We start from the raw sequence: 144179 nt of genomic DNA, 5'->3' as shown, positions 1-144179 counted from the left end.
GACACACGTAGAGGTTGGAAGACAACTTTCAGGAGTTGGCTTTCTCTTTCTACCATGTGGGTCCAGGGAATTGAACTCTGGCTTAGCAGCAATTACCTTCAGAAGCTGAGTCTTGGTTTTTATAAAATACCTCAATAAAATATCTCGAGCCCATTTGCACAAAATTTTCCATTATTTGTAACTAAAAGCACCTGGTCAGAAATAACTGGCAGCTGGGAATGTAGTTAATGGAATGGTTGTCTACTATGCACACATCCTGAGTTCAAGCCCCAGGACAGGAGAGAGAGAGAGAGAGAGAGAGAGAGAGAGAGAGAGAGAGAGAGAGAGGAGAGAGTGCTCATATCTGCCACACAAGGTCACAGTAAGGGCTGAATTGGAATACTTGGAGTGTGACATACAAAATTGTTCCATAAAGTCTCTCTCCCTTACCCATCTCAGCCTTAGGTGCTGTCAGGGTTGGCCAGTGAAGTATAGTCCGGGGGAATATCTGCCCAGAGGAAAATGGATGCTCTTCTTGTCTTCTAGGCTTGCTTCTGCCACAAAGGGAGGCTTGCAACTGAAGCATCTCTTGTCCTTGGACACTGTATGAGTTTTCCTAACAAATGACTGCACCATGGTGTTGGTGAGTTCTTGGTCAATGTGACCCAAGGTAGGATCATCTGGGAAGAGGAACCGCTATTGAGAAAATGCCTCCTTCTGGTTAGTGTAGGTAGGTCTATGGGGGTATTTTCTTGATTAATGATTGATGTGAGAGGGTCCAGCCCATTGGAGGCAGGCGGTCCTGGGTGACATAAGAAATCATGGGGAGCAAGCCAGTAAGCAGCATTCCTCCATGGCCTCTGCTTCAGTTCCTGCCTCTGGGTTCCTTCCCTGGGTTCCTGCCCTCACGTCCCTTCATGATGGAGTGTGAGCTGTGAGCTGAAATAAATCCTTGCCTCCTCAAGTTGCTGTTGATCAGTGTTTTTATCAGCAACAGAAAGCAGACCGGGAGGAGCAGCAATGTGTGCATTAACAATTTGGCCGGGCTCAGACTGAGCTGTTAGGACCGGCTTTCCTGGAGGCCACCGAGGAGCTCTGTCCCTGACTTGACATGGCTGCCTATATTCTCTGCCTTGTGGCCTCTCCGTTTTCAAAGCACACCATTCTAAACCCGGCTTGTCGTCAGCTCTTCTCTAGTTAGTCCTTCTACTAAGGACACTTGTGTTATGATTGTATGTCGCCTACACAGATGAGTTTAGGAATAATCTACCTGTCTGTGATGGTTAATATTGATTGCGAAGCTGGGGTGATGACGCACACTTGTCATCGCAATTCTTGAGAGCAAGAGCAGGAGGGTCAGCAGTTCAAGGCCAGCCGTGGGTACTGAGATGGCTGTTCTTGGTTGTCAACTTGACTATGTCTGGAAGGGACTGCAATAAAGGACTGCAGGGCACACTTGTGATCCGGATCTTGAGGCAGGAAGACAACATGCCTTTCATCTGGATCTTGAGGCGAGATGACATGTGCCCTTAATTCAGATCTTGAGGTAGGAAGACACCTTTAATCTGGACCACACTCTCTGCTGGAAGCCCATATAAGGACAGTGGAAGAAGGAAGGGATGGTGAGTTCTTTGCCTGCTTGCTCTTGGCCTTATCAGCACATCTAATCCTTTCCTGGCATCGGAGCCTACTGCTTCAGGATTCCAGCGTATACAGAAGACCAGCTGAGACACGCAGCCTCATGCAACTGAGCAACTACTGAATCCTTGGACTCCGTTCACAGCTAGCCAGTGTTGGACTGCCGCCTGTAAGTCATTCCAATAAATTCACGTACACACACACACACACACACACACACACACACAGAGAGAGAGAGAGAGAGAGAGAGAGAGAGAGAGAGATTCATTCTATAAGTTCTGTAACTCTAGAGAAACCTGCCTAATACCGTTATATAGTGAGTCTGAGACCAGTCTGGGCTGTGTGAGGCACTGTTCTAACCCCTACTCTTTCTCTCTTCTTCTCTTGACAGGACAGGACCTAGAATCACTTAGTAGACAAAGCTCTAAACATGTCAGTGAGAGAGTTTTTCTAGGCTGGGTAACTGAGGAAGGGAGGCCCCACCCCGAATGTGGGTGGCACAATCTGTGAGTTGGAGTCTTTGACTGAATAAAAAGAAGTAGGCTGAGCAGAAATCTACATTCATCTCTGCTTCCTGGCCGAAGATGCCATGTGACCAGCTGCCTCACACTCCTGCCGATAAAACTTCCCTGCCGTGATGGATTGTACTTCCACCTGTGAGCCAAAATAAATCCTTCCTTCCTTAAGTGGCTTTTGTCACAGCAACAGGATAGTAACTTATACATCATTCAAGATCCTGAACACAGTGATGTCTGCCCAAGTCCCCTTTGTCATTAGAGGTAGCATCCCAGCCTCCAGGGATTAGGACCTGAGTGTCGTTGGGGACATTATAGAGCCTTCCTTCCCCATGACCTCTGCAAGTCATGGGGAAGCTTAGTTGGTTCAAGACATACTCAGGAGCCTATTTTTCTTTGCTCTGGTAATGGCTATGCCACCAGAGATGACAAAATACACTTTTCTTCAAAGTACCCTGAGAGTTGTTTTTGTTGTTAGTGGACTCATTCTGCTAACCTCTGTCATTTGTCAAAAGCAGCAGGCAATAAAAGTCCCGGCCACATTTATCTCTCCTTCACTAGGATGTAGGTTCATGCACAATACTGCTCCTGGCCCTGGAGTAGCCTCTGGTCACACACACAAAGCTGGTGAGGACGTACATTCGTTGGACTTGGCTCTGCTCCATCTACTCCCAGGAAGGAGGAGGGAGTGCTCTTCAAGTCTTCAAAAATCATTTCCCTCCTTGCCAGGTGGGATGGGCAGTCATTTGAGCCTAGGATAGGTATCCAAACTCCAGGAAGGTCTTTCTCACACAGCCTGTGCGGGGCTCCACTGGAGAAGGGCATTATGTCAATAAAAAAAGTAAAATCATGGTGTCCTGCAGGCTGGGGCTTTGTTCAGCCAGGTCCCGTGGAATACAGCCCTGCCTGGGCTACTTCCTTGTGCCAGGGCAGGTCTCCTGGGACTCTGCACAAGCCATACAGCTTTCTCTCTCAGAAGAGTGACAGATGGCTTCAGAGACTCCCCCCCTCTAGGGGACAGAGGAGAAGGAAAAGAAAATTCTGCTTAAACTGTGAAAGTGGAAGGTGGCTCTTGCTGGGATCAGGATTAAATTGAGATGTTCCTCTGGATGTTATTTTTGGGTGACTATGTGAGCTAGCATTAATTTTTAATAGCAAGAAAGATGTGCATGTTCTAACCATCTCTAAATAGAGTTAGGAAGAATAACCCGAGATACTGGAAAGTAGCATTTTTAAATGTATTTTTGATGGATGTGTGTAAGTTTGCAGTGTTCATCTAATATCTTCATATGGGTAGAAGTGAGCAGCACACTCTGGTGATTCACACTAATTAAGTGGGAGCCTTAAGTGAGATGCCTGAATTACTATTTATTTAAAAAGCATGGTTTTTATTATTTTTTAAGAGCTTTGAGTAACAAAGCTAACAAGGTGTTACCTAGGAGACATATTTATGGATTTATTCTTGAGGTAGCAGAAATAGCTCCAATTTAGAATTCTGCTATTGGGAGGGCAAGATCTGCAAATTGAAGGTGTGTTCTTACTGCAGGTGGGGGCATGCTGCAGGGTTTTGATTCACAGAAAACAGATAGCACTAACTTGTTTGGTGTTAATTGTCCTGAGCTTCTGTGTTGGGCATTCAGTTACCCCTTACACACACACACACACACACACACACACACACACGAGAGAGAGAGAGAGAGAGAGAGAGAGAGAGAGAGAGAGAGAGAGAGAGAGCACACTAGCTCACAGGATATACTTCTATACCACAGCAATCATGACATATTGGAGTAAAACACCTCTGCAGCCATCTGGTCAACCCAGGAGAATCTTAAAGGCCAGAGTAGTGAGGTGACTTATGGAGGAGTTCAATGTAGAGTAGAGCAAGGGGAACTGCTGGGGTGTGAATCTCTGGCTCCAAGACAAGTTCTCTTTTCCTGATACCTGATAGCCACTTTGGAGAAGGGGAAAAGAAACAGGTGAGCAAGACTGAAGGGGTAGAGTGAGATTTGGATTTGGAGTGAGACACCATTGGTCCCCAGCTAATGCAGCAGTAACAGCGATTGTCACTTACCCGGTGCTGCTCCATGCTGGTTTTTCTAAGCACTTGACATGGGTTGACTCATCTGGTCTTCAAGATGGTTCCTTGAGGTAGGTACTGTGATTTAGCACCATTACTCCACGTGAGGAGACTGAGGCACGGAGTAAGAGTGACTGTGCCCAAACTCAAATCTACGTGTTTGGACTTCAGAGGCCCTCCCACCCAGCACCACTCTGCCATAGCCATTTTTTCTATGCCAGAGCCTGCTAATAGGTGGTACAAGATATTGGTCCATCAGTCACTGGATGTCCAGGCAAGGTGAAGAATGGCTGAAACCACTTGATTGGTTCAAAAAAATGTGGGGTATTTACCCTGAGGGTATTTGTCATATTGTATTGTCATTTGTTCTAGGTGCCGTGATAAAAGAAAGGCTGGGAATTGAAGTTCTTGATATTGACAGGACCCAGTCTTGATATTGATGAAATCTGTTTCTACACTATTTATACCATCTGGCCAGCTTAAGATGAAATATCTACAAAGCAGTGACTTAGCCTCTCAGATCTACCTCTTTGTCTCATAAACATAGAGAAGGCCAGAGTGCACCCAGATACATGCAAACCCATCATCTACCAGAAAGGTCTCCAAATTTACATCTGAGAGTAAATCCGTGGCTCCATGTGTATACAAAAGATAAGTGTACATCTGAGGGTAAATCCGTGGCTCCATGTGTATACACAAGGTAAGTGTACATCTGAGGGTAAATCCATGGCTCCATGTGTATACACAAGGTAAGTGTACATCTGAGGGTAAGTCAGTGGCTCCATGTGTATACAAAAGACAGGACTTGGCCAGCGAGGTGGCTCAGCAGGAAAAAACACTTGCCACACCAGCCTGATGATCTGAGTCTGACTCCAGGAACCTACTTTGGAAAGACAGAACCAACTCCTGCAAGCTGTCCTCTGACCTCCCCACACAAGCTGCCTACATATACATCACACACACACATACACACACACACACACACACACACACACACACACACACACACACAAATAGTTAAAATAACTAAAAAAAAAGAAAAAAAGACAGCAGCATCTAACCCAATAAGGGCTGGGAGTGGTGGTGCCCATCTGACATCCCAACTGTTCAGGAGGCTGAAGCAGGAGAATCCAGAGATCAAGGCCAACTCAGACAACATAGACAGCACAGTGAGACCCTGTCTGTACAAAACAAAAACAAAAACAAAACAACAACAAACCAAACAAACAAAAATAAAGACGTTCTAAAGAAAGCATCAAGGCTTTGAGTCACAGAACCTGAAATGGAGGGTCAGTTCCTTTTCAAATGGCTCTGCCTGTCATTCAGGGAAGCTGGTTTTGTGCTGAGAAGGCCATGATCTGCTCCTTGAATGAGAACTACCTGTTCTGAGATGTCAGGGTTAAAGGAGTCGGCAATTATGAGCTTACGAGATAATGACATGTGTGTTTAGTGTGATTGGCAAATTATACCATAGAAAAAATTTTTTTAAGATTCAGAGCGAACTATGTTCCCATATAAACTTACTGCCTCAGGAAAACTGTGGTTAAAATTATAAATTACCAGGAAACTTCAAATTTGCCCTAGAGAGCCAAAATAGAAATACAAGAAGCATTGTTGAAATCATCCCAAATTGTAAGCAATGGTTATTCAATTAAAAATAAGTTAGTTACACTTTGTGTTTATATATTTTCCCGTAGCTGGAGGCTCAAAGGGAGTCCTAGTGATCCCAGTCTTCACTCTCATCTCCACAGCGCTCGGAACTGGCCTACTCAGCAGCAAACCACTTTGTCAGTTGTTTGTGAAACAGGGCCTCATCCTGTAGCCCAGGCTAGCCTCAACGGTGAGCCTCTCGCTTCAGAGTCTGAGGGCTGGGAATTTAGTCTGACCTACCATACTCAGTTCATAGCGGCTCATCTTTTCTCTACCAGTCCCTGAAGAGACAGCCTTCTCTCATGTGAACCTCCTTTAGTCTCCCTACGCTTTTATGATCAGGAAGTCCCTTCTAATGTTTACACAGAATCTTCCTCCTCTGGTTTAAATTTATTTATCTACCTGTATCTATCTATTTGGTGTGTACGTGTGTACCCATGCATGATACAAGGGTATGTAGAGGTCAGAGGGCAGCTTTGTGGATCAGATTCCCTCCTTCCCCTTTACCTGGGTGCCAGGGATCTAACACGGGTGTCAGGCTTGCACGACCTGATGAGCCATCTTGCCACGCCCCCTGCTATGGTTGTTTAATCTAGGATCTTTTGCTCTGTCCCAGGGAAATGGCAGGTACAGTTAGCTTCTTTACAGGCACAGAGAGGATAACCAGGTCAAACCCTGACCTCTTCCCTACAGAGACAGGCAATCTTACACCATACATCTGGGGAGGAAGTGGTCTATAGGCCCACACCAGAATGCAGAGTCATCTCTTGTACCAGGCCTTTTTTCTTTTGGACCACCAACCAGCTCCCAAATCATGACATGGAGGCTTATTTTTAGTTATGAATGCTTGGCCTTAGCTTAGGCTTGTTTCTTGCTAGCTCTTATAACTTAACTTGTTTCTCTTCATCTACATTTTGCCTAGGGAATTTTTGCCTTTTCTTTCTGTATATCTTACTTTCCTGCTGCCTCTGTGTCTGGTTGGTGGCTGCCTGGCTTCTGGACCTGGGTGTCTCCCTTGTCCTCTTCTCTCTTCTCTTCTCGAGCCTAGATTTCTCCTCCTATTTATTCTCTCTGCCTGCCAGCCCTGCCTAGCTATTAGCCATTCAGCTCTTTATTAGACCAATCAGGTGCCTTAGGCAGACAAGGTGATACAAATGCAACACGTCTTTCTTTTCATCATTAAACACACATCCTTACATCGTTAAACAAATGCAGCATAACCAAATGTAGCACACTTTTACACAGTTAAAGTAATATTCAGCAGCATAGACAAATGTAGCTTGCTGTGGGATGGTCTGTATGTCAAATGTGTTGCTGATTGGTCAATAAATAAATCACTCATTGGTCAGTGGCCAGGCAGGAAGTATAGGCGGGACTAACAGAGAGGAGAATTGAGAGAACAGGAAGCTGGGTGAGGGAGACACTGCCAGCCGCCATCAGGACAAGGAAGATGTAAAGCACCGGTAAGCCACAAGCCACGTGGCAAGGTATAGATTAATGGAAATGGATTAATTTAAGCTGTAAGAACAGTTAGGCCGGGCGGTGGTGGCGCACGCCTTTAATCCCAGCACTCGGGAGGCAGAGCCAGGCGGATCTCTGTGAGTTCGAGGCCAGCCTGGACTACCAAGTGAGTTCCAGGAAAGGCGCAAAGCTACACAGAGAAACCCTGTCTCGAAAAACCAAAAAAAAAAGAACAGTTAGCAAGAAGCCTGCCATGGCCATACAGTTTGTAAGCAATATAAGTCTCTGTGTTTACTTGGTCGGGTTTGAGCAGCTGTGGGGCTGGCAGGTGAGAGAGATTTATCCTGACTGTGGGCCAGGCAGGAAAACTCTAGCTACAAATGGCGTCCAACGTGGGGCAAGAGTTTCCACCTAAAACCTGAGAAAAAAGATTCTAAAACGGAGCTAAAAACAGTTCCTAGTTGTCTCTTTCAAGTTAGCGGCAGCTGCAGGTTTGAGCTACTGGCAGGTTCCTAGCGTGCGTGCATGCTCGACCTGCAGTATGGTGGGAATGAGGCCTCTGCAAGTGGCGCATTAAGCTGTGTGGTGGATTTAGCCTTTGCTAGTACAAAACAAAACAAAAAAAGAGGTTTCTGGGCTACACGCTGCTTTGATAGAAGCATAGACCCACTATTTCTGAGAGTTGATGGCTCCCAGAGCTGGTGGAAAACGTATCACCGCCATGTTGGGAAGCTGAAGTAGGCGGAGCCAGCAGTGCCAGCGCCGTTTCAGGCTTAGAAGGCTACAGTTCAAAGCAATAGGCTCAAGCTGATATAAAAAAATAAGCCACGTAAAGATGGCTACCACACAGAGAATCTGGATTATGTTCTCTTTGATATTCGTAACTAAAAAAAAAACATTTGATTACAAAAGCTGTTGAGTTATGCCAAAATGTATATTTTAAAGGTACCTTGACTTCAAAATTTGGATGTAAGGATATGTTGCTTTGGAAAGGAGGCTCTGCTTTTGTTTCCACAGAAAGCCAGAGGCTATGGATTTGTTCCAGATTAAGACACATCAGGTTTGACCAGCCAAGACCACCTAAGAGGTCTCTGATGACACCATGGCCCAGATGATCCAACATCTAGAACCGTTTCAAGGCAACTGGCTCAGACAATACACCCTCATGGACTACTCCATAACCCTAAAATATTCTTTGTGTTCCCATAAGATACAGCGCCCCCCTCCAGCAGGAAGTAGTAAGAGAAGCTATGCCCAAATTCCCAAATATACCAAGCTGACTTTGGAGATGTGTAAAGGTTAAAACCTTCCTTTTTAAGAAAAGAAAAGGGGAAGTGCTGTGGGATGGTCTGTATGTCAAATGTGTTGCTGATTGGTCAATAAATAAATCACTGATTGGCCCGTGGCCAGGCAGGAAGTATAGGCGGGACAAGGAGGAGAATAGAGCTGGGAAGTGGAAGGCTGAGTCAGAGAGACACTGCCAGCTGCCATGATGAGAAACAGCATGTGAAGATGCCGGTAAGCCACGAGCCATGTGGCAAGGTATAGATTAATGGAAATGGATTAATTTAAGCTGTAAGAACAGTTAGCAAGAAGCCTGCCACGGCCATACAGTTTGCAACCAATATAAGTCTCTGTGTTTACTTGGTCGGGTTTGAGCAGCTGTGGGGCTGGCAGGTGAGAGAGATTTATCCTGACTGTGGGCCAGGCAGGAAAACTCTAGCTACAGTAACTTGTCTTTACATAGTTAAAGTGATTTCCACAACAATCCCTGGCATGCAGTGTTGTCTCTGCCAATTCTACTAGTTGCCATAATTCACTGTTCCATCTGTAGTCATGGGTTGGCCAGTATCTGGCCTTCGGGAACAGACACCTGACTGTTTCCTTTGTTATCCAGGAAGTGCAGGCCTGCAGGGAGAAGAGATGCCCTTTAGGAAGGTTGAGATAGGCTCACACATTGCAGGCTGACCCGGCACCTTGGGCATCTCAGAGGACCCTCCTTTTCATAAGGATAGCAAGTGTCTCACAGAGTGATGCTAAGATCAAACAAGGCGTAGGGCTGGGGCTGTAGCTCAGTGGTAGAACACTTAAGCCTATCTGGCCTTTGAGCCTCAGCGCGCGCACATGCGCGTGCGTGCGTGTACACACACACACACACACACACACACACAGTTGGGGGTAAGGTCAAGTGGAACAAAATGGCTGACTCTAGCTGGACGAGAAGAGGGATTGAGATCAGGAGATAGCCTCCCCTTGGTGGGCTACTTCCTACGGAGTTAAGGGGTACTATGCTTCCTAACCTTGCCTTCATACGAACGTAACCACGGCTTCAATGCGCATGGCAGAAAAAGATGACTCCCAACAAGCTAAGGCAAGACTTCGAAGCACTAAGTGCAATTTTCCGGAGGCCGGTGTTCCAGGCTAAGCTCCTGAGCTCAACCCCGAAGACAGACCTACACATCAGAACCATCACTCACGCCGAAGTACTGTGCCACCAAGACGAAACTAAGCCATTTATTTCACCTTTGAGAAATCAGGATTAGGAGATAACAGCTAGATTTCCTAAGTGGAACCAGTTTCAACTGGCACGCTAACCAGGTTCCCTCTACCTTAATCCTACAGCTAACCTCAAGTAACCTGCTTGACGGCGCGGCCGTTTCCTGTTGTTCTGCCTGCCTCCTGCCTGCCCTGCCTTACAAGGCAAGTAACTTTGAAACTTGACCAATCTGCTCACTGCTTTCAGCTGCTCCTTCCTCGGCCCTTTTCTCTCTGGAGAGCCAACCTCCTCTGCTCAGCTCCAAGCTCGTTCTGTTTTATGAAAGGAAGTGTTGCTCAATCCTAGACTAAGAAATAAAGCCAGCTATCTTGAAACCGAATTATCGTACTTTGGTCCTTTGGCAGTCCATCCTGCAGGGATTCCCGTGGAGGACAACCAATCAACAGACGTCCATCAACATGGAGATTTCTTTCTTCCTGGCATGGGTAAACCCTTGACGCCAGTTTCTGTAGTAGCAGAGGTACATTAGGGAATTCCCTCTCCAGAGAGCTGGGCCCTGGGGAGAGAAATGGGGAGGGGTGTTGTAGGAGAACAATCCTTCCAACAGCTTCACGTGCTGGGAGCTGGCCAGTGGGGACTTGAGAGTGATAGAACTGGAAACTTGAGTTGCCATTTGTAAACCATCTGCCTTTGGGCGCCTATCACTGCTGCTGCGCCTCGTTTCTCTCCCTGAAAACACAAGGCACAAAGAGATGCCCGTACTCGCAGTTGAATATGAGGATAAAGTAGCAGGCTGTTCATCTTCACAAACCAGGAAGAGAAGGCAGGAGGTGGCCATGGCTGTTACTTTGATCTCTGCCACGTGGCCCTGGACCCAGGGTGCCAGCAGAGAGATGTCAACCTAATTAGTTTGCTGAGGACACCAGTATATCCGGCGTGTCTCAGGGGCTGTGTGTGGATGGTTCCGTTCACGCAGGATGTCACATAATGTTACATCGTTGATTCTGAATCCCTTACTGGGGACTCAATTCTGAGCTGAGACCTGCCTGCCTTATCTCCAACCTTTACATCAACCAGATAGTAGTGCTATTATCCGCATTGTTATTATTTTTTTAAGAGGAAAGGATGCCAGAGGGGCCAAGTAAGTGTCCAAGATTACACAGCACCCACAGGCAGAGCTAAGACTCCAACTGGAGCTGGAAGACCCAGGGACCCAAGTTCTTGGTCTTTGCTCCCACATAAGCTTTTCACATACAGCACCCTGAAATCTTCATCATGAAGTCCTGCTTTAAACGGGAGACAACCAGATCCCCAGCACTTCCAACTCCGTTTACAGAGACAGCTAGCAGACTGGGGTACGCAGGCTTTTCATTGGGAGGGCCTGTAGATCGCAAATGAGAAGTGGCCCTTCTTGTGTGTGATGTTACCCCAAAGTACCAAGTACTCACTGGGTGCATTGGTGGTTGGAACAGAAATCAAACTATTTCTCTCTCTCTCTGGTTTCTCTGTGCAGCCCTGGCTGGCCTGGAACTTACTTTGTAGACCAGGCTGGTCTCAAACTCAGAGATTCACCTGCCTCTGCCTCCCAAGTGCTGGGATTAAAGGTGTGCGCCACTACGCCTGGTTGAGAAGTCCTAATATCTCAGCAACAGTAATCAGTGACTGCCAAAGCCAGTGGCAGCTCAGCTCCATGTCAAAAGGCCTCTGGTCCTTCCTGCCACCGGGCCACTCCCTCCAGTGTCAATACTGTGTGTGCTTGCACACCACAGGGCACCCGGCCAGTGGACTGTTGTGACACAAACCTCTTCAAACTCCAAGAGCTTTTAATCAGCTTGCACAGGAGAAGAGGGTTGAGAAAGACCATAGGAAGGCATGAAAGCTGGGTGAGTGGGATGCAAGGGCCCACTCAGAGAGGATTAACCGCTTCGGCTCATCTCTCCCCGCAAAGAGAAGGTAAGAGGGGAGTGGAGGCAGGCCTGGAAGGGGACAAGAATTTGGAGGCCCAGACATCTATTTTTAAACTCAATCCCGCCTTGATGTGATGTCACACATTCATTGAGCGCTCAGCCATCCAGCAAGTGTGACTTCCTCCGTCCCTGGGAAGCAGAGGGGACAGGGACTGCTGTTTTCCCCTTAAGGCCTCCAGAACCAGAAGGGCACAACGTTATGGGTGTGCAGTTTCACACCCTAGGCGTCTACCATAAGGCCACTGAGGGGCAGACCGGAAGGAAAACATCCCCTGATCTGCGGGGGTTGCCTCCTGCTCCGTGGGAGGGTTGGGAACCAGCCAGGGTGGAGGCCAGAGCCAGGGGAGGGATGGGTGTTACTGTGTGGCAGGTGGGCGGGCGGGAGCCAAGAACAGATGTGGGTGAGGTGGAAGAGGCCTAATGTGGCAAGAGCGGTGTCACGGCTGTCTCTTCAGCAACCCTGAGGTGCAGGTTCTGGGCAAGATGAGTGTCTCTGCACTCTTATTTCAAGGTCAGTACAGATCCAAATTAACAACCCACGCAGGCTCAGGCAAGGCTTTTGTGTTGTTGTTTTGCCTCAGTGTGAAGATTCTTGGTCTTTAAATCATTATTTATGGTTAAAAAAAATTTTTTTTTCTGAAGCTACTCAGTCGAACATGAGATTAAAAATAACGTTCTACCCATGTGATTTCTGACTCCTTTGACCACTCAGCCTAGTAGGATGGATAGTGCTGGTCCCCTTAGCTAGCTGGGAGATGGGGTTGGGTGTGCTGGATGGATTGAAGTGTTATCCCCAGGAAAAGGCAAGGTCAGAGCTACAGCTTGGGTCTTTTGACTCCAAATTCAGGGTTCTGTACCTCCCTGCAGCGGTTAGCCACCCGCCAAGATGGGGCTTTCAGAGGCAAAGCCCTGAGTTCGAGCATCTTCCTTCTTTCCGGTTCACTTTGTAGTCCAGGCTAGCCTCAAATTTGTGATCTTCCTGCCCCAACGCCTCCAGGGCTAAGATTATGGGTGTGCGTCACCACGCCTAGCTCTGACTTCTCTTTAAAAAAAAAAAAGTGTGTGTGATATGTGTGTTTGTGATATGTATGTGTGTATGTAATGTGAATGTGTAATGTGTGTGTGATGTATGTGTGTGATGTGTATGTGTGATGTATGTGTGTGATGTGTGTGTATGTGATGTGTGTGTGTGTGATGCGTATGATGTGTATGTGTGTGATGTGTGTGTAATGTGTGATGTATGTATGTGTGACACGTGTGTGTGTGTGTGTGTGTGTGTGTGTGTGTGTGTGTGTGTGTGTGTGTGATGTGTGTGGGCCCTCTCATGCCATGGCACATATATGGAGGTCTATGAGTAGGTTCTCTCTTCCACCTTCATGGGTGGTCCCAGTTTGTCAGGTCTTTATGGCCTTGGTCAGCTTACTGGCCCCATCCTTTCCTCTTTTAAGTCAAAAATAAAAAATTAAAATAATAAAAATTGAGACAAGGTCTCACTGTGTAGCCTTGGCTGGCCTAGAACTTGATATGTAGACGAGGTTGGCCTTGAACTCAGTGATTTGCCTGTTTCTCCTGTTTCTGCTGGGAATACCACCACACCTAAGCCAAAACTATCACAGTGATCTCTTTCAAAGTCCTACACTTAACCAGGCCTGCCTTTCTCACTGGCACTGGTTTCCTGCCACTCCTCTGCCTCAGACCCTTCGCGAGGGTCTGCTCTTCATCCCAGATGTAGCCTCTGGCACTCTGAAGATCCCAGTTCAACCTGGAAGGACTTGCACATTTAGGGTCCCCCGCTTTCCAGGTTCTGCCCTTGCCCCCTTCACTCTTACTTTGGGGCCCACAGTGTCTTTCTGGAAAAGGCTTGAGGCAGACACAGAGATAGCACAATTCAACCCTGGCATTTTTGTGAGGGAGAGCTTGGCATTAGTTAGAAACCTCCTCATTGCCAGGGGGCCTGCTCATCATCATCTGCTCCCTCTTGCCAATAAAATGACCCATTTAGAACAGCCTTTTCTGATTAACAAGCTTCTTACTAAATGGCTTCAGCTGTCCTTGCTGATTTATAGGACTCAAGGAGTGTTGCTCAGCTGTGGGCCTCCTCATTTGTGCAAGGTTCCCAGTGAATCATTGTTGCCCTGGTGATAGGGTGGCAGGACACAGGCACCCTCCCAGGGGCATCTCCGGAGGGGTTTCTATTTTCTTTTTAAAATTCTAATTGTGGAAATGTTCCCCCCCCCAAAAAACCCCCAAAATTCAAAAATGATATGATAAAACCCTTTATAAACCAGCCGTGGTGGCACACACCTTTAATCCCAGCACTCAGGAGGCAGAGGCAGGCGGATCTCTGTGAGTTCAAGGCCAGTCTGGTCTACAGAGTGAGTTCCAGGACAGCCAGGGCTGCACAGAGAAACCCTGTCTTGAAAAAGCAAACAACAATAACAACTCCTTTATTAACTGTCCCCTGCCAATTGTGTCTGATACACTTGCTGCTGTTTCCCCAACTGACATCCTACTGAGATTACATGGAGCCTTCATTTAACCCATGGATGTTTTACAGTGTGTTCTAAACAATGAAGACTCTCCAGGTTTTAACATAACCACACCGCTATTATTACATCTAAACATAGCAACAATTCCTGAATGTTATCTGATATTTCCACCCAGTGTTCAAAATTTCCTGGTTGACTAATAAGCGCCTTCTTGCATTTAGTTAATTTAAGTCAAAATCCAACACTCACATGGTTCTGTAAACCTTTAATCCCTGTGCTGAGGAGGGGGAGAGCAGGAACATGAGTTTGACAACCACCTGGCTACAAAGTCTTGTCCAAACAACAAAAAAAGAGTCCAGTCTTTTGCCAATTACATTTAATTAATATGATGACTTGTGTGGTTTTCTAAAAAAAAAATAAATAAAACAAGTTTCTCCTTTTTTTTTCCCCCTTGCTTCCAGGGTCATCTTGATGGAGATGTTCCCAAAACATGAGTTTACCGTTTCTTCAGCAATACAGAAATCCCTGAAAGACCTTATCAGCAGAAGACACCTGGATAGGGGAGGGGATTATACCTATGGGCGTTGCCTGTACCTGTTGACCCTAGGGACTCTGTAAGAAGGCTAAATCATCTTCTCCCAATACTGGTTGTAACACTGGGGTCCCAGAGCATGAAGTAGTTACCTCATGTGTTTACCATCAGGTGGTGGGATCTGCCCTCTCCACTCTTTATTTCATAAATGAGGAAATGGGTGGATAGTTGTTACTCCTCATCCTAGTGAGTGGGATTGGGTACCAGCTGTCTGAAGGCCACACCTAGTGCCTAACTTTGGCGGGCTCTTGCCTAGCCATGCAAGTTCTCACTTCCTGCCAGGGGCTTCCTGAAGCCTCCAGATTCCTCTCAGGCGACCCTTCAAGGGAAGGATCAGCAGGAGATGCCTTTAGTCCTGGGGAGAGGTTGTGACTAGGAGGAAGCTGAGGGGAGAGGCCTCCAGGGACCTGGTGATCTTCCGTGGAGCCCCTTTGTCTGTTCTGGCCTTGCTACTATCCAGAAGGAAGGCAGGGAACAGGCCTCCCCTCTCTCCCTTGTTACTAGTCCACACAAACCTTGATTACCACATGCTGTCAAGCCCTCACAAATACCATGTCCACATATCCTCAGCTTCACGGCACACTAGTGAGCACTCCTACAAGCGCGCGCACACACACACACACACACACACACACACACACACACACACACACACCCTTCCCTGTGTTGAATAAACTCAGACTCTAGACTCTACAGCAGCGGTTCTCAACCTTCCTAACGCTGCAACCCTTTAATACAGTTCCTCATGGTGTGGTGACTCCAATCGGAAAATTATTTTCTTTTTTCTTTTTCTTTCTTTTTTTTTTTTTTTTTTTTGGTTTTTCGAGACAGGGTTTCTCTGTGTAGCTTTGCGCCTTTTCCTGGAACTCACTTGGTAGCCCCTGGCTGGCCTCGAACTCACAGAGACCCGCCTGGCTCTGCCTCCCGAGTGCTGGGATTAAAGGCGTGCGCCACCACCGCCTGGCCGAAAAATTATTTTCGTTGCTCCTTCATAACTGTGATTTTGCTGCTGTTGTGAATCATACTGTAAAATCTGTGTTTTGTGATGGTCTTTGGTGAGCCCTGTGAAAGGGTTGAGTCCCCAAAGAAGTAGTGACCCACAGGTTGAGAATAATTGCTGTGGACTCTAAATGTAGGGGAAGGGAGGGAAGAGGAAGGAAGGCTGGTGTTTGTCTTGGTGGCAGGCATTACAGAAGGCTACCTGACTTCAAGTAGAAAGGCTGTCCATCTGTCCATCTGTCCATGTGACCATCCACCCATCCATCCATCCACCCAGACTTGATAGGTTTTCTTTTCTCCTTTTCATATTTTTAAGATTAGGGTCTCACTATGTAGCTCTGGCTGTCCTGGAACTCATTCTGTAGCCCAGGCCGCCCTCCAACTCACAGAGATCCACCTGCCTCTGCCTCCCGAGGGCTGGGATTGAAGTCATGTGCCATTATGCCCAGCTATTGACAGGTTTTCTTAAATCCTGGAAAAGAGAAAAGCTTTGGAGTGCCTGGTGAAGACCTGGGGTGTCTGGCTGGGGCTGCTGCTTTAGTGAGCAAAGCCAGCTTGGGGGGTGCAGCAGGGATAGGCTAGTTAAGTAGCACCAAGTCCAGTTCTCCCTGGAAGAGACTCTCATCTGTGGTCCTTCCCAAGCGACAGAAAACACCAACTGCTTCCAAGCCAATCCAATTTCCTTCCTCCATGGCTGGAAGAGGATTTCCTTGCCCTCCTGCTCCAACTTCCTGCTGGGTCTCAGTCTGGCTAGACCTCTTTACCCTTCCAGCAGAATTCATATCAAAGCCTCCGCCCCCCCAGGGGTCATTAGGAGGCATTTATTTCTTTCTACATATTCTTGGAGGGCAGGAGGGAGGACAACCTAATTCGCAATGCAAATTGCTTGGCTGTAATTTCAACTCTCCCTCCCTTCTCACGGGGAGATTTTTGCAGGTCATTAAAAATATATGATTGCCTCCAAAATAGCCCTGACAGCTGCTCCGCTGTGCTGGGCCAGGTGTTGGTGTTGAAGGCCACTGAACGGTGTAGGGTGGATGTAGGGGGAAAATGGTGCTAAGCCCTCTCTGCCTCATGTGGCGGCATCTGGGCTCCAGATCATGAAGCTGGTGGCCTGGCTCAGGCCAGTCTGGGACTCACCCTCATCTGTCTTCTGACCGTTCTGCCTTCTGTTGGTATGGGATGGAGGGGGAGTGTTTTCATCTCTGAGCCCATGGATGGGGATGAACCAGGGGCTGGACATAAAAGTGGCTGGCACAGAATCGGTGGGTAGCTTGCTGTGTAGACTAGGCATTCCCTACCAGGCTTGCTACCATGGCTCAATAACACAGCATCTTTCTTTATCCACTGCCCTTCTTCAATCTTGGATACTGGAATCCATCTAGACAAGGAAGAACTGCTTAGGTCTTTTGGTCATGGTAAGTACCTCATGTGGTCTTTTCTTTCCCATGCTGCTGCAGGGAAGAAACTCCAGAAATGTCCAGGCCTTTACCCTAAACTTGACTGATTCTGTAGATATCAGTGTACTAGGAAGAGGAGCAGGGCTTCTGTCTTAGTCACTGTTCTATCGCTGTGACAAAACACCATGACCAAGGCAATTTATAAAAGAAAGCGTTTCATTTGGGGGACTCACAGTTCCAGAACGTTAGTCCATGACCATCACGGCAGGAAACACGGCAGCAGCCATCTGGGCATGGTTTGGGAGCTTACATTTGATCCACTAGCATGGGGTGGGGGAGAGAGAGAGAGAGAGAGAGAGAGAGAGAGAGAGAGAGAGAGAGAGAGAGAGAGAGAAAGAGAGAGAGAGAGAATGAGGGGCATGCTCACTGGGAAGAGGAGAAGAGGAGCAGGGCTTCTGTCTTAGTCACTGTTCTATTTCTGTGACTTTTAAAACCTCAAAGACAGCCCCCAGTGACATACCTTTTTTTAGCAAAGCCATACCTCCTAATCCTTCCTAAACAGTTCCACCAACTGGGCACTAAGCATTCAAATATATGAGCCTATAGAGGCTATTCTCGTTCAAACCACCTCAGACCTTATGGATGAGAGCACTGGTCAAAGCCAGTAGCAACAAAGAAGGGATTCTAGAAAGGAAACTGCTCCTTCTTGAGTCTGAGGAATGACATTTGGATTCTCCTGGGAGGATGCTTTAAGCCTAGGTCAGCAAAGTTCCAGGATGCCGCAGCCTGAGCATCAGGGATGCGGGGCTCTGCTTCTATAATGAGCCGGCAACAGTGGCCGAGCACAGATTGCCCTGTGCAACTGGAGGGTGGAAGACATTTTGAAGGGTTAACATTAGCTTTTTATTTTATTTTAATTTTGATTTTTGGTGTAATAAGGTTAAACCCAGACCTTATCCACATTAAAGCAATCCATCTCCCAGGCCTAGTTCAGATTTTAAAGGTGTATCTATGTGTGCTGGCTAGTTTTATGTCAACTTGACACAAGCTAAAGTCACCTGAGAGGAGGGAACCTCAATTCAGAAAATGCTTTCATAAGATGGGGCTGTAGGCAAACCTGTAAGGCATTTTCTCAATTAACGATTAATGATGTCATCCTTGGGCTGGTGGTCCTGGGTTCCATAAAAAAGTAGATTGAGCAAGCCATGATGAGTAAACCAGTAAGCAGCATGCCTCCATGGCCTCTGCATCGGCTCCTGCCTCCAGGCTCCTGCCCTGTTTGCATTCTTGTCCTGACTTCCTTTGATGATGAACAGTGATGGGGACGTGTAAGACAAATCCTTTCTTCCAACTTGCTTTTTGGTCATGGTATTTCAGCACAGCATTAGAAGCTAGGGTATTATATATGGGGGAAAAAAGGTTGGTAGTTCTTAAAAATGTCAAACATGGAACTTTCACGAGTCATTTATATATCTATACCAAGAGTTAGAAACAAGGCCTCATGAAGACTTGTCCATAAATGTCCATAGCAGATTATTTGGTAGCCCCAAATTGAAAAACCGCATGCATGTCCATCAAAGGATGAATGAAGATAGCATTCTCATTCTCATACTTATAGATATTGTTCAGCCACAAAATGAAATGACAAACTAGAAGACAGACAAAATAAAGTTTGAAAGCCTTATATGGCCTGAAAGGCACGTAACAAGGACCACACATTACATAATTCTGTTTAGAAGCAATGTCCAGAATAAGCAAAGCACTCAGAAAGATTAGTGGTTGCAAAGGGTAAAGGAGCTGGGGAGGAAAGAGAGGCTACTGGTAATGGGTAGCCCTTTCTGTGGGGGCAATAAATCCTAAAATGTGTTGCTCTGGTGCGACATATTGTATGTGAACTGTATGAACACATTAAAAACCACTGAACTGGGGGCTGGGCATGTAGCTCAGTTGGTAGAGTGTTTGTCCAGCATGTACAGAGTCCTGGGTTCACAGTCCAGCATCAAATAAACTGGCGAGGGGAGGTGGGGTGTGTATGTAATCCCAGCATATGGAAGTGGAGGTAGGAGCATCTGAAGTTCAAGATAATCTTTGGCTCGATAGCAAGTTTGAAGCCAGCTTGGGCCTCGTGACACTTCTTGCAAAAACAAACGGACCCTAAAAGCCCTGCGAATCGCATACTCTTAATCAGGCACCCTCTATGGCCTATCAGCTTTATCTTAAAACAAACGACAGAACGGAAAGGAAAGAGATGGATAACGCAACAAACCCATGCTGTTTTCTCCCTAACACCTTGCTGAGCCTTGTCACTTTTCCATGCATGGGTCCCAGATCCTGACCACAGAGCCAGGGGCCACTCACTCGCTGGCCTGAGAAGGAAGTGGGTTTGGAGTAGGCAGAGGAGGACAGAATTGGGAAATCTACACCTTCCCTTGACACCCAAGAGATGTGCATTCTGAAAATATAATGATCACATTCACAAAAGGTTTCAACGAGTCTCTGGCTGACAGAGGCAGTCCTCACCTTTGAGGTGGATGTCATGAGCTTGTCAGCTTAAACAAATGATATCTTGTGCAACCAGAGATCAGAAGGGACGGTGAGGCAGGATTCCAATCTTTAGCAAGTGCATTCATCACCAACTCCAGTGTCTCACACACGCATGTGCGCGCGCGCACACACAACCCTACTTGCACTCAGTTTTGTTCGGACAGTTTCCTGAAGAGATCCAGGTGTTCTCCTCCACAGAAGGGGCGTGGAAACTTAGGAACTTGGGAAGAGAGGTCCTGGCTCACCATCTCCCTTAGCTGCTCCTCCAGTCCCTCTTTCTACCCTATACTTCAGACCTTCAACTTTTTGTAGTTCTAGAACCTTCTATACTATTCATGGAAAGAGTTTTCCTGCTTCTCTGTCCCGCGACTGCTTGTTTATCTTCCAGAAGAAACTCTCCTAGCCTCGTCTTTCCCCAGAGACGTTTGTCCTCCGTCACCTTCTCCAAGCTGAGGGATAGCATGTGACTGTCCCTTGGGGAGTGAACAAGCACAGGCCACTTGGACTTTGAGCTCCCAGTGGGGGAACCAGAGTTTCCTTACTGAGATCATGGGAGCACTCAAGTGACCATGGGAAGGAAGGAAGGAAAGAGAAACAGAAGGGAAAGAGCTTTTTAAAAAATGTACTATCTCTCTGTGGTGTGTGTGTGTTGTACGTGTATGTGTGTGTGTATATGTGATGTGTGTGTGTGTGTGCTGTGTGTGTATATGTGTGGAGGGTGCGTGTGTTTGTGTGTGGTGTGTTTGTGTGTGCGGTGTTTGCTTGTGTGTTGTGTGTGAATATGAGTGTATATATATATATGTGTGTGGTGTGTGTGAGAGTGTGTGTGTGTGTGAATGTATATGTGTATAGGGTCTGTGTGTGTGTGTGTATGTGTGTGGAGGGTGTGTGTGTGAGAACGTGAGTCGGGGGTGCAGGGGTTGATGTTGGGTGTTTTCCTGTATTGCCCCCCACATTATTTTTTGAGGCTGGGGTCTCTCTCTGCACCCGAAGCTCATTGATTCTGCTAGCCCGGCTGGACGGTGAGCTCACTGGACCCAGCCCTGCTAGGGTCACAGTGGAGTATTGACAGCCGGGTTTTCATGTTCGGGAGTCAACCCAAGTCTTCCCGCTTGTGCGGTAAGGACTTTCTCACTGAACCATCTCCCCATCCCCCCAGCCCCTTGGGTGCCATTTCTTACTTTTATACAATAACACTGAAAAAGAAATAAGAGGAATGGGTTACATGAGGCATCATTTCTATGCTTCTGTTGTTGTTAGTGTGTAGGTTGCTTGTTACTAAGCCAGACAAGGAAAAGCTCAGGCACATTTTACGTGCTAAATAGATTCAAAGAGATCTGAAGACATTGAAAAATATAGCTGTAGACTAGACATGGTGGTGCCTGCCTATGGTCCTAGTTACTGAGAAGTCTGAGGTCAGCCTAGGCAACACAGCAAGATTCTGATATATTTGCTATGGTAAAATACAATAACAAATCTTTACCATTTTTACCACTTTCAGGTCATTGCTTTTAAATACATTGACAATATATCTATTAATGGCTATCTTGTATAGGCAACATTCATTTCTTTCCTAATAGAAAAGTCATTTTTCTCCACCTAGAATGAGTCCAGTTCTTACTGTTTCTAGAAAATGGGGTTTGATTGATCTACAGTCCGAGTCTAGATCTCTCTTTCCTCAGATGGAAAACACACACTCCAAGCCATTCCCTTCAGAGCAGGAAGGGCTACCACTACCTTTCTCTTTGGTCCAAAACTATCCTGCTCAAGACTGACTGTACCAATGCACAAAGTCTGTGGACTTCAGAGAGTTCATCACATGGGTGCTGGTGATGTGGAGATATGGCAGATGGGACTGGCCCTCTATATTAGTGAGCATTCACTAAACATCTATAATCATTAACCAGTTACCCTGGTGGAGCAAGTCCCGTAGGTGTAGATGAAAACTGTTTGAACAAGAGAGGATAGAAATTGACCTTCTGACTAGGTTACTCTACTCTTTGCAGAACCGGTCAATACGACACAGAAGCAAAACCTCTGCATGGCTTCCCGTTCCATCTCTGTCACAAGGCAGCTGTGTGGCCTTGGCTGCTAGGGCACCTGTTTCCTTGGCAGTTTTATAGCTGGCGTCAATCAGGAGCTCAAATAGGTATCAGATGTGCTACCACTGCTGCTCTCCCATCGTCTCAGCAGACATTGCTAATCAATCCTAGTTCTTTTCCTAAGCCAATCTAGAGCTGTATAATTATAAGTACCAACATTTGAGCTGATGATCTTGTGAGCCTCTACCAGTTGCCATGCCTAGATTATAAGGCTTTTACTATTTCTTCCAGGGCTAACACAACAATTTCAAGTATTGTAGCCATTTATTTGTTTTAGAAACTACTATCAACAGACCTCATAAAACTGTGCTCTTCCATCCCAGGGATCCCAAAGAAGTCCTCTCCTTAAAACACTCCTACAAGACAGGAAAATAAGTATTATATTCCAATACTCCAGCGGGTGAGTCTGCCTGAAACAGAGGGTTTGGCCTGGCTACTCTAAGTGCCAATCAAGACTAACAGCTGTGGCCACTGTTGTGACCACTTCCTGGTTCTTTCCTCAGGAGGAAGAGGCAAGTCTTTATATGTCAAAGGGAATTAATATGGTGTGAATTTGGGATGAAAATTAATAGGATCCCTGCACACTCCCATGAGAATATAAAATGGTGCCATGGCTTGAAAAACAGACTGGCAGCTCCTCCTCAAATGTTAGACATAGGCATTTTTATATGACCAGGGAGTCCATTCTTAGGTATTTTCTACCGAAGAGAAATGAAGGCATACATTCACCAAAACACTTGTACAGTGTTCCTAAGAGTCTTATTCATACTAGCCCTGAAGCAGAAGGAACCTGGAAATTCAACAGCTGATCAACAGATAAAGATTGTAGCCAGGGGTGATGGCATATGCCTGTAATCTTAGCACTGGGAGGTTAAGGCAGGGGGATGGTCAACTCCAGACCAGCGGGCACTACATAGCAGGACCCTGTCTCACAAATCAAATAAAAAGAGGTGCATCCACATGATAGAATAATATTCAGCCCCAGGAAGGGATAAAGTATTGTACCTTCTACAACATGGATCACCCTTGAAAATGCACTAAATGAAGGAATCCAGACGCAAAAGACCACACGTTGTGATAGTTCACAACTATAAAATGTCCAGGCAAATCTGTGAAGACAAAGTAGACTAGTGGTTAGATCGGACTAAAAGGTATAGAAGAGGGGTCGTTGATAAAAATATTCTGAAATATGTGAGGTAAACCAGAACAACTCTCTGTGTGTGTGTGTGTGTGTAGTACTGGAACTGAACCTAGAGCTATGCGTATACTGGATAAGTACTCTACCACCAAGCTAACTACCTCCCAGATGTTATTTTAAAAAGATATTTTCAATCTCGGATTAGTTGAATGCACTGATACTGATCTGCAGACATGGGGACCATTTAAGTATCTGTACATCTAAATATGAATACATAGCCTTTGCATGATTTTAGACTGATGTATTTAAAAAGACTTATACTTATTAATACTGAGATAAAATCACGTAAAACAGCAACATCCAAACTCTTTTCCCAGCAGCTTTAGAGGGCCCTTTCTCTTTTTCTTCTTTTGAGATAGGCTCTGATATGCAGCTGGGCGCAGCTCGGGCTGCTCTGGAACTCACAGTCCTCTGGCCTCAGCCTCCTGAGTGGTAGAATCACCCGCTACTTCTTGTTGGGTCTTAGTCTGTGTTACTGTTCCTTTCTCACTCTAACCCCTTGTTGGAGGACCAGCCATGGAACTGAGCCCAGATCCCAGTAAGCACAGCTCAGTGTCTCTCAGGTAAGGCTGAAGACAATTAATATTCAAGGGGTTCAAGGGAAAGCCCCAAGCTGCTGGGCCCATCAGTGCCAGACCTCCCCCAGTTAGTCTCTGGATCATGTCGTCAGCAGAGGAGGTGACCAGAAACACCTGGAGGATTGCTGTGAGAGACCAAAGGGCGGCTCCACGTTGGCCACAGCTGACTTGATGCTTATGTCTATTAGGAACGAATAGAAACCACCCCTGGTCCCCTTTTGAGAATATTAGAACGCGCTAGAAGAAGCATTCTAGCAGAGCGCCATTGCCTCCTTCTGTTCCTGGGCTTGAAACCTTGCACACAGCAGGCTGTGGGTTGCTGGCGAACCAGCCTTCTGTGTATACACAGAATAAGTGATGGCCCCATAAAACATGGATTTCTTTAATCTACTGAGGGAGCACCACCAACAAGACACCACGAGGGCACAGCTGTGTTTACTCCAGGTCACCCAGTGTTCTTTATAATAAATGCCTTTGCTTTTGCACTTTGGATATGAAGTATGTTCCCCCAGAACCAGACGCTGTTAATGGGCCCGCACGGCTATGAACACACCAGCCGGTCCAAGATTTTATAGCATCCATCACAGGACACCAGGATCCTTATTAAAGAGGAGAACTTTAACAGCATTTCCCAGAGCACCGTAGTTTTTTGGAGTCAGCCCACAGGGAGAAGGCTATGGTAAAAGATATTGCACTGTAGGCAGTTAGTTGGGGTTTGAGGACATGGCTGAAAGAGAAAAGTCATCAAATGGTATTTATTACGTGCTGTCCCGGGTTGACACAGGGCTAGGAGCTATCCAAGGAAAGTTAGAACACTTGACACGTTCCCCCTTAAGAGCTTCTATTTGGAAAGAGAATACTGAGGCATAAGGAAAAATTATGACTCACTTCTCCATGTGCAATATGGAGTAAAAATGTAATTAACTTTGATTTACAGTACGCAGTGCAAGCCCTGATCTTCTCAAACACCTCCCCACCCCCACCCCCGGGCACCAGAAGTTCTCTTTCACTTCAACCCTTGTGTAACATCTTATCAACTCGTCTCGGGCCCCTTTTTCCTATTTAGGAAGTTGAGTTTACCAAATATAATCTTATCTCTCTTTCAGGGCTGCAAATCTTGCCGCGTCCAACTGATGTTTGAAGCTGGCCCATGCGCTTGCTCTGTAGTGAACTGCAGAGTCAACGGGCCGGCTTTGATGTTGAAACCTGCCCCTGCCTCTTCGCTAGCTGGGTGGCCCAGGACAAACTGCTCCACCAGTCGGAGCTTCGTGAGAGCCCTAGTGAACTCATCTGTGAAATGGAACAAGCAGCAGTCATGGAGCAGATGACCGCTGTTATCTTCATATCTAGACAGAAGGCGAGCACAGCATAACATGCCAGGACATATCCTAGAAATATCAGTGGCTTGCAGCAAATGCTTTAGTTCCCATGCATCTCCCCTGCTCACAGCTGACCCATCCATCCCCCTGCAGCTGGGTATAGCAAGTGCTGATAGCTCACAGCTGTGCTACCCCTGAGCGTTGCTCTCAGCCACCAGGACTGGCCTCATCGGAGGTTATGCCCTCCCCAAACTGGCCAAGGAGAGGCAACCCTTTTTCTTGCTTTGGGGCAGCTAGGAGGAAACTATGCCAGCTCCAGCCTCAGATGACACGGCTCTGCGGGCTGAGGTCCCCCTCTGTCAGGTTCAACATTCCTTACCAGACATCTCTTTCCAGTCAGCCTGTGGTCTCAGCCTGCTGGGTCAGAGTCTAGTTTAGAATCCAATTTAAGCTGTTACTTCAAAGTAAAGTGCCGATTTAAGTTTTTCTTGACATTTGATCATTTCTCCAGCAAGTGATAGGCATAAAAACCGTCAGTGAGGGGCTGGAGAGATGGCTCAGTGGTTCAGAGTGGGCACTGCTCTTCTAGAAGATCCAGGTTCAGTTCCCAGCACCCATGTCAAGCAGCTCACAACCACCTGTAACTGCAACTCGAGGTGATCCAATAACCAATTTCTGGCCTTTGGGCCACCTCCACACAGGTGACTTATACTCATTCTGACTCATAAGTAAAAAGAAAATACTTTAACCATGCCTGTGGATATCCTTTTCTGGTTGTTTAGAACCATTACTAATTTCTGTTTGCTGCTATAGCAATTTACCAGAAATTTAATGGATCAAAACAATATATGTATTTACCATATTATCATTCTGAAGTATGAGAGTAGGCCTCACTGAGCTAAAACCGAGGACTCTTCCCTGTGTTCTGAGGGTTGGAGGGGAACCTGTTTCCTTACCGTCTCTGGCATCTAATGTACCCCACATCCCATGACTCTTGGCCACCCTCCTCCATCCTCACAGACGGCAACAGCAGGGCCCATTTTCCCTGATGCCTGCCTCGTCCGCTCCCTGTGAACACTTCAAAGGACAGTGATAACAGGCCCACGTGGGTAGCCTTCGATTCTCCCTCCTTTTGATGTCAGTTGATTCGCAATCATAATTCTGTCTGTAACCTTCTTACAAATGGGTCGGTTTTTATTTTTGTACACGGATGTTTTTGCTTGCACGTATGCATGTGTGAGGGTGTCAGATCCCCTGGAGCTGGAGTTACAGACCGTTGTGAGCTGCCGTGTGGGTGCTGGGAATTGAATCTGGGTCCTCTGGAAGAGCAGCCAGTGCTCTTAACTGCTGAGCCATCTCTCCAGTCCCCTCTGTCTGTAATCTCAACTAATTGCTCCTGGTCAAATAATGTAACATAGCCACAGATGTCTAGGGTGAGGATGTGGGCCTCTTTGGGGTCCATTACCTTTCACACTAAGGGGAATCTAAATATTTAATCAATAAGACACAAAACCAAGTGACAACAGCCAAGGAAACAAAAGTGACAGGAAGTGAAGTAAACGCAAAAAGCAGGAGCATGCTCTGGGTAAAGAATCAAGGAGGCCCTTATAGAGGCCTAAACCCAGTGAAAATGTCAATAGGCTAGGCCAGCCAACACTCGGCCTAAGTCATTGTGTGTTAAGAGCTGAGATTTTGAAATAGTGGTTATGTGTGTCTGACATTAAACTGATGAACATGGGGCTGGAGATGTAGCTCTGTGGGTAGAATGCTCGCCTAGCACGCAGGAAATCCTGGGTTTGATACCTAGAACTTTATGAATCTCAATCACCTGTAGTAGCACACGCTTGAAATCCCAGCACTCAGGAGGTAGAGGCAGCAGGACCAGGAGATCAAGGCCAGTGTTGGCTACAGTTCTAGGCCAGCCTGGGCTACATGAAACCATTGTTTCAAAAATAGATAGATAGATGGATGTCTGGCCCCACTAGAAATACATGGAAGAGCTGACAACTTTTGTAAGAAGTTGTCCAGCATTGTCTGGGCTAGGATGTCACACCAGGACTCTGGCAAGTGAGAGGCATTTTATCAAGCTCAGAGTGGGTGCGTGAAGGAGAGATGGATGAGTTCTTATGAGAAATGCTGCAGCTAACGCTTAATAGTCTTCTCTCAGAGCCCCAAAGAACTTTTATTTCCAGCTTGGGTTCAGCATCGGGGAACAGAGTTAGGACAGTGTATATGATGGGAGGCATCTCTGTTCAGGTGGATCCCTTCCCTCAGGGGAGCTTCTTGCTCATGGTTGTTTCATTAATTGATTAATTTATTTTTGTAGTATTGGGGATTGAACCTAGAGTCTTGCTCATGGCTAGGCCAACATTCTACCACTGAGCTACATCTCTGGCCCTCTCACTCATGTTTATAGTACCGAATAAAAGTTCAAAAGTGCAGGCCAGCCACACTTCCAAAGGACATGGTGACCTCATCAATCCCCTTGCCTCAGCAGAACGGAGTGTCGGAGGCACCGGGGAAGTTCCTCGGGAATCTACGAGGACACCGAAGGTATGTTTTAAATAAACATACCAGACGGCGTGCATCCCACATGAGCCTCCCTTCAAAGCAGTCTCCTCGGAAGACGAATCACTTAGGCCCGAGATGCTGTTAAAAAGCCCCTGGTTGCTCTCCTTCTAGACACTGCAGTGAATTCTTCGGCGTGTCCCGATGAGAGCACACATCTACCCTTTGAAGGTGGATTTGATTTTTAACAGCAGCCAAAATTCATTCAGATCAAAGCCTGGGAACTAAGATGTACAATCAAGTTGAGGAACACCACTTTGGAGTAAAGGATGAAGATGGAAAAATTAGACTAGTTTTTGTAGGTTTGCATATGCTGTGGGTCTAAAGAGTGGGGTCAACGGAGGCTTTGCTAGGACAACTTGGTGGGTTTCGAAGCAATTTCTTTACAAGACAATATACTCGTGCAAGTAACGAGTTTTTAGAATCTATTTCTTTTCAAAAGCTGTTCTCTCAACGGGGCTCTATGTCATAGCGTTTGGAAACGTAAGCTCTGGAGTCAGCCCTGGAATCTGCATCTCCAAGCAAGTCGCCCAGACGGGCTGAGTGTCCCCGTCGCGATGTGAAAAGGAGGATTGTAGCGTCAACCACATCACAGGACAGCTGCCTGTAATACATAAAGTCACCCGTGTAAAGCAGAAGGCCACATGTGTAAAGGACGTGACATGTAGAAAGTGCTCAGTAAGTAGTGGTTACTGTTGTCCCTCCTTGTCATACTGTGTACTCACAAGCACACACACACACACACACACACACACACACACACACACACACACACACCCCTATCCAGAATATTGATTATATTTGTGATCTGTGTCGTAGTCCTAATAACGATTGTTGACTGAATCCCCTCGGTGGGTGGGCTCCTCTCAAGTCTCACTGTAACCCTGTAGAAGAAGGTACTGTTATTGGGCCCATTTATACAGGTGAGGAAGTTTAGGACTAAACCATCCAAAGGCATCCGACCAAGAAGCTATTGAGTCTTCTGTTGGTGTCTTAGTCCTTTCCACACAGTGGCTCTGGATGTCACGTTCGTACTCTTCTGCAGAACGAAGGCTTCCAGTGTAGACAGTGGAGCCCCACAGGCTTCATTTGTCTGTGACTCCTGCTCCTGTCTAATGTGGCCCAGGGAGCTGAAGATGGCGAGCCACATGCAGCACAGAACGGATCCTCGGGCCCAGTTGAAATCAAACGAGATTGAAAGCCTCGAGTAACACATGGAGCACGCCACATGGTTTTGGTCACCTACCACCTCCTCATGAGGCACACACACCGTATGGGTGCTGGGAGATAGCGTTCCAGGCTGTTCTGAAAGCCTTTGGTGATAACCTAAGTATGAAGCACAGTCTCCCTGATAGTGGAGAGTTCTCCTGAAAGCAGGCAAAGTGTTTCTATCAGATTGGGGCTAAATTCCAGCAGGAGTGGAGGAGGTGACAGATAAGACCACTTTATGTTGTTCCTCAGCCTACAAGTTGACACTATGATCATGCACTTTTCCTAACACACGTTCCCGGAGAGTGCCTTGTTATCTGAGGCTGGGGGTTGCCTGCTGACCTCCATGCTAACCTGGGACCTTCTCCACCATAGTGCTTTCCCCATTGCCATGTGGGAAAAGGATTTGTAGTTTGGTGTTTGGCTGGTCTGGAGTCTTCATTCACTCATTTTCTTTTCTATCTGTCCCCAGGGTGACCTAGTGTTCCCAGGGTGACCTAGTTCTGGGCTGCTCTGGAAGTAGCCTTCAGACCTCCTGGGAATGACTCAGCCCTCCGGGATCTATCTATTGAGGACATTGGATTTTGAAGAGATTTATTTACATGGGTACATCAGCGACATGCTTTCATTTGTCCTTTGCTAATGTTGCGATAACACCTGTTGATGGCCACCTCTCTGCCTTCTGCCTGCCTCAGGAAGGGGCAGAGCTTCAGAAATTTCAATGCATCTTAGATGCAAGGTGCATAAGGAATTACATAATCGGGAATTGGCGGTATTCCCTGGTGTCTCCAGGATCGTTCCCCCTGAATTTGTCTCAGTCAACTTCCCACTTCCCATCATGTGAAAATCCAGGTGCTCCCTGGTTGTGTCACCGCCCGTTACATCATTCTCAGGGCCACGTTTTACAGACCCAGAGTTGTGGCTTTGTGAGTACCAGTCTAACGAAGAAATAGTAAACTATAGCTACATATGCAGTTCAAGGCTAGCCCGTGCTACACAAGACCTTTGCTCAAAAGAAAGAAAGAAAGAAAGAAAGAAAGAAAGAAAGAAAGAAAGAAAGAAAGAAAGAAAGAAAGAAAGAAAGAAAGAAAGAAAGCAGGGCTGGGGATGTTGCTTGATTGGTAGAATGCTTGCTTAGCTTGCACAAAGCCCTGGGTTCAATCCCCAGCATGCATCAACGAGTAGTAAATACCAGTTCCAGTTCGAGACCAGCCTGGGATATGTGAGACATTATCTCAAAGAACAAAATGAAAATCAAAGAAATTTTAAAATAGGGGCTGGAGAGATGGCTCAGTGGTTCAGAGCATTTGTTGCTCTTGCAGAGAACCCAGGCTCGATTCCCAGCCCCCACACGATGGCTCACAACCATTCCCTAGCTCAGTTCCAGGAGATCTGATGCCCTCTTCTGACCTTCCTGGGCATGTACACAGTACACGTAGATATACATTCAGGCAAAACACTAATACACATAAAATAAATTATCCAAAAATTTTAAATTCAGGTAAGTCTGAATAATAACTCTGTCTACAGACACTGGTGTTTTTGAGACAGAGTCCACTGCGTAGCACAGGTTGGCTTGAGACTTACTGTCCTCTTTCCTTTGATTCCTGAAGTGCTGGGATGCACTTCCACATTGGATCAGAACTTTTTTTCATTAACTGTTAAAAATGAGATAATCTTTCCTAGCTCACTTCCTCACCAGTACGTGAGACTCTCTAAAGAATGTCTCTAAGGCTCTACCCAACTGCCAATGGGTAGGATTCCTAAGAGTGCCAAATGCATGAGTCTTTTATTGCCCCCAAACCACTAGCCTCTATCCTAACCCAGATTTCTTTCTTTCTTTCTTTCATCAACATAATAAATGCTTGTTGAATGAGTGACTGAATTCACTAATGAATGCCTACTGTGTCCCACCAGGGAACTCCTTTGAGGAGTTGACAATCTGGAAGAGGAGAAGGACACATAAACAGAAGCGCCATTCAGTTTAACTTTCTTCTCATTCACTTTTACTTATTATTATAATTAAAATTGGATTTGCTCAGTGCTAGTCCATCTCGGGCAAGCTGCTGGTTGCTGTAGAAAGAGTCTGCACAGGTACCTTGTAGAGCAGCTCTCACCTACCCAGTAATAAAGCTTAGAAAAAGGCCAGCGGAGACAGGACCCATGTCAGTCGCTTGTGCAGATAAGTCTCCTTAGATGGGACTTTCCCACTCTGGGCTACCTGACTCTAACCGTAACTCAAAGTTCATTTGCTTAACGAGTCAGACCTTCAGGATTACTCTCCCTCAAGCCAGGCATTGTCTGGCAGACTGGACTATAGTTTGGGATTACATAGTACCTTTTGTTAGGAACTTCATTCTGATGTGTTTAATCAGTAAAAGGCTATAATGATGTCTTTTTAGCCACTGCAGTATATTACATATAAAAAACATACTGTACATTATTTATACCGACATGCCCCGCCCCCACCACTGACTATTGTTGAGTATACTTAGGTCAGAATGTTTAAACTGCCCCTTCCCCAGCTCTTCCATTGATCTCCACACACTGACTTTTATGTTATTTTTTTAACATTTTTTTTTAAATTAAATCTTTGGGAATTTCACAGCATGCACTCCAATCCCACTCATTTCCCAGTTCCTCCATATCCACCCTCCACCCTTGTAGCCTCCCTCTGAAAGAAAATAAAAAATAAAAATAAAAATTAGAAAAGTAAAGAAACCAACCAACCAACCAAACAACCAACCACCACCACCACCACCAAAACCAAAAGAACATCTAGTCAACAACCTGCTCACAACCTTCTACGCATGAACCATTCCACTGCTGTGTCTTTCCAGTCTCTCCACCACATATTTGTTAGTGTTGTGTCCGTATGCAGCATGTGTACGTATACATTGTATACACACGTATACATTGTCTTAGTCAGGGTTTCTATTGCTGTGAAGAGACACCACAACCACAGCAACTCTTATAAGGAAAACATTTAATTGGGGTGGCTCGATTATAGTTCAGAGGTTCAGTCCATTATCATCATGGTGGGACATGATTGTGTGCAGGCAGACATGGTGCTGGAGAAGTAGCCGAGAGTTCTACATCTTGCAGCCAACAGGAAGTGGTCTCAGTCACTGGGCGGTATCTTGAGCATGTATGAGTCCTCAAAGCCCACCTCCACAATGACATCTACTCCAACAAGGCCACACCTCCTGAGATTATGGGGGCCAATTACATCCAAACTACCACAGCAGTACACCCTTTTGCCCAAACAGCTTTACTTTAGAATGTTCAATGCAATGAGTCATTAGTCTAGTTCAAGGTCTCTGGCTTCAGCTACACAATCAATACTAGACCTTCATAGGGATGCTTGGATATCCTGCTGTAGCTCTCTGAGTCATGGAGACCCTGCAGCTGTGGTTCCTTGGAACCAAGCCCTTCACACACTCCAGCAACTCATAGATGGGGAAGATGTTGGGGTGGGCCAATTCAGAGCCCACAATCTAGGCCTGGATGGTAGCTGAGCTGGTCAGCCTGCCAGCTCTCCCATGCCCATGCCACCAGCCAGCTTTTCTGCTGGCCAGGCGAGGCACAGGACCAGCTTTCCCGCTTCCCTGTGCCCATGTCTCTCGTGCCAGCCCTCCTGCATCCACATCACCAGGGCCAGCTCTCTCTTGGTGCCCAGGCAAGGGGTGGGGCCAGCTTTCCCAAGTGCAGCAGCTGGCTTCAGGGTACAGTACATCTGGGTACAGTACGTCCAGGGTACATGGACATCTGCATAGCCTTTGGTGGTAACACGGGCCATAGTTATCAACACCAACCCCGCCTGCGGTAGGACCACAGGCCCACACATTACCATGGCTCAGATGGCAGAGCAGGCCTCTCACATCAGGCTGTTCCATGCATGACTTTTAAAAGAAAACAAATTTGTTTCTCTATTGTATCAACCTCTATGTTTTCCTCTTACTGGTGAGAAGAGGTTAAGGCCTGTGCCCAAGCCTCGATTTCCCCAAGGTAAAGCAGGCCACTGAGTGACAGTCAAGGACCCTCTGACAGCTGCATGCCCAGTGTTTACCCTGATTCTATGCCAGTTTTGCCACAAGAGTGCCAGAAGTTGGTAATACTGGGAAAGTTTGGTTTTTTTTGGGGGGGGGGCTGGGTTTAATTTAACTTTTTCAGAGTACATTTCTATCAGATAGTAGTCAGGCCCTATTGTCGGAGATGTCTTAAAGGTATTTCCAAACTTGTTTCTTATTCTTCGCTTGACAAGGGCTGTCACCAGGCCCCATCACTCCTCGGCTAACAGCTACCAATAAACAGAGAATTATTTCCCACCAGCCAACACACTGTTTACTTTCCAGAAAAAATTGCACTTTCCAATCTGACAGCTGATCAAGGGCACCCCGCCGCTGTCAGCAGGGGAAATGTTTAAACACAGAGATGGGAGTTTAAACATTTTCTCATTATCACAGAATAAGGAGAAAAAACACAAATAAATAAATAAGTAAAAAATGGCATCCAGCCTCTCTGGCCCCCTGCCGGGAGCGTAATGAAGCTGTGTCATGTGACCAGAAGGAGTGGGCTTTTATCTCTGGCCTCAGTATCTTACTCAAGTGACACCTGTCACATGACCCAACTTGGGTCTTTTATCTGCCTTCCTCAGGCACCCTTTTGGGGAATTGTCTTTTCCAGAGCCTTGTGGCCCCTAGCAGCCATTGTTGTGGGCACCGCTAGAATCTCTTAGATTCCCCAAATGTGTTTAAACACACTAAATGATAAAACTAAAAGAAAACCCAAAAGAGGTCTGCTGAAGGGAGGGGGAAACCATGGCCGTTCTCATATTTCGTGGGAGTCTGCACGGATTGGAGCCTGTCTGTCGAAAGTAATAGATCTCTGTATTTTCAAACTCAGGTCATCGGTTTTGAATCTGTTTCTTAGAGCAGGAGTTCAGGCAGTGAAAGTCCAGGGTCTGCATCACCACGTCTAGCCAGGCTGCTAGAGTGAACCCAGTCACAGCAGAGCACAGGGTGCTCGCCCTCCCCCCCCCAATCCCACCCCGCACCAGCCTGACTCTGGAGCCTGGGTTTCTTATCGTCTTCCTGCCTTCCTTCCGTGGTCTTTGGCACATTTCCCTCCTCTGTGTTCCTTCCCTTTCTCTTCCCTGGGTCCCCGGAACCACCTGCACCACACTATTAGCGCTCGTGGTTTTTAAAGCACCTACTATGCACCAGGCACCGTTTACAATAACTCCGGGGTGGTAGCTTGCTCACTCACAGGCAGCATCTGAGAGATGCTGTCGTTATTTGCGCTTTCAGGAAGAGGAAATGAGCAGACGTGGTGGCTCACGCCTGTAAGCCCAGGGAAGGTCTAGGCAGGCGTATGACCACAAGCATGAGGCTAGCTAGCCTGTGCTACGCAGTGAGGGCTGTCTCAGAAAACGAACAAACAAACAAACAACAAACAAGAGGAAGTGGAAACAAGAGAGCAAAAAAGCCCTTTGCCCAAGCAGTAAGTGGCAGAGACAGGTCTGAACAAGAGGAACCGGATTCGGATTCTGCATCCAGCTTAGCCTACTGACGTCTTCTTACACTTTCTCTTATTGCATGCATTGGTATTCTGCCTGCAAGTGTGTCTGTGCATCACGCGCATGCCCGGTGCCTTCAGAGCCCAGAAGGGGCTGTCAGATTTCCCTGGGACTAGAGTTATAGACAGTGGTGAGCTGCCATATGACTGCGGGAATCGAACTCCGGACCTCTGGAAGAGCAGCCAGGGCTCTTAACTGCTGAGCCATCTCTCCGGTTCCCATATCAATCTTTGTGTTTGTGTACTTTTTCCTTCGCTCACCTCGTAAGTCACATTTCTTAAGCTTTTCTTGTTTCCTCTATCTTTTTGTTTGAGAGAGGAAAAGAAACAAACAAACAAACCAACCTCCCTATGTAGCCCTGGCTGGCTTAGAACTCTAGATAGACCAGGCTCCATCAGACTCGCAGAGATATGATTGCGTCTGCCTCCTGAGTGCTGGGATTAAAGGTGTGGACCACCACTCCTGGCTCTCTCTAATGCTTCAAACTCTGAATCCTATTTACTTCTTGTACAATCATCTTATGAGCCTGACCATGTACCAGGGACAGTTCTGGGTATTTGATTAGGGGTGAAGTTGAAAACTTAGTAGAGGCCTGGAGCGGTGGCATTGGCACCTATAATCCTAGTGCCTGGTCTCAGCCGAGGCAGGAGGATCATGAGTTTGAGGCCAGTCTGGGCTACAAAGGGAGACCATGTCAAAACAAACAACAACAACAAAACCAGAAAACAGAACAAGACGTGGTAGCAGAGTGCATTCATTGAAGATATTAAGTAGCTGCCAGGAGAAAGAATAGTCTGTCTTTGAAAGTGTGGCCACTAGCAGGTTGTCTGGCTGCCGGTGGTTGGCCTCATACCCATGCACCCATGCACTTGAGGAGAGCGCTGATTGGGCTTCGTGGGTTAAAAAGAGGAAGACATGAAGTTGTGAGGGGGATGTGTTGGGAGGGACCTGGGAGGAGCCGGAAGGGAGACATAGGGAGGGAGTATGTAATTCTGACACACACAGAAGAAATTCTGAAAGAATACCTTTATTTAAGGGCAAAAATATTTTTAAAAAAATCAAGATAAAAAACCAAGGCACTCTTCAAGGTATATTGTCAGTGACTGCCATAAAGGTTCGTGTGGAGTTTGCCTTCTAGAAGGGGAGAGAGGAGCAGGAGTTCTCGCACAAAGTGAATCATAAATTACTGAGCCTGAAGTCAAGTGATGACCTGGGCTAGGAACATGGAGCAGGTTTGGGGGGATTAGTGTGCAGGAGGTTTGCCCGTCACAGAGGTGGCTGCGGGAAGCTTCCCTCAGAAGTGACATCTGCCCAAAGGCTCGACCCAGGCCAGGGAGTTGTCTGAGAGGGTTATTGGGGTAAGGAGCCAGACAAAGCTGGGCTGGGAGAAGCCAGGTTGGTTTACTCCAGCCCCAGATGCTGCCAGCTTCCTTCCGCCTATAAAAGCGCATCATCTCTCATGTGCCAAACAAAATAGGGAACCTCATGGCCCTTGCTCTCTCTGCTGCTACTCCACCTCCTCTGTCCCTTTGGGAGAGAATTTCCGAAAGGGTGTACTTCCGTTTTCTGGCCAACTCTCTTTAACCTGTCATGCTTTTCTGTAAATGGAGGCAGCTCCCTCTAAGTTACCAGGGATCAGTAGCCAACATATCATGGCCTTTCCTACTTCACTCTGGCTTTTCTCTTTTTCTTTTTTTAAAAATACACAACTGGGGCTGGAGAGATGGCTTAGAGGTTAAGAGCCCTGGCTGCTCTTCCAGAGGTCCTGAGTTCAATTCCCAGCCACCACATGGTGGCTCACAACCGTCTGTAATGAGATCTGGTGCCCTCTTCTGGCCTGCAGGCAGAACACTGTATGCATAATAAATAAATAAACCTTTTTAAAAAATACACAATTGGGGAATACATATAAGCACACTCTTTCGAAGTTTTTACATTTTTAACCTTTATTTCATTCCACGTACGTGGGTGTTTTGTCCGTATGATGTCTGTGCACCACGTGTGTACAGTGCCTACGGAGATCAGAGGAGGGTGTCGGATCCCCTGGGACTGGAGCTTCAGACAGTTGTGGGCTGACATTTGGGTGCTGGGAATCGAATCTGTGTCTTCTGAAAGGGCAGCCAGTGCTCTTAGCACACACACAGCCATCCCCCAGTCCCGTTCACTCCGGCTTAACACGGTCACCGCGTGCTTTTCCTGACTTCCATTGCACAGAAGGACTCTAGTTTTTGCCTTTCTTCCCACAATACCTCCTCTCGCTACCAATTTCTGTCAGCTAATGTTTTGACTGTGTTAGTCTATTTTCTGTTGCCATAATAAAACGCCTGGGACTGAGTATGTTATGAAGTAAGAGATTTATTTGCCTCACAGTTATGATGGCTACAGGACTCAAACAACATGGAGGCAGTGTCAGGGGACATCACCCTAGCGGTATTTGTGACAATACATACAGCAGGAAAATGAGAAGGGAATTAAGTGGCAGTGAGCATGGGTGGTGGCCTGCATGGGTGGTGGCTGACTTTGTAACAACTCCTTCCTGAGATAATTAATTTGCTCTGTGAGATCAGCTTTAATCCCTTCTGTGAGGAAACAGTGACCCCAGGCCGAAAGACCATGTGCTAGACCCCACTTTTATTTATTTATTTTTTTTAAAGATGTATTTCATTTATTTGGGGTTGGGAGCATGAGCCACATGAGTGCAGGTGCCGTCAGAGGCCAGAAGAGGGCGCTGCATTCCCCCGGAGCTGGTGTTCCAGGCTGTAGTGAGCCACCCACAGTGGCTGCTGGGAACTGAACTTGAGTCCCCTGGTAGGGCGGCAAGCCCCGCTCTTAACCATTGAGCCCTAGGCCCAGCCTCTTAGATGCCACTTTTTAAAGTTACCGTGACACTGGGGACTAAGTCGAAGCACATGAACCCTTGCGGCACTGGTGGCTTGGTGTTCTCCTTTGCCGATGCTTCTTTCTCCCAGCCTGCCGTGTGTGGGTCTGGTGTGGTTTCTTGTGTGTCTTCTCTCTGGGCATGTTTGGGCTGCCACATTCCGGTGACTTCAAGGACCACCACTATCAGGTGATAACCAGACATGGTGATTCTTTGTTCTTGGAGATTAGGCTGGCAGTTTGATCTGATGGACACGGTACTTCAAACTCAAGACTGGGAAGGAGCTTCTAACTTTCTCTTCCAAACTCACTTGACTCTGAGTGATGCACTAAGCCACCTAGACCCCCAGACTGGAAGCCTTCCAGCTATTCAGCCCTCCCCCATGCACCAACTGGACCCCACAGGCGATTGCTACAGGAGATCTATGCCTTGTCTACCAACAGTAATCCCCTCTTTTCAGTTGAGTCACATGTGATGGAGTTTCACAACCTTTGTCATGATTCTTCAGAATTTGCCCCTCAGGAAAGGCAGGCCCACCTCCGGTCAGAAGGAAACTCTGAACAGTCTGAAACTTCCAATACCCCCTGCATTTCAGGAGAGGTGAGTGGCAATCTGGCCCGTGAGAGGTAAAGAGCAGTACAAGTGAAGCCCGGCATGGTAGCTAATATTTGTAGTCCCAGCATTCAGGAGGCTGAGGCAGGAGGACTGTCATGAGTTCCAGGCTAGCCCAGGCTACAGTGTGAGACCCCTCCCCCTATTTAAAATTTTTAAAATTTAAAATTAAAAAATTTAAATGATATATTTAATGCCATTGGGATCTCTTCCGATGGAAGAGATACCTTCTTGTCCCACTGGGCACAGATGCTCCTGACGTAGCTTGGCAATGCAGTGGACTCTCAGGACAGCGATGGGAACCAGCCTGAGGTCCAAGGTACTAAGGATACAGGGGAGAAGGAAGTGAGTTCCTGTGCTATCGGCCCACTAATTAAATCCCACGTATTGACTTAAAAGTGTTGATTTATTTTATATGTGGGTGGGTAGCGCATGCGTGCTGTGCATGGCATGTGTGTGGAGGTCAGAGGGCAAGCCACAGGAGCTGGTTCTCATAGGAGTCTTAGGGTTGAACTCTGATTGCCAGACTTTCCAGCAAAGGCCTTCAGGCAATGAGCTCCCTTCCCGGCCCCATCCTGGACTTCTATGAGAAATGACACGCTGGTGGGCTAGACGTTGAATTCCGGCTTTCACTTCCTCGGGCAGAAACATCCTCTTCTGTGTGTCTCCTGTGCAGAGCTCTCTTCTCCTCCAACTGCCCGCCTGGCAGATTCTCTCAGGATGAAGTTTATCATCATCTCCTCTGAGCTCTGTCCTCACCGAATCTGACGTGCACTCCATTAACTCTCTATCAGACTGTAGGATGCTCCGGGGAAACATGTATTTTGGAGAGAGAGAGACAGAGAGAGAGACACACACACAGAGACACAGAGACAGAGACAGACAGACAGAGAGACAGACAGAGGGAGAGACACACAGAGAGATTGTTGTACAGGGTCCTTCTTTCATAATCTTCTCTGTATTATTCCAATATTAACATACGTGCTGCCAAAGCAAGTCCCCTTGAGGGGAATGTTAACTACTCTGTGTTTCTAGATCTCAGATGATTGTTGAATGAGTCAATAAGTAGACTTGGATGAATATTTTTACATCTGGTTCGTTTTGGACTCCCACAATACCTTCATGTAATAGCCACTGAAAATACTCACAATATTGATAAGAAACCATTTATTCAACGATGCACACACATCAGGTCTTCTCAGGACACACTGTCCCTCCTAGAGACAGAGAAGAGTTAGAAGTACAAAAATATGAGGCTCGCAGGCTCTGAGGAGATGGACGGAGATAACAATGGCCGGGGTTCGTTTATGAAAGGTGTCAAGAGGATCGAAAAGATGTCAACGTCACCTTCGGGAAACGGCTTCTTGAGCTGTTCGGTTCTAGGGAACCTAATTGCTCGGGAGGATAGGTTTGCTTCTAGAAGGTAAGTGCCATTGCTCTCTCCCAGAGAGCTCACTTTTAAAACGGTGAAAGTTGAAAGACTAACTCTAAGGTGTTGTTAGATGTATGTCCCACAACATTCAGATATGTTAGCAGGTGTCATTATCAACTTTCATAAAAGCCCTAACATGGCCAGCACTGTCCAACAGAATTTCTGACGTGAACGGAACTGCACTTTGTCCCTGAACGGGAGGCATTAGCCACACTTGGCTACCTGCCGGGGGCTGTTGAGAGAGCCAAGGGCTGGTGGTGTAGACTTAATCACTTAAACTGAAGCATAAGGGTGAGGGATACAGCCTTGCAGCGGTAGAGCGCTTGCCTAGCATGCACAAGGCCCTAGAGTCAAACCCAACAACGACACAAAAAGAAACAAAGTGATAGATGGAAGTCTACAGCACTTTCATCGCCAAAGTTGGACGGGGCAGGTCTGTGTTTCATGTGCCCAGTCCTGGTCAGGAAAGTTTCAGTTATACTTAGTAACAACTCCAAGATATTAGTGGCTTAAATAGCATAAAGGTTTGTTTGTTTTATGTGTACGTGGGGGGGAGGGGTATGTGCATGTGGGAGTGTCCTCAGAGGTCAAAGGGGAATCAGATTCCCCTGGAGCTGGGGTTACAAGTGGTTGCAAGACGCCTGATGTGGGTGCTGGAAACTACTAGAAACTGAACGTGGGTCCTCTGCAAGAGCAGTGTGGGTGGGCTTCTACCCTCTGACCCATCTCTCCAGTCCAAGTAGAAATTTTTCCGCCTCTCTCCCACTGTGTGCGTCATTTGGGAACTCTGTCCTATATTTCCTCATCCTTGGCTCATCTTGAGTGCTTCTGGCCCCTGTAACCCCAAACCACAAAACAAAGCAAATCTGGACAGCCCTACACTTCTTAATCCAGGGAATGCTTGGCCCAGAGATGACACTGACCACTCCCTCTCACAAACCATTGGTAGAACAAATCATGTTGTCCTACCCACCCACTAAGGAGGCAGGAAGTCCGTCTGATTACGGATGATCCAGAGACAGAACTCCCAAAGGAACAACAGTAATGGCTAAGTGTTGCTAATCAAATGGAGTACAAATAATTATGGGTTTGTTTGTTTGTTTGTTTGTTTGTTTTTCAAGACAGGGTTTCTCTGTGTAATAGCCCTGGCTGTCCTGGAACTCACTCTGTAGACCAGGCTGGCCTGCAAATAATTATGCTTTTAAAAGCCAAGTGTGTCTCTAGCAAAGGAATCAACAAAAACATGGGAGGAACAATGCACACACAGCAGGAATGCTCATTTTACAAAATCAAGGAATGACGGAAATTTGAATGTTTTAGAGCTATATACATAATTTTTATTAATCTCATTAAAGGAGAGAAAAAACACAATCATAATTAATTTGTCTTCCACTTAGAATTAAAGAGGATAATTTTTGTTTTTGTTTTTCAAAACAAAGTTTCTCTGTATAGCCCTGGCTGTCCTGGAACTTGCTCTGTAGACCAGGATGGCCTTGAACTCAGATGAGCCTGCCTCTTGCCTCTTGAGTGCTGGGATTAAAGGCATTCACAACCACCACCTAACTAAAGAGGGTGATTTTGTTAATTTAATTTAAAAAAATGCTTTCACAGAAAATAAAACAAATTTACCTACTCTTGCAGCAGCAGGTTCTTAGAGAAACCCCAGTGTGGTCTGTCTCTGATGCTCAGAGGCCATGCTCAAGAATCCGAAGGACCAGCTGTTCTCACTTCCAACTAGGAATCTTGGTGATTGCTCTCTGTATCATCCAGGGGGCAGAGGAAGCCACCACTGTGGTGGGAACTCGGTCCGTGTTCATGGGCAGGGGAGCCAGTTCAGGGGACTCAGTCCGTGTTCATGGGCAGGGGAGCCAGTTCAGGGGACTCAGTCCGTGTTCATGGGCAGGGGAGCCAGTTCAGGGGACTCAGTCCGTGTTCATGGGCAGGGGAGCCAGTTCAGGGGACTCAGTCCCTGCTCATGGGCAGGGGAGCCAGTTCAGGGACTCAGTCCGTGTTCATGGGCAGGGGAGCCAGTTCAGGGGACTCAGTCCCTGCTCATGGGCTGGGGAGCCAGCTCAGGGGACTCAGTCCCTGTTCATGGGCAGGTGAGTCTTCCTGACTCTCCCAAAGCAGCAGCAGCCTGTACTGACCTGCAGTGGCCCACAGCTGGCAGCCCCTTTGCTCCGTGACAGCCATCTGCCACTGGAGAGTGTCTCTGGCTCCTGGGTTTTTTCTTACAGCAGCTGTCCCTCCATGGGCCTTGTCCCAGTAGTCCACCTTGGAGCACGCAGCAGAGTTGGGGGTGTGCTGGGGGAAGCAGAGGCTTTGGGGACAGTTTGTGCAGCAAACCCTAGCTACTTCTACCTGCTTCTGAGTGCTCTCTGTAAACTCTACTATGTCTTAGTACTGCTAAGATTATGCAAGATTAGATGGGCAGACTAATAGGTGCACAATACACATCTATTTCATATGATGCTTTTTTTAGAGTGTGGTATGTGATACGTGGAGCTGAGCTTCATGATTCAAATGTGCCCAGATCAGAGACCAAGCTGCTTTTCTTCTTGTGGGGCAACTTCTTGTCTTAGTATTTCATTTCTGTAGCCTGAAGGGATTAGCATTATCTGTTGGGGGCCGACAGATTATATAATTAATTCACCTTGTACTTAAAAGAGTCACTTTCCACTAAGTCATGGCCTTACTTAAGTTGTAGGCATTTTAAGGCCAATGTGTAATAATTTAAATCAGATAAAAACTGATGGAAATAAGTATTGTTTTGACTCGCTGTGATTAGCCAGGTCTGAGTCCTCTGAATCATGAGCCGACGTGAAACATCAGCTGCCTCTTCAACAGTAGAGCAGTCTACAGAACCAGTTGAGATGTGGTTATCGGGAAGATCTCAGACACTGGACACACTTAGACGTGAGGTTTGCACTTGAACTCTGGCATACTGCCTTAGAGAAATCGCTTAACTTTGCCGAGCCTCAGTTTCCATTTATAGGGTGGGATAATAATAGCAGTAGTACTTATTTCAGTGAGTTGTATGAGTAAGTTACGTTTTTTTCTCTGATTTATTCAAGCCATCAATAGAAATCCTTGACCAGAGCAGGACCGAAGTCTGAATCCTTTACCATACCCTTATGGGCATGTTTCTAGGTTGAATAAGACCTGCCATTTGTGAGTACACCCTGCCCACCCCGTCCAGCCCACACCGTTTCATCTAGCAGGTGCAGCGGGCAGACTTTGTCCAACAGCTTGCTAATATACACAAAGGCAGCTTTTCGGGGAGACCATCTGCATTCCTTTTCATCCAAGACACTGGGTGGACAGTTACCATTTCAAAATTCTCTCTTAATTGGTTCCTTCTTCTAGTGGTCTCTGGTTTCTAGGCTACTAGATTTCATGAGACGACTCCTTGATGGAGTAATTTGAGTTTCCCAGGCTTCCTTTAGGAGGCACAAGTGTCAGCCGGGGTGGATTTCCTGCCGAGGGTGCTGTGTGTGCCCGTGTGTCTGATGGTGCCCCAGAGCTTGAGTTACGTCTCTGGAACTCTAGTATCTCCACCATCAATGGGAGCTTCGGTTCCTCATAGCTTCTGCCGCCCCGGCAGACAATTAGGCTTCAGTAGCAGGTGATAGACTGAAACGCAGCTCTAGCCAGGAGCTCAACAGTGAGCTCCTAAAATCTGGGTAATTGAAGTAGTAACGCATCCCGATAGCCAGTGAAGGAAGAACACATCCCTGGGGTCATCACCAATAGCCGCCAGCAAGTCCATTCGTTGACAGCTTTATCCAAGAGACCACCTTCTCTCTAAGCCAGACGGAGCCCCTCCTGTCACAGGAGTCTCTGAGTTGGGAAGAATTGTAAGGACAGGAGGGGCAGGCCTCAGCAAGTCCCCGCTCTGGCTCCAGAACGCTCCCGCTGTCTGTCTCTCAATCTGTCCTATAAAGAAACGGAGCTTTTGGCCCAGGGGGTTGTCCAAACGCTGGACACTCTTCTGAAGCCCTCTCCCCCCCCCCCCCCCCCCCCCCCGCCACCTCTGTTTACGTCCGTTTGTTTAGGCAACAACAATAGCAGCAGTAACCTTCCATGGCATCCTCGTCATGGATTTTATCGTTGCCTTGAACATCACATTTTAAGTATTCCAGGTGACAGGAGAGACAACAAGGATCTCTGGTCCAGAAGGGAACAGGGCACGAAGCGTCATAGTCAGCGGACGCAATGAAACAGCATGGCTGTAGCCCTGAAAGGGAATGAAAAATAAAATGAAAACAAGTAACAGAGTACAGATCGAGGAAAGGAAACTCGCTAAACGCTACTGCAGCTACTGGTGGAACTCCATATTTCAGTTTTTAAAAAGGTGATGATAAAGGACTACGCCATCTTAAAATACTCATTAAAAAAATTTATCTATTGTCATGTGTGTGGGTTGCTATGTGTGCTTTGCCTGAGGGGTAAGTCTGTGCACCTCGTTCATGCAGTGCCCAGCGAGGCCAGAAGAGGGCGCTGCATTCTTTGGGACTGGAGTGATAGGTGGTTGTAGCCACCATCTGGGTGCTGGGTATCAAACCTGACCCTGTGGGAGAGCAGCCAGTGCTCTTAAGCCCCGACCATCTCTCTAGCCACCAAAGGCATCACCGCAGTGTGGTGGCACAAACCTTTCATCCCAGCAATCGAGAGGCAGAGGCAGGTGGATCTCCGCGTGTTCCGGGCCGGACAAGGCTACAAAGTGAGACCTATCAAAAACTATCTTAAATCCACCTCCGACTTCACAAACCCGAGTGGAAACTCACCGCATCCGTGGGCGGAACCACACCAACTTTGAAAGTGACACACGAGACGCACCTGTGACAGTGGATGGTTGGCGTGCCGAACACTTCTTTGCCGTGGGCGTCAGTATCTATTTAAAAGTCCCAAGCCCATATTTTTGTGGCTCTACCCAGGGTCTTAATTTTGAGGAGCTGGTGCCTGTGGCCAAGCCCTAAGACCCCAATTTACATTTCGACTCCCCTGAAAAGTGAATATTTTAGCATAAACTCAATTCAGAGGAGAAGACTTGAGGGGGGGCCCCCAGTGTCCGGGGGATCACGGCCCTTATTCTCTTTAACTCTGGTACTTTCCAGCATTCCAGATGCCATGCCATTTATGAGACAGTTTAATTGCTCTAGCTTTGCCCAGCTGTGGTTCATCCTCAACAGGTTTCATCTCCACGTTAGGACAGAGAGGCCTAGGGATATCAAGAGATTACTCCAGTGGAGGCTAAGTCGGCCTCCTTCCTCCCACTACTGCTGGAACGGAGCGTCACATACCGTATCCACTTGATTTTCCATTGTGACCAGTTTTATGTCTAGAGGTAGCAGCTCTTTGCGGGAGCCCTCTGGAGATCAGAAAGGCACAGGAAGGCAGGGTTCTCTCCCTCCCTTCTGGCTGCTGAGGTAGGACAAAATTGGCGGAAGAGAGACAGCTCAGTGGTTAAGAGCACTGACTGCTCTTGCAGAAGACCCAGGTTCTGTTCCCAGCTCCCACATGCTGGCTCACAACTGCCTGTCACTCCAGTTCCAGGGATTGGATGCCTTTTTCTGGTTTCCTCATGTACCAGGCTTTGCACGTGGTACACACACTTACACAAGACAGAACACTCATAACAAATAAAATTTAAACTTATCTGTCTATCTATCTATCTATCTATCTATCTATCTATCTATCTATCTATCTACCTATTTATTTATTTTTCTGAGACACGGTTTCTCTGTGTAGCCCTGGTTGTCCTGGAACTCACTCTGTAGACCAAGCTGGCCTGGAACTCACAGAGATCCTCCTGCCTCTGCATACTGTGTGCTGGGATTAAAGGCGTGAGCCACCACCACCTGGCTTTTTATTGTTGTTTAAAATTTAAATAATTTTTAAAAAGTAGGATGAGCCTGTAACCATAGTAGAGATAACAGTAACACTAAGGTAGACAAGCATTTGAGGCCCTTCTCATTGGTCTTATCTTTGATGGGCATGTGGGGAGGGGGGGATAAAGTGTTTGTGTAGCACACGCCAGGCCCTGGGTTCAGTCTTCAGTTCGAGAAGGAATGGCATCTTGATAATGGTGCGAGGGACCAACCCTTCACTTCAGGAATTGTAGTTCGAGTTCATCCTGCTCCCAACTAGGTAGTGTGAAATGGCTCAAGGAAAAAAACCTCTGCCCTGGAAACTGCTTTGCATGGGGAACACCATGACTATATTGCTGGTTGTAATTCCAACTGTGCATTATCAAGACGCAAACTTAGGTGTTTCTTCTGGGGAACAGCTGTGATTCTAAACTCCCCTGCTCTCTGAAGACAGATGATTGCGGAAGAGCCCAGAAAGTGGGCGTCCTTGATGTCCAGACACCTTTCAGTCATCACAGTCAGGAACAGAGATCCAACAGACAGTCACAAAGAACTGGAAAACGCCCCGTGAGTGACACTGGGGTGCGCACCCCGGGGATACGCCAGTGGTTTCCACCCAGGAGACATGGCCCATCTGTGGTTGTCAACTGGGTGGCCCAGTCATAGGGTAGTGATTAGGGTCTGGAATCTGGCTGACCCTGCGTGGGGTTTTCACTTTAACTCTGGCTAGACTACTGTCCCTTCCACTCAAGGCAGAGGTTCAGAGTAGGAAGTGCTCCTGAGACGCACAGGGGTGCCTGTACTTGGCGTTGGGGAGTGTCCTGCCAGGCTTCTGTGCATGCTAGCACATGCTAGGGTCTGGCGGACCTGGGAAAATTTCCCATAGTGCCTTTCACTCCTTGAGATTGCCTGACAAGGTGGCAAAGATGGTGAAGCATCTTGACTTAGCCGGAGCGGTGGGTGTCAGCACTGGATATCCCACAGCCCAGGAAACCTCTCAGGCTTTGGGGAAAGTGGGTCTGTGGGTCAACTTGAGCCCCGACGCGTCCTGCCAGCTAACAGAGAGGCCTACCTCGTTAAGGAAAACCATGTCACTGGAGCTCTGTTCCACAGCATGGGTGGAAATCCTCACAAGCTGTGACTCAGGAGCCCACTCCAGCTCCAGGAGTAAAAGAAGTAGCCATGGACATCCTCACCTCTTCCCCAGCTTAGGAAATGGGGTTCTGAAGAGGAGCGGGGGGTCTCGGGACAGAGGTGAACAGTGTTCCCTCCATCTGCAGCGATCACTTGTTGGTTCTGGGACTGTGTACCTGCTAGGATCTGGATGAGCTCACCTTTTCTTCTCACCAACATTTGTTGAACCCGGGTAGGTAGTGACCCGTCCCGCAGGAGGCCGACAGGTCACAGGCTTCTGGCTTTAGCTCCACTCCCGAAACCGCAAACAGAGACTCCTCTGTAGGGAAGAAAAGAGAAAAACATCAACATATGATTTCCTGAGATCTTCTGTAGATGTAACCAACCGTCTTATTAAATAAGAAACACAGAGCTGATTCAGAGAAGAAAGCCAAGAGGTCAGAGCTAAGAGCCTCACCCTTCCTGCTTCAGCGATCCTCTTCAGTCAAGAGAGCTCTCCAAAAGGGACCTACTTCCTGTGTGTATGTCTTTATATAGTCTAGCTGTTCTGCCTTCTCATTGGTTGTAAACCCAAACACGTGACTGCCTCGTCACTGCCTGAATGTACCGCCCTCCAGGTCCTTAAAGGCGTGTGCCACCGACGCCATGCACTTGCTATGGCTCTAATAGCTCTGACCCCCAGGCAACTTTATTTATTAACATACAATTAAAATCACATTTCAGTACAAGTAAAATACCACCACAGGACATCTATTTTGTCCACCTGCTGTAACATCTGTTACCCAAACAAAATAGGCAAACTTCCTAATAACTTATACTGACTCAGGGCTGACTTACTGTTCCAAATCTTTGATAGTTTCCAAGTGTTCCCAAGGCAACTTGGGAATTCAGTTCAGTGCATACCCACCAAATGAACACGGGTGGAATTGGGGAAGGGCCTGGAACCAATGGGGAAGAGTTAGAATGCCAAGCCAAGGAGTCCAGACTGCAGTCCCAGCAAGGGCAGGCAAAGAGCATCACGTGGGGCTAAATATACTGTGGAAGGTTAAAAGACCTGTCAGAAACATTAGTTGCTAGAGCAATGGTTCTCAACCTATGGGTTGAGACCCCTTGGGGGTTGCATATCAGATAATCTGTATGCCAAATATCCTGCATATCAGATATTTATATTGCAATTCATAATAGTAGTGAAATTACAATTAGGAAGTAGCAATATTATGGTTGGGGGCAAGGTCACCACAACATGAGGAACTGTACTAAGGGTCGCAGCATTAGGAAGATTGAGAATCATTGCTTTAAAGAGAGTCTAAATAGACTCTAAGGCATGACTTTGATAAAATAATTAAAAACTATTTTGAAATATCTTTATGTATTACCTTCATTTTTATACATAGACAAATGTTCCTTGGCTTACCATGGGACATGTCTTGGTAAACCATCGTAAGTCCTTGGGTTCAATCCCCAGCACAGAAGAAAGGTAACAGATACCATACATCAAAAACGGATTCTTTATTTTATGTGTACGGGTGTTTCACCTGCATGTACGTTTGTGCACTATGCATCAGTGCCTGTGGAGGCCAGAATGGGACACTGGATCCCCTGGGACTGGAAGTACAGGATATCTGATATACAGGTTAGCTGGTATGCAACCCCAAAGGGGTCACAACCCATAGGCTGAGAACCAATTCTCTGTGTTCTGTGGTATGGGTGCTGGGAACTGAACCTAGGAACTGGTCCTCTGGAAGAACAATTGTTGCCTTTAAGCACCAAGACATCTCTCCAGCTCCATCAGAAATGCATTTTAAAAGGGCTGGGGAGACGGCTTAGCGGGTAAGAGCACTGGCCCTGTTTTCAGAAGTCTTGACTTCAATTCCCAGCACCCACATGGTGGCTTACAGTGGTCTAGAACTGTAGTCCTACAGGGTCTGATGCCCTCTCCTGGTGTGCAGACATACATGCAGACAAAGTACCCACATACATAAACTAATACAAAAATGTATTTAATAAGACCCTCCCTCAAAGCAATAACAACCACAGCAAGCACGGAACACACCTAACCTACGGAATGTGAGAGCTTACCCACACTGTACACTGTAGAGCTGGTTGTTTCCCTGGTGACTGTGGGACTGGGAACACGGAACAATTCTGCCACTACCCAGTGAGGAGAGAGTGCATCACTAGACCCCCCAAAAGATCAAAACTTGAAATAAAGTCATCCTTTGTGCCACGGTTCCAGGACTAGTGTATGTGCCAAAAGATGCTGAACCTCTCGTGTAAAGCAGAACCGTTTGTGCGTGTTACACACACATACGATGTCCTTTCAATTGTCTCAAGATTACCCACCATCACTAATGCAGTACACACTGCATAAACAGTTACACAGCATCTAAAAGATGATGGCAAGAGAAAAATTGGCCCACGTTAAGCCCAGAGACAGTCGCCTGAATATGTGGGGTTGCCTGAATCTGATAGATTCTGCAGTCAGGGAACCCATGGGCATGGAAGGCCCGTTCTAGGGTTCCTACTATGCATATGGCTTTCACCCCATTATAACATTGAAACAACTCTTAAATGAAAACATTGCCCATCAGGGACAGTCTGTATTTGATTGGTCGGTCACCCTGGCCATTTGCAGCTCCACAGATGCCTGTGTTTATTACACACCTGTCTCTGACTGTGCTCAGTAGACTGATGGGCCAAATCCTTCCAAAGTTGATGTTCAGTTAAGGGGCTCATCTGCATGAGAGGAAACAAAACTTCCCAGCAGATTGCTGTGAGTTTAAAAAAAAAAACAAAAAACCATGAACGTGTGCAAGACACCTTTCACAGTTCCTGACACACAGTAGGCACCGAACAGTTGCTGTTGCTGGAGACATGAGCAGAGGCATGAGCAGAGACATGAGCAGAGACATGAACACAGAACTTGCTTACAGTATCCTTCCCACTCAGGCACTGCTTCTCCAAGCTCATGGTCTGCAGGAACCCGGGTTGCTCCAAATAGCTCAATATGTAACAGAGACAGAGCGTCTGTTTGGCACACCAAAGGCACATACTGTCTTAATGATACTGTTTGCTCAGAGCTGTTCACACCCAAAGGGAAGAAAGAAGCTGTGCTGTCGGCCTTGCCTGACTTGACCTGGACTTCTCTGCCTCGGTGCTGTGGGAACTCTGCGCTGCTGACATCTTTGGTTTGGGCTTGGGCTTGGGCTTGGGCAGGAGGATAAGCCTTTGCTGGTCCGAATAAGACATTTTTCCACAGGGATGTATATTACACCCTTTTGTACTTTCCTTTAGTTCACATCACAGCACAAACGGCGAAAATAAACAGTGTCCATACTTTGCAGATGGCTCTGTAAACTCAAATACAAGCCGATTTAGGAGTTTCGTCTCCAGGAGAAACCTCTTCGTACCTTGGAGACAGTGACATGAAAAGCTTGGGTTTCCCTGGAGGCTGCCTTGCCCCTCAAAAGTAGGGATGGGGAATAGAGGTAGGGAGGAGGGAGAGGAGAAGGAAGGAGGAGAGAGGTAGGAGGGGAGAGGAAAGAAGAGAGTGAGGGAGAGAGAAGGAGGGAGAGGGAGAAGGGGAGAGAGACAGGGAGAGAGTAGGAGAGAGAGGGACTGAAAGAGAGAATCTAATCAAAAGGATTCAGTGGGTCGCAGGCTGCCAGGCTCTCCTTCCTAACTCACTGTAAGAGAAAATGAAAAAGCGGAGAAGGAAAAGATAGAAAGGAAGGGGAGAAGAGGGGAGGCAGGAGAGGGGAGGCTCTCCCTCAGTGATCCGCAGCGAGGCAAGTCCTTCCACTGGGTGACTGCTCATTAGCTTAGCGAATCTGACAGCGTAATTATCACAGCCGCTTTGCGCTTAGAATAAATAAATACGCAAGTGGGTGCTTAAAAGTTTTTTTTGAGAAGGAGATTCAGTCATCTAGACCGTCGGTGCGACAAGTTTACTGAAAACTTTTAGATTCTTCCGTATTTAGATCATTTTCGGAGGAGATAATGAGATAGTTGTCGCTCAGTGTAATTGAGTTCCTCAGCTCCCCGGCAGCTAGCTGTCACCCTTTCAAACTCGGCTTTGACTTTCTTCCTCACAAACCGGATCCCAGCGTCTCTGTTTACTCTCCCTGCACTGATAACCTGGGGAAGGCCGGTGCACTGGCGTGCAGAGAGTGACTTAATGGGATTGGGGGGCTGAATAACCTTCGCAGGAAACGAGATAATCAAATCTCCCTTGTCTGTGCCGGCTAAAGGAGACAGGCCGAGTTACAAAGAGCTTGGAAATTAAACCAGCCTTGCAAAATGTCTAGCTCTTTCCCTCATCACGTGGACGTTGGGCTCTTCTTACACATCATCAGTCCGTCCGCTCAAACGGCTTACTGTGTGCGGTTCTTCAGAGAGCACACTTCTGCACAAGGAGGCCGGAATCCTGGCTCGTGTCTCTGGATGGCAGCTTCCTATCTTCAAAGCCCAAAGGTTCACAGCATACCTTAAACTGGAGTTGCCACCTAACAGGGAGTGCACCGATGACTCGGACTCAGGGCACGGTGCACACGCATCTCCCATTAATGCGGATAATCTTTCCTTTGAAAGTTAATTAGTGCCTATTTGTCTTTCCCTCTCCATCTTGCCTCCCGAGACTCTCCTAGAACCACACTTACTGTGTCCAGTGAGCCGAAGGTTTCATGAACATTCAGTTCATTCTGGGATAAAAGAAACTAGTGCTAACCCACTATGCAGATGGAAAAATCAAGGCCTAGGAAGGCCAGTGGTGCATCTGGTTTGGGGGAAAAGAAAAGAAAAAAAGAAAGAAAGAACAAGAAAATATAAGCCTTTAATTCTCAGTTCTGAGCTCAGAACCCATGTACCATTTTGGTCTAACCCATTCTTAAAACAAAAAATATGATATCACCAACATAAAGAAAATCCTGAAAAGGAGGGGAAATGATCTAGAACATTTTAGTTCTCTATATTAGCTTTCAGTTTTGTTCATGTGTGAATACCTTTCCTAAGTAGATTATAATGTGCTGTTCTGTAGTCTTGTTTTTGGTTTTTGAGTTAGTGTCTCACTGTGTATTTTTGGATGGCCTGAAATTTGCTATGTAGGCCAGGCTGGCTTCGAACTCACAGAGAACCACCTGTCTCTGTCTCCCGAGTGCCAGGGTCAAAGGCATTTGCCACCACGCCAGCTGGCTTTTCTCTTTTTCCTCTTCCTCCTTCTCTCCCTTTCTCCCTTCCATTTTGAAAGACAGCACTGCTACGTGACCCAGGTTGCCCCCAAATGCTGCAACTGAGGTCACATACCCTCAGGCTCACCTTTCTGGCTTTATGGATCTTACATCCTGAGAGAAGTACTTCCATCACACTGCACACTCCTGTGAGCAGTTTTAAGTGGTTCACAGCTCTGTGCGACCAGTCAACACATTACTGTTTATCTAATGGTTCTCCAGTGCTCAGTATTTAAATTGTTTAGTTTTACTTTGTAACTTTTTTTTTTTTTAAGTTTTTCGAGACAGGGTTTCTCTGTGAAGCCCTGGCTGTCCTGGAACTCACTCTGTAGACCAGGCTGGCCGCGAACTCAGAGATCCGCCTGCCTCTGCCTCCCAAGTGCCGGGATCAAAGGCATGCGCCACCACCGCCCGGCTTGTTGTTATTTTTTAAGCTGTTCAATTGTTTAGCCAAATAATTTCAGGGATAAAAGTATCTTGATTAAGAGCAGTTTCGTGTAGCTCCTGCTGCACGAGGTTGGTCAAATCTGCTGTTGATGGAAGCCACAGTCACCCGATCTATACTCCAGTGTGTAGGGAATCATCTGATTGTCACACCACTTTCTCTGGGAGTCACTGGGCTAAAGGAAAACAAAAACCCTAACTTGACAGTTGTTTGGTTTTGTCTAACACCCCCCATCCAAAAGCTATCCTCCACGTCATGGTGGGCTGTTTTTGTTTCCTCTGGAGTAAATTGCTATTTTATACCTTTCCCCCATTTTCATCTGATTCTTGTTTTTCTTGCAAAACAGAATGAAACAAAAACAGTAACCCCGGCTGGGAGGTGGTGGCATACACACACCTTTAATCCCAGCACTTGGGAGGCAGAGGCAGGTGGATCTCTGTGAGTTCGAGGCCAGCCTGGTCTATAGAGTGAGTTCTAGGACAGACAGGATTGTTACACAGAGAAACCCTGTCCTGAAAAAAATAACAAAAACAAACAAACAACCAATACCCCCCATTGAGTAAGAAATCTTGAGCCCCAAGGGTGTCTGTGGATGTTATCATAAACAGAAAGACTGAGTAATACAGCAGACACTCGGACCTCACTGCACAGGGAGGGTGGTACTGGAGTGTGACTTTCCACAACATCTGACTTGAGGTATGAAATGTCGGGGGGTCATCCCACCCCCACTTTTCCCCAGGGCACTCTTGAGCAGGAGCAGCAGGAAATATTAGATAGAAAACAGAGGAGAGCCTCGGGAGGGCCTGGATCCTAATCTACTGGGCCCCGACTGTCCCTGCCAAAGGGCTTTTATAGGAATGCCAAGAGGGGGAGCATGAGACCTCCCTGCAACACAGCCGAGTGCAGACCATCCCAGACACCTGGTACTCAGGCCCGTGGTCCAATCATCCTTTTATGCAGACCTGCTGGGTAAAGCCACTAGGAAACCTAGGTGGGCTCCAACAATAAAACATGCAACTTGGGGATGGTGGAACCTTTCCCAGAAAGGCTTTACAGTAACAGAGCAGCAACAAGTGTAGGCACTGGGAATGGACCTTGCCTCGTAGACCGTATTGCTATTATATCCTTGTGAGGTCTGGGTGTGAAATGAATTTGGGGGAGAAGAGTGGGCTGGGAGTCTCCTGTGAAGTCACTCACAGCTGGGAGACTTCACTCTCCGTCCCAATCCCCATTGCCTTTTTGTTTGAGTCAGTATTCCTAGGTAGGCCAGACGAGTCTCACACTTGCAATCCTCCTGCCTCAGCCTCTTGAGTGCCGAGATCACTGGTATGCACCACCATACCCTGGCGGTCCCAATTTTCTAATCTGTACTATGAGAGTAATAATCGCAGCCTGGGTTGAGCGAGATCTACTTGAAGCACCTGGGTGCCGATAAAGGCGACTCTGATTTTCCCCCGGCCTCCATGATAGTTCTCTATGATGAAGGTGCAGGATAAGCAGCCTTGAGGGTCCTCTCCCTGCCTACGGTCTTACTCCTTCCTGAATGACTTGTCTTTACTTAGAGACTCTTTGAGCCTGTGATGGCAGCAAATTTAACCAACTTAAAGGTTTGGTGGGATTGGGAGATTGGGGGATTGATGTACCTTCAAGTCTATGCAACACTGTAAAGCCCATCTCCACCTGTGATGGGAATGTGGTGAGGACAACTTTAAAGGGAGAAAGTGACTAAATGTGTCACACTAGAAACTTCCTTACTTGCTTATTTTTTTTTTAAAATTTTCATTACATTTATTTATTTTGTAGCTGTGTTCCTGAGGGGTGTGTGAGGGTGGGTGTGCTCATACCACAGAACTTGTGTGGAGGTCACAGGACAACTGGAAGGAGTTAGTTTTCTTCTTCTACCACGTGGGTCAGTCTCAGGGATTGACCTTAGGTCGTCAGGCTTGGATGGAAGCACCCGTACCCACCGGACCACCTCATTGGCCCTTAATGGGGTTATTGGTTGATTGTTTTAAAAACACTGCTCAATAAGCAATGTGAAAAGTGGAGAGGGGGCTGGGAGGATGGTCAGTCTAGAGCGGACTGGCTGTGTGAGCATGAGGACTCAAGCTGGATCCCCAGAACCCACATAAAAGTCAGGCATGGTGGTAAAGGCCTGTAATCCCAGTCCTGGGGAGGCGGAGGCAAGGGGATGCTCGAGGTTTGCAGGCCAGCTTTATCTGTGAAGCCCGAGTCCCAGTGAAAGGCCCTGTCTCAAAAAATAAGATGAACAGAGCTATCACGAGGAACAACACACACACACACACACACACACACACACACACACACACACACACGGATAAATAAATAAATGGTAGGGAGAACGGTCTATGTTACACTGTTTTAGGTCCTGCTGTGGTGGCACACACCAGCCTGGCTTACATAGTAAATTTCAGGCCAGCCAAAGCTACAAAGCAAGACTCTATCTCAGGATAAATAAATAAATAAACAAATAAATAAATAAGTAAAATCCTAAAGAAATGGGGGACGGGTGGAGAAGTAAGCCTGACTTAGAACCTCTCTTCCCTCTTCTCCACATCTCCAAACTTTGAAACCTGGCCTCTAACATACTCTAGCTAAACTCTAAGTACACTGGAAAACAGCAAACGGGCTGGAGAAGGGCACAGTGGTGGTGAGAACTTACTGCTCCTCCGGAGGACTCCCTGTAACTCCAGTCCCAGAGGAGCCAATGCCCTCTCCTGGCCTGTGTGGACCCCAGGCACACACACAGATACATACAGACGTGCTGGCAAAACACTCCTACCCATGAAATAAATATTTTTTTTTTAAAAAAAGCAATAAACAGAAGCAGCTTGAAGTCATGCAGAAGCCCACGTGGAGCTTCCTTAGTGAATGCTTAAAATGTTTAAATTGTTGCAAGAATGTATACAATGAAGAGAGGAAAAGCCGTGATGTATCGGCGGCGTCAAGATCCTGCAGTGTTCTCAAAGAAGGCAGCTCCAGAAGGGCGCTGAAGAAGATTGAGGGACACCGCTTAGGAAACTTATAAACTGTGTGTAGTAGACCTGCCTATAATGTGGAGGATCAGAAGTTCAAGGTCATTCTTATATAGTAAATTCAAGGCTAGCCTGGGATACATATGACTGTGCCCCTCCCACCCCAAAAATTATACCACATTTCTGTCCTTTGATTCCCTCGAGGTCCTAGTCACCCAGAGTCATCATCATCATTTTTTAAGGGTGTGTGTGTGTGTGTGTGTGTGTGTGTGTGTGTGTGTATGTGTGTGTGTTTCACACACCCACGTGTACGCAGAAGCCAGTGAGGGATGCTGGGTGTTCTGATCAATTACTCTCCATCTTAGTTTTAAGACAGGGTTCTCTCATTGAACCTGAAGCTTTTGGGTAGGCTGGCCGGCCAGCAATCTCCTGTGACCCACTTGCCTCCTCCACCATGGGGAGGTAACAGTCTATGCTCCACTTCTACATGAGTGCTGGGGATTTTTTATTTTTCATTTTTTTTCTGAGACAGGGTTCCTCTGTGTAGCCTGTCTGTAGACCAGGCTGGCCCTGAACTCACTGAGATCCACCTGCCTCTGCCTCCCGAGTGCTGGGATGAAAGGCGTGCGCCACCACCACCCGGCCTCAGGAAATCTTTGATGAGTGAACTGGACCATAATTTGCCCACTATGTTAGAAACCTGACTCTATGCTGGGTCCAGAGCCTTAGAGACAAACACTGGAAGAATTTCAGAATACAACCATAAGACCCAAAGACTAAAAAAGTGGGAGAAACAAAATTTATATTTGATATGTATGTGGTGGGGGTAGTTAAAGAAAAATTGAACCTAAGGCTCAGGCTCTGTGGTAGAGCACTTGCCTAGCATGTGTGGGTCCTGGGTTCAATCCCCAGTACAGAGAGAGAGAGAGGAGGAAGAGGATGAGGATGAAGGAGCAGGAGCTCCACCTCAGATGGTAAAACACCTGCTGTGCAAGCGTAAGGACCTGAGTTTGAGCCTCAGCACCAATCCCTGTAAAAAAACATGGCGGCGGAGACGAGAGCCTGTAACAGCAGTGCTGGAGAGGACCCAGGTGGATCCCTGGAACTTGACTGCTAAGCAACCTAGCCTAACCCGTGAGTCTCAGATCCCACGGAGAGGACTTGTCTCCATCTCAAAAAGCAAGGTTGCCAGCTCCTGAGGAATGACACCCACGTCAACTTCCACACGGGCGTGCACACACACACACACACACACACACACACACACACACACACACACTCAAAACATAATTATTACAGAAACCTAGACTACAGAAGTGACTTTGAACAGTGATGTCACAGGATCATCAAATGTATAAAGACCGGACCTGAAAAGGAGACTTGGTTTTGTTTTGTTTTGAGAGAAGCAAAATATGGCTCCATTGTTAATGAGGGCAGTAAGAGGGTGTCCAGAGCTCTCCACGAAGAGGTGTGGGAGGGGCGGGAGAGAAGGCAGAGAGAGGTAAGTGCGTCTGGCAATTCCAACCTTGTGCAGCCCATAGTATTTTGCATCTGCCGACGTATTTGTGAAACATGGCAAGCTTTTAAACTTCTGGATTTTTTTTTTTCCTAAGATGCCAAGATCTATTTTAAAGGAGAAAGAGGGATTTAGTCCAGGAAGGAATGGTAGAGACTGACTGAAACCTAGATTAGGGTAGAAAAATGAGAGAGAGAGAGAGAGAGAGAGAGAGAGAGAGAGAGAGAGAGAGAGAGAGAACCTTTGATGTCTTGATGATCAAGAGCCGTGGCTTAAGGGACAGACTCTTAAATCATGTGGCATTTACTGGCCCAGATTAAAAAAAAAAAACACTCTTGTGGATCAGTACGTGTATTCAGAATGGCAAGCTTCCAAAATCAGTCTTAACTTTCTAACGGTAACGTTTGGAAGACTTCCTGTAAGAACGGAGGGGGGCGTTTCTAGAAGGGGCAGCTTAATGGTTTTCTGCTCCCCCACCCCCAAATCCCTAACTGGTGTTCCTTTCCCAGAGCCCAAGTTCATGCCGAGGGCAAAGGGAATTAAGCAAGGAGGCTGGACCTGCAGCTAAGATTAGAGAGTTGCCAAGGGCCTAAAATTAGGCCCTCTCTGTCCCAGCTGACGGCCTGCACTGCTGACTTGGCCATGGGGACCACAAGCGTGGCCGTGTGCTGGTGCCGGAGTGGGGAGAGGTCCTCCCCGGCCATCTGCAAAAGCAGTTAGCTTGCTGATGGGTGTGTTTTGAGAGAGACTACCAATAATTTCTCCTTCAACAAATGTTTCTTCAGGTGTTCAAGAGTCAAGGAGGGAACACGTCAGAGCTTGGCAGACATTCCCACAGGCTCGCCCCTCTCACAGCGATGCTTTCCCGCTTAGCAGAGCTCTCCACCTGGGAACTAATCCTGGAATTCCTGGGTTTGCATGACAAATCACCTTTGATCAGTTTCCTCTGGCTCTAAACTTACTGCCACAACCCAGGGAAAGTGTGATTGGAGACTCGGCTTGATGGAAATCGGCATAGATTGATGGGACCCTTTCTTTGATTTTTGTGGGGGGATTCACAGCAGCCTTCTGTGGGGATTTGGGCTGTCCTCTGGTCTCCATATATTTTCCACTTACAGGTTTCATGCTTAATTGTCTTCTTCAGAGGCCAGACAATGAGAGCTGGCATCTTCCAGATCAAAGGGGAAACAGAATATATTTTAAAGTGACAATTCTGTTATCCTGCGACTAGAATGCAACCAGAATAAACTGATGTAAATATAAGCCCCTAAACGACTCCATGCTGCAATACTTCCAGAGAGCAAAAATCTCTCTAATTACAACAAAGCAATTCTCCTCACACACCACTCAGAAGAACACATCTTATTTTGGCACGGTCCTCATGCCTGCGGCGGTCCACCTCGGCCACGGAGGTTTTTCTGTCCCTGCGGGTTGGGAGCTGGGCTTCTCCACCGGGCGCTCTCTGTCTGCAGAGCTAGCTGGCTGTTAACAATGGCTCTTTGCCAGGGGCGACGAAAAAGCAGGCTGAGGAGGTGCCCTGTCCAGGGAACGCAGCCCTTAGTGGAGGCTGCGCCCTTGGTCAGGGCCACTGTCGTGGAGGTACACAGACAGCTCCGGGGCTTCTTCCCAATCTCCCAATAGCTTTGCTCTTCCCACCGACTCGCCTCACATCCTAATGTCCATCTGTCTGTGTGTATTTCTGCACCTGCCCCACGCACGCGTGCACGCATGCATGCATGCATGCACGCACATACACACACACGCATAGTCGCACCCCTCTTCCCTGTCTCTTGGCGCTGGCCCTTTCATCTTCTCCCTCAGGGATTCGAGATGTCGCTGCAGGAAGTGCTTGTCCGCCGAGGCAGCAGCCAGCAGAGCCCTGTGGCTTTGACAAACCTCATTTAATTGGGAGGAAGCCAGGAGAATTTGAAAGAACTGAAACATCCACGAAACTCCTTTTATCAGGCATAATTTAAACTCTGCATGGAAAAACCCCTATATGTATAAAGAAAAGTCAACTTCCCTCCTGCTGTGGGTTCTCCTCATCTCCCCCCAGCACAGGCAGGCTCCTGCAAGATTCCATCTTTTCATTTTTCTCAAAGTGTCAAAGTAGATTTGGGCTCTGCAGCAGGGTGAACAGAGAAGGAATACAGATTGTTCTCTCTCTCACCCATGCGCGTGCATACACACACACACACACACACACACACACACACACACACACACACACACGTTTAGATAGTGTATGCACCAGAGTCTGTTCATTGATAGCTTTGCTTCAGATTTCTAGAGAGAATCAAAACCCGAGTTCCTAGGGACACACCAGTTTGGATAGTGACTGCTGCTCCTTAATTAAAAAGCCGGCGCCCAGAAAAACCCAGAAGAATCCAGCCAGTACTCAGTGTCCAGAATAATAGACTCTGCTATTAGGAAGCTAACAGGGTAGATTTCTTTAAGGAGAGAGATGGGAGTGAGGGGGTGTGCAGCCGAACGTGCACATGTATGGGATGTGGTAGAGTCGGGCACCCTGAGAGGGAAGGATCGTAGGCACAGATTGGAAAGAGGGGGGCATTACAGGACAGGAAGGGTGGACCCACATGAGGCGTAGGTGCCAGGAAAGGGGTGGGTGCTGTAGGTCTGCTGCGATGTCCTTCATTTAACCTACTAGCCCGACCCCATCTCTTGCCTCCTTGCAAAACCCTCTCCAGATTCACCTCCAGTCTCCTCTGTCTCTCTTGAATTAATCCTTTCTCCAGAGCTTCCTTCAGCCATGCAGCCTCTGAACATCTGCGGCTGATTAGAGCAGATTTTAGCTGTTCCGATATGATTGGTGCTAATATGTGTAGAGGGTGCCCCATTTCCTCTTCATCACCTTCTTCTCCTCCCACTCCAGGAGATCCTCCGGGCCAACGACGCGTCTCTTGTTTTCCTCAACTCTTTATAGCAATTCGTGTGTTCTTGACACTTAATGGCGGCTTAATAAATTCTCATGGCTGCCTCTTCTTACAGGGTTAAGTAAGATATTAACCTCAGATGCGTGATGACTGTTATTTTTAGAGATCTTGAAGTGACTCACTTTAATAATAAAATTCCTCAATGATCCCAAACTAAGAGATGTGTGCTGTTTCACAACTATGTCTGAGACCCAGGGAAGCTGTGTTTACAAAGCCTGGCAATGGGGCCAGGTTGTGCCTATGCCTCTCGGCCATCAGCTCTGCACCCCTGTGCACCCCAGCTCTGTACCCCTGCGCACCCTGTCCCTACTCTCACCCCACTTCTTCCCCAGGCCCCTCTTCCCAGGCTGACCCCAGGCCTTCCTGCTTAGCTTTCTTTGCTTTGGCTTAGAACTTCAAACGACGATTTTCCACTGAAAATTGTGGATATTTTCAAAGAAACCTCACCTAAGGATATTCTCCCCAGCCCGCCCTCAACAGCCCAGGCCTTGACCGCACCACCCACATCCTCCTCCTTAGCCCTTCCTGGTCACATTCTGAGAAACCCAAGGAGAACTCCTGCCACGTGACCCCTCAGCAGATTTCAGATTTGGAGGATGACTTCAGGCGCAGGCGGCTGAGGCTGGTGTCAGGGTAACCCGTGTTTGCAGTGGGTGCCTAGCCTGGGAGGGAGCTCCCCCCCTACCCCCAACCTCCCAGCTTCCTGCCACCGCATCGTGTTACCAATCAAGAAGGGCCCATCTCTCCTTCCTGACATATCCATGTCACCTCTCGTCTTACTCTCTGGAAGGGAGAAGCAGCTTGTTAGAAACTTTGGTTTTGCCTTCTCCTGGCAGACGCTCGTGAAAGCAAACACCTCAGAGGCAACTTTCATCTCCGCCAATTTCTAAGCGTATGCTGGCGGGGGGGGGGGGGGGGGGGGGGGGAAGGTTTGCATCATGACAAGGAGGTCCTTGTCACCTTTCCCCACCCGTGCTTCGGGGTTTTAGAGAACCTTACTCAAAGCTCAGTAGAGACTGGGTCCTCTTGCTTCTTTCTGGAAAGCAAAGTAACCTCTGACTTCATTTCTGGTTGTGATCACACGCGTGTACACACACACACACACACACACACACACACACACATACACACTTACCATCAGGAAGCTGGTACAACTGGGATGGCAGGACACTGAAATAATCATGACCGAGTGCTTCCTGTGCTGAGACGCGGTCCCGAGGGAAGCCTTTGAGCATCTGGGAGGCCAAGTCTTCGGCTTCAGGAACTCTACCCAGCCTGGAAGGAAGAAATAGAGTTTCTGTAGAGGCTGCTATTCTGGAAAAGGGGGGTGGGGTGGGGTGGGCGGGCAGATAAAAAACTGAAGAAGAGGTGACGGAGGCTTAACATGTCCAAACAAGGCCCTTCCCGGGCCACCAAAGCAGATGGCAAGTGGACACAAATCACCCAACACCGAAACTCTTACGTGGCCTGTCACTGGGAGGAAAGGAGACAGTCACCCTTTACCTCCACCCTGTCACTGGGCACTATGTGCACACAAAGGACACAGATTTGTGATTATAGAGACAGAATTATATAATTAAGGCTTCTGTAGCCCCAACCAAGCAGAAAGGTCTAGTTGGCAGGATGTTCCAGGCTCTGGATACCAAAGACAGGAAGCACGGAGTCCTGGGGGGGAGATGGGAGGGGGTGAATCTGGAGAGTGGAGGTTGGGTGTTAATATCCTATTAACAGGGTTCCTGATGCTCAGCCCCAGGGTTATCAGCTAAGTCATGTCCTTGGTTCCTCTCGAGATGGATCTGGGCAGTGGCAATAATTAATCAAGTACCCAGGTTGCAGAAATGACTCATCCTGAAGATGAGCAGCTACATTTACTGAGCAGCTATTACATGTTAACAGATGGCTGGCTCCGGAAGTCACCAGGCAAAACTGACCCCTAGTAGAGTTCAAGCACTCACCAAGCTGTCACACAAATGCACAGGTATGTTTGTGAAGGAAAAGGCTCTCCTCTAGTCTGAAGGTTTGAATTCTTGGCATTAGAAGGTCTGGCCTTGGGGAGATAATTAGGTTATTGGGGAAGAGCCTGTATGATGGGCTCAGGACCTTCATCAAGTGAACTTTGGGGAAGTCTTTTGTTTCTTCTACTGTGTGAGGACGTGTCAGGAAGGCATCGTGTATGAAGCACAGGGCCCTCATCAGACATTAAATCTCCTGGTGCCCTCATCTCAGACTTCCCGGCCTCTGGAATCTTCTTGTTGATTATCAACGATCCAGAGTGTTTTGTCGTACCAGGTTGAATTATCCATCTAAAATACTGTCTATTCTAGCAGCCCTGATCCCTGACCTGGAACAGAAGGAGGATGTGGTCAGGACTGGAGCCTGACATTCTGCATTGAGTGGCATGGCCACAACTGAACCATTCAAACCAAACCCAGAGGGGCTTGCTTAACGTCAGAGCCACCCATCAGCATAAAGCAAGGAGGAGCATGTGTTCCTCTTGGACATGCGCGGTGCAAGGATGCGGGAGGTCCTGTCCTACACTTGTGATGTGTCCAATTTTCTCATGAGATTTGCATAAGAAACTTCCAGGGATCCGATTTCTGCAATATAAAGCTGTTTCTGCAAACAGGTCATTAGTCTCTTAACTCCAGGGTAACTGTTCCATAGACAAGATAAAGATGTTCGGAAATCCCAGGGTAGTGGCCTGCTTACTTGCTGTGGCCTGAAGGAGGACGGGTGGGTGGGTCGATTCTCCATGCTACATGCTCTGTCCAGGCATTGGGACTCCATAAAACAGTAGCTACTGACCCATCACTCAACACAGGTAATGTGGGGTTGTTCTCAGAGGAGTGAAATGACAGGTTTAATTGCTGAGCATACCCTGTATATACATCTACATATACATCTATACATATACATATACATCTATACATATACATATACATATATCATACCTTAGTATAAGAATCTCCTATCCCCCATTGTTGCTACTAACCCTCACAGTAGGGATGAGGCTGCCTACCATAAGTTCATCTGGGTACTGTGCTTTCCGATACAGCCATAGAAAGGGGAAGTGCAGGGCTAGAGCGGCCGCTCTCTAATGCTCTCACTCTAGGATGTGGTAGACACCCACGGCAGGAAACATCCATCAGTGGGAAGGAACAGTTATGAGGAAAGCTGTCCTCGAACTGCCTGCCAGTCTGAAACATGAGTCTATACTCACGAGGCCCACATCAGAGAGACTGCCCTTCACCCCACACCAAGGCCCCGTTCTAGACCCACGCACGATCCCGTTGCACCTCTGAAGGAGTTGTTCAGAAAGGCTGGGCATACCTCAGCTAGTCTAGGTTTACCACACTTGCCATCTGAGTCCGTCGTGACCCTGGGCAGCAGATGAACCCTGGTTCCTCCCCTCCCCTGCTGGCTGACCCTGGTCAGGTGACCAAGTTTCTCTAAGCCTCTGTTCCTTCCTGTTCGACACCAGAATGTCACATTAAGAATGAATGCAATGGGCTGGAGAGATGGCTCAGTGGTTAAGAGCACTGACTGTTCTTTCAGAGGTCCTGAGTTCAATTCCCAGCAACCACAGGGTGGCTCACAACCACCCATAATGAGATCTGGCACCCTCTTCTGGCCTGCAAGGACACATGCAGGCTGAACACTTTATACATAATAAATAAATAAATCTTAAAAAAAAAAAAAGAATGAATGTAACAATATGGAGCCCCCATAAGCACACAGTGGGCACACATCCTATGTAACATTAGTCATCTACAGAGCCACGGATTTTCTCATGTGCTAACACAGGCCAACTGTGGTGATATATTATGTACCCCAGTAAAGCTTACCAGAGGATCAGAGATTAGACATAGAGGTCTGGCAGTGGTGGCACACACCTTTAATCCTATCACTTGGGAGGCAGAGATCTGTCTGGATCTCTGTGAGTTCAAGGCCACACTGGAAACAGGGCCAGGCAGTGGTGGCACACACTTTTATTTTTTTATTTTTTTTTGGTTTTTTCGAGACAGGGTTTCTCTGTGTAGCTTTGCGCCTTTTTCCTGGAACTCACTTGGTAGCCCAGGATGGCCTCGAACTCACAGAGATCCGCCTGGCTCTGCCTCCCGAGTGCTGGGATTAAAGGCGTGCGCCACCACCGCCCGGCGTGGCACACACTTTTAATCCCAGTACTGGGAAGCCTTTAACCCCAGGAAGTGACGGCGGGGCGGAGAAAGGGATATAAGGCATGAGGAAACAGGAACTATGGCAGTTCAACTGAGATCCTTTCAGGTGAGGACTCAGAGGCTCTCAGTCTGAGGAAACAGGATCAGCTGAGGAGTTGGTGAGGTGAGGTTGCCTGTGGCTTGTTCTGTTTCTCTGATCTTTCAACTTTCACCCCAATATCTGGTATCAGGGTTTTTTTTTATTTAAAAAAAAAATCTAAGATTCGAACAACAGCCAATCCTGTCCAATAGAATTTTCCACAGTCATGAAAAGAGTCTATTTTTACTCAGTCCAATATGGTAGGCACTGTCCATATGTGGCTGTTGAGCCCTGGGAATATGGGTGGTGCAAATGAACAACTGAACTTTACAATTAACTTGAAACAGTTTTATTTGACACTACTTCTTGCTCCAGGGACCAAGCAGAGAAAAGAGGAGTCTGAGCAAAGGCCAGAGGCACAGGAATGGGCAGAGGCATTCGGTGATATGTGGTCAGGAGAGTCAGGTGACACAGACAAAGAGAGGGGGGCGAATTGGTGACATCAGGAAGCCAGTGGCAGAATTGTCACAGCCGCAACAGCAGCAGCATCGGGTACTAAGTTGCTTTGTGGTTTGGAGTTTTAATCGGGGAAGGGAGGGAAGCGGAGGAGCCGGAGGAGCAGCATGGAGATTCAAATATCTCAAGGCTAGGGTGAGGGGGCCCAACATGCCCACAAGAGGATGGTTGTGCTTTTTGTTGTTATTGTTTTAGCAAGGTTAAATTGATTTCAGTCTTAACGTTGAAACAACTAAAGACGGCCCTGCTCTGCTTAGAAAATGGAGCTAACCCAGCTCCTACTTAGGTACTCAAAAGCATGTCATTGATATCCTGGGGACTCCAAGGGGTGCTCAAGGTTAGACCGATGTTCCTGCCAGCTTTGACATAGTTTTTGAATGAATATTTTAAAATCATTGATACCAAAATCTAGAAAAAAGAAGTGTGTTGTTATTTGCCAATGCCACTCAATTAAATGTCTTGTAGTAAAGATAACTTGCATACACCTTTAATTCCAGCACTCAGGAGGCAGAGGCAGGTGGATCTCTGAGTTCAAGGCCAGCCTGGTCTACAGAGCGAGTTCCAGGACAGCCAGGGCTACACAGGGAAACAACAACGAAACAACAAACAAAAGAAAATTAAAATAAAATGTCATGATAAAGTGATAAATCTACAGTCTGTTGTGTTTGATTAGCAGTAATTGTGACTAAAGTTTGCACATCCCAAAGGATATAATAAACAACAGTTCCTGGAAACATGCCTCTGAAGTAATGGGGTGTGTGTGGAGTGTTCAAGTCATTCTGTGCTTTGAAAACAAGGACATCTTGGAGGCCTTGTCTCTCTTAATAAGAGATTCCCCTGGCAGTCCGTGACTCTGTGTTTATTCTTTGTACCCCGTTTTTCACTCTAAACTTTTTTTTTTTTAAATATGGAACGCTTCACGAATTCACTCTAAACTTTTAAAAGCGTGCAAATGGTACATACGGAACAATCGAGCCACATTTGGTTAGATTAAACCACTCTGCATATTCAAAGACCAACATTCCAGCGTCCAGTTGGGATCTTGGCTGGGAAAGTCTTCACTGCTCCCCACCTGTGGGAGTGTTTTCCTTTGACATCCGAGCTCCTTCACCCAGCCTCTGATGTCTCCCTCACTGCCCTTTCTGCCTCCTCACTGAAGCAAAAAGAACAGAGCCTCTGCTAATTACTCTCAGATCAAATAATGCTGGTTATTGTAATTGGTCATTGTCCGAAAACACTGAGTTCTTCTTCGCCCAGGAGCCGCCTGGCTCAGCATAGTTAGCTAGCTATTCCCGGAATGTCTCTATTATCTGTTTTACTTTGCAAAAGAAACTAGGGATTTGTTGAAAGCTGGTAATAAAAGTCTGCCCTGGCCTGAGCTGTGACCATGTTGAGAGGGCCTGGGAAAGCATGACCTCCATGAATCAGGTTCCCCCTTCCAATGGCCACTCGATGCTGTTATTTGGTTTCTGTCTGTCAGAGAATAATAAACCCACTAGGTTTTCTTGGAGGCCCAACACTACTGCTCTCAGGGCCTGGGGCATGGCTGAGGGGCACCAAACAATTTTAATGACCAAACTCACTGAAATGGTTCATAAAGAAAAACTAACACCCTCCCAGGGGGTCTGGCTCTCTCAGAGGCATCTTTCTGGGGCTCAGATGGAGGTGCTGGGGGCTGGCGCTCAGTACGCTGAGGTCTAGGGAAGCATCTCTGTTCTCATGTCTAAAGAAAAGAGGACTGGCCAATGTGGCGCTTACCTGCTCCAGACAATCTGCAGGCTTTGAGGCTTAGGCAGCGGGAACCACTCTGGAAAGCACACAGAGAAACATTAAAACCGAGAACAACCCTCCGATGGACTGCCAAAAACCTTATTAAAATTCCAAATGCTCTTCTTGGCTTGGAGTAAAAGAGGATTCTAGAATCAGGGAAGCTAACTACTGACTTTTTTTTTTTTTTTTTTTTTTAAGATTTATTTATTTATTGTGTATACAGTGTTCTGCCTGCATGTATGCCTACAGGCCAGAAGAGGGCACCAGATCTCATTACAGATGGTTGTGAGCCACCATGTGGTTGCTGGGAATTGAACTCAGGACCTCTGGAAGAGCAGTCAGTGCTCTTAACCTCTGAGCCATCTCTCCAGTCCTAACTACTGACTTTTAAGGCCTCCTCTTGGAATGTTTATGATTCACTGAAAGCTACTATTAGGCATGAATTTTGTGTCCTTCAGATTCCCGTGTTGAAGTCCTAATACAGAGTATCATAGGATAGGACCTTATATGGAAAGAGGGTCCATGTGACATTCTCATTAGGGTGAGGCCTAATATAATTATGGTATCCTCATAAAAAGGGAAAATTTGGACAAAGAGATACGTGTTAGGAAAGATAACACCAAGAACTGCGAGAGCAGCTATCTCCAATCCAAGGATCGACACCTGGAGAGACCCTGCCTGGGTCCTTGGAAAGACCCTACCCTGCGGATGCCACCCTTTCAGAACAAGGAACAAGGCGTTTCTGTTATTTGAGCTTCTCAGTTTGTGGTCTTTTGGTACGGCAGCTTTCACAAACCACTGTGGTTAGAACAGTCAGTTGAATTAACAACATATAACATACTGTGTGTAGAGTGTGTGCCAAGAGCTAGAGGATCAAGAAACCAAAAGAAACTCCCTGACCCTCCCAGAGCTTACAGTTCATCTCGGAGAATGAAAGAACACACACACACACACACACGCACGCACGCACGCACGCACGCACGCACGCATGCAGCTGGGCATGACACCTCACAGCTATAATCCCAACACTGGAGAGGCTGAAGCAGGAGGACCGCCATGAGTTTGAGGGCAGCCCGTGCGTGCTACAGAGTGAGACCATGTCTCAAACAAACAAACAAGTAAACAATCTGACAAAACCAAAATCCACTATCACCACTACCACCACCACAACAGAAAACCATGTACCAAGTGATGGGGTGAAGTCTCAAAACTCAAACGTGGGGACGGGGGAGATGGCTCAGCAGTTAAGAGTGACTACCACTCTTTCAAAGGACCCCAGCTGGGCTCCCAGGACTCCCAGCAGGTAGCTTTCAACATCCTGTAACTCTAGCTCAGCGGAGATCTGATGCCTTTGGCCTCTGCAGGCAGCTGTACTCACATGTGCACACCCACACATAGATACACACATACACATAGTTAAAAAATAAAAACAAATGTTAAAAACGAACAATTGTTTTTAAAGTAAGGGGGAGGGATATAATTTTACACACTGCTTGTGATACAATAGAAGCGGATCCTGGCTTAGGTGATTCATCCTCAGGCCGGCTCAGTGGGTGAAATGCTGGACCGTGTAAGCCTGGCAGCCTATGTTCCATCCAAGGACTCATGGCACAGCTGGGTGTGGTGTGCACATCTGTAATCCCAGCAATCCTACAGCAAGATGGAAGGCAGAGCCAGGAGAAATGGCCTAGAAGCTATCATCAGGTCAGCTAGCCTGGGGTACACAAGGCAGCAGAAACAGGGAGCCCCTGGTTCAGCAAGATGGAATGCCAAACCCACTCCCCAAGTTGCCCTCTGACCTTCACACACACACCATGGCACATGTGCAAACACACATACCCACACGTACCAAACATATGAAAATTTTCTAAGAGGGCATCACTGGAGAGATGGCTCAGCAGTTAAGAGTGAATGCTGCTTTTGTAGAAGAGCTGAGACCAGTGTCCAGCACCCATCCTGGGTGGCTCACAAGGGCTGGTAACTCCAGCTCCAAGGGATCCAATGCTCTTTTTGCCTCCTAAGACACCTAAACACATGTGGGATTCACACACACACACACACACATACACACACACACACATACACACACACACATACACACATACACACACACACATACACACATACACACACACACACACACACACACACACACACACACACACACACCCGCATATAAACAAAAATAATAAAAACAAATCTGTAGGGATGGCAGGATGGTGGGTCAGTGGTTAAGCAAGAACTCTTGCCCAGCACCCACATCAGACAGCTCACATGCCTGTGACTCCAGACCTAGTGGGTCCAGTGCCCTCTACAGGCCTCCACAGTCACCTGCACTCATGTGCATATCATTCCCCCCTCCCCAACACACACACATAATTAAAAAAAATAAAATCTTTTTAAAGCTTTAAAAATTCTAAAATGGATAGTAAAAAATAGAATGTTATTTGGAGCGTGCTATATTATTTATATTGGGATACACAAATTTCTTTTTGCTTTTGGTTACGACATTCATGTCAACCCGAACTAAAACCACAATGAAAGGGGAGCTTTTAATTTTAGAAATAATAATTCAATTTGGTTGAGTTAGCACCCAGCTCTCCTAGCACTTGGGAGGCAGAGGCAGGAAGGTCACCCCAAGTTCAAGGGCTAAATAGGGACACTCCCTTTCAACAAACAAATAAGAACTAGTAATTGACTTCTGGGTGTGGGGCACATGTCCATGGTTGCCGCACTTGGCAGGCAGGAGCAAGAAGATGGAGAGTTCTAGACCAGCCCAGACTACTTATGGGGCCCAGACAAATAAGCAAACTAATAAACAGCGATTGAAAGTCTAATGGACGGAAGGGCCACAAGAGAAGCTGGGGATGAAGTCAACTGATACTGCTCTTCAAAGTCCCCCTTCCTGCCCCCCAATTCCTTTGTTCTTTCTTGAGACAAGGAGCTTAGACTGGCCTCAAACTTCTGATCCAGACTAAAGAAAAGCATTTCAACTTTAATTGAAAATGGCATTTCTGGTCTTCCCTTTTCTTGGACCTAAAATATGATTGTTTTGGTTTTTAAAATCCCTTCTTCTAGGTTCTATATAAATGGAATAAACTAAGACTGAGTATCGAGGCTAAGAATTTAGTCATCCTTAGGGTGACAGCCACTTTGATAACCCTGACATGTGCCTGTTGATAGGTACACAGAAAGACCTAGAAGACTTCGTAAGTACCTGGGACTAGAGGGGCTCACTCTTCATGTTTATGTTCTCTCTCTCTCTCTCTCTCTCTCTCTCTCTCTCTCTCTCTCTCTCTCTCTCACACACACACACACACACACACACACACACACACACACATTGGTTTTTCGAGACAGGGTTTCTCTGTGTAGTCTTGGCTGTCCTGAAACTCACTCTGTAGTCCAGGCTGGTCTGGAACTCATAGAGATCTGCCTACCTCTCCCTCCCAAGTGTTGGGATTAAAGGCGTGCAGCACCATGCCTGGCTTTACTTTCTCAAAAAAAAAAAAAAATTAAATAGAAAGCATATACAGTTAGCCTTCCATATCTGAAGACTCCTAGTCACAAATTCCCCATGAATTCAACCAATGATGAATTGAAAGTGTACATAATTTTTAATTGCTGGGCCAGACATAATGACTCAAACATATAATCCTGAGAGAGGAGGCTGATATAATTCAGGGCCAGCCTGGGCTACATAGTGAGACTCTTGTCTCAAACAAACAAACAAACAAAAAAGTAAACTGCTAGGGCAATTGTGATGGACACGTTCACATTTTTTGATCATTAATTACAACAAGTATTCACGCAGCACCGTGTTAGACAATGGACTCATGCTCTGAGGATCCCAAGGGACGACACTATTAGTTTTAATTTCAAGAGTAAGTTCAATTACAAGTGTATTTACAGGGCTGAGTTGTAGAAGTAAAAGGAGTGATTAAAGAAAGCTCCTGAAACTGAGTTCCCAAGGTCAGGTGCAACCAGACGGGCCCACGCAGCTAGCAGGTGTAGCGGCCCTGGTGGGAACTAAGGGGTCACTTACGTATAAGGCTACTCCATTTACTAGCCTGTGCCTACATTCAAAATAACTAGTAGAGACAAGACTATCCGGACTCTCGACTCTTACTTAGTGTTTATTGACAAACTACTTCCTGCTCCCTGCTACCTATTCTCTCCAGCGAAAATAAATAAGAAAAGAAAAAGAAAACGGTTCCTTGCTCAGTCACATCCCAGTTTCCAGCCAACAGAAGAAGAATCCTTGAGACTTCCAGCAAGTTATTTCAACCAGGGTGTCTTAGCGACTTTTCTATTGCTGTGCTGAGCTGCTCTGACCAAGGCAACCTATAGAAGAGTTTATTTGGGGCTTACAGTGTCAGAGGGTCAGGATCCATGGCCGTCATGGTAGGTGGGGAACAGGGCTGCAGGGAGGCAGGCAGGGCGCTGGAGCAGGAGCTGAGAGTGCTCATCTTCAACGGCAGGCAGAAAGAGCTAACTGGGAATGTTATGTTAATGGCGGTGTGGACTTTTGAAGCCTCAACCCCATCCCCAGTCACACACCTCCTCCAACGAGCAACACCTAATCCTTCCCAAACACTTCCACTAACTGGGGACCCAGCATTCAAACACAGGCCGATGGGGGCCATTGTCACCTAAACCACCACCACCACCACCACCACCACCACCACCACCACCACCACCACGGAGTCCTCGGTTACCGTTCCTGCTGTGCGTACGCGTTGTGAGACTTTGTGAGACTATGCTCCTCCGTTCCTCCTCCGTTTCTTCCTTCTCTGGTGACCCTTGCTCCCCCTCCCCCTCCTCTCAGCAGCCTCTGGCTCGTGGTTCTCTTTGGAAACCTGTGACTATTTCCACCCACGGCGACTGTTGCTCAGTCTTAGACATCCACCTTGACTTGTTTTGTGTGCTCAGAGTAAGAAGTGTCGGTTTTTTTTTTTTGTTTTTTGCTTGTGTAGGTGTGGGTGTGTACACACACACACACACACACACATCATGGTGTGTGAGTAGAGATCGGAGAACAACTTTTGGGAGCCACATCTCTCCTTCCGACACCAGTCCAGAGATTGAACTTGGGTTGCCGGTCTTGCATAGCGAGTGGTTTTACCTGCTGAGCCCCAGAGGTTTCTTTCTTATTTTATCTTATGTGTGTGAGCGTTTGACTTGCACATACATACGTGTACCATGTGTGTGCATGCCTGGTGCTCACAGAGGCCAGAAAAGGACATTAGATCCCCTGAAACGGGAGTTACAGACAGTTGTGAGTTGCCGTGTGGACGCTGGGGGCTCTAACCCAGGTCCTCCGGAAGAGCAGTACATGCTCTTAAGCCCTGAGACCTCTCTCCAGCCCCAGGTGTATTTCTTGGCTGTGTGGCTTAGCAACATGAACACAAAATCCCAGCTCAAATCTCTCTGCCACTCAGGTGCTGAGGGACCCGGGGGTGAGGATTGCTCAGTTTGTTCCGGTGGAAGCAACAGAAAGTTTCCAGAATGTTTAATGGGAATCATTTCCTAGTTTCCGGAAAGATTAGATAAGGCCTCTGGCGTGGAATTTGGACTCAAAAAGCTATTTATTGGTTTCATTGCCTCTCTCGTCCTTCTTCCTTTTGCTCTTGAACCCAGTTTTGGGAGAGGGGGCCATGGTCCAGTAAGGTAGGGCAGCCTCACCTGCAGAGCTTTTAAAAAAAAAACGAGGCAGCCTGGCTCCACCCCCTAGAGAGTCTGATTTAACAGGCCTGGGAGGGGCCACACATTGGTTAGTTGTTGTGCAGTTATTATGTCGTTAATAGGCTCCAGATGTTTCTAGCGAGGTTAAGATTGGAGGACCGCTGATCTAACCAGGAAAGCAGGGTCTAGCACTTGCCAGCAACTGGACATGCTTCCCTGAACTTCACTTCCTCATCTGCCACAACTTAAGAGAGGCTGTCGGGAGAATTCCGTTAATCAGTGCATATAAAAAAAAAATTGCAGAACACATCAGACTCCTGCTTAGGAATTTTTTTTTTCAAAACAGCAAAGAGGGAATGTGACAAGGGCAAAAGAGATTCTCTCAGGGACTCCAAAATGGATGCCCTGGACCCCAGGAGGGCGACATTTTGAACTTGAGCTCTCTGATTCTGCATAGACGGCATCCTGACTCCTCCCACATCTATTCTGTAGCTACATCAGCAAAGCAGCCAGGGTCAGTTGGGGAGCCGCTGGGCAGCAAAGCCAAGTCCACTGCCTGTTGGTGACCTACCCTCCCACTTGGATGCAGACACCCACACGCTGGATGACCTTGACTCTCTGCCATTGATTTTTCCCATTAAGTTTCAAGCGATCAATGAGAGAAAGGTCCACAGACAAACAGGCATCTCACACAGCACCATTTCAAGAGGGTCTGTTTCTCTGGCTTCGGTGGCCTCTAAAAATAATGGGTCTAGAGGCAGCATGCTTCCCTTCTCCTTCCAAAGATGATACTAAATCATCAGGACGGCTTTTCCTCCATCTTCTTTCTCAGCCGCTCTCTTAAAGGGAGTGAGCTCTTATTTGAGTTCAGCTGGAACCCAAGGCAGTAAAAGCAAAGCCCGGTTTGCAGAAGTGGGCTGGAAAAGCAGAGTATTTAAATTTCCAGACGAAGTCGAATTTAAATGAGGGTGGAGCAGCTGCTACCCTGATAAAAGGTAGCACAGGCTTTTTTTGTTTGTTTGTTTTTTCATCAATGTTTAATAGAACTCATTTCACAACCGACTCAAGTATGGCAACCTTTAGTCACTAGAGATTTGTTGATGGATCAATTGATAAAACGCCGCCTGACTTTTTTTTTTTTTGAGCCTCAGCTCAGGGTAAAAACCTTTTCTGGTTATTAGAGTCTTGCCACGGTCGCCCTAAGGTTATCTTATAGTGCCGTCTACTGAACTACACCCCTGGAATTTCCTGAACACAATGCATTCTTGAGATATCACGTATTTATATAGTTGATAACGCTGCTAGCCTGATGTTGCTATCTCAAGCAGCAATGTTCAGAGAGCACTGCAGAACTCTGGAGCTCTTTCTTCTCCACCTGTACTGCACCCCCTCCCGGGTACCCCCTCCCCCACATCCTCATGGAGCGGGCATGGAAGCTTGCTTAGTCTTTGACCCCAGGATCTTTATCAGGCTTCAGGGATCTTTGGGAGGGGGCACCTTCGAGGCTCTAAAAGCCAGGGTGAGGCTCCCACTCCAGTTCATATGTCTGGCTTGTCATTCATGTGACCCTGCACCAAAACTTCTTGTGATCGGAGAGCTACCCCACGCTCTGAGGTCTGTTCCTAAGGTGAAGAGGGAGAAGCCAGGCCTGACTCTGGGGCTTAGAGACCCAGGAGGAAATCCAGGTAGTCGGGGCTCTCCCCATGCTTGGGGGCAGAACCCTGGCTGTTCTCTAGCCACTCCCACAAATGACATTTGAATTTGATGAACCTTCAGCATTTATCACGCTTGATGATGCAGTGTTGGACATTTGCCCCTCCCCTGTAGCCTCCCTCCAAATGCTCGGCACTGAGCACATAGCACACCTGGTATTCCCCAGCAAGCTTATGATCATGTGATTTCTGTGGCACTGTTATTAATAACTACCTTAGTCCTCTCTAGCCCCTCTGGTTCTTCCCTCTCAACTTTCAGAGTCCCTTCCCTGTCCTTGGCCGATTGCTTCTTGTCTGGTTAGGGTCAGCCACGGCCTTCTCTTCCTTCTCCACACCGCCCTCCCCAGGCTTCCATTACATCCTTACGCTCATGCCTTCCTAGTCTGTATTTCTGGACTGGGATCTTTTCATAGGCCGTCTTTCAAGTTGGGTTTTAGAAATCTGTTCCTCCCCGCTTTCTTTGCTTCTTCCCCTTCACAATTCAAATCTGATTAGTCACTTCCTGCCTTCCTTCTAAAAGGTTTTTTAGATGCGCCCTCCTCTCCGTACTCCTTGCCACTACTCTAGTGCTGACATCTAATTTGTCTTCTAGGATTTAGAGACAATCGCCTCTGGTTTTACCTACCACGAACTCAATTCTGCATTTTGTCTCCCAAGCAACTGTTTTTATAAGTTAATCCCTGCTATATCACCTTCCTGCTAAAAAAAAACCGTCCTATGCCCTCTGTTTGTTTATAGGTCAATATGCAAATTCTTAGTGATTGACAGGCACCTCCCAGTTGGCCCCATCCACCCTTCAGCCTCCTGTCCTGAAATGGTCCTCCATCGAACCAACATTCTAGATGTCATGTGTAACAGGCTAAGTCCATCTGCTCACGTTTCCCAGCATCTGGATCCTTTTTGTCTGGTACACACGTTCTTGCTCACCTGGGGAAAGTCACCCTCCTGTCACCTTCTCTCTAATTACTGTGGACACTACATTCATATCTCTTTCTTAGGAAGCCAGTCTCAGAGACCTCAAATTAAGGGTACCTTCCCCAGAATTCCTCAAGGTACCCAGCTACCCCTGCTGCTGTACATTTTCCATATTGTATAACTGGTTCTCGTCCCTAGTTCCTGGATGATATTTCTGGAAAGTAAGGATCCATGCCATGGTCCTTTATTTTTCAGACCTAATGCCTACCTTTAATAAGTACTTGCTGGATGAATGAAAAAAGTTGAGGTTTGGGTTAAAACATAGAAATAAATGCACTACCTCTTACTTGCAAAACCCATTTGTGTGTCTAATTTCTGTGTCTTTAGGAGATGGTGTCAGGCCATGAGGGTGGGAAAGGGACCTCTGGTTTGAGTCAGTTCTATGACACTTAGTACTTTTAAGACCCTTCCTAGAATTGGGAAGGAACAAGGCAGGACTTAACGTTGTGTGTATTTTTTTTTAATATTTGACATTTATCTTAATTAATAAATAAAAACTGTAATCTGGGTATGGTGGTACACGCCTGTAATCCTAGCACTTGAGAGGCTGAGGCAGGATTGTGAATTCGAGACCAATCTGGGCTGCAAAGTGAGTAGCAGTCTACCCAGGGCTACAGGGCAAGACCATGTTTTGAAAAACAAAACAAAATATTGTACACACGTACACACACACACATACAAACACACATATGCACATGGTTTTATATTAAAAATATTTTACCTGCTTTCACTTGCAATTTTCCTAACCTTCCTTTAAGATCATCTATCCCACTCCATAAAAACTAATAATTGCTACCAAATAAATAAAAGATGAGAAAACCGAAAATAAATGTGGAAACTAGAAGAAACTATTAATGAAGATCAAAGTGGACTGTGTATCTAAATGAATTTCACTGACTGGTGTGGGGGACGGGTTAATAAAGATGTTAACAGAAACTCCCCAGGAGCTTTCTGCAGCACCCCTGAAGTGATATCATAATGAGTCCAATCGCAGCTCATAGATCCCGTGAATGCCTGTGGCTTCATTAGCGTTAGCAAGGGAGTGCTGCTGGAATCCCAGGGATGGGCCTCCATTCAACAGTACATTCCAGAAGCCAAGCTCAGCTTCAGAAATCAAAGCTGGGTGGAAAGACATCATTATCAGGAAATGGGCCTGGAAGAGTATCATTAGCTGTCCCCTGTGCAGGGTATTGTTTAATTACCAAACAATATTTATGCTTGATAATGAATGCATGTGGAATACTGTCATAAGGACCACCTTGGGGTCCAATGAATCTGGATATTGGGAGTCAACTGCTTCCTGGCTAGGTGACCCTGGGACAGATACCTGCTTCTTAAAGCTACAGCTCTCATTTATAAAGTATGGATGGTAACATTGCTCCTATTTGATAAGGTGGCTGTGGATCAAAGTAAGATGATTCCATTTCACCACTATCTATCGATGCGTATTATGAACCAGTTAAGGGGCATGCATAAAATTCAGCTAGAAGTAGCTGAGCTAGAATTTTCCAGAGTCCTTCCTCTTACAACATATTTGAACAAAATAAGCAGTGAAGAAGCCAGTATGGGTGACTTAGCTGGCTTACACATTCTGTGGTAGGCAGATAACAAGGGTTCTCCTAGGGAAAGGCTCTGTGGGCACAGGATGGGTGGGCATCTGACAGCAATTTAGATGTGGGGAGCGAACAGGTACAGCCTTAATGGGTACTCAGACCCACTTAGGTAGGTGCTTAAAAACTGAACATCAGCTTTCCTGATGTGGGAATCCAGACAACATTTAGACCCACAGAAGCCAACCCAAAAGTCAGACCTGGTGCCACCAGGCATGCCCAACATCCTGAAGGAGGCCAGGGTTTCTACGGTTCTAAATATGAAGAAACAGTGGCAGTGTGTCCTCACACACCTGTCATGATGCCCGAACCACTGAGTAGCTGAAGTTGACCACTGTGACAGAGAGAATGGGGGTGGGGTGGGGGGGACTTGGATCGGGCTTTTCTGAAAACCTAGGCTCTGTGGCAGATGCCGTTCGACAATTTCTCAGCACTGGGCTGCAAAAGGGGGACAGGGACACAGCGTGACAGACAGAAAGAGCAAAGGTTGGATGCTGGTTTCATCCTTTCCAATCAGGGAATTCCTCTCTGTGAGTCTAGGAGAACCTTTCCTCATCTGTAGGATGGTACGTACCACCTCCTCCAACAATGAGCTAGGCGAGCAGTCGTAGAGATTAGCAATGATGTGTAATAGATATATAATGCACGGTATAGGCGTATCATTATATATGCATTTACATGTGTACATTGCCTGGTACACAGGGAGCACGCTCTAAAGGATAGGATAGCTCCCATTGTGTGGATCAGGGAACTGGAAATAATAACACCCTTAAGATCTCCCAGGCAATAAATGGAGGAAGTTGGACTTTCAATGCGGAAGGTAGCCCCTTCCCTCTGAGTTCAGCCACTGACTAACTCACACAGCAAAGAACTCATGGGGCAGAGCTGACACCAGAGCAGAGGCCATGTCAGACTGAGTCCCCAGCAATTTGCTCAGAGTTCTTGGAGTCCAATGCACAATAGCTCTTTATCATCCCACTGGGTGCAAGGGTCATTTCCAGTCCAGTCTGTGTCTCCTGCGTGACTCCCACAGTGGTGTCAAATGCAGCCAAGCTCTTACACCATCTTTATTATATATTATATGTAATAAAATATATGTGTGTTTATAAATAAATTTATAAAAAATATAAATATATGTGTGTGTGTTTGAAATTATAATTACATCATACCCCCTTCCATTTCCTCCCTCCACCCCCTCCCATGCATCCCCCCTTGCTCTCTCTCTCTATACACACACACACACACACACACACACACACACACACACACACACACACAAATACAACCTGCTTAGTCCGTATAACGTCGCCTATGTGTACGATCAGCCCTGAGATCATATACATACAGGGAACATCTTAAACTGGTTTTAAAATCAGAAGGAGAATTCGGAGGTTCCACTCCTTAACTAGATAGAGAGCTGCTGTCAGTAGTCCGCCCCAGCTATTTCTTGCTTCCACCTAGCGGTCAAAAGTTGCAGAAGCAAGCACACTGAAAACCAACAGGGTGTGTAGGCTGGTCTATGTCCTTTGGGCGGCAGGGTACAGACTCGGGCGCCTGGGGGCTTTTTGTGTGTTCTGCTTTCTTGCCTTTTGACTCCCACTAAAGTTCCTCCAGTGAAAAACCGTTTCTTCCTGAACCTGAAAATCAGCCTAATCCCGGATGCTTCCCTGTGGCTGAGCTCATGAGGCAAATCGGGCGTGCTTTTCAGGAGATACTTCTTTAAAAGTCCGAAGGCCTCAGTGGCCGCCCTGCTCCCCTCGCGGTGGGAACAGGCATCAAAGCGACAGGGGTAAAGTGCTTTGCACGCACATCGGGAACTAATTGCCAATTTGGCAAATGCATTGACTAATGTCACGCACTGTTATTTCTAAATCCTCTCCTGTCCTTGACCCCCGGTATCTAGATGTAAACTTGGAACCATTAGTGGAGAAGGATAAAGTCTTCTGGTGCCTCAAATGGAGTTGAGAGGGATTTAAACTCAGCGCTTTTGAGTGTGGTGACATGAACCCAGCAGTACATTAATGCTGGGATTTGAGCTCACCCAGCGTGAGAGCTTTCAGAACCCGTGTTTAAGGAAGCAAACAGAGCCCCGACAGACCTTTTCAGAGGAGCAAAGGAGTTGGACAGAGCAATCAACGGCACATTAAAAACCACAACTGGGCTGCGATCATGTGGGCCGAAGAAAAAGTTCCTCTTTATCACCAGATCTTCGCATCTAATGAGACGGTGCCTGGACAGCCTCCAGAGGAGCAAGCCTCCGTTTACTTTAACAGAGACACGTCTAAATATTTAGTTGAGTCCCTGAAAAGCCCTATGAGATTTTGTAGCAAATAGGTCTCCAAGGTAAGATCTCGTCGTCTGTGGCCATTGGAAAATATAGACAAAGGGGACTTGGGAAAGAAAAATCAGAAAATATTGTGATCAAAAGCACCAATGCTTACATTTCCTTTTCTCTAAGAATGAACTATATTTCAAGTACTCTCCAAGTACTTAGGACCAACACCATGCTGGTTGCTACCTCATCTTAGCCTAGTCTGTTTCCCTTCTTCAACAGGTTTTATTCCTATCTGGATGGAGAAATCCACACTGTGTGGGTGGGCATAGCCTCTGTTTTGTTGGCCCGGATTGAGGTTCTTGAGGTTCGGAGGACTCTGAGTGCACTTTCTTGTGAATGGAAGGAAGAGGTGAAAAGGCTTTGTAAAGACATCTACAGGCGGCGGCTGCTCAAATTCACACTATATTAGCAGATCTCAGCCGAGGTGAACATCTGATTTGCTCTCAGCCTCTGGGATGCCCTGTAGCACAAACACACCACAACCCAGAGAGTCCATCAGTAGGGACTTTAACCTCTTCAGACATTGAGGTAGGAGAACCCCCTTTAGGACTCTATCGTGGCTTCGGGATGCTTTAGGAAGGGTCACCAAAATTCCTTCCCTCCCCCACCGCAGGAGGCCAGCAACCTCAGCCCCCCGTCAGTTTGATTAATGTGTCTTGGCTAATTGTGTGAAAGATAGCAAGTGTGACCACTTTATTGTTCAGCCCAATCACAGGCACCTCAGTTTGCATGTGAAAAGGGGGTGCCTTGCAGGAGGAGGCGGGTGAGTTCTGGCGGCTGAGTCAAAGGCTGAGAGTTTGGGGGGGGCACGGAGCAACACCCACTCCTTTGAGGGGAAGTTACTATGCTCTACTAACCCTGCAAACCATAGTGAAAGACCTTTTTCTCCTTCCCCTTTTCCCCGAGATCTTTTTTCCCATGGTACAAGCAGGCGAGATGCTGGCTACTCTGCAGATGGGGTTCACGTTCCAGGGTTTTTAATATTTCACTTTTATATTTCTGTTAGAGGGTGATCCCGCTGAGAGTCTGGGAATCCAGGCTCGTCAGAACCCCCTCACTGACACTTGGATATACGGCTCTGAAAGCCATCCCAGGAGGAAAGATTAAACAAAAAAAAAGGGGGCCTATTTTTCAAAGCCTACTCCTCAATCTGCCCACATCAAAATAAGACAACTGGCCCTTTGAAGTGGAGAGTTCTCAGCCCAGCTTGCTCAAAGTGGGGAGTGAGGAAGGACAGGAAGGAGGAAGGAAGGAGCAAAGGAGGCAGCCTCGAACATGATACACCCCTCTCACCTTCCAGATTTAATCAGGTACAAGCGGCTACAACCCGCCACAGCCTAAAGCCCCCGCTCCTCAGAACTGGGAGGAAGCTGGTTCTCACTGGAGTCAGCACTGGGTGATTTTTAACACTCCCATCAGAATCAGTATGGGGGTTGGGGATTTAGCTCAGTGGTAGAGCGCTTGCCTAGCAAGCACAAGGCCCTGGGTTCGATCCTCAGCTCCAAAAAAAAAAAAAAAAAAAAGAATCAGAATTCAGACAAGAATCCCAAACAGAATCCAGTAATGGTGGCAGCAAGTGGGTGGAGAGTGGACTGTTTATGCAAGTTCAGAGTTGCCAAGTACCTTTAATTGTGCAGGGTAAAGAGTATATTAGGAATTTAACTCAGCAGTACACGGTTTTCTAAATGGGCAAATGACTGGAATGAATATTTCTAAAAAAAAAAAAAAAAGGCATGTGAACAGCCAAGGAAAACATTCATCAGTAATCCTCAGAGAAATGAGCATCAAAACCAAGAGTTTGCATCCAATGTCAGTTTAGAACAGACGCTATCGACAAGATGAAAAGCAAGCTGGGCATGGTGACATATGCCAGTCGGGAGGCAGAGGCAGAGGGGTCACTGTGAGTATGGGGCCACTGTAGGCTATGGAGGGAATTCCAGATCAGCCAGCTCTATAACAAGACCCTGTCCTCAAAAACTAAAAAAGCAACCCCCATACACAAACAATGATGATGATGGTGATGGTGGTGGTGGTGATGGTGGTGGTGATGATGGTGGTGATGGTGATGGTGGTGGTGGTGGTGATGGTGGAGGTGGTGGTGGTGATGATGATGGTGATGGTGGTGGTGGTGGTGATGGTGATGGTGGTGGTGGTGGTGGTGGTGATGATGATGGTGATGGTGGTGGTGATGGTGGTGGTGGTGGTGGTGGTGGTGGTGGTGGTGGTGGTGGTGGTGATGATGATGGTGATGGTGGTGGTGGTGGTGAGGATGATGATGGTGGTGGTGGTGGTGATGGTGATGGTGGTGGTGGTGGTGGTGGTGGTGGTGGTGGTGGTGGTGATGGTGGTGGTGGTGGTGATGGTGGTGATGGTGGTGGTAGTGGTGATGATGATGGTGGTGGTGGTGGTGGTGAGGTAAAAAGAGAAACTCTCATTCTTCTCACCATCGGTAGGCATGTAAATGAGTACAGCCATTATAGAAAACAGCTCAGACGTTTCTTTAACAGAAAACCTGGAATAAAAACCCCTGTGATCCCGCAATCTCACCACTGGCTGTCTCTCCAAAGGAACTGAAGCCAGTGTTACACTTGATGTTCACTGCAGCACTATTTACACTAGCCAAGGTGTAGACCAAGGTAGGCAGCAACTGAAATAAACACGGTGTTGTACGCACGTAACAGAGTACTATGTGTCCATGAAAAACAACAGGATTCTGTCCTTTCTAGTAACATGGGTGACATTAGAGGACACTATGTTCATTGAGCAAGTTGACAGGAAGACAAATCTCCTATTTTCTCACTTCTATGCAAAAGTTGATTTCATAGGAAGGAGAGAGGAAGGCTGCAGATAACCAGAGCCTAGGAAGCGGGCAGGGCAGGGGAGGGTGGAAAAGGGGTGACTAATAGGAACAGGGGTGCAGTTGGATAGAAGGTGACTCATGATGTTCTGGCACCCACCTCCTCCTGCAGCAGCAGGTCAGGAATGGGGGTAGATGGGCATGCCTCAAGAGACACCTGCTTATTCATAAGACTTGCTCCTGGGACAGGAATCTCGATGATCTCTTTAAAACATGGTCCTTTTTGATTGAGTTATTAATATAGTACTAACCCCATGCCCAAGATACTCTGAACTCTTAAGATTTGCAAAGGCCGAGCTGGAAATTCTGGCTGTGGTTAAGGGTACAACTCCTTTCCCTATGCTCAGCCTGACCCACGACCACAGGCTTCCCAAAGCCATAGAAGCCCCCCCCCCCCCCCCCCCCCCCCCCCCCCCCCCCCCCCCCCCCCGCCATCATAAGCGCTGCAGTACCAGTGAGAACCAGGGAATGAATCCAAACCCACGCTCTGGAGACTCAAGAACCCACCACATCCATCCAGGGACTGCAGTGCCTTGCGCGAGTCTAGCGGATTGCAAGCTCTCTAAACAGTTTTACTTTGAATTAGACCAAGGTAGACAATAACGCAAAAGTGTAAGCCCTGTTGATATTGGGACTAGAGAATTTTCTTTGTAAATAAAATTTCGAATTACTTTGACACGAGGGCGAAATGAACAATGTGATGTATTTCTCTCTGTTTTCTTGGAGCCCAGGTATCTTCTTAGCATGGAATCTGGCAGGGAAGAGTTTGGCCATGTTCCTAGCTTTGATGATCATCTGTCATAGGGGTATCTCACTATTGTCTGGGCCAACCTGAAACCCGAGTATTTGAAGTTTGGGGTGGCTGCCTATGTTCACCACAACAGCTTTGAATGCATATGTCCCTAAAGGCCTCTGATTCTAAACTTCTGCCTGTGTCTATAGCAGAGAGCAGAGGGAGGTATGTCGGCCGTTTTCACCCAGGCAGAGAGAAGTGGGTGGGAAATGAGGAGGACTAGATTCTCCTGGAAACCATGGCAACCAAAGCCAGGCGCTAATGCAGACTGAACCATGATCTCCATAAACGGCCTTTTCTTTCTTATCTCACACCAAAGGGGAAGGCACTATCCTGCACCTCAAGACCAGAGCGTCAAACTCTTGAAAAATAGTTAGAAGTAGTTAAGCAGTTCTAAATGACTCTAAGGCCAATAAGTAAGGAATATGATCGTTTCCCTAAGAGGTTGAAAGGACTTTACAGTTAGTCTTTAGCTCTCCATGGAGTTTCGTTAACTCTGATTAGTTCAAAAGGACTGATGGCTTTGCATAGCTTTTTGAGTAAAAGTAATAGATGCAGATAAAAAGGGAGAAAGCCTCCTTCTCATGTCCTGTCTATTCCCCTTCCTCCTGGTTTTTTGTTTCCCTCTCTCTCTCTTACACACACTTACACACACTCACACACACACACACACACACACACACACACACACACACACACACACACACAGAGTTGGCCTTTTAGACTTAAGTTTCTCATGCGTTAGCTTCCCAAGTGCTGGGATTATGGGCTGATACCGCCACACCACCCTGATTTTTGTTTTCTTCCTTAATCGCTTTGAAGTCTTCCTGCAATTTCTTGCTCGCATGAAACTCTTCCAGGAAAACTTTACACCAAAGTCTATAGTGACAATTTGGGAAATCTGGGGTTTATTAATGGAACAATGTAAGAAAGTCAAGACTGGATCATCTAGCTTGGAATACTTGCATCCAACTCATGTCCTTATCTGTTCCCATGCTCCTCCCCCTTAACCCTGTCGGGGAGAGGTTAGCATCCTCATAGCCTTGGTTTGTGTCTCTGGCTTCCAGGGCATCTGAGGCAGGCCCATCTTCATCCTCTGGCTCATTGGATGCATCCTCACTTCTGTCTCAATGCCCTGAAGTGACTTCTTGGTTAGCTGACCACTTCTCAAAGAATCTCCCGGTGGACAATACTTCCAACGCTTCCTTACCCATCCCCAGCAGCTACTCCGGAAGGACGGTGAGTGACAGGAATGACCAGCTGTCAGGCAGAGAGACAGTTCTCTCGAGGCATCTTACCTGGCTTATCCTAGGTCTAGCATGCCTCTGGCTCCCTCTGTTGCTCTAGCTTTCCTGTTACACAAGGCTCAACCATGGAGCAAATAAACTCAGTGGTAGTCATGGGCTGGCTCCACAGTGAGAACAGTTCCTTGCTCATACAATTCAAAGCATGCTGTTCCTTTGAGCCGTGGTGTACTTGGAAATGGATGTAGACAGCCCTGGTAGCAGTCCTTTCTAGTTATTTTTCACCTTGCTACCTGGGTTTTAGATCACTGGAGAACAGATTTAACCTCAGTCAGTATTTCACTCTCTTTTTAATAAAAGGATTAAGCTGGGCATGGTGGTACAAGCCTGAAATCTCAGCCCATGGGAGGTAGAGGCTACAAACAAGTTCCAAGACAACTAGGGCTCTACAGTGAGGCCCTGTTCTAAACAAATAAATAGACAAAAGAATTCGTTGGAAAATATATAAATCTGCTAGTCTGTCTTTGTTGTGTCTAATGCCAGATGGACACCCTGCGTGGCCACACTCTCCCAGAATTGCCAGTTCTCGGAACGTTTAGACTCTTAGCTCAGTATTACCTGGATTGTAGTTAGGCAGCTTGGAGACTCCAGGCCAGGTATCCTCTGTAGGGACTCCCAGTACCTACACAGAGAAAGAGAAAAGAAGTGAGAAGAAACCAGCTGGACAGAGAAGACACAGACGCAAAGGTCAGAGCAGAGAGGGACAAAGAAGTCAGTGATGTCACATGGAGCCAGCTGATGTCCGGGAGAAAGAATTGTCGGTAGTTCCAATGTTTTTTAGCTTATTATGCACAGCACCCGTACCCCCACAGTCCTGAGAGTGTGTCTCCACTAACTCACTCTGCATGATTCCCAAGTGTTAAGGATATGAAGCAGCTGGAGTGACTGTCCATCAACCCCCATCAACCCCCATCAACCCCCATCACCCCCCCATCACCTCCCATCACTTCCCATCTTGGTCCTATAAGCTGATCGGCAGGAGATGCTGCTGGCCTGGATCATGCCTCAGCATAGGTTTTTCAGCTGTTTCTGGATGTGCTCAAATTAAAAAGGATTCAAATGACTAACCTTTAGGCGGTAGAATATTGGCTAAAAAGGACCCGGCTCCAACCTTGCCTTTTCTACTAAATTCATCTCATTTTTTTGTTTTCTCCATGTCCGGCAGCTAGGACTATAACTTGGTTTTCCACTGGTGGATTATACTGGTAACATCATATGAAAGAGAGCTGGCTTGTGCTTTTAAAAAAATTGTGTGTACATATGTGTGTCAAGACGTGTGTAGGGAAGGTGGAGAGCAGATCTGTGGAGCTGGCTCTCCTTTCCTTGTTATGTGGGTTCTGGGCATCAAATTCAGGTCTCCAGGCTTGTGGAGCAAGTCTTTATCCACTAAACCATCTTGCCTGTCCTGACCTATGCTTTAGGTGGCCAAATTTAAGTTCTTGTTTTTAAAGAAGATGAAGTTTTGACAATGAAGGTCTTCTGGAGTGTGAAGTCAAATGGACTTTGGATGGAGCTGTTACTGCAGCCCTCTGTAGACACCATCTTGCCATTCTTTGAAGATGACCATAAACCCCACAGCCAGCGTGTGTGGGGGTCTGAGGAGCATGGCTTTTGTGTCCTGCTGCTGATGTCAGCAGTTTGCTTTATCACTTCAGCGTACCTCTTCTTTGTAGCATATCTTAATATCATGTTTCTGTGGAACACGGACTATAGACACGGGCCCAGTTTATGACAGGAAGCTAATTGTCTGACTGAATGTAATTAATGAGGAATGCAGGACCTTCAATATATTGGTGGTGACGAGGTCCCTGGTGGAGAGGCATGCGTGTGGGGTCTGTTGGGCTTGCCTTCACACAAAAGACACTAACATGCTATTTTCCCTCACGTAGTACATTCTGAAAAGTCATGCCACCCAGTAAAAGCTTCCAACTTTGATCCCATTCTCTAAACAAACTGAAAAGTGACTGAGAGGATTAGAGGCTTTTCCTATCAACCAACCCAAGCCTGAGGGAACACTGAGGAGCCTGGATTCCATTTTGAAAAAACCAACTAGACTAATTCTTCTTTTGTGGGTGAAGCCCAGAGCAGGGGGAGCTCATTATTCTCCCTCAGCCTACTGTCTTCTGTATTTGTCCAGATGCATGTGGAGACAAGCGGGTGTGACTCATGGGTCCCCATTCATCTTCTGTTGGTTGGCAAAGCACAGTGGGAAGAAAACAAGGTCGATCGGGGAGGAGGAAACGATCCAGGAAATGAATAGCAACCACATCCATATTTGCTGGAAGGTGAAAGTTACCAGACTTCTTGGTTCCTTTGTATTACGTTTAACTGAGGCCAGATGGATACCAAATTTTCTGGAAAGTTTTACGTTGAAAGCTTATTAAAACCGAGATGTTAGAAGTCCGAACAAAAATTCGGTTATTCATTTCATAAAAATTCATTTAGTAAGATACAACTTCAGAAACTTTGTAATCTGATTCCCTAACTTATTTCACAGGAAATGAAAGCAAAAATGATGAATAGGGCTACATAAAATTAAAAAGCTTCTAGAACAAGAAACAACGGAATGAAGAAACAATATACAGAATGGTATAAAACATTTGCAAACTGTATGTTTGGTTAGGGGTTAATAGCCAATATGTACAAGGAACTCAAAGAACGCAACAGCAAGTAAACACATCACCTAATTTAAAAAAAAAAACGCACAAAGAATTCCAATAGACATCTTTCAAAGGAAGACACACAAATGTCCAAAAGGCATGAAGAAAATGTTCAACATCACTAATCATCAGAGAAATGCACGTTAGGACAACAATAACTCTGGCTAGGAGACCATAAACATATCACTGTGTGTCTGTTGGAAAGGCTACTGGGGGGGGGGGAGACCAGTAAGGGCTGAGGACAGGACTCAGCTAGTAGAGTGCACGAGACCCTGGGCTCAATCCCCTACACGGCATAAACCAGGTATGGTGGCACACACCTTAGCCCCAGCACTTGGGAGGATCAGGAGTTCAAGACTGGGCTACGTGACACCTTATCTCAACACCCTGCCCTCCCCCCAACGACCAAAGAAGGTGTTGGTTAGGATGTGGAGAAAAGGCAACCTTTGCTCTTTGTTGGTGAGACTATGGAGTAGTACAGCCATGATGGAAATTGGCAGACACTCCTCGAAAAGCTGCTGGCCGGTCCTCCTGTTGCATATGTATTTGGGGGGGGGGGATTAGCGTGTCAGAGAGATGGCTTATATTTACTGCGGCAGGAGTATGGCACATACACACCATGGGTACCTTAGAAAGTATCTTCATGACCCAAATGGCACGTGTGTAAGGTGGTGCATATGGTAACTGGCTCGGTTTGGCCGTTCTATAATGGCCGGTCATGTATTACAAAACATCATACTGGGACCAAGGAAGGGTTCAGGGGTAGAGAGCTTGCTAGCGTTTGGGAAGCCCTGGGGATCTCTTGACCTGAGTTCGGTCCCTGGGACCAACATCAAGGAAGCCAAGAATGGATTCCCATAAACTTTCCTCTGATCTCAATACGCAGGCTGTGGCACCCACCGACATACACACGGCTGAACACATACACAAACACAGTAAATAAATAAATGCACGAGGCGGTGGTGGCGCACGCCTTTAATCCCAGCACTTGGGAGGCAGAGGCAGGTGGATCTCTGTGAGTTCGAGGCCAGCCTGGTCTCCAAAGCGAGTTCCAGGAAAGGCGCAAAGCTACACAAAGAAACCCTGTCTTGAAAAACAAAAACAAAAAATAAAAATAAATAAATAATAAATAAATAAATAAATAAATGCAATAGTTTAAAAAATGAAACACTTAAACTCAAAGTTATACAGTCCTTTCACATCTGTTCTGTCCTCATACCCTCCAAAGTCTTCCTTCCTGCCCTGAATACATACCAATTACAACCATATTTTGCACAAGGAGCCCAAACTGAGATACAATTATTACCATTTTTTAGCATTTACCATTGATTACATGCCTCTGCTCTAAGGAAAAAAAGAAGAAGAAAACTTCAACTGCTTGAGAGGTAGTGTTGTTATAAAGCAACAAAGTTGGGCCCTGGAGCAGACTCCGTAGGTAAAGGCACCTGCCTGCCACCAAGGTTGATGACCTGAGTTTGGTCCCTGGGAACCCACCTGGTAGAAGGAGAGAACTGATTCCCTCAACTTTGTCCTCTGATCTCCATGTGCATGCTGTGGTAGCGCACCCTCCCCCACCCAAAAACACATGCCACACAACACAACACAACACAACAAAACACAGCAAAACAAAACAAAGCACCAAGTGTAGCAATTTTGTCTCGCTTCCCTCTGAATATGGAACAATAGGAGATCTGCTTGAATTAAATGAATCTGGCCACAACACATCGCTAAACAATGCAGCACTGTCTTCCTGGGACAGGGTCAAAGACATCAGTGAGCAATGCAGCTATGCAGACTCCAGAAATAACTAACTAAAAGGGAAAACACAATGAACAGAGGAGAATGTTATGATTTAAAACTATAGGAACTGGGGCTAGGGAGATGGCTCAGCGGTCAAGAGCACTTGCTGCTCTTCCGGAGGACCTGGGTTCAGTTCCCAGCACCAACACCAGGAAGCTCACAATTACATCTGACTCTAGCTCTGAGGCATCTGACACAGTCTTCTGGCTTCCATGGGCACTCACATGAACACACACACACACACACACACACACACACACACACACACACACACACACATATTAGATCAATCTTTTAAAAAATAATAGGAGTGAGGGGCAGTGGTTGCATATGCCTTTAATCCCAGCAGCGGGGAGGCAGAAGCAGGTGGATATTTGTGAGTCTGAGGCCCAGCCTGGTCTACAGAGCAAGTTCTAGGACAGGCTGGGTGACATAAAGAGAAACTCTGTCTCGAAAAACCAAAATAATAACAATAACGATAATTAATAATGATGATGATGATGATGATGATGATGATGAATTTTGTTTGCAGGAGCCATAACCTCCCAGAGTCAGAGCACAGGGACAGTAAGACTCAGAGAGTTTGGACACACACATGTTCTTTATTATACCCGAAGTTGGAGCTGTGTTCAGAACTCATGAGTTCTGACTCCAGGCCAGTATTATTTTGATATGCTTACTTAATTTAAATTTGTAATAAGTTGTCATAAATGTCAAAGTCTCTGGTTTACTTTAGTATGCTGAGAGGCATGAATATGGTTTTCTGGGCAGAGTATGTTGGGCGGATTCATCATCCACTTGTTTTTGCCACAACACTCGTTTTTTTTTGGTACCTTATGTCCAGACTCAAGCAGAGCATCTTTCATTGACTGCGTTACAGAAATATCTTCACGGGGCAGTGGCAGTCACCAAGGACCAACAACTAGCGAGCCAGGGAAACATCTAGTCCACTCTTTTTCTGATTTCTGAGCACTGTGCTAAACGCAAAGAATTGCAAAGTGATTGTTTTTGAAGTGTGGTTGTTTAAATAGCACCAAACGTTTTTTTAAAACTCAGTTTATATACAGTTCTCCAAACAGTAATAGCACTTATAGATATACTTACATTCTTTTCGAATATGATATTTTTCAAACATTCTAATGGCATGCCTCACTTCAGCATTACAGTTTATATTAGCCATCTTCATATACATCCTTTTACAGTATACTCGGTTTACATTTGTTCACACATGTTTCACTGAGACGTCGTTCATCACTCTACTCTGACTGAAAAACACATTTTTCATATTCCCTTTTTTTCCCTGTCATTTCTTGCTTCTCTTAGTCCCCAAAGAATATTTATATGTGATTAATGACCAATAAATATTAAGTAACTAGGTTAAAAAAAATAAACCTTTAAATGTGTAAAGGGCCATTACAGGGTGAAGACTAGCAATACTAATTATTCTCTCTGGGTTATGGACAAGGAGTGAGGACTGGCGTGGGAGAGCCGACCATAGCAGCTGAGTTACTGAAACATCTCTATAACAGTATATGATAGAAGAAAGCAAATATACATTTACACACACACACACAACACACACACACACACACACACACACACACACACACAGATGGTCTTGCTGGATGAGCTGGTACTTGCTATACAGCCCAGGTTACTTTCAAACTCACAGAAATCCTCCTGCCTTAGCCTTCCAAGTACTGGGATTATAGGAGAACTCAAGAAAGAAATGAAAAAAAAAAATTTCTCCCCCCTCCCGTGTGTGTGTGTGTGTGTGTGTGTGTGTGTGTGTGTGTTGTGTGTGTGTGTGTGTGTGTTGTGTGTGTGTGTGTGTGTGTGTGTGTGTGTGTGTGAGAGAGAGAGAGAGAGAGAGAGAGAGAGAGAGAGAGAGAGAGAGAGAGAGGACAACCCATTGAAGTTAGCTCTCGCTCTCCACCATGTGGGTTCCAGGGATTGAACTCAGGCAATCAGGCTTGGCAGCAGGGACTTTTACCCACAGAACCATCTCTCCAGCTCTACACATATTTACCAAGCACAGTACTGCTTTTGCTATATATTTCATCTTACATAATTCCCATAACAAGGTTATAAAATCTTATGATTAACCAACCTCATTTTATAGATGAGAAAACTAATGTTTAAGAGGTGCAATGTGAACTATCCATATTCATAACTAGTGAGTGGCAAGGAGGCAAGGAAAGCCATGCATTAACTACCCCCATCTCAGATGATGCCACAGGAGCCAATGATATGATCCAAAGTAGCATTTATCTTCCTATGAAAAAGTCTTTCGGCTGGGTGGTGGTGGTGCACACCTTTGATCCCAGCACTTCGGAGGCAGAGGCAGGAGGATTTCTGTGAGTTCAAGGACAGCCTGGACTACAGAGCAAATTTTGGGACAGCCAGGGCTACATAGAGAAACCCTGTCTTGAAAACCCAAAACAAAAAACGAGAGAGAGAGAGAGAGAGAGAGAGAGAGAGAGAGAGAGAGAGAGAGAGAAAGAAAAGAAAAAAGTCTTTTGGCTTGAAAAAGCTTTTTGTTTGTTTGTTGGTGAATGAATGTTTCCTATTTTGTCCCATGTTTCCCATAATATCCTCCAGGTGGCCAAAATCAAGTTTGATATTAGTGATTAATTTACATACAACGTCTTTGTGTCTCACAGTACATTTTTATCTTCATCAGAAGACAAGGAGCTGGATCAAGCATAGCAACTGATAAAAACCCCAGTGTAAAGCACTTTGAGGCACATACAATATGAATGAACCTTGAAAGCATTATGCTAAGTGAAATAAGCCAGGCCCAGAAAGACAAGCGTTACAGGACTCCAGTGATGTAAGGTATTTGTTATTTCACAAATTCATAGAGACAGAGAGTAGATGAGAGGTTCTCAGGGGCTGAGTTGGGCAGGCTCGATGGGACTGTGTTCATGGCTGCAAAGCTTTTGCTTGGGATGGTTCGAAGGTGCTGGAAATAACGGCAGAGGTGCTGGCCCAACATCGCCAATGGGTTGACTGTAGTGAACCATACACTTAACTGCTAAAATGGTAACATTTCCCATCTCATTTTATTTTCATTGTTCCATAGTGCTTATTGGGTGCTATGTGATTTTCTTTTAATTCCATTTATTTATTGTGTGTATTTGGAGTGGCACATGTGTGGAAATCAGAGGACAGTTGTGGGAGTTCTCTCCTTCCACGGTGTGGGTTGGAGGCGGAGCTCAGGTTCTCAGGCTTGGCAACAAATGCCCTTACTCAGGGAGGCGTCTTACAGTCCCATGTGATGTCTATCATCTATGCACTGTGTAATGGTAACATCAGGGTACATTTATCTGTCTTTTCAAAGATTGGTCATTTTGTTGTTGTTGTTTGTCTGCTTTTTTGTTTTTTCAAGACAGGGTTTCTCTATGTAGCCATGGCTGTCCTGGAACTTGCTCTGTAGACCAGGCTAGTCTTGAACTCAGAGATTTGCCTGCCTTTGCCTCCCAAGTGCTGGTATTAAAGGCGTGTGTCACCACTGCTTGGCTAACATTGGTCATTTCTTTGTGATTTAAAAAAAAAATTAATATCCTTTCTTGCTTTTTAAAAATATATACAGAACACCATAGCCGGGCGGTGGTGGCGCACACCTTTAATCCCAGCACTCGGGAGGCAGAGGCAGGCGGATCTCTGTGAGTTCGAGGCCAGCCTGGTCTACAGAGCGAGATCCAGGAAAGGCGGAAAGCTACACAGAGAAACCCTGTCTCGAAAAACCAACCAAACAAACAAACAAAAAAACAACAAACCATGATTACCTACAATCTATTAGGCAAAAGATGGCCAGACACCTAATTTATCAAATCTGTTTGTAACTTGGTACACATTGACCCACCTGGCAAATTTTAGATATACTTTACCAAAATAGGAAAAATCATCAAAAAAAAAAAAAAAGTGAATAGACAGTCTGGTTATATCACTGACTATAAAGCAAAGAAAATCAAAGCATACCTCAGTGCAAATGAAGTCAAGAAAATAATAAGGAAAGAAATGGAAATACGCACACATACATTCATACACATACATACACACATTCATATAGACATGCACACACGCACACATTTATACACACATGCACACACACATATGCACACGCTATACACACCCACGCTCGCACATATATTCATACACATATGGGCACACACCAAGGTCTTCAGCATCTTAGGCATCACGCTCGTGTGCAGGAGCATGACAGATTCTATACTTCCCTTACACTAACATGAGAGGTGTGTTATCTGAGGTTCTAGGAAAATTTGGTGTCCTGCCTCCTGTTGGTGAAGACGCAGGCCAAAGCTCCAGTAGAATTAAAGTGAAGGCTGGCAGGTCAGGGACCGCCAAGTGGGATTGGCAGAAACTGCTGCTGGGGACGGAGAAAATATTACTAACGTAGGAAGCAGGAGACCCAGATGTCTTCAGTGGGGTGGTATGGGACAGCAGGGATTCCTAAACACTTGTCCCAAAGGAACTCGTTCTGCGGCAAACATCATAGCTTCTACAGCCTTAAATACGGCTCAGTGTCTTGAGCAGATGGATTACTTCGTTGTCTCCAAGGCAAATTTGGCTCCGAGTCTGCAACGGAGGTATTTCTTTTTTCTTATAAGGAATTTTTGTCTTACCTCCCAGATCTTCTCCAGCTGTTCCAGGATGTTAGAAACCCCGGGAAACAAAGGTTGACCCTGGAACATTTCAATAAAGATGCAGCCTGCACCCCTAGCAAAGGAAAGGAGAGACTTATAAGGAGGCCATGCATAGAAAACCTAACATCTACAATGTCTCCTTCTGAGAAATACTTGGGAGACTGTTAAATAGGGCCATGTGTTATTAAAAGCCCAGAGCCAGGAAAGCTCCTCAACGAGGACAGTAAAAGCAAAGAGATTTTGTAAAGTGAAGTAAGGCCAGCCAGGAGTAGGCTCCATTATAAACCTTAAGTCACCCAAGCTCAACAGCTCCCCATTCTGTGGGGGTGGGAAAGCCCCGAATCCCTAATTTAAATCATTAAACCTAAGATGCTATCAGCTTAAGATGCTAGTGTATGTGCCATTAAGAGAGAAAAGCACATTGCCTCATAACTACATACAATTACTCTGTCAATTAAAACCTTAAAAATGCTTTTGAAGACTGCAACCCTTTCTCTGCTGTCTGTCTGTCTGTCTGTCTGTCTGTCTGTCTCTCTCTCTCTCTCTCTCTCTCTCACACACACACACACACACACACACACACACACACACACACTCACACTTCACAAATCCTATTATGATGTGATCAAACTTTATTTTCTCCTTACTGGAAGGGTAGTGATAAACTTAATTAAGCGTAGATTACTTTCTAATATATCATACTCGTACATGCAAAAATATGGAACATTAAATGAAATAAATTGGTTTAGGGGTTCCTTAAAACTTCTGCACAGTCAGCATTTGACTCAGACTCGCTGATGTGCTAACCCACGGCCTCATCCTCTATATCGAGAGGCTGGTGAGGCGACAAGTCTTAAAATAAGACATAAAGGAACCAAGAGTCGTGGGTGCTGGCTCCCAAATGGTTCTGCAATTATACTGCCAGCTTACTCTTGACTCCTGCTGGAAGAATGTTGCTAAACACGTCTGATTCACTCTCCCAACCATTTGGCTCCCAGGGGTTTAAAATGAAGCATACCTTCTTGTTTGTGGGTTTTCTTTCACTCACCAACATTCGTTCGTGAGTTTTTATTTTTCCAAGAGTTTTTTTATGTGCACGTGTGAGTACCTGCATGTATGTATGTATACCAAATGTGTGCCTGGTGCCCACGGAGGCAAGAAAGAGCACATCAGATTCCCTGGGATTGGAGCTGCACACGATTGTGAGCTGCCATGTGGGTGCTGGGACTGGAACCCAGGTCCTCTGAAAGAGCACTGTGCACTCTTAAACTCTGAGTCACTTCCCCAGCCCCTCCCTAATTTATTCTGCCATTCTTGTGACATGGAAAAAATTTTAAGTAAAACTTTTTTTTTTTTTTTTTTGGTTTTTCGAGACAGGGTTTCTCTATGTAGCTTTGCGCCTTTCCTGGAACTCATTTGGTAGCCCAGGCTGGCCTCGAACTCACAGAAATTCACCTGCCTCTTGCCTCCCGAGTGCTGGGATTAAAGGCGTGCGCCACCACCACCCGGCCAAGTAAAACATTTTTATTGTAAATGATTACAGTATTAAATATGTATTATAAGTTTCATTTGAATTACAGTCTTAAGTACTATTCATACATAAGTTTTTACTTTCTGTAGACTCTAGACATATTCTGTTTAATTTGCTTTTTGATGATTGTGTTGGGGAAAGCCTATTTCTTGACAATTAAATGTAAAACTCATTCTTATCTGTGTTTTGTCTGAGGCTAGGGGATGTGTTAAGAGAAAGATTGCAATGTAACTCTGTCTGATGTTACATAGACAAAGGCTATTTCTATGGCCTGTTTGTTTGTTTGTTTGTTTTGTTTGGGTTTAATACACTGGATCATTCTTAGGATTTTGTTGTTGTTTTTTTTAATTTTTTTTTTTTTTTTCAAGACAGGATTTCTCTGTGTAGTTTTGGTGCCTGTCCTGGATCTCACTCTGTAAACCAGGCTAGCCTCGAACTCACAGAGAGTCACCTGGCTCTGCCTCCTGAGTGCTGGGATTAAAGGCATGCTCCATCACCACCCAGCCTCATTCTTAGGATTTTGTGGGAAAGTAGATTAGACTGAGCTTGGCAAGCATTTTCTCTCTCCATCCCTCCAGAAACAGGCTATTTTTATTCTGATTAAAAAAAAATCAGAATAATTTTTCTAAATCAGTTTTTGCTGTACAGAGATACTTTAGATGGGATCAAACATTTTGATCAGACAGATGAAGCCTGTGTGTCTGGTAAAGAACACCTTGGAGTGGGTTTTTAGAATTATTGTTATTTTAATGTTTTCCATTAGTTTATGCATAAATATTCATGTTCTTGAGGGGGTGTGGTGACCCATACCTGTAATTCCAGCACTATGGAGGCTGAGACTGGGGAACTGCAAGTTCAAGCCCAGCTAGGGCTATATAACAAGTTCCATGCCAGCCTAGGGTACAGAGTGAGACCCTGTCTCAAATTAAAGAAAGAAAGATTTATTCATTTTTTTTTTTTTTTGTCTTTTGAGAACAGCTACAGAGGCGAATGGACAAAATAGGAGCCTGTGGTTTGGTTAAAACCTTTGCTACAACTGGTCAAGTAGGGGATGGGGCAAGAGAGACACAGTTGGCTAGTGTCACCAAATGGCCTCCACATGCTCACCCTTAACGGGACACCTTTGTCAAACTCCCCTGTAGGACGAATTGCTAAATGGTCTTATTAATAAAAAACCTGGAGCCAAATATTAGGGTTAAAACCGAGTGATCAGAAAAGCAGAAAGAAGCCAGCCACGTTCTTACTGCTTGGAGATCCTCCGCCAAAGAGACCTACTTCCTGTCTACCCACGCCTATATGCCTTGCTGTTCTGCCATCTCATTTCCTCTTTCTGCCCAGCTACATCACTTCCTCTTCCTGCCCAGCTCTGTCACTTCCTGTCTGTCTGTACAGACCTCTAGACCTTTATAGTTAACCAGTGTTGGAATTTAAGGCGTGTGCCACCACACCTGGCTCTGTTCCCAATGTGGGCTTGAACTCACAGAGATTCATATGGATCTCTGCCTCCCAAGTGATAGGATTAAAGGCGTGTGCCACCATTGCCTGACTTCTATGTTTAATATAGTGACTGGCTTTTTTCCTCCGATCCTCAGATAAACTTTATTGGGGGACACAGATAAAATATCACCACACTCCCCCTTGTTCTAAGGCTCAGGAGACATGGAAGAAAAGGAAGCTGGAAGAATGTAAGAGCTGGAGGATGAGGAAGAGTGTTGGACGGTACTGTCTCCTGGACATGAAATAGCGGCTGCACTCATACACTCCAGCAGCTGTGGCTACCTGCGCAGGACCTGCAGGCTGTATGAGAGGATGAGGAGGCGGGAGGGACATGCTGGGTCTTCTGGGGGCAGTGGGAGTTGAAAAAAAAAAACACAAACAAAACCACTCTCGGCCCTTCCCCCAGAATCTACCACCACCACAACAAAATAACCCAATATAGTTATTTCTAAGTGTAAGCCTACAGTTCACCTATTTTTCCCCCCATCCTCCCAAGAAGGCTTTCATTGCCTAAAGCAAGTGTCTCTCTTTCATGGCATTTTCTTCTTACGGTGCTAGGAGCCAAACCTGGGTTTCTGGAATGTTAAGTAAGCACTCTTGCCGATGAACCGCCCCCTTGACCCGAATTGTGTTTTATACTTGTGACTGTGGGAAGCCAAGAAAGAAGCCTTTTTGTTAGACCATTTCAAGGTATCCATTATCTTCTGCACAAGGATGACATGCAAAGTTATATAAAGTATACTTTGGCAAGACCGAGAACATTCGGGTCATCATGTAAGCTCTAGGATATAGCACAAGGTCTTTGTGTTAAAGAGATAAAATGCTAGTGTTTAGTTAAAATTCTCCATTTGCAAATCAAGGTAGCTTGAAACCTTTATCTAACAAATCTAGAGTCTAAGGACACTCATATACATATTATATATAGGATATATACAATTATATATATGTATACAATCCGTATATACACATGTATATGTTTCTATACATGCTTTTTAAACATAAGACAAACAAAATTCTGAATCAATTATGTTTCAGTACCTGGAAGATCCGTTAAGTACCATCAGTACTTGAATCAATATTTAATTATTTTATCTGACGTTTTCTTTAAAACAAAGAGGGCTAGTGCTCAAACACTTGCACAGGTATTGTACTCAATGAGTTTGAGCTACACGTTCTAAAGCTGAAAGGCATTTCTGGGTATAACAGTTGTTCGGAAAACAATCCAGTCCGTTGTCCTGCTATGAAATTGGTTTTTCAGAACCGTGCTAGCTTTTATTTCTTATTCAACTTAAGAACACAGGTCTTAAATGCTGGGCAGTAGCAGCACAGGCCTTTTACCCGAGCACTTGGGAGGCAGAGTCAGGCAGATCTCGGAGTTCGAGGCCAGCCTGGTTTACATAGTGAGTTCCAGGACAGCTAGGGCCACACAGAGAAACTGTCTCAAAAAGTCAGAAAACCAACATAACAAAAACAACAAAAAGCCAACCGACCAACCAAACAAACAAACAAACAAACAAACAAACAAACAAACAAAAATCCAAGAAATCAAACCAAACACCCAGGGTCTGGAAACTCTCAATTGTTCGGCCTACCCCAGACTTTCTCCACATCCAGGTCCAGCTAAGGAGCCGGCTCCCACCTCCTTTCATTCTTTTGGCTCTGTTTTCAGTCACTGTTCTGTAACTCTTCGTACCCCTCTTTTCCTATCCGGTGGGGTTTTCAGTCTATGGAGCTTCTGGGGGCCGGAGTGGGGTGAGAAGAGGCAGCCCCTGGGATGGAGGTGTCTCAGTGGGAGACAAGGAGCCGGTGGCCTGGAACAGCGCATCCTTCCAGAAGGGCGAGTTGGCAGGGGCCAGTTGACGGCTCCCGATGTTGGTCTTTAGTCAAGTTAGAGCAAACAGCTTCAGCGTTTCCTGCATTTTCTGGCTCTCTCCCGAATTTTTTTTTCTCTCTATTCTAAGCATGAACGAATTCTTCCAGAAGAGAGAAAGAGATTCCTCAAATTCCTTAGGCGATCCCCTGGGGGCCAAAACCATCTCGGGAGTTTTTTAGCTTTTCAGAGAGGCAAGGAGCATATAAAAATTCTGCTGGGAGAAATGAATCCGTATTTCATTTTTTTACTGTTGAAGTTAATTTGGAGTGACGCGATATACAGCCATCAAATGACATCTCCTGCTACTCGCCGGGCGCCACGGTCTATAGTTGAAAGTTTTCGGCCAGAAACCTGACAGTGTAGAATAAAGCAGGGTCGGCTTTGGCTTTCCTTAACTGGGGAGCCAGCATCCACCTGAAGTCTACACCAAAGAGAGGACCCTGTGTTTCAAAACCAAGCCATCCTTCAAACTCAGTGTGCTACGCGCTGGAGGGATCGCTCAGTGGTTAGAGCACTGGCTGCTCTTCCAGAGGACCAGAGTTCTATTCCTAAGCAACCACATCGGGCAGCTCATGACCTCTAATAACCCCAGCTCTGGGGGATCCAAGATCCTCTTCTGGCCTCCATGGATATGCACATACGTCACACACAAATAAAAGCAAATCTTAATAAAAAACCTCAGTGTAGTTCACTAGGGCACACCTTGAAAACATTATGCTAAACGAAAAGAAGCCAGACATGGAAGGACAAGTATTGTATGATTCCAGCACCGATTATGTGAAGCACTTGCAACAGGTGAACTCACAGATGTGCAGAAAATGGCCCGGTGGTTCCCAGGGGCTGATGGGAAAGTTAGTGGGAATTTACTGTTTAGTGAGTACCGTTTCAACACGAGGATAATGGAAGGTTCTAGAGATGGACGGAAATGATGATCAAACAGCACAAATGTACTGAATGCCCCTGAATTGTTACTTAAAATGGCTACACACGCTGTTTTATGTTGTGTACATTTAAATATCACTCTGCCCTCCAAAGCAAACAAACAAAAAAATCACCACATAAAGTTTGTAACTTTCTCCTTAAAGTCCCTAATAAGGACCTTTTAAGGTCTGAAAGGGATAAGGAAGAAGACAGGCAGGAGAAAGTATTGGGAGACTAGAGAACACTGGCTAAGAACGTTTGTCCCAATTCACCAGAGCCGGGTGCCTTTGCCCTGGGCCCCCGACTTACAGTGTGGCCGCCAGTGCTCCCAAAGAGCCCTGATTGCTTCCCTTAAGACAAAGCAGTGGCTGCTGTCATCTGCTCCCCACAAAGGACATTCAGTCCAGTGCTGGAGGGCTGCATAGAGTGCCTCGCAGAACAGAACTCCCCTCCGACCCCCACTTTTCCTCCTCTCTGCCCATTCCTTCTCTTATCACCCAGGAAAGGAAACCGTGAGAGGGAGGGGATCTCAGTGTGAACCCCCAGTTCTTAGCAATGACTTGGAAGTGAACAGGCAGAAAACTCAGGGGTGGTGCCTGCCAATCTATTTCTGTTACTCTTTTAGTTTTGCTAGGCAAACAAGTGTGGGGGGAGTAGAAATGATGGAAGTGATTTTAATTTATAATTTTGATTTTTGTTTTGTTTTGCTTTGGTTTTTTTTTGAGACAGGGTTTCTTGTGTAGTTTTGGTGCCTTTCCTGGGTCTTGCTCTGTAGACCAGGCCGGCCTTGAACTCACAGAGATCCGCCTGGCTCTGCCTCCTGAGTGCTGGGATTAAAGGCGTGTGCTACTGCCGCCTGACTTTAATTTATAATTTAATATTTTCTTAAAAGTGGGCATGTTTGCCACAGAGCACATGTGGAGGTCGGAGGACAACTCTGTGGAGTTGGTTAGAATTCCTACCCACTCCCGCAGCTCCATGACCATGTATGAGCTGTCCAGCAGCCTGGCTTAGCCATCCTAGGGCCTTACTGTAAGGATTCTGTGTATGCGCAGCTCGGCGCCTTATTACGTCATCAGCAGGCCACTGCGTCCCAGCCTAAAAGCTGGATGTGCATGCCCATGTGCTCTCTCGGTCTCTGTCTCTCTCTCTCTCTGCGCCTCTCTGCACCCCTCTCTTTCTGTTTCCTCTCCGCCAGGCCTGGCTTCTCCTGTCCTATCCCCTCTTCTCTCTAATACAGCCCATTCTAACTCTGGTAACCATGGCTCGTGATTCCTCCGCCTGTGACTCTTCTGCCCCGGTATCCAGCGCCAGCCACTAGCACCGCCGTATACCCTTTCACTTACGTCCTCCGTAATCACGTAATCCTGCCTGATCACATAATCTGCGAGCAGCGTGATCGCATAATCTATGTGCATTCGTGGTGTAGCTACGTAAGCCCATATGCGCGTGTGTGGAGGGGGGACCTATAAAAAACGGGTTCCACCTATTCCTTCCCTCTCTTCCTGCACGGTCATTCCATAGGCCTGTGCACGTCTTTTCTATTCCCTTCCCTTAATAAACTCTTATAGTGGGTTTTGTTGTGCCTCGTGGCTTCCCTCGCATGGTAAACAGCTTAATAAATAACACTGGGTATCTAACTCGGGTTGTCAGGCTTATGCGGCAAGTTCCTTTACCTGCTGAGCCATCTCACTGGCTGAATAGTATTCTTTATTACTCAGTTTCCCCCAGGATCCAATCTAGGGCCATGGACTGCATGTAGATGAGACGTCTCTTTAATCTGGAATAGTTCTCTCCCTTGTCTTGTCTTCTAAAACTCTGATTCCAGAGCTGGGTATGCAGTGCTGGTAGACTGCTTGCCTAGCATGTGCAAGGCACATGCAGGGTTCAAGTCCTAGGATCACCACTAGGAAAATAATTGAACCAAAACAAAACCAAAAGAAAAAACACCTTTGATTTTCCAAAGATCATAGGCCACTTGCTTTAATAGACTGTTCCTTAAATTGGCTTATCTGGTCGGGTGGTGGTGGCACACACCTTTAATCCCAGCACTTGGGAGGCAGAGGCAGGCGGATCTCTGTGAGTTCGAGGTCAGCCTGGTCTATAGACTGAGTTTCAGGACAGGCTCCAAAGCTACACAGAGAAAGCCTGTCTCGAAAAACAACAACAACAACAGAAAAGTTGGCTTGTCTGTTACTTTCTCGTGGTCTGAGGTGGGTAGACTTCCCTTCTCCTGGACCACCACATGAATGCCATCAGGTTCTCAGTACATCTTAGTAGGAAGCGCATGTCAGTCTTGCCATTATTCGTTCTATTCACTTTCACTGCTGCTGTTAAGGTGTGGTCTGCCAAGTTTCTCTGCCCTCAAGTTCCTGTTTTCTCTGTGTAATTGATGTGTAACCTGTGAAGCCCTGCTTGGTGGCATGGAAATGTCTCATTCCTCAGCGGACATTCCCCTTTTAGTCAAGCGCCAGTGACTCTCGTTCCAATGAAGTGCTACTGTATGGGTTGCAGAATAGCGATTTGTCAACTGTATCGGGGATTTTTGTTGGTCTGTTTCTCCTTCTGTCATTAGTTGGCATTCTACAGTGGGCGTGGGGTGGGGGTGGGGCTTCTCAGCCCTCTGGCTAGCAAGCCAGCTGTCTCCAGTATGGGCTCTTTACTCACTAGGCTGTAATTAATTCCTCTCATAATTCACTTTGATGTTAAAAGTGTCCCAGATTTGACCAGAGGAAGCGTCTTCAGAATGCTTCCCATGTCCTTTTGACATGTCTCCATTTACTACTGTGTGTCATTTTTCTAAGAACACATTTTGGCCCAACAAGATGTTCCAAGTCCCTTTTTCACTCCCCTAAAATCAGATAATTCCTCCCAAGAGCCGTAGTTCTTTTTAGTAGAGAGTGATATAAAGAATTCAAGATCTAAATGGTAGTCCAACACTCAGGTAAGATACATCACTGGTGCTTGAATAAAAGGGAAATGTTCGCTGAGGAATGAGACATTTACATGCCACAATAAATAAGTAAACAAACAAACAAATAGAACAGGGTGCCAAAGTTTAAAAAATTGTTTTTGGGAGCTGGAAAGATGGCTCTTGCAGAGGACTTAGGTTTGTTTTCTAGCACCCAGGCAGCCTCAAACTCACTGAGTAGCTGGAGGTGACCTTGAACTCTGTATCCTCACATCTTTACCCCCTCCCTAGAGCTGGGCTTATGGGGACACACCACCACACCTGATGCTGGGGACTGAAGGTGGGTTCTGTCTGTGCAAGTTCTCTACCAGTTGAGCTGCTCCATTTCCTACTCTTAACAAACGTCTTAAAGGAAAACATTTCCAGGTTGCATTCCAGAAGAATCCAGCGTGTGCGGATCCTTTGGGGTAGGGATGGTGAAAACGCTTTCGTTCAGTTCCATTGCCTGTGGTGCGGCAGGAACCAGACATGATGTCTCTGAATGTATTTGTTGAGGTAGTGGGTGCAAGGGCCAAGAGAAGCAATCAACGATAAAGGAGATTTACAAGGGCTTTTGCTTTGGCTATGTAAGGCCTTAAACAGAAAGTTATAAAACCTTACCACAGTCGTTGAAGAAGACTGAAGCAAATGGAAAGACAGGTCATGCTCAAAACGTGGAAGTCAAGCACCACGGTGCACACTTACAAGGAGGTAGAAGTGGGAAGATTCGGAGTTCTGGGTTATCCTCAGCTACACAGAGTCTGAGACCAGCCTGGCCTACATGAATACATGAGACACTCACTCTGTCTCTGTCTCTGTCTCTCTTACTTTCTCTCCATTTATATATATAAATACATATCTATAAAAGGAAGAGCTCGATTATTTCCAGAATATTCTATACATTGTGTGAAATTCTAATGAAAACCTCATTAGGAATTTTCATGTAACTGGAAACACTGAGTCTAAAATTATATATATATATATATATATATATGTATATGTATATGTATATGTATATATTAGAAAGGAATGAGTCAAGACATTCATGTGTGTGGTGTTCATGAGTATGTGTAAGGTGTGTGTATTGCCAGGGGGTGGTGGAGCAGGGATACGCATAGAGTCCAGAAGTCAGTACCTAGTGTCTTCCTCGACTGTTCACCAACTTATTCCTTAAGACAGGGCCTCACAGAACCTGAAGTTCTCTGATTCAGCCAGCCTAGCTGACCAGCAAATCCCAGGGACCTTCCTGTCTGTGGGAGCCCACAGAGGTTTCCTAGTGAGATCCGAGCTTGCTTCACCCAGCAGGGCTGCATAAGGGGATGGACTCACCAAGTGTGTGGTTACCAGGTGTTTGGAAGTATCTGCACTTGTCTGTGCTGGGGGGGGGGGTGTCTTTTGCTCCACCCCTTGGCATTCCTATAAAAAGACCAAAGGGGCCAGTGGATATTGATCCAGGCCCTCCCGAGGCTATCCTGTGTTTTTAGCTGTCTCTTTCCCCTCTATATTTCTATCTAAATCTCTTATCCCTCTCTTCTCAAGAGTATCCTGGGGAAAAAGGTGGGGGCAGCCCCCCCCACCTGTCTTAGCCTCCCCAGCACTGAGATTATAGATGCATGATATCATGCCTGGCTTTTTGTTTTGTTTTCACATGGGTTCTGGGGAGCTAAATTCACATTCTCATGTTAGTGTAGAAAGATGACTTTATCCACTAAGCCATCTCCCTGGCCTCTTAAGAGATTCATGAAGGGTGAGACTTGTCCTGTGAACTATCAATTATTATTATAAAGCTATGGAAATGAATACGTTGGCAGAGGAATGGATGAACTGATCTCAGTGAGACAGAATAGAGAACTCAGAAACAGACCAGGTATTTATAGACACTTGATCAGGAAGAGATTTGACACGTTCCCAGGAATGTTCAAGGTCAAGCCAGTGACTTGCTGGCACAGAGATGGCAGGGCTCATAAGCCTCCAGCCCTAGCTGAGGACCTAGTGATGGCTGATGGATGCTGGGGATGCGGTTTGAAGGGTGTGGCCCTAGCATTGACCATACTCCAGTGGATGGTGCCACACCCAGGAGTATATGGGCAGCATAAACAGGACACAGTGAGTTCTTAAAAAACAGAAGAAATGATGTAAGGAGGGGAGTTGGGGGAGTGGATCTGAGTGGTGGTAAGGGGAGAGCCGGGTGTGTGTGTGTGTGTGTGTGTGTGTGAGAGAGAGAGAGAGAGAAAATGATTAAAATATACTGCATGCACATAGGAAATTCTCAAAGAATTAATAAAATATCATATTTAAAAAAAAAGAAATTTGGCATGGCAGATAGCATAAGAAACTGGAACTGGACACATGAACCTCAGAGCTGGATTATGGCTCGTCACCACAATAAAAACAACAACACAAAAACATAGCGGACACAAAACCGAAAACCAACGTTAACATCCGAGATGGGGATTAACAGGAAATGGATGAGTCTTAGAACTCATTACATTCGGGGGAAAAACAAGCCACAGAAGACTGAATCCAATATAATACTATTTTTACAATGCTCACTGTAAGCCTGGCAAGATGGCACCCGATGACCTGGAGGACCCAGACAGTAGAAGGAGAGAACCAACTTCTGCAAGCTGTCCTCTGACCTCATATTTGAGCTGCTGTACTCATCTCCTACCCCCAATAAATACATAAATGTAATTAAAAAATTATTTCTAGAAGATCAAAAGTAGGCAAAAATAGTTTAAAGAATTTTTAAGAATATAAACAAAATGGGAAACTATTGTTTCTAAAGGGGGAGGGGAGGGACTGCAGACTACTGAAGCTCAGGACGAAGCCCCTTCGGTGGAGGGCAGGCTGGCAGGGGAGGAGCACCATAGTGGGACAGCGTCGACTGTGCTGTAGCCCTCGCACGCACGGGGTGTTGGGGTTGTGTGTTACTTTTCTTAAGCTGCCCCGGTGTTCTAGGTGTGATGTCACTGCATAAACATTTTCCATGGGAGCTGTCTTTTACAATACAGGATGTTAAGCAGCATCCCTACCCATGCCTTCCACCAGCTATGACAACAAAGATCTCCAGACATTGCCAGATGTCCCCTGGAGGGTAAAATCGCCCCAATTGAGAATCACTGATCTACCTATATATGTTACATATATATATCTCATTGTTTTAAAGAGTCTATAATAAAACAAAGTTTAAAATTGACGGGTAGAAGCTCCACTCTGCCTGTAAAACACAAGCAGGAAGGCATCATGATGAGCAGGGCGTGCCTGAGCCTGCTGAAGGCCTTTGAAGTTGAGCCGTGTAGGCTGACAGCCCCAGAGCAGTTGAGGAGCAGGTGACAGATCTCGAAATGGCTCCCAGTATCAGAGGCCCACAACTGGTTATACTGGGCGGGGGGGTCTTCATTTTTTAATTATTTGAGACGTCTAAAAGTTTAGCCCTGCTTAAAAATTACCTGCTTAATTAAAAAAAAAAAATCTATTACTGGCACGTGCTTCAGATACAGAACCCACAGGATCTAAGCTGGATCTGACCTGAAAGCCTCCGCTCCTGAGGACTAGCTTTCCTAGTTCCAGAAGGTGCTATATGAGCTTCCAAGGCAAGGAAGCAGTCAACAGTCCTTCCTAGCTGTGATGCCTGTGAGCCAGAACAATGACCAGCAAGACAAGCTATCCCTACGGGTGCAATAGGCACGCATTTCTTGGTAGCAACCAACAGCTCTCTGATTGGACTCCACACCTGCTTAACAGAGGGAAATCATGCCTGGCACTGGAAACCTAGGCAACTACCAAGGCTAGTGAGGTCACAGGTCTTAGAGGAGAGCCCACTCTGCTTATTTTATTAAACCAGCATAATTCTTAACTGCATTCTAAATACTTATCCTTATATTCACAAATAACCGCATCTTTCACTCCTCATCAAAGAAGCTTCTCCTTCTCAAAAGACAGACCATTACAGAAAACCACAACTGTAGACATGCAGAGAACAGCTGGTCAGGGGTGCCTATCCCCAGTGAATACACTATAACACAGCTCCTACACCTAAAGCCCAGGACGAACGGAGAAGGGGGAGCAGAAAGACTGTAAGAGCCAGAGGACCAGGAATTCTGCTGTGAGGCTGTCTCCTAGAAGTGACAGGGAAGCTATACCCCGTAACGTTTCAATAATATGGCTGCCTAAACAAGACCTGACCAAGGCTAACAGCAACAGAACGATAACATGGAGGGGTCAAATCACAGGGCCCTGCTCCTAGACAAAGAACGACAGGCAGCTAAGGTATTCTGAGAGCTGGAAAATTAGCCTTCCCCTGGGATGAGCTCCCTAATTGGTTTTCCAATACCAGGTGGTCAGCCCTGAAATCATATACATACAAGCAACACTGAATGGACTCAGCAGGTGGTATTTATATATTTAGGATCTATCTATCTATCTATCTATCTATCTATCTATCTATCTATCATCTATCTATCTATCTATCTATCTATCTATCTATGTATCTATCATCTATCTATCTATGTATCTATCATCTATCTATCTATCTATGTATCTATCATCTATCTATCTATCTATGTATCTATCATCTATCTATCTATCTATGTATCTATCATCTATCTATCTATGTATCTATCTATCATCTATCATCTGTCTATCTATGTATCTATCTATCTGCATGTTCTTACATATATTAAAGAAAGAGAGACCATGAATTTGCAAGGAATTGAGGAGAGAGACATAAAAGAGGTTGGAATGAGAAAAGGTAAGGGGGAATGAAGTAATCATACTTAATTAATTTTAAAAAACCTTCTGTTAGCAGAATAAAAAGAAAAATGCTATCTCATCACGGTCAAATCAAATAACAGCTGGACTTTAAAAATATCATTTTGAAGAAAAAACACTGTGGTGATATTGTGTTCCCCAAAATATTGTGCACCCTAATAAACTTATCTGGGGTCAGAGAACAGAACAGCCACTAGATATAGAGGCCAGAAAATGGTGGCACACACGCCTTTAATTCTATCACTTGGGAGGCAGAGATCCATTCGGATCTCTGTGAGTTCAAGGCCACACTGGAAACAGCCAGGCATGGTGACTCACGCCTTTAATCCCAGGAGTGATGGCAGGAAGCAGTAAGGTATATAAGGCGTGAGGACCAGGAATTAGAAGCTTTTGGCTGGTTAAGCTTTTAGGCTTTTGAGCAGCACAGTTCAGCTGAGAGGCATCCAGTCTGAGGAAACAGGATCAGCTGAGGAATTGGCAAGGTGAGGTGGCTGTGGCTTGTTCTGCTTCTCTGATCTTCCAGCATTCACCCCAATACCTGGCTCTGAGGGTTTTTTTTTATTAATAAGACCCTTTAATATTCATGCTACAAAACACTATTATTGATTTTTAAAAGTGGAGTCCGTGTTTATTATATAAAGCCTATTTTCTAAGACCCTAGAAAAGGCCCACATATAATATATTTTATTGCCTTTGAGAAGTTGACTAGACCTGTGAAGTCATTATACACCTTACTGTGATCCCCACATGACTGGGTTAGCTCTGGAAGGAAGAGCGAAAGAGCGGAGGGGTGTGGGGTGGGGGTGGCAGATGGCTGGATGGGTCAAGGGGCCTCTTGCTAGGCCTGACTTTTGAGTTTGATTCCCCAGAACCCACATAGTGAAATCAGAGAGCTGACTGACAGTGTTGCCCTCTGACCTCCATAAACTAACCCCCAATACATAATAAGTGAAATGTAAGACCCCCGTAATGTGGTATTCCTGCTCTAGGATAAAAAGTGTACGAGGGTACACTACTGTACCCTAGTAATCCTCAAGCCTCCAGCTCGCAGGCTCAAACCATGGTCCCATTCAGCCTGTGATGGGGAGAGTGTATCATCCTTATTTTAATATTAATTTTATTATGTGTGTATATGTCTGTCTGTCTATCTGTCTGCTTGCTTGCCTGCCTGCCTACCTGTCTGCCTGTCTTTAATTTGAGGGTGTATGTTTGTCTGTTTCTCTGATGACACGTGATCAAGGAGGGGCAAGGCAAAGGAATCCAGGAGAAAGCTAGGAGGAGGGGTGTGATGCAAAGAGCGCTGGGGGGCAGAAGATGCCTTGGACAAGTCTCTTTGGACCATCATTTCTTTAACTATAAAAATCCATAGAATGCAGCCGGGCGATGGTGGCGCACGCCTTTAATCCCAGCACTCGGGAGGCAGAGGCCGGCGGATCTCTGTGAGTTCGAGGCCAGCCTGGGCTACCAAGTGAGTTCCAGGAAAGGCGCAAAGCTACACAGAGAAACCCTGTCTCGAAAAACAAAAACAAACAAAAAAAAAATCCATAGAATGCAAAAATCAAGTGAGAAATGTATTACAGAGCACCTCATGTTTCAACGCACAAATAATGATTATCCTGTTAAAAATGGAACACAGATGGTTTTTGGGTTTTTTTTTTTTTTTGGCACTAGCTCTTACCATATGTCTAACTCAGAGGAGTACTCCGTGGCTCCCAGCAAAGCGTCAGGTGGCCGGTACCAGAGTGTCACCACTTCTGAAGAGTATGTCTGGCTGGGAATGGACTTGGCTCGAGCAAGACCTGTCCAAAGAGATTGAAGACAGCACTCATTATCCTGGGTCTTTGGGGAGGCATGGTGACACTGTACGGGGGAGAGTAAATGGCAGAGCAGACAACATGAGGGACAACATGCCTCTGGGGGTGTGCCACCAGAAGCACTCGACTCTCCTGGGGTGTGTGTATATTGCATCAAGAAGAGTTCTTAATTTTGACCTGCACTGTAACTAGATGAGGCAGCCAAGTGTGGTCAGGAGACTAAACTCTTGCTTACTTGGTATGAACAGAGGTGATGTGGAACTTCCAGGTCATGCCCTTAGTGGGTGGGTTCTGCTTCTGCTTCCCCCTTCCCTTCCCTCTGAGCCGTGATGAGCTGGGGCTGAGAACTACACAGGAGTATGCCATTGGGCGATGTCTGAAGGACGGTGGAGCCACGTGATGGGTGAAGACACTCCCGGGCTACAGTGACAGCTCCGACCGCCCTGAGTGGAGCTTGTTTCTAGAGCATTACACCACTGTACTGGGGGTCTCTACCGTGGAGAGTTGGTGAATGGCTATCTGCTAAATGCACAAATATTGGGATGAGAGCGATCACCACAAAACGTCCTCCGGATGCCGTGTGACATCCTCCAACAAAGACTGGTTTCTTGTCTCACAAGAACCAGTGTGTCAGAGCTGGGGAGGAAGCCCAGTGGTAGAGTAATTTCCCAGCATGCCTAAGGCCCTAGGTTCAATCCCCACTATTTAAAACAAACAAACAAGGAATAAAAAGACCAAACCAAACAATAATAAAATACTAGAACCAATGCATCAGCCCAGTGTGGTGATGCATACCTTTAGTTCCTGCACTTGGGAGACAGAGCTAGGAGGATTGCTGCCAGTTCAAGGCCAGCCTGGTCCACAAATTAGGTTCTAGGTCAACCAGGGCTACATGGAGAGACTCTGTATCAAAAAAAATTTGCTGAGCATTTAGTACCATACTAGGAATATAATGATAAGCAAAAACAGACTCTCAACTACTTTCTAGTAAAGAAGAATAAAATCTAAAACCACATGTAAGTATATGTATGTATATGTTTATGCATTTCTGTATTATATATCTGTGAATACAAATATAAACTATGATACATGCTAAAATGGAAAGACACTGTTATAGGGGAAGTCTGCATCCTTTGCTAGGAATATAGTCAAGGTGATGTTGACATTTAAGGGCAGAACCAAGTATCATTTCCACTTATGCAGGAGTCCACACTACATTCTAGGGCCAACTTCTCTGTTCTGCTGTCCTGGGATAGCCTTGATCTATTCTGACACAGCTGTCATTATCCACTTAGATATAGAGACAGCACCTAAGTACAGTCTACTCTACTGACGTCACTATCTCAAAAGTGACAGCGGGATCATCTGAGGACCTATTTTAGGCTTCTGGCTAGATGTTTGGATGGAATTCTAAGAAACTTCCACACTCTCCCTCCCTCTTGCCTCACATTTCCTGTATGTCAGTTTAACATCCACGCACAGCATCATGTTCTTGGGCTCTAGTTTTCAAAGGCCAACCCTAGTCAATGCTTCAAACAAATTCATACAAAAGACTCATTGTTCATAGGCCAGAAGGAAACCTGAGGGGCGACTCACCAAAATCAGCCAATTTGAGCTCTCCCAAGTGACTGATGAGCAAGTTCTGAGGTTTCAGGTCCCTGTGAAGAACATGCTGGTGGTGGATGTACGCCAGGCCCCGCAGAAGTTGAAACATGAAAAGCTGGAAGAAATGAACACCATACCTAAGGACACTTGAACCACTGTGTGTTGATTTCGTCTCTAAATCAAAAACATTCCTCTAAAAGAATATAGTGAAAGTGTCTCTTGAGAGATGAAAGAGAGAGAGAGAGAGAGATTTTTAGACTAGTTCAGAAAGAGGGGAAAAGGTCAAGGGAGTCAAGTTAACTACATCCCAAACAAAGGGATTCTGGCCAGGCCTGACATCTTGTTCCTTTCACACTGAAGGAATTGCCCTTCCTTAAAAATCTCAAGTGAAACCTTGAGGTCTCCTTAGGAGCATTTGTAATTGGTTTAGATGTGAAAGATATGATTTTTGCCCACAGATAACCTTGGCATGTCAGGTCAAAGTTGACCTGGAAGTGATAGTTTACAGTTTACAATTGCTGTCTTTTCCCAGGCTCCAATACCAGGAGACCCAACTGGGAAATATATTTTAAATGATCTTAAGAAATAAAGGGGGTGGTAGGATTGCCCAGTGGGTAAAGTGGGAGGAAAGAACTGACTCCACAAAGTTGCCTTGTCTACACACACACACACACACACACACACACACACACACACACGATGTTTACTTTTTAAGTTTGAGAAAAATAAATAAAGGCATCATTGTCTTCATAATTCATTTTTAAAGCCCTAATTCAAAGTTGAAAACAAGGGAAATATATAGTATGTGCTAAAAGGGAAGAGAGCGGGCTAGCTGAGGCGGAGATGGAGACTCTTAGGGAGTCAGTGGGGCGTCTGAATGTAGACATTGTGACATTAGTCACCTCCCACCTTCGATGCTCAGTCCTTTGCCTCGATGCCTCCTCAGGCTCCTCCTGGCACTTGTAAGTGGTGAAGCCCAGGGGCGTTTAGTATGGTATTTCACAGTGCCTTAACATTCTAGCCTTACCAAACCCCTGCACCCACTCGCTCTTCCACACCTCAAGCCAGCTTCTTCTTTCAACAGTTACCATAGAGCCAAATCGGAGGGCGCTTTCGAAATTGATGTCAAGCTAGAGCTTGGGCTCCTCCTTCTAGAACAGTGTCCCACACCCCAGGGTTTGTGGGCGACGAAGTAATCCCATTGAGTTAGTGCCATCTGGGCTAGAAGTCTCTCAAGCCACAACTGGAGTCTTAGTACTTGAGAGGTTGAGACGGGAGGATGACACGTTTGTAAGTTTGAGGGTAACCTGGGCTACATATTAAGACACTGTCTTTAAAAAGGATGAAGAACAGAGTAGAAAACAAAGGAAATGGTATGAAGAAGATAGACCACAGTGGGGTCATCCAAGTCTGAGAAAGGAAGGCCAAGGTCCTCCCACTCCTGATCTACCCCTGAGGCTTGTTTGGTCAGGAGTCAGAAACAAGGCATCCGGGAGATGGCTAAGTCAGCAAAGGGATTCCTGTGCAAGCACGAGGACCCGAGTCCAGAGCCCCAGCACCCTGTGAAGGCTGGGGTGAGGCAGCATGCACCTCAGTGCTGGGCAGGCAAAGGAGGACCCCTGGAGCTCACAGGCAAGCTACTCTAGTCAAATCCTGAGCTCCAGGTTCAGTGAGAAACCCTGTATCCAAAAAGAAAAGGAAGGTGGAGTGTGGTGATTTGAACAAGAACGGTTTCCATAGGCCTGTATATTTGAATGCTTAGTCACCAGGGAGTGGCAAAATTTGAAGGATTAGGAGGTGTGGACTTGTTGGAAGAAGTGTGTCACTGGGGGTGGGCTTTGAGCTTTCAAAAGTCCATGCCAGGTACAGTCTCTCTCTCTCTCTCTCTCTCTCTCTCTCTCTCTCTCTCTCTCTCTCTCTCTCTCTCTCTCTCTCTCTCCTTGTAGATCTGGATGCAGAACTCTCAGCTCCTTCTCCAGCACCATGTCTGCCTGCACGCCACCATGTCCCCACCATGATGATAATGGACTGAACTTCTGAAACTGTAAGCCAGCCTCAATTAAATGTTTTCCTTTATAAGAGTTGCTATGGTCATGGTGTCTCATCACAGCAATAAGACCCTAAGACAGAGCACAATTGAGGATGACATCTGACATCAACCTCTGGCCTCTACACATGCACACACATATGCAAACACCACACACACACACACACACACACACACACACACACACACACACACACAATCAGAAATAGGCTAACTTCACAAGCTCCCTTGCTCATGTCTCAAACTAGCCTGAAGGTGGTTGTTTTTTCCTCCGGTAGCCCATCTCCTGACCACCCTGTGTTTCTTTAACTGAGTTAGTGTCTGTTGTTCTTTTCCTTCTCTTTCTGAAGACACACTAGCACTGCACAGAAATTCCAGCTGTGAGTCACCGCATCCAAGCCTGTCACTCTTCTCTCCTCCCAACCCATCTGCTCGTCACACCGATCCTGCTTGAACACTCTCCAAAGGCTAAGCAGGTGCCTTTTTCTATCCCTTCACAGGAGCTGTGGGATCCTTGCTTCTTGTTCATTACCACACTCTTGAACGGATGCTAGCTTTTCTCCAGCTTCCTCATAACCTCCATTGCTGAAAGGAGGGACTCAGCTGTGGTCATCACTTCCGTGACCCCACGTCAGAACTGTCACCACCTTGGATTCTGAGGGTCCCTTAGATGTTATGCTCCCCCTCCCCTTCTATCTCCCTCCATCCCTCGTTTTACTGTCATCCACTGTACACTCAGCATTCATTCACTGAAGACATGGGCATCTGGATAACCTGTTTCTCATGATGCCCATGTCCAGAGAATAACTCTAGCCAAGCTTCTCGGCGCCTCATGTCTGCGTCTCCACCTTCAGCCACTGGATCGTGTGGAACTGTCCTCTGAAATGCAGCAAGCTCGTGTCCGTTTAAAAAGGCATCTGCATATTTGTTTCATTCATGTTTTCTGTGCTGATCACAATGCCTTTCACTGTGGAAGCCAACGGACAGCTCTCATTCCTACGATCGATCGTGGCGTTGGGCGCTGCTGCCCATGCCTTCCGTCCTGAAGCTCTCTCTTCGTGGTTCCACAATCTCCTAACGTTTCCACCCACCAGTCTCTCTGTCTGTTCATGGATACCACTTCTAATGGTGTCTAGGTTAATGACCATGGAGCTCTGTCCTTCGCCTTCTCTCAGCAGTCTTTTCTTTTTTTTTTTTTTTTTTTTTGGTTTTCGAGACAGGGTTTCTCTGTGTGGTTCTGGTGCCTGTCCTGGATCTCGCTCTGTAGACCAGGCTGGCCTCGAACTCACAGAGATCCGCCTGGCTCTGCCTCCCAAGTGCTGGGATTAAAAGGGTGCGCCACCACCGCCCGTCTCTCTCAGCATTCCTATCGCTACTCTCCATTTTGGCCACTTTACCTCTAATATGGCCTCAGTCAATTACTGTATTCAGATTATTTCAAAATCCTTACCTCCAAATCAAATTTCTCTCTTTACAAATGTGTGTGTGTGTGTGTGTGTGTGTAATGCATGTGTGGGCATGTGAGTATTTGGGTGTGCTCACCTGTGTGTGAATGTGCACACAGAGGCCCGAGGTTGATATTGATATCAGGTGTCTTTCTCTCTAGTTTATTATTTTGTTTTTCTTTATTATGATTCTGTATGGTGTGTGTGTGTGTGTGTGTGTGTGTGTGTGTGTGTGTGTGTGTGTGTGTGCAGGTGCATGTGTGTCATGGTACACCTGTGTCTGTTAGAATACAAACCCTCAAGAATCTGTTCTCTCCTCCACAGTGGGTTCCAGGATCAAATTCAGGTCCTCAGCTTGTGCGGCAAGTGTTTTAACCCACGGAGCCATCCCATCAGCCCTTCCACTTTATTTTTGGGGATGAAGTCTCTTACTGAACCTGAACCCCATTGCTTTGGCTAGACTGACCAGCCAGCAGGCCTCAGGGATTCCCTTGTCTTCAGTTCCCCAGCACTGAGTTCACAGATGCACACCACTGTGCCTGGCTTTTAAAAGGCTGCTGGGGATCTGAACTGGGAGCTTCATGCTTCTTCAGCAAGCACCTTACCTAGTAAATCATCTCGCCAGCCACCAACTCTCCTTTCTGACTTTTAGACTCACATAGTCTGAAGTTCACTTAAACATCCCATGATGCCCTCCTCACTCAGCAGGCTGATATTTATAACTCACTATATCCCTCCAAAATCCATTTTCTTCCTGCTCCTCCCTGACTGAATCCACCACCAGCCAGAAATATTCCTGCTGACTCTTCCTTCACCCATCAATTTGGGCTAATTGATCCCAGACCCAGGCACTTTCCTAGCATCATCTCACATCTGGACACTGCTGCCCTAACCAGTCTCTCTGTCCAGGCTGTAACCCAGCATTTAAGAGTCAGCAGAGGAAGAGAATTTTCAGTGTGTCTGTTGGAGGCAACAGAAAAGGTGAATTTCAAGTCAAGGGAATATAACACACACACACACACACACACACACACACACACACACACACACACACACACACGAGAAACTTCCCTCTTACCCATTTCCCACACAGTCACTAGAGTGAACTACACAGAAAAAAAAAAAATTGAGTTGCTCCCTCCTTGCCTAATGCCATTGGATGACACCAATATACGTATGAAGATGTCACAATGGAGTCCTTTATTTTGTATGCTAACAAAAAAAAATAAACAAATAAAATCATTTGTTGAGTCCCATATGGAGTAGCATTGCACAAAAGAACTTTCATGCTTACTGGAGTCTCATCTTTAACTGCTCCAAATTCCATGAATTAAAAACTCAAAATTTACTGATTAGCTTCAGTTTGGGGGTACCTTTCCCAGCATCCTGATGCTCTCTCATGGCTGCCTCCAGCTGGGGAGTCCATTCCTGCTCCTGCCTTGGACTGGACGACACTTTGCCTCCACAGGAAACAACCCCCCACCAATAAATTATCCTACTTATTAATGTACTGTTAACAAATTTGCAAAGTCTTTACAGTCGAGAATATACTTTTTAATGGTATTTGTTGAGGCAGGATACAAAGACAGGGACAATTATGGAGATACGAGAAGAGAGATAGGAACCCTCAATCTAGAGTTTGATTGAAACCTCTTGCTGGCTGTATGTCATGAATTCCAGCACTGTTGTTATTTATTTCTGCTCTTTGGAGGGAGCTGCCATCCAGCTCCCAAATAAATCACACACAGAGGCTTATTCTTCCTTATAAATGCCCGGCCTTAGCTTGGCTTGTTTCTTGACAGCTTTCCTTCACTTTATTTATTTTTTTTTTCAAGACAGCGTTTCTCTGTGTAGTTTTGCGCCTTTCCTGGAACTTGCTTTGTAGACCAGGCTGGCCTCGAACTCACAGAGATCCACCTGCCTCTGCCTCCCAAGTGCTGGGATTAAAGGCATGCACCACCACCGCCCGGCGCTTTCCTTAACTTTAAATTAGCCCCATCTACCTTTTGCCTCTGGGCTTTTCCCTTTCTTTACTTCTGTAAATCTTACTCTTACTCTATGGCTTGCTGTGTAGCTGGGTGGCTGGCCCTGGAGTCCTCCTCCTTCTCTGTCTACTTCTTTTTCTCCTTCCAGTTTTCTCCTTCTATTTATTCTCTCTGCCTGCCAGCCCCGCCTATCCTTTCTCCTGCCTTGTTATTGGCCATTCAGTTCTTTATTAGACCATCCTGTGTTTTACACAGGCACAGTCACACAGCTTCACAGAGTTAAACAAATGCAACATAAACAAAAGTAATGCACCTTAAAATAATACTCTACAACACAGCACAATTAAGATTTGCTCGTGGTCTTTTTCCTTGTCCTGAAATTCTCTAGAAACATCACTAGAAAGACCCCCACCATGTTGAAAACCTTAGTGGCCCCTGCCTGGTTTCAGCTCATCAAATTATAATACTATTCAATACTATACCTATAAATCCACTTTATAATCTCAATTATCATAAGAGGAAATGGAGATAGCGCTTTTAAAATCCAATACAGATGGGCAGTGGTGGCACACGCCTTTAATCCCAGCACTCAGAAGGCAGAGGCAGGTGGATTTCTGAGTCTGAGGCCAGCCTGGTCTACAGAGTGAGTTCCAGGACAGCCAGAGTTACACACTACTCAAAGAGAAACCCTGTCTGAAACCCACATGCGCGCACGCGCGTGCGCATACTCACATCTTTCAATAAACTCCAACACTGCCTCATGCTGGCTCAACCTGAATCTTTTTTCTGTGGCGAGGACAAGGACCTGGTTTCACCTGAGAGGCAAACCCTAAAATACAGGAACTAACTGTGCTGGTGTGCCACCGCTGTACCGCCTCTGACAGCTGTGATGCCCTTGGCCGTGTCCTTCTTGACATCGCCACCCACTCCTTCTCTTAGCCCCAAGCACAGGACTCCTACCATGAGTCCTCCTCTCTTTCGTGCTCATCGATCATCTGCTCTCAACTTTTACTCCAAACCCCAGGTGCCAGCAGCCCTAAGACCCCGTCCCTCCAGCTCCTCACGGGCCTACTGCTCACTTCCCTGTGGGCAGCCAGCCCCAGGTAGTTGCCATAGCCCTCCCCCTCCCCTCACTTCCTCTCCAGGCCAACTCCTCCCATTTTGGTCAGTTCAGCTATAATCCTGCTGGTCAATAGAGCTCAAAATCAATCGTGCTTGCCTTTCCACACACACACACCCCCGCCCCTCCCCCTCCTCCATTCCTCTTCATGCCCAGCTGGTCACCAAACCCTCCCTGAGCTCTCCTTCCTGGGTCCCACAGCCCTCCTCACTCCTGCCGTCACCGCCACACTTTAAGGCTTTGGAGGTTCTTATCTGGATCCCTGCCACTCCGGTCCTCCCCCCGCACCTCTGCATCACTATGGAGCATTCCAGAAATCCACCCAGACTTAACCCGGGATGAACCAGATCCCTGTGTTTGACATGCGCTGGACTAGTGCACACCAGAAGTTTCCTACTGGAACTCCTGACTCCAGCCCCTGCTTCCTTCTAAATTTTTTTCTACACAATATATTTTGAGCATATTAAACTTCCCCTCCTTCAACTCCACCCCACAGTTAGACGCTTGCGGCCAAGCCTGGAGACCTGAGTTCGAGTCCCATGACCCATATGGTGGAAGGAGAGAACTGACTCCCAGAAGCTGTCCTCTGACCTCCACACCTGTGCCAATGGCATGTGTGTATTCTCACAACCACACACAAAAATTAATAAACAGGCCGGGCGGTGGTGGCGCACGCCTTTAATCCCAGCACTCGGGAGGCAGAGGCCGGCGGATCTCTGTGAGTTCGAGGCCAGCCTGGGCTACCAAGTGAGTTCCAGGAAAGGCGCAAAGCTACACAGAGAAACCCTGTCTCGAAAAACCAAAAAAAAAAAAAAAATTAATAAACAAAATGTAATAAAAATAATTACACTCACTTCTTTGCATAGCTACAGGACCAGGTCTTACTTTTTACTAGAAATTTTAAATTTTTAAATTTTTATTTTATGTGTATGAATGTTTTGCCTTCACGTTTGTCTGTGTACCACTTGCATGCAGTACCCACAGAGACCAGAGAGGGCGGTAGACCCTGTAAAACTGGAGTTAACAGATGGTTATGAGCTGCCATGTGGGTGCTGGGAACCAAACCCAGGTCCTCTGCAAGAGCAGTAAGTGATCTTACCACCGAGTCATGTCTCCAGCCCCTTACTGAGTGTTTTTGTTTTTGTTTAAACAACGTAATAGAGTCCAAGGGCAGGAATAGTGTCTTCCATGTCTTTATCCTTCCCAGCATTTCGGTGTCTGGTATGTGTGTTCCTTGAGCCTCAAAGTCTGTTTCCCTCCAGGCGGTCTATTTAATCAGCCTCTCTGTGTCCCCTTAGCATCCTGCTGACCGCCACACCATGACCCGAGGCTAGACCAGTCTAGAAGCCAATGTCGTCTCTTTAACTTCTCCTGTCAGTTTCCTCCACGCCCTAGTCCACTGTCTGTTCTTCCGACATGTCTGGTAGAGCTCCACATCTGAATCACTCGGAATGTCCACCTTTCCCACTCTTTCCTGCAACTGTTAAGAACCACCATTTTTAGGAAGGAAAGGTGGTGTTGCCCAGAGGTGGCTCAGTGCGCAAGAGCACGGGCTGCTCTTGCAGAGGACAGGGTTTGGGCACCCAGTTACTGAACAACAGCTCACAACATCTGTAATTCCAAGACCAGGGGATCCGATTCCCCTTTTTGGCTTCTGTAGGCGATGGTACTCATGTATGCGCATGATACAATTGAAAAAATAGTAAATATTTTAGAACAACAATAATAAACACCCCACAAAATACAGTCATGCAATTTAATATGGTTTGTCCTCATGAGGGTCCTTGACAGTACTATACATTCCATGTTTTTTTTTCCTTGTTTCCCTGACCTCCCCAACCCTCAATTTATTTATTTATTTATTTATTTATTTATTTATTTATTTTTGTGGTGGTGTGGAGACTAGGTCTCTGGGTCTCACTCTATAGCCCAGGTTGGTCTCGAACTCAAGCTGCTCCAGCTTCCACTTGACGAATGCTGGGCTACAGGCATACACTGGCGCACAGCTTCTCTCTGTCTAGTTCTCCAGCCTGTCCCCACACCACTATTTAATTTTTATTACTCCTCAGCACTCCTTGTCCTCAAACCTTCTTCTTAAATGTTTGCTTCTACCGTCAGGCTCTCTCTACTTACTAAGGATCCCCCAGAATTCCTTGTTCACATAGCCAGGCACTGAACACCATGCTTCTAACTTCCAGTAAAGTCCATACTGCACTTTAAAATCTTTCAAAATAAGAAACACAAACTCCTAGTTACAGACTCACTAGAACTCAGTGCAGCACTAAGTACTCAATATATATTTCTTTAATAAATGAACACACAAATAAATATTAGTTATAATGAATAGCCACATCAAATGCAACTCTCACAGAGTTATTTTTAAGAGTGGATCATTTCCTTGATGCCAATAAAACCCTGGGGAATGAGAAGTTTGAAATACAAATGGTTTCTAAAATACATCGTGTATAGAGCTGCAGCTAGGTAAGGGTTTGTGATTTCTACTCGGACGCACAAGAAAACGGCAGTTAGTCTTGTGTGTTCTGTAGGATCTGCTAGGACGGGCATTGCACACTTCATCACAGGCTGCTGCAGCCTGCCATGAAAAAGGTCTATTTTATGATGACCTCACTTCACTTCTCTCTTTTCAATATACTTATATTTAATTGATCAATTACATGGAAAGACATGCTGTTGGGTTAGGCTGTCCAGCTCCACATCTTTATATCTTGAGGAAAACTATTTTTCCTAGAATACTCATGATATCTATCTTCTTTTGGTTTGCTTAGCCGTTGTGAGACAGGGTCTCATACTGTAGACTAGGCAACCTAGAACTCACTAGGTAGACCATGCTGGCCTTGAACTCACCGTAATCCTTTTGCCTCAGTCTCCAGAGCATTAGGACTAAAGGCATAAACCACCATATCCCGTCTTTTATTGTATCATGGACTTCACTCTGTGGTGGTTGTCTGTTTCCAGATGCTTCTGCTCTGGCCAGAGGAGAGCCTGACTCTTACAGTACTCACCCTGACGTTGTGTGGATGAAGCCCTCCGGGATGCCGAGACATGTACTGCGCCAGGTCTGTGTGCTAAACAAAACAGCAGAGAAAGAGAGGGCAGAGGAGGTCAGTGGTCAATATCTTAAATCACACCATGGACCTGAGGAGGTACAACAAAAATACGGATGCTTTAGACCGACGTGTAAAAGGAGTTTAGTCAGATTTTTCTGAGACCCCATTCTTAAGGGCAGACATCGTGTGTCTTTCTAGCTGGCTGCTGGTACAAGGGAGCCTGTTTCTTGGCCCAGAGACAATCATGAATGTGACTGGTTCTGAATACAGCAAAGGAAACTTTCACTTTCTAAGTGTCCTTGAAGGCAGGTCAAGCACACTTACCTCAGGATTTCTTTCTGTTCATTTGAATATTTTTTTTCCCTTTCAAAAGTACAAACTGAGTTATTCTTTAGTACGCTTATATACGGCCTTTAAATATCTTGTGTTTTATCTCTATCCATTTAGTCAAAGAAACAAAATCAGGTCCTATTAGTAATTAAAATAGCCTTTAGAGAGTGCAAAGCTTTGTGAGAAGGCAATTGTAAACCCTGGTGTGTTACTGGTGGCTAGGGGGACGGGACAGACTGCATCCAGGTAGAGAAGTAGGAATAACTGTCAGCGAGAGCAGCACGGCCCTGCTCAGCACAAGGATCCATCATACCTTCCACACCATAATGAAAGTTTTATTGTGCCATAAAATATTAACAGAATCATTATACAAGCACCAGGCTTTTTCCTCCTGTGCTGTAAAAGTCTGGAGCACTCACCATGTATTCAAACACGAACGTCAGAGTCTCTTTGGTGTGAACAATGTCGTGCAGAAGGACAATATTGGCGTGCTTCAGACCCTTCAGTAGAGAGGCTAGAAAGAGTTAAACAAGATATTACATCAATCACTGATAAGAAAGTGCCCCCTTTCAACCTATTAAGCACACTTTTTTTTTTTTTAAACACTTCAAATCAAGCAATCTTGGGTTTTTACTGCTGGGAATGAGTCTCTTATGGAAGAATATTTGAAATGGCAAAGGACCTTTATTGTTTTAAAAATGGTGAACCGTGACATTTCCACAACCGCCCCCTCTGGCAGGCTCGGTGGTTGCACACGGTGCTTCCATCCATCTCATCAATCTCCTCTGAGCACTTTGTGAGGCTCTCCTCTGGGATTCTCATCATCCCAGATGCAGAGCTAGAGGAACCTGGGCTCAGGGACACACAGGCCATCGGAGAAGCAGGGAACTGACTGCCCACCTCTTAGAGCAGGAGTTTGCAACCAGTGGCCAGGCGCTGAAAGGCAAAGCCCAGCCAGGGACCAACGAGGCTGATAGATGTAGTGGGAGGAAGGGACAGTCGTGTGGGGTAAAGAATAGTGGTAACCTGTACAGCACAGAAGGGCTGTTTCCTTTTTCTTTCTTTTTATTTATTCTTTGTGTCTTTCACATCATGCATCTTGATCCCATTCATTTCTGTCCCTTCTTAGCCATCCTCTGCCTTCGTAACCTTTCCCCACAACCAAATAAAATAAAATCTAAGAGAAAAAAAGGAAAAGTGAATCTCATCATGGAAGCTGTGGTTGACACAGTGAGTCACACAGTAAACCCTTTTATCCATAGGTCGTTACTTGCAAGTGTTCATTGCAAAGAGTCCTTGGTCTGGTTCTTGGGGAGTATTGTAAACCCCCTCTGTGAAAACGCAAACTCGAAAGAGAGCTCTGAGCTTGAGAAGCCTGGGGAACAGGAGTGCTCACAGCTGTCTCCTGCCTGTTCAGTGACAGATCATTGTTAGATTTCTAAAAGCAGCTTTTTTTGTTTATTTTTACTTATTATTTATTTTAATTAATGAATTAATTAACTGGTACTGGGGATCAAGCCCAGGGTCGTGCCTCAGGCATTTTACCAGTGACCTGCTCTCATTGTTAACCCCAAAAAGGCACCCAATTAAAAGAGAGAGATTGCCATGAAAGGCCAGGAGAGGCTGTCTTTGGGAGTTTCAGAGAGATGGAAGCCCCACGACTTCAGAAGGACGAGAACAAAACAGGTATAAAGAGATGATGAGTCCAAGTCCAAAGAGACAGTGTCCTTAAGACTACAGATGGTGCCTGGCATGACGGATCATGACTGCAATGCCAGCATTCAGTCGACTGAGGCTGGAGGATTACTTCAAATTCAAGGGCAGCCTGGGCTACAGAGGGAGACCCAGCCTCAACAACAAACCAACCAACCAGGAAACAGCAAACAAATAAACAAAAGACTTAAAAGAATGGAACAATATAAAACTCAAATCACAAATATCAATGTATGTGTTTATAGGACATAAAAGTAGAGGCAGGAGTATAAGGAGGGAAGAAACGCTCTAGAGAGAGAGAAAAGGAGATGGCAAAAGGGTGTGGGAGCAGAAAGACAAAATAGCACGTATTTTCTCTCACACGCAGCGTCAAGATTTAAAAACATAGAGGACTTGGCAGATGGCTCAGTGGGTAAAGTTCCTGCCACGCAAGTATGAGGACTGAAACTCAGATGCCCAGCACTCACAGAAAAGCCAGGAGGTGGGCAAAGGGGATCTCTGGGGCAAAGTGCCTCTACAGACCAGCTGAATCAGTAAGAACAGGGTCAGTGAGAGACCCTGCCTCCCTAAGTACTGTGGAGAGAAACTGAGGAGGATAGCTCATGCCAGCTCCTGGTCATGTGTGGAACCAATACATACGTATGCATGTGCCTGCAAATATACATACATACAGATGTATGTATATTCAGACCAGGGACTGTTTGGTGGGAAGAAAGGGATAGGTGATGGCTCAGAGGTTAAGAGCACTGGCTGCTCTCCTCTTCCAGAGGTCCTGAGTTCAATTCTCAGCAACCACAAGGTGACTCACAACACCTGCACAACAGAAGAGGATCCAACGCCCTCTTCTGGTGTGCAGGTGTATGTGCAGTCAAAGCACTCATACATAAAACACGTAAGCAAATAAACCTTTAAAAAAAAAAAAAGGAAAATAGTATATTTGGGGGGAAAAACCCCTCAAAATCAGTGTTCCATTTTGTGCCTATACTTCTACCTGATGAGTCTCCTGCACCATCTCTTTCCTACTGAAGGGTTCTGAAGACTGAGAACAAACTCAGAGCTGTGGAGATGGCTTAGTGGGTGAGAGCTTGTTGCACAGACGTGAGCACCTGGGTTTGCATCCCCAGAACCCAGGGAAAAGCTGGGTGCAGCTCTGCAGGCCTGTAATCCCAGCACTGGGGGGAGGGCTGAGGCAAAGGATCCCAGGGACTCATGGGCCGGCCTAGCAATCAGTGTGCTCCAGGTTCAGTGGAAGACCCTGTGGCAACAAGTAAGGTGAAGAAGCCATTGAGGAAGACACCCAACATCAGTCTCTGGCCTCCACACACCCAACTGCACACGTACAAGCATGTGTGTATGCACATACGTCCACCTCTCCCTTCCCCAAATAAACTCAAGTGTTCTCTGCGATCGGGAACACACCTCTTCCCTCAGGAAGCTGTCCTGTTGTGCTTGTTACTGTGTTTGCCTCCTCATGGTCAGTTTTCCCTCTAGTCACCATCTAATCACCATCTTTCCTGATTTTTCTTCAGAAAGCCAACATTTCTCTTAGTCCATTCCCTTCTAATTGAGCTACCCTGCCTTTCCCCAAGAGTGGCCGTGGGACCTGCCTAGTTTCTGTGATGACTGGTTCAGAGACAGGCAAAGCAGGCTCGTGAAGCCCTCCTTCGCTGTGCCCACAGGGTCCTTATGGACTAAATCTATTATTTCACTTTTAACAGTGAATTCATTTTGTCAATATGAGGATCAGTTTCACAGCCTCTGTTTAATCTCTCTAGGCCCAGACCGATGTCTGCACAGGAACAGAGTGACTTTCTCTGTCTTTTGGATGCCACCACACCACCTTGGGGTACAATCAGTCTGCCACTTAGCCTAGAGTAAGCAGTTAATTTATCAAGGATCTATACTGAGTACAGATCTTATATAGTATCTTAAGGGAGAGCTGTTGGGGAGCCAGGAGCAGCCCTCATGAATCCTGACTCTGTCACTTTAATCGTTCAGTGAGCTGTGGAGAATTTCCCACCTTATGGAGAGAGACACCATCTTTCCTGACTTCATTTCACAAGACATTGTGAATGGACTCAGACCCTGTTCCTAAAACCCTTGCTAAATTAAATGGCAAGTGTTACAGAGATGCAAATTACATTTCATATCTTCACACCAGCTTCCCACTCTTCCTTTCACGGTGAGCCCATTAAAACCCCACTCCTGGTCATAAAGTCTAATTTTTGGTATGTTTCTGCTAGAGTTTCCAGTACCTCCCATGTTTATCGCAATGATTTCTGGCCACCTGCTGAGGACACTCGCATTTTTATTTATAAATAATTTCATAATATTCTGTTTCTCTACACATACACATGTACAGGATGACCTGTCTACATCAAAATTAGGTTTGTGGGGATGGAAGTGTAGCTGAGTGCCAGCCAGCCTAGTATGTGCAAGGCCTTGGATTCCATCCGTAACACTACACACAAAACTAAATTTCCCCCCCAAAGGATATGGAAAAACATTACTAAGAAAATTAAAATATTTTAATTAATTAAGTTACTATTTATGTATTTATTTTGAGACCAGGTCTCATAATCCTGCCTGTCATGGAACTCAATGTGTAGGCCAGGCTGGCCTCAGACTTGTAGTGATTCTCCTGCCTCAGTCTCTCAAGTTTTTAGACTGCAGATACCTGCTAACACACACATTTTTAATTTCATTTTTTGATGTAATTTTGTCCTTACATAATTATATTTCTAAAATTCCTCAGGCTGACTTTAAAAATCATGGTGGCATGTTTTATTAATCACAACGGCTTCAAAACAATCATTTGCTAAGACTAAGACTCTCAAAAATACGTCCTTGGATGAGGCTTTCTGCTTTACTTCTGTCATTTCCTCAATAATCTCGGTTTTTCAGGAATGGGGAAAAGTGTCCCTCTGTCATTTCTCTGCTGTGGATTCATTTGTTCTATCCATCTTATCTCCAGTTCACAATACCTTTGCAGAAGGTAAAGTCATTCGTCCGTCCTCTTATGTAATGTTAACACTCTTGCAAACAGCAGTTCCTCTCAACTTGTTTTTTCATGCCCTGCACCAGTCTGAAATCTGCCGTCAATTCTGTAAACCATGTCAGGTCCCTCACTTCCTTCCATATTGTTGACTGCCCTCCTGGGCCGGGCCATGCTGATACCTTGGCTGAACTGCTGCAAAGGCCCCCGAGTCAACTCCCCATTCATCTGTCCTGCGGACTCTTCCTTCTGGAACAGTCTGAAACTGTGATTCTCTCCAGGAAAAATCTAAACAAATCCTTTCTGATCCCCAACCCCTATAGTGACCTCCCAGCTCACTCAACAAAAGCCAAAGGACTTGCAATGGCCTGCCCAGTCTCCCTTCTCCCCCAACCCCACTCCATCCCTTCATTAGCTCCTGTCTCCTACAACTCTCACTCCCTGGCTCTGGTCACAATGGTCTCTTAAAGGACACTTGCATTTTCCAACACTGCCCACCCCACCCCTACTCTTATGATGATCCTTGTCTCCACCCACAATTCTCTTTTCTCCCCTCTTTGAATGCTTCCTCCCTCCCTCTCTTTAGGACTCTGATCAACAGTATATATAAAGTATGGGCTTCCCTGTTCATTGCAGATGAGATCACAGCCTTCCACCTCATCTCATCCCAGTGAGCCTCTGTTCCTCATCCCTGTTATCTTCTCCTCCATAGCGCTCACCACTGCCTGTCATTAGATATACATATATCTGATACATATATGTGTGTGTGTGTATGTATATATATACACATACACACACACTTATACACACACACACACACAAACGTGCTTGTCAATCTCCCCTTATGAACATAAGCTTCATGAAGATCAGCCACTCTTGCCTTTTCTGCTTATTGAATCCTTGATGTTCATTAAAACAATGTCTAAAAGCTCCTTCCTGTTGAATTTGTGATCACGTCTTCCATAGTACCATTCATATGTGTAGAGTTGAATAGCAGTGTTTCTGTTGAAGATGCTTTGGTGTCTTGCTCCTTTTAGGCACCTTCCTCACCTAGATAAAAAACGTTCCATCTCCTGGTCCCTTTTACTCCTGTTTTTCCAGTGCCCCAGGATACTGAGAAAGCCATACGGGAATGGAATTTTACTAGTAACTAACAGGGGATTTACATGAAAGCAGGAGATGGTTTAAGTCTTTAGCTCACGGAATTGCTGGCATGTGATTGGGTCCCTACACCAGAGGGTCAAACATGCCTGGCCTCCAGGGAAGTATGGGAAGGAAACTCAGAGAGGAAAGCCTTTCTTTCTTCTCTTTTGAGGACTCTGTAGTTCTTACAGTAGGATGTGGGGTCTGGTCTGAAGACTCAAGGGTACAAAAGTCAACCGAGAAAGAGGGAAAGATACTGAAATCCAGATGCTGATTCTGGGAATTTCACAGCTTTCAAGTTAAGAGGGATGTGGTGACTCTTGCTTGTAATCCCAGCACTTAGAAGATGGTTCCAGGTAGGAAGATCAGGAGTTCAAAGTCATCCTCAGCTACATAGTAAGGTCAAGGCCAGTCTTGGCTACATGAGACCCTGTCTCAAAACAAAACAGTCTCATGTAATCAAATACTTCTGTTTTTCTTCAAGGAAAAGACACAGAGATAAACGGAACTCTAGTAACGGTGATGATGACAGCTAACACTCCTAGATTATTTAAGATATACCAGGCATTGGTGTAAGAATTTCATAGACCGTAACTTGATTTGATTATAAAAACACCAGGAAATCAAATAAGAAACATGAATAAGACAACTAATGCAAAGAAAAAACGGTCAACGCTGATCTTTATTCAGCATAAAAGATAGCTAATCATTTAGATACACTATAATGTGAGATATTTACTAATTCAGGGAAAATATATCCATCTCACAATGGCATCCAGATACTTTATTGGTTTTCTTTATTTTATTGTGATCTGCAGTTGAGTGATTTTTTTCAGGAAAATTGATGTTTTGCCAGCACAGTGGTTCATGATATTTCAATATTACTCTGCATTATTCTATTTAGTTTAGGAAAAGATGTAAAAGATAATAGTCACAGGTAGGAGAAGCCTGTCTCCCAAGGTCCTAGAGTATGTCTGTAGCAGAATATGTTAAGGTGTGTTACCTTGGTTCATGTTGCATTTGTTTAACGCTGTAAAGCTGTGTTACTGTGCCTGTGTGAAACACCTGATGGTCTAATGAAGAACTGGCCAATAGCGAGGCAGGAGAGAGGGTAGGCGGGGCTGGCAGGCAGAGAGGATAAATAGAGGGAGAAATCTGGGAGGAAGGAGTTAGGTTCTAGGAGCCGGAGAAGGAGGAGGACTCCAGAGGCCAGCCACCCAGCCATCCAGCCACCCAGCCACCCAGCCACCCAGCCACCCAGCCACCCAGCAAGCCCCGGAGTAAGAAAAACAAAGAAAGGTATACAGGAACAGAGAAAGATAAAAGTCCAGAGGCAAAAGATAGACGGGTTAATTTAAGGAAATCTGGCTAAAAACTAAGCCAAGCTAAGACCGGGCATTCATAATTAGGAATAAGCCTCCGCGTGTGATTTATTTGGGAGCTGGGTGGTGGGCCCCCAAAAGACCAAAGACAAACCAACAGCATATATCTGCATATCCTGGTAACCAAGGCTCTCTCAACCCTATAGGCTATTTGAGGACATAGACTGACCCCAACCATGACTTTTGCATTTCCAGCACTAACACAGGCCTGGCACGTGGTGCTCAATAAATGTTTGAGAATCAATAAAGACTCAGCCACTTCTAGTGAGTCTATGTAGGAGTCAATAATAGAGCCCACCCCAACTCTAATAGACACTGAACAATAAAGGATTTGCAATCCCTGATGGTACATTTTCTTTGGCCTAAGAACCACAAACCAGGCCGGGCGGTGGTGGCGCACGCCTTTAATCCCAGCACTCGGGAGGCAGAGCCAGGCGGATCTCTGTGAGTTTGAGGTCAGCCTGGGCTACCGAGTGAGTTCCAGGACACTTAGAAGTTAAAACCCCATCACATTGTACCCTCCGGTGCAGTAGTGCCATACCTTTCTGAGGGGTAACCAGTCACTTCAGGCTTGGCTTTGAGGCCTGCTCCACAGAAAGGAATTCATATCTGGTGCTATAAACCCCATCAGAAGTCTGGGACTCAGGTCTTAGGCCCAACTGGGAAAGCTTTTTTTGCTAAGTGACCATGATATGCCTATTATAGTGCCTTTGAATGTTTCTGTTTATATCCATAGACTAATGATGCTGTCAGCTTTGAGCAGAGAGGCTGTGTGTGTGTGTGTGTGTGTGTGTGTGTGTGTGTGTGTGTGTGTGTGTGTGTATTGGGCAAGAGTTACTGAAGAGACTCATAACTGGTCAAAGTACTAAGAATAAATGCCTATTGAATGCTCATCCCTAAATAAGACATCTATATCACCCCCTCCAAGGCTCAAAGAACTGAAAGAAAAAGAGAAGGGAAATATTGTAAAAGCTGGAAGAAGAGGTAGAGTGTTGTGGAATACTGTCTTCAGGGCATGACATGGCCATTGCCCCTGAACTCTCAGTCTGTGCAACAGCCTGAAAAAGATTGGATCTATCAACATTCCATTATGGGGGAGAGAAGCTTACAAGTCCCCCAACCTACCTCCCTGAGGATCTATAGGTAATTAATAGTTGCTAAGGGACAAAGGTATCTCTTTTCTGGTATGACCACTAGTAATTTGCTCATATTCCTGTAAGTAACCCTAATTAAACCCATTAGTTTACACCACACAAAATAAAATGAAAGTAGAGAGCATGGTGGGGGGGTGGAGGATGGGGGGTCTGGGGGTATGTGGGAGGGTGCAAGAAATACTCATGGGATGAATACGATTGAAATATATCATGTATGAAAAGTCATAATGCAACCCATTCTTGTGTATAGTTAATACATGCTAATTACAGCTCTTTTAAGACCAGTGAGATGCCTCAGTGGATAAGGGTGCTTTGCCACACAAGCCTGGCTATCCGAGTTTAATCCCTGGAACCCGTGTGAAGAAAAATGATGGTACAAAGTTGTCTTCTGACCTCCTTATAGGCATCGTGGTACAGCTTTGAGTGTGCATGCCTGAACACACACACACACACACACACACACACACACACACACACACACACACTAATAATAATAATAATCATACATTTTTAGAAATATCCCTCTCTTATATTTTTGGTTGTGAGCCTAGTCTTTAACGGCTGAGCCATCTCTCCAGCCCAAAATATCCCTCTCATATGCCATTACCCTGGGGTTATTTCTCATAAGGCTGTACCTATGCAACGAATATGTTTTGTCCTTGATGTGATCAGGTTGTACTCAGACAGAATTCCTGTCAGCCAGGCAGGCGTGCCCTCATCCATCTGTGGCAATAGCTGACTCAAGATTCTAGCCAGACTCTGCTGATCTTATCGGATGACCCCTAGCATGGCTCCTGAACCTCTTTTCGGCGAACTTTCTCACAAATAGATTAGAAGTAATTACTCTACAATGATCGCGAAGGGTTTTCAGCTGCAACTGTTTCTAATTTAAACACTGCCGTTGCGGGTTCTGTAGGATGAACGGGAGAACTGCTGACCTCACACTATCGGATTATTTCCCGGAGTCTTACTTCTGAGTTTGCTTGATTTTTACACAGAAAGCACCACAGAGCAGAGTTCTGTTGTCCACTTTCACTCTTGCTGAGGGAGATGCTTCAATCAAGCAAGCATTTGCGGTTTTATGTAGTAGAGAGAATTTAAATGTAACAGACATTAGTTCTAATACTGAAGACCCTGGTGACCCCAGACAAATTATCCGGTCTCTCTGAGGCTCAGACTCCTTCATTTCTACAACAACCAACAACAATACCATATTGTGCTTCCGGGTGTTAGTATAAGGGGCTGACAGAGACCATGGGAGAGGGAGGCATGTCACCTTCCTGCTTCTCAGAAAAGAGTGTACATATGACTTCTTCCTTAAGAAAACCCTCTAGTGCTCGCTTGGGCAGCACATACACTAAAATTGGAATAATACAGAGAAGATTAGCACGGCCCCTGAGCAAGGAGGACAAGCAAATTTGTGAAGCATCCCATATTTTTATGAGGGGGGCATTTCGGGGTCAAGGAGACACCTAGTGCCAGGGAAACTCCAGAAAGCTGACCCCAGCTAAGACCCCTAGCAATAGTGGAGAGGGTGTCTGAACTGGCCGTCTACTGTAATCAGGTTGGTGACTATCCTAATTGTCATCAGAGAGCCTTCATCCAGGAACTGATGGAGGCAGATGCAGAGATCCACAGCCAAGCACTGGGCTGAGCTCCGGAGGAGAGGGAGGAAGGATTGTACGAGCCAGGGTGTGTGTGTGTGTGTGTGTGTGTGTGTGTGTGTGTGAAGGTCATCATAAGGGAACCCACAGAAACAACTAACCTGGGCTCATAGGAGCTCACAGACTGGACCGACAGCTAGGGAGCCTGCATGAGACTGATCTAGGCCCTCTGCATGTGGGATACAGTTGTGTAGCTTGGTCTATTTGTGGAGCCCCTAGCAGTGGGATCAGAGTCTGTTTCTAACACTTGAGCTGGCTTTTGGGACCCTATTCCTCACACTGGTTCACCTCGCCCAGCCTTAATACAAAGGGAGGAGCTTAGTCCCACCTCAACTTGATATATCATGCTTTGTTGACACCCAAGGGAGGCCTGCCCCTTTCTGAACAGAAACAGAGGAGGAGTGGATGAGAGTGGGGGCAGAGGGGAGGCAGGAGAGGGAACAGGAGAAGAGGAGAGAGCAGAAATTTCTGTCAGGATATAAAATAAATTTTAAAAAATTAATTAATAAGAAATTAAAAAAAAACCCACTGTAGACAGGCAGAAGGTTCAAACCATAGCTGGCTATTTTAAGAAAGGTGTTTAAAATAAGATCCATTCTTAGGGTGCCAATATAGATTTCAATAAAACTAAGTTACATTCATATAAAATCCATAAAAGCCAACCCACTCCAAGTATTTTCTCCCAGTTATAAAAGTGAACATTTGAAATGTGATTCTGGGCCAATAATAAAAAACTCTAATTTGCTACAAAAGCCTCCAATCTTTTACCTTTTATCTTTTTTTCTTCCACTTTGTTTTGTTTGAGACAGGGATTCACAATGTAGCCCTGGTTTGCCCAGAACTGGCTATGTAGACTATGCTGGCCTTGAACTTACCTTCCTGCCTCTGCCCCCTGAGTTTGGAGATATCCAGCTCTTCCATCTTTTAATTAGCAAAAGGATGAAGATAGTATGTCACAGGCCTGGATTCCCATCTACCTCAGGAGATCAAGGCTAGCCTGGGCTACAAGGTGAGTTCAAGGCCAGCCTGGGCTACAACTCAGTGAGACACTGTCTCAAAATGAAAAGGAGGGCTGGGCTAATAGCTTAGCCATGGAGCACTTGTCTAAGCATGGGTGAGGCCTTGGCTTTGATCCTCAATACCACAGGGAGAAAAAAATCAGGGTAGTAGGGACTTGTGTGTGTGCTGTTGTGTATCCAGGAGTCAGCAGAGTGCCTGGCCTTCTCAGGTACCCAGTACGTACTGTAGCATGAGTACCCATGAAGTTATGAGTGTTTGTCTGAACTGAATTTGATTGACTGTTGGCCATATGATACAATATCTCTAAAAGTGTTGTGAGGACTGAAGGAAGCATGAAAGCTTATTAAGATTTTCCCTTAGTATTGTTTCAGACTTTTGTTATTTTCATGATATTATATATGACGATCACATGAACAGAAACATGCATTCTACCTATTGAGAGACTACTGTCCATGTAGCAAAATTCTGCTCAATCATTCCAGGCTGCCAACACCTTCAGAGCAAGCAGACTGCTCAGGAAGAGAATTCTTGCTTCAAGCGTTCAGAAAGAAGGCTGCCTGACTGAGTTTTTCTGCACATGGCTTTTGGTTGCCTTTTTAGCTAATGACTCTGGACTTTAGCTAATGACCTCCAGCTGCTCTCAGCTTGCTTCCCAGCCCTCCCCATTTAACCTCCTCTCTCTGGTCTCACATCCATCGAGATCTTAACCACGGAGAAATGAGCCAGTGTCAAAGTTCTTAAGTGGGGCCCTGCTCTCAAGGCTGCAAGCTTTCACACCGGAGGAAAGAGAAGCAAGCCATTGTTGGAAACTGGAAGTCAAAACCACCTCCGATGTGTCAAAATCCTTTCGTGGTTTTTCATATCATACAAGCAAAGCTTTCAGTAAGGGGCAGCCCATAAAACAAACCAAGAAGTCCACAGTGGAACCCCAACTGTAATTGTGAACACCTGTGTGGGAGGCAGCAGGCGGTAACTGTGCAATGCAGGAATGGTTGTGCATACAGAACAATACACCGGGGGCAGCAGAGGGGGGTGTTGAGTCAGGCTGAGAACATCTGTTAGCAGAACCTGCTGCTGCTGCTGCTGCAAAAAAAGGTTTCACTGTGACTGCCAGATGTGGACTTGGAGAACTTAGCTATGGGGAAAATGGGAACAAAGCCTATTGCGAGCAATCCGTGAACTCAAGCTCACAAAAGGCAATGTCCAGAGAATGAGAGCCTTGATGAAGAAAGCCTCCTCCTGTCCAGTGACCTGGAGGTTTCCACTATGTCCAGAAATAGTCTTCCACCTATCCGCACAGCTGTCTCCAAATGTGATCGTGCTCTCCTTTGGGCTACTCGTAAGCACACCAGTAAGTGCAGCGTCCATTACGTTAAACACTTAAACCATGTGTTCCCCCAAATTGCACCTGATCCTATCAAGATGAGTACCCACTTAAACTGATAGCCTCTTGGCCTTTCTGCTTGAGTTTAAAATGTTTCCCCGGGGCAGCAGAGGCTTTTTAAAATGGCATCAAATTGAGTTATGCCCTCATCTTCTGAATCGCTTTTTTAATGCCTGTTTGCATAACCTATGCTTCTAAGTTCAGTTCAAAATCTGCCTCCATTAGCCACACTGAGACTGACTCATTCTTGTTGTAAGAGAGCTTACAACAGCCTCTGTACACTTAATACTTGAATTGTCTGCTCTGCTAAGACTGAAAACACAGAATGAAGAATGGGGCGTTCTCGGCTCGTTGCTCACTCGGCTCTATCCTTTGCATCCAGTGTACTCAGTAAAGAAGGGAAGAAGACACAAAGCTAAGAGAGAACGGAAGGCTGAGGAAGGGCCATTTCTCCAGATTTTTTTTTTCCGGAGAACAACGGTGATCCCATCATTCAAATGACCCACACACGTGCGGTGGGGATACAGCTCAGTTGATAAGAATGCTTGCCTAGTGTAGTGGTTTGAATGAGAGATGTACCCCATAGGCTTGAGTATTTGGTTCCTAGTTGGTGGTATCGTTTAGGGACAGTGCAGTTTAGGTGGAGGAAGCCCATCACTGAAGGCTTGGGGTTGAGAACTCACTCACAACATCGCCCACTTCCGGTTTGCTCTTTCTGGTGTGTGTGTGTGTGTGTGTGTGTAGCCTTCTCTTAGCTTCCCATTCCTGCTACCATGGAATACATAGCTGTTTGCTGCTCTGCCTTACCCAACATCCCCTCTCCCACCGATGGACTCTTATCTCTTTGGAACTGTACGCCAGATAAACTCTTCTTTAAGTTGCCTTTGGTCATGGTATTTACCACCACCACAGAAAAGTAACTAATATCCTCAAGCACACTTGAGGCCCAAGATTTGATTCCCAGCAGGAAGTATAAAACTGAATGTGGTGGTACAGCTGTAATCGTAGCCCTTGGGAGAGACAGGCAGGGGGTTCAAGAGTTCAAGGCCAGCCTTGGTTACGCAATGAGTTTGGGGCCAGTCTGAACTCTACGAGACACTGTCTCAAACAAAAAACAGAAACCTTACGTGAAATCTTGATAAATTGTATTCTTTTATTTCATTATGTTAGTTTTAAGTTTATAAATTATTAGTATTAAACAATGTGATATTAGTATTAAATCTCATTGATCAGTAAAAAAAAGTAATAAAAATAAAATAAAATTCAAGAATAAAATAATAGCAGTGAGTATTCATTGAACCTGAGAAGAGACTGTGATAAGCGTCATGTGTTCTCATTGGATCTTTGTAACAGCTCCATGAAACATGCCTGTTACCAGCCAGTTTAGCTGTAAACTCAGTCTAGGGGATCGGTAGACCTGGAATCGTGCCATTAGGACCTACAGCCAGATGACGCAAACTTGGACCTGTTCACCTCCTTCCTGTGCTGCTGAGGGAGCAGAAAAGACACAGGAAGCTAGGTTTGCCAAGGCATGCCTGTGATGCCAGCTCTTGGGAGGCTGAGGCAGGAGCATTGCGGGTTTGAGGCCAGAGTGGCTCCATAGTAAGTCTGAGGCTGGCTTAGGCAAATTAGTGAGACCTTGTCTCATTTAAAACAAACCAACAGAGATGGCTCCAGGGGGAGAGAGAGAGAGAGACTGCTGAAAGAACATGCCTTCAATTCTGGAGGCTGAAGCAGAAGGGTTCCAAGTTCAAGACCTGCCTGGGAAACTTAGTGAGACACTGTCTCCAAAAAAAAAAAAAAAAAAAGTGTGTGTGTGTGTGTGTGTGTGTGTGTGTGTGTGTGTGTGTGTTGGTTGGATCCTTGGTTCAACCCCTAAGTACTGCAGGAAAAACAAAAACAAAACAAGAAAACATGCTATGCTATGATCAGGCGAATCCCCCACCAAGAATTACTATGATGTTACACTTTCTCTTTCTTTTGAATGAATCTCTGTGGGCTGTATAGACATGGTTTTAGCTTGAATCCAAGCATACAGAAAACATTTAGTAAACGCTCATAGAGGTCATAATATGGACAGTAGTTTTGAACTTTGTCTTCAAGAACAAATGCTAAAATAATAGTGTAAATAATCTTGGTAAACTGGCAACAAAATCAAAATTTGAAATTATAATATCACTTCTAGAAATACCAGAGACCACACGGTGAGTGGGTAGACTGAATCCTTTGCAATGTTTTTACCAAGTCCAGTAATCAAAACAATCTCTGGGGTCTCTGTTCTTACCTTCCCGGATGGCTGTGAAAGGGACACCCTCCTCTGCGTTCATGCTGATGACCTTTAGGGCTACTAGTTGTCCATTTATCCTAGAAAGGGGCGGGGCAGACACACACACACACTCACTGAGATGGTTCCAGGCAACAGCTCCCACGAAGATGTGAGAACAAAAGCGTCCCTTCACAGCATGCCCTCGTACATAAACCTACCACTGTCTCAAGACACCAAGCCCATTACATAGCACACATGTGGCAGATCTATTTCCAAGCGGCCTTCTCTTTACTCATTGTATATTTTCTTTCTAGAGCATTCAGAGAAAGCAGAGAGGCACCCGGAGACCACCTCCCTCCTGACGTTTGCCGGTCCCTTTGGTGCTCTTAAGCCAGCCTCGTACGCCACCCAACTTTGGCTGTGGCTTCATAACAGTCTCCTTGCGTGAACATTTGTGCTCTGTTTTGTCCAATCTCCGTAGAGTACCTGGAGACATTTTCAAGTGAAAGTCAACATGTCACTTACTTTTTAAAACCTACTGTATCTCCGTGTTTCATTTCAGGTAACAGCCAAATTCTCTTTCTTTTTTCTTTTTGTTGTTTGTTTGTTGTTTGTTTGTTTTTATTTAGTGGAGGGTAGGGAGATGTGGGTCTTGAAATGTAGCTCAGGCTGGCCTCCAACTTTCAATTCTCCTGGATGAGGCTGTTAACAGCCAGTGTCTTGCAGTATTCTCCAAGATTTACCTAAGTCTCACTCACCATTCTCTCTCTCCTTCCCTCCTTCTACTCACCATTTATTGATAATTTTGTTGTGATATTAGGTAAGCGTAGAGATCCAAGAAGATCTTTTAAGATCATGCTGTTTCTAATACAGTGAGATCCACTGTCAATAATCTGTTCTCTCTCGGTTTCACATTTTCTCTTATTATTCATGATATTTTTAATAGACAAGTTGGCCTTGAACTCATCCCAATCCTCTTGCCTCAACTTTTCAAGCACTGGGATTACAGGCATAAGCCACCATGCCTGGTTTTACCATTCACTCTTACACAATATGATATTTAATAATGTTACACTATTTTATCATACAAACACACCACAATGTATTCTGCCAATTCCAAATTCTTATACATTGCAGTTTGGGGTTATTTTAAGAATTCTGTGATGGGCATGGTGGCTCCTGTTGTAACCCTAGCCCTTGAGAGGCTGAGGTAGGAGGAAGGTTGCCACAAGGTCAGACTGGGCTATGTGGTGAGTTCCAAAGACTAGCTTGGGTGAGTGTGAGACTGTTTCCCTGAAAGAAATAACGGGGCTACGGGAAAAGATTTAGCTACAGAAATGATCATCATAGGTTTCCTTTGATTTGGTTTTTTGCTTTGAACTTCATTTTAAAAGAACAATTTTAGAATTCTAGAAAAACCGAGAAGATAGTCTAGAAAGTTCCCATATCCTTACACTGGTTTCTTCTACTGTTGACTCTTACCTAGTACAACTAATGAACCAAACTGGACTCGGTGACCCCCACCTGTAATTCCATTGGGAGATGGGGGTAGGGGGATCAAGGAGTCAAGGTCATCCTCGGCTACATATGAAGTTCAGCCAGAACTGAAATATACAAATCTGTCTAAACAAAACACTAAATGCGTGTAAAATAGTGATAATAATTAATGAACCAATATTGATTCATCATTATTGAAGCACACTAGGATTCCTTCAGTTTTTACTTCATGCCCTTCTTATTGTCCAAGATGCTATCCAGAACCACATTGAGTTGTTGGGTCTCAGGCCCCTCTTAGCAGTTTGCCACTTTTTCCTTGGGTTTGGTGACCTGGATGGTTTTGAGGTGCGCTATTCAAGAACTTTGTAGAGTGCTCCTCTCTTAGAGTTTTTTTTTTTTCCCTGACGTTTCTCTTGAAATTAAACTGGGATTGTGAACTTGGGGAAGGTCAAGAGCCATCTTGACCATATTGTATCATGGGGGCATTCTTTCGTCATGACTTGGGACTTCTGATGTTGACTGTAACTGCCTGTCTGAGGTGGCACTTGTTCAATGTCTATTGTAAAGTGACTATTCCCCACCCTATTATAGGATTGACATCACTGAGTGTAAGCTGCACTTTGGGCATGGATACACAGAGATCCTCTTCTGAGAGAGTAGATCCGGGTAAGATAACTGAAGTTCCTTTGCATGGAAGATTTATCTCTTCCTCTTATTTATTAATTTATCGAGCCGTTCATTTGTAGCAGCAGATTCATAGATATTTTATTCTTTGGGTTATAACTCAATACCACTTAATTTTGTGCCCTGGTTTTGGCAGGTTTTCCCCCTTGGAAACTCTTCCATTGAGGCCCATGCCACTTTGCCAAACCCCTCATGAGCGTGGGCTTAAGCTGTTTTTACGTTCACAGTCCGGCCTATGTGTTACGTCGATCTTTAATTTCAATTTCTTTACTTTTGGAACTGCATTTCCCCAGTCTTTTCTGTTTGTCCTTCCCTCACCTTTTTCTTTTTTTAACTTGTGATCCTCCTGCCTCCGCCTCTTTCAGCAAATCTTACCAGTGTGTGCCACCACAGCTGCCCCCCTCCCCTTTTCACGGGAACGTTTTACGTAGATTTTTATCACTTGCTTTCGTTTGCCTTTCAAGTTTTGAACTTAAAATTTTTATGATGTTTAGAATTTCCCAGAATATTTTACTGAGAGCATGACTCTGTAAAATTCTATTCCACCCACCCATTAAAAAAAAAAAAAAAAAAAAAAAAAAAAAAACCAACCTTTTTGGTGAAATAGGTTTAGACATGCTTTGCACTTTCAGAATTTCCACTGTTCTCCGATCATCATGGGACACATGGGCAGTTTTGAAATACTGAAGGCATCTATTTGGAGGAATTTGATTTCATCTGAGGTTGCCAGCATTGATTCGGCTATAGCTGCTTCAAAGAAGCACTCATTAAAGTGCTCTCTGGAAGACAGGTAGACAGTGGGGCCCCACGACCACCCCATTCCTTTATGCCAAATATTATGTGCATCAACAGACCTCCCCAGCCTAAAGGCTGCGCCTAGTTCCCCTTTCTGTACAGTTACTGTGCATTCTCTTGCTCATTTAAATCTTCACTCCACTGCATTCTTATTCTTCATTCAGTTTTCAAGAAGGCTAGCTGTCCCAGCGCTGTTTGGGGGAGCGTTTTCTGTTTCCTGTTGACTTGAAAGGTCACCATGCTTATTTATTAAATTTTACTAATCACTTGGATTTGTACATATTCAGAGCTTTTTAAAATCATTTTTCTGCCAGGTGTAGTGATGGATGCTGTAATCCCAGCCCTGAGACATAGATAGGAAGATCACAAGCTCAAGGCCAGCCTGATCTACATACTGAATTCCAGGTTAGCCAGGGCTATATTCGCAAGACCTTGATTTTTTACTTTGATTTATCATTTATAGCTGTGCTACACAGCTGTTCTTAGACTATAAAACCAGCTCTCTGTGTCTGTGGGTACCGTGTGTGTGTGTGTGTGTGTGTGTGTGTGTGTGTGTGTGTGTGTGTGTTCAATCAATCACAGACTGGAAATATTTGGGAAGAATATTGGTTGTGTATTGAATGTGTATTGACTTCTTTTCTTGACACTCCCTACACAATACAACATCCAGCTATTTGCATAACATTTCCATTGTATTGGGTTGTATGCAAATACCGTGCCAATTTTTGTAAGTGATTTGAGTATCCATGGATTTGGGTTCCCAGGGTCAGGGTGGGCGTTCAGTCACCACTTCCTTAAGTATTTCAAGGGGCCCCTCTAGTTAGTACACACCAAAACCTGAAGTCAGAGAGCCACTGACATCTCCATGGTATTGGGTTCTGACAGTCCTACTCTTTATGGTACTTGGAGATGGGATTTTTTTTTTTTTTTTGGTCTTTTGAGACAGGGTTTCTCTGTGGAGCTTTGGAGCCTGTCCTAGATCTCACTCTGTAGACCAGGCTGCCCTCGAACTCACAGAGATCCACCTGGCTCTGCCTCCACAGCCAGTGGAGTGTTGGGGTTAAAGGCGTGTGCCTCCACAGCCGGCCAGTGTTTATTCTTATTTATTGTATTATAAACCTTTCTCCCCCTCCTATGTGAGATACGTGTGTGTGTGTGTGTGTGTGTGTGTGTGTGTGTGTGTGTGTGTGTGTATGTGTGTGTGTGTGTAATCCTTCTGTGGTATATTTTTCTTTTCTTACATATAATACATATATTATTCTTTTGTGGCAAGGTCCCCCACTGAACCAGGAGCTAGCCTGGTGGCTAGCAGCCCCAGCAAGCCTCCCTTCTCCACTCCCTCCTCTCCTCACAGTACCGGGGTTATAGGCATGCATAGCTCCACCTGAATTTTTACATGGTTGTGGGGATTTGAACTCAGGTCAGGAAGCATTTCTAGTGCACTTTTATCTTGTTACTAAACTGAGTTCCTTGAAGGAAATATTTTATATTCTTAGTTCCTAGGATAATCTATGATCATGAATCAAATCCTGGTCCTATACAATACATTTAAAATTGTATTTCCCTAACAATCTTCTTTTAACAAAGACAGTAACAAGTATACAAATTCTAAGATAAATAAAAATACTTAGTTTTAGAATATTTGGTTTTTTTTATTTTATTTTTTTTTTTTTTTGGTTTTCCAGACAGGGTTTCTCTATGTGGCTTTGCCTTTCCTGGAACTCACTCTGTAGACCAGGCTGTTCTCAAACTTACAGAAACCCTCCTGCCTCTGCCTCCCGAGTGCTGGGATTAAAGGCATGTGCCACCACCACCTGGCTTATATTTTTTAAAATATGACTACCTTTAAATTATTATTTTCTCTATTGGAGTACCATAAATTAAGGGATAAGGTTTTCCAGCTTTCTTACCCTTACTAGAAGGCAACCAGAAAGACCAGAATTCCATCTTAGAACTGGTACCTGGGTTTTGGATAAATATTCTTTATTTTCAGCCATTTTGTATATTTTACAGATGCAGAAAATGCAGGGCATAGTTTTTTACATACCCCACACTTTGAGATTTTAAAAAGGGATAAGAAAAACTCTCTAGAGACACTTTACCAGCTGGGTTTCTTCATAGGTAGTAATTGTTCTTTGGGTCAACAGTGGAGAAAGTTGACCTTCTTCAGTGGTTGATTTTAGCTAGAGAAGAGCTGTGTTGTTGTTGGGGTGGGGGTTGTTGTTGCTGTTTTCGTTTTTGTTTTATTTTCAAGGCTGTTAAAAATCACCACACCTCCTTCCTATTGACCCCAGAAGTCCTGCCACAGTCCCAAGGGCTGTGAATGTCTGTGATATGTGAATTTATAATGCCATAGGAGATACCCCCATCTAAAGTCTCTGCCGAGTCACTCACCTGCTAATCCCCTTGTAAACTTTGGCATAAGAACCTTCGCCCAGCTTCTCCAAGTTCAAGTAAGATGAGGCTGCTCCAAAAGGGGGGCTCTTCTTCTGCTCACGGGGTGGGGTGAGAGGTGGGAAGACAGAAAAGGCACTTATAAATAATGTTGACTTGTCTTTCCCCAGAGGCATTAGATAGCTCTGTGTGTGTGTGTGTGTGTGTGTGTGTGTGTGTGAGAGAGAGAGAGAGAGAGAGAGAGAGAGAGAGAGAGAGAGAGAGAGAGAGAGAGAGAGAGAGAGAGACCCACACAGGCATCCCTGGAAGGTGAGGGTCAGCTTCCCTAGACAAGCACCCACAAAATTCTCCTTGATGCCCGTCAATGGCTCACTCACCCATGGCAACCCCTGCCTCAGATGCTCTTCCTGAAAAGAATCACTGTTACTCCGTGGCCTTTTACTCTCCAACTTCTGGCCACCGCCAGCCTGGCGTCCCCTGGCGTGAAATGAAGACTTGGAACACGATGCGCCTTTTATGTCCGTTAGCTAGAGGAAAAAAAGAAAGTACAGGAGCAAGGCGTGTACAAAGTCAACATTTGGTGGCTTTTCTTTGTTTTATTTGCCTGTTTGTTTTTTTTCTAAGCTTCCTCTACCCCCTAAAGGTACCTCTCCTGAAAGTCACCTTAGAGACCACCATGGTACCAACCGCTGAAATACTAAATTTCCCCTTCACCTGCACAATTTAACTCAGTCTCCTTGATGGGTATTTTCCAATTTCTGTTTAACTCAGTCTCCCCCACGCCCACCCACCTTCCTACATACTTAATGTGATGCCTTAGAATAATCTAGTAAGACATAGCTTAATAATCATGAGCTAATTACTGAAACTGAGAATCCACAGCGGACCTACCAGTAGGGCAGCTTACCCTCTGCAGTTTAGCCCTGCCATTTAGTGGCTCAGGGATGTCCGGAGAAGAACCACTTTCTCTATTTCAAGTCAAAGAGACCAAAGTCTAAGATTATTCTCCCTTTCTGGTTTACAAGCACATCCCAAAACTTGATAACTACGGCCATAAATCCTCTGTGACTTTAATAGAATTTTCTTTTTATGAGTTTAGACCTACCGCGGAGGAATCAGACCCTGGTACAAAAGGGAGCGTCTGTCTGAATTGCTTGGTTTACCAATAAAGAGAGATGCTCCTCCCGAGATACAAATACCTCCAACGCAGCAGCCTCGGCGCTCCCCGGCTGGCTTCTCAGACAGCTGTGCGCCTCCCCTCCCTCGGAACGGTGGTAGCAACTGCATCCTGGCTGTAGCCTCTTTGCACACAGCTCCTGACCCATAATAGTCCGGGTTCAAGGAGAAAACCCGCACTTGAACCTCTCCCCATCCGCCTCTCCTGTCCTCATTCGCTCCCTTTTTTGCCAGAGGTCAGCAGAGTGGAGCTTTCGTATGACTCACACGAGGGCTCTGTCTGGAGCAGCCTCATGACTTCAGCAGTTTTTGCTTATCAGTGCAAGGACCTACGCATCGAAACCGCAGCGGCTGGCGTTCATGTGTGCACACCCCAAAACAAGGAGGCTCTTACTGGACCGCATACGACTGGGCACACTGACGGCTCCTGCTCCAGCCACAAGTCCCCGCTGTGGCTACACTTGCTTTCAGGAATTTGCATTGACACAAGTTTATTGGGCTCCCCGGGCACTAAAGAGGCCAGCTGAGGAGCATTTTATCCTTTCTTTTGAGGCAATGTCTCCCACAATAGCCCAGCTACCCTTGAACTTGAAGCAATCCTTCTGCCTCAGCCTCTCCAGTTCTGGGATTGCAGATGTGAGCCGCCTGACTCAGGTTGGTTTTCTAACATTAAAACAAATTTGCAATCTAGCCAACTTTTAGAGTCAAAGAAACCACAGCACGGTAGGATGGGAAGAAAGCTGAGGATTCCTACCCCATCTCTGCCTCCGAGTTGAAGTACATCTCCTAGTCTGACAGGGAAGTCGTTCTTTCATTTATTTGAACACTACGTAATAAACACCTGTGTTGATGATCCTCCACAAACAGTGATGGGAGTCAAGGGTGGAGAGAGTTGGTGTGCACACTTGTAATCTCAGCACTCTGCAGGCTGAAGTTGGGGGATGGTGAGTTCAAGACTAGTGTGGACTATGTAGAAAGATTCTTTTTCAAATAAAGAAGAGCCGGGCGGTGGTGGCGCACGCCTTTAATCCCAGCACTGGGGAGGCAGAGCCAGGCGGATCTCTGTGAGTTCGAGGCCAGCCTGGACTACCGAGTGAGTTCCAGGAGAGGCGCAAAGCTACACAGAGAAACCCTGTCTCGAAAAACCAAAAAAAAAAACCCAAACAATCAAATAAAGAAGAAACGGAAGGAGGAGTGTGTGTGTGTGTGTGTATGACATAATATATCTTCTCATTTCCAATATCCCTTCCTCCCTTTAATATGCATATAGCTAATGTTTAGTGTATATAAATACCACATTAGGACTTGGCATTTCCAGGAATATGAACCAAACTGCTTTGTAGTCTGTGATCTTGGGCAGAACTTTTGTTCTGTGAGAGACTCATAATATTATTGCCATTGTAATATGCCAATCACAGGATGTAGGCTACATGTACACATGACATGTACAAAACTTTCTCTGAGAAAAAAAGAGTTGTTTTTTTTTTTTTTTTTTTTTTTTTTTTGGTTTTTCGAGACAGGGTTTCTCTGTGTAGCTTTTGTGCCTTTCCTGGAACTCACTTGGTAGCCCAGGCTGGCCTCGAACTCACAGAGATTCGCCTGGCTCTGCCTCCCAAGTGCTGGGATTAAAGGCGTGCGCCACCACCGCCCAGCAGAAAAAAAGAGTTTTATCTATTATCACAAAAGTATTGTGGTTATTTAACATCTGGACTTTCAGACACGAAATTTTAACTGTTATGGAATTTAATCTTGAGCATGTATTTTAAGTTTCATTTCAAAATTTCTACAAGAAAGTAAGGTATGGGGGCCCAAGCCTGTGTTTTCAGCACTTGGGAAACAAGAAAGAAGATTGCTATGAATTAGAGGCCAGCCTGGGCTACAGAGTGTCTCAGGACAAAGACAAAAAAGAGAAACAAATTGCTAGGTAAGAGCTAAGGCTAGCCTAGCCAATGATTAACTAAAATTTGAGACGTTTAGAAAATAAGAGAGACCAAGGCCACACACAGAACAGAGATGAGGCATAAAAACTGCTACACCTCAAAACCAGTTAACACCTGACTGACATACAGCTAACTGAAAGATCGTTTTTCCATCGTAATACATTTTCACTTATTCGTTATAACACATTTTCTCCGAAGTGCTCATTTTGGGTCTGGTGAGATGGTTCATTGGGTGCATGTCCCCACCATGCAGTCTGACCTGAGTTCAGTGGGACCACAGATGGAAGGAAGGAACTGACTTCGGCAAACTGTCTCCGGAACTCCCTGTGCGCACCATGACACATACACTTAATTAATAAACTAAGATGTTAAAAAAATTGAAGAACTGCTAATTCTTTCCTCAAAGAAGATTGTGGATTTTGTCACAGACAAATTACATCCTAGCTAAATGGGTGACACAGGCCTGGAGTCCCAGCACTCAGGTACCTGAGGCAGAAGGATCCTGAGTCTGAGGCCAGCCTGGACTACATATTAAGACCTTACTGAAAAACAAAACAAAAACCCTATGATCTAGGCCCGGATTAAGATAGTTTCATAAATTTTAGATTGGTGTGTGTATGTATGTTGGACAGCATTTCACTCTGTGTCCTGGCTAGCCTGGAATTCACCGTGTTGCTCACAGCAGCCTTCAACTTGTGGCAAGCCTCAGCTTCCCGGTTGCCAGAATTACAGGAGGCATACCATGCCAAATACATTTAAACAATTTTTAAATGACCAGCATTTGTGTTAGCTGAAGGGATTATATAGTTAACTCATAAATGTTTGAAAAGAATATCTGATTCTTTTAATTTTTTTTGTATATGCGTGTGCTTGTGTGTGTGTGTGTGTGTGTGTGTGTGTGTGTGTGTGTGTGTGTAGTAGATGGCTTCTTTCTTAAGGTTTAAATTGCTGTTTATGTACTAGAGAGGACTGTTGAAGGGAAACTGTAAAATGTTCAAAATTTTCAAAAATTAGATAATTCATGGTTTGCTGAAAGTCGAGGGGAAAAAAATCAGATGATTTTTTAAAGTGTTTCCTAGCTGTGTCCAAAACGATCATTTTTGTTACCAAAGATTTCTGAATAAGGACAGGGATTGAGATGATCTCCCAGCAAACTGTGCACCATGGCCGTTGATGCTCCAGACCTTCCTAGCCCTGGTGAACGTCCTAGAGGCTGCCCGGCCTGCTGCAGCTGCAGGCATGCGCACTGTTGCTGCTGCCCCTGCGGAGAGGAGCTGCCAGTATGAAGCTGATTGACAGCGAGAAGCCCCTGTGCCTGCTACCAGCCTAAAGGAACAGACCCAGACAGCAGCTCCAGGGCCAGGGCTCTCAGCTGTGCAGCAAGAGCCCTCAGGCCAGCTCAGAATGGCTCCCTCCTGTGCATCGCGCTCTTCCTGCCCCTCCTCTGTTTCCCGGGCTTGCATTTACCGCTCCTCCTCTTCCTCGTCAGCCTTCCTTCCTTCCAGGGAAGCTGGGTTAAGACAAATGGTAGCATCCGTTCGTTCATTCATTCATTTACTTATTTACCTATCGATTTGGTGTTTTGAGAAAGTCTCATGTAGTGTAGACTGGACTTGAACTTGGTATTGTAGCCAAGGATGCCGATGA

At 45.9% G+C, this 144179-nt stretch overlaps 1 protein-coding gene and 2 non-coding genes across 5 annotated transcripts; 2 read left to right on the top strand and 1 right to left on the bottom strand.

The window, feature by feature from the left end:
- Nucleotides 1–40594: 40594 nt before the first annotated feature.
- On the bottom strand, nt 40595–140853 carry Cdk15 (cyclin dependent kinase 15). Of its 3 annotated transcripts, XM_052749547.1 has the most exons (15): nt 140616–140853; nt 139794–139943; nt 139417–139511; nt 136819–136920; nt 134065–134144; nt 119745–119839; nt 118951–119013; nt 109322–109445; nt 107590–107710; nt 92346–92439; nt 83795–83858; nt 65954–66002; nt 60558–60697; nt 46487–46605; nt 40595–43519 (listed from the first exon to the last, which is right to left on the bottom strand). In XM_052749547.1, the coding sequence occupies exons 1-14, from the start codon at nt 140739–140741 to the stop codon at nt 46496–46498; spliced, it is 1413 nt and encodes a 470-aa protein (XP_052605507.1). In that variant the 5' UTR covers nt 140742–140853; the 3' UTR covers nt 40595–43519; nt 46487–46495. The 3 variants fall into 3 exon arrangements, 2 of the variants coding, with proteins under 2 accessions (XP_052605507.1, XP_052605508.1); XR_008220840.1 differs by lacking the exon at nt 92346–92439; XM_052749548.1 differs by lacking the exon at nt 136819–136920.
- On the top strand, nt 79716–79788 carry Trnaa-agc (transfer RNA alanine (anticodon AGC)). The gene has a single exon. It is a non-coding gene; the product is annotated as a tRNA-Ala (tRNA).
- On the top strand, nt 129046–129152 carry LOC128118063 (U6 spliceosomal RNA). Its single transcript, XR_008220987.1, has one exon. It is a non-coding gene; the product is annotated as a U6 spliceosomal RNA (small nuclear RNA).
- Nucleotides 140854–144179: the final 3326 nt, after the last annotated feature.

This window comes from Peromyscus californicus, unplaced genomic scaffold (genome assembly GCF_007827085.1).
Source record: "Peromyscus californicus insignis strain IS unplaced genomic scaffold, ASM782708v3 Scaffold_21__1_contigs__length_65335640, whole genome shotgun sequence".
NCBI lineage: Eukaryota > Metazoa > Chordata > Mammalia > Rodentia > Cricetidae > Peromyscus > Peromyscus californicus.
Note: the sequence above shows the minus strand (reverse complement) of the source record. Positions and strands in the feature narration are given on the sequence as shown.

Excerpts from the sequence above, each read along its gene's own strand:
- Cdk15 (XM_052749547.1), bottom strand. The coding sequence starts at position 140,741 with ATGGGTCAGGAGCTGTGTGCAAAGAGGCTACAGCCAGGATGCAGTTGC. Across the intron at positions 136,921-139,416 it reads GTTTACAAGGGGATTAGCAG|ATGCCTTCAGTATTTCAAAA; the intron begins GTGAGTGACTCG and ends TCCTCCAAATAG. Across the intron at positions 119,840-134,064 it reads TTTCACAGCCATCCGGGAAG|CCTCTCTACTGAAGGGTCTG; the intron begins GTAAGAACAGAG and ends AACTCTTTCTAG.